The sequence below is a fragment of the Lutjanus erythropterus genome, chromosome 10 (genome assembly GCF_056507025.1).
Source record: "Lutjanus erythropterus isolate fLutEry1 chromosome 10, fLutEry1.hap2, whole genome shotgun sequence".
NCBI lineage: Eukaryota > Metazoa > Chordata > Actinopteri > Lutjaniformes > Lutjanidae > Lutjanus > Lutjanus erythropterus.
Window position 1 is genome coordinate 2,166,241 of NC_139326.1, and position 133,667 is coordinate 2,299,907.

Consider the following 133,667-nt stretch of genomic DNA (forward strand, 5'->3'; position numbering starts at 1 on the left):
GAGGTTTAGGTTGACACAAGATTTTAAAAATAAAAAAATCAAAGTTTGTCCTCTTACATTGCTGCACGGGGCGACTTTGGGTTAAGTCATTAAAGGTAAAATGCAGCAGATAAATTACATTTCCCTCATTCACTTACACAGCATTCATCAGAGAGCGGAATACATTAAAGCTAATTGAGCATTTTTGCCATTTGGGCTGTATTAATTGAAAAGCCATCACTGCCAGCCATGCACCAAATGACCACATTAACTGTCAACATTATGTTTGACATCCTCCTCGATGAAGTAGTGCTTGGGGAGCTCTCAGTGGGCTCTTAGACACCAGACGAGGGAGAGAGGAGCCGTGCTAAGCTCATGTGTAGGTGGTCAGGCCTAAAGTCAGAGAACAAATTGCCGTCTCTTTGCGTCACTGCTGCTAATCAGCGATGGATGGATTTGCCGTGTCATCCAGGATTTGTGTCTGCTGGGATGAAACAGCACAAACTTTCATGGTGTGTCGTAGGTTCAGACGGAAACAGAAAATAGAAAACGAGCCCTGCAGTCTATTTAGAGATGAGCGCTTACAAGCTGTTTCCCTCTGTTTGCACCTCATTTCTGTTCGCAGCGCATCTATCATGTCATATCTGCTGCCTGCGAGATATTTTCACCCTCGTTGCTCCTTGGGTCTCACCCTGTTTGAGTATCTGAGCTTGTGTTTCAGAGCAGGTAGCCTGGGGAATAAAATGCAGATTCCCGTCTCCTTTGGTACTCAGTACACTGCGCTCACTCATGCGCAGCCCCGTGCACTGTGCTGCTTGTAAGATGACAGCAGTACTTAATTTTAACATAAAGGTATATGCCAGATCCCTCCAGATATTCTCTGACTTGTGTGTTTGCTCAAGGATTATGTGGCATTGTAGATGGTACCGCAGGCAGAAAATAGCTGAAACATTACATTTAAAATTGCTTAGCCTTTTTGAAATGCTTAAAAACAAATCAGGATGAATAAGCTCCAAAACAAGATGTTACAGACACGGACAGACGAGCAAATAAGGCTCTCAAATGAAACTCAAATCCTTATCGAGCAGTAAGGATGTGATTATAAAATTATAAAAATGAGCCAAAATGTAGTGGTATGTTTAGGTCCACATTACCACATTTTATCAGTTATATAACTTTTATGTTGATGTCTATAAGAGTATAGAGCATCTGAAATAGTTTAAGGACCAGTGTGTAGGATTTAGTGGCATCTAGTGGTGATATTGCAAATTACAAACACCTCCACTCACCCTCCCTTTCCATGCATCTAGGAGAACCTGCGATGAACATGCAATTTGTGAAAAATTTTGAAAGGCACCCACACCGTCAAATATAAGTTTATTCAAGTGTGCTATTAGTAAATTTTTCTTAAAGTAACAATAAGAGAGTATGCAGAAAATTCTAAGTATATTCAGCTTATACTGGTACTTAATCTTTTGATCTAAGTACACTTAAGAAAAGTATAATTAAGAATTCTTGCTTTATACAGAAAGTTGGAGTATGCCTGGCTTTTTATTTATTTATTTATTTATTTATTTATTTATTTACATAGTAGCCTATTTGAATGCTGTAAAAAAAAAAAAAACATATTAGCTTCTTCCAGCATATGTTTTACATACTGTCTGATGTTTGTGAGCAGCCAGGGGCTGATTTCAGAGAGACAAAATTCTAATATCAACTTCCCCTAAAGGCTTTGTTCACATGGTTTGTTGTATTTGTTTTGGGATTTGAGTTGTCATTGTTATGTTCTTATATTGCATCTTATATGGCCTCAAGTACAAAACCTATTGATTTGAAAAAAATTGTTTTAAAAAGAAAAAGTTTGTTTACAAAATTTTGTGGTACGGTGATTGTAATAACATATACTGTGGTTCATTAACTTTTTTCAACTGCAAATTATATCCCAAAAGGAAAACATCTATTTACTCAGATAAAGTTTGTCTTTTAGTCTCACTTCAATCATTTTTATTGCAGTAAAACAGGACTGTCAGGACCAACTGCTTGACAGCCTACCAATCCTGCTGACCTGAAGAAAACTCAGCAACATCTAGTGGCTTGGAAAAGCAACAGATTTTATTATTCTAGTACCAAAAGAATTTGAATTTGCAGTGTTAATCATTTCTATAATAAAAGATTGATACTTGGCAGATATCGCAATATACTTTCTCCCCACCCCCTGTTTGGTTTCTCTGTTCTGGCTAATTTAGAAAAATGGTGGTGCAACATTGCACAATTTTTATATTCAGGTGATTACACACTAATGAAAACATACTTATGAACATTATATTAAATTTCTGCCACATCCTGCCAATAAACCCCCTAAACTGGACCTTTAAATCCTGCAGCACAGCAAATCAACAAACCAGTTAGTTGCATTATGCTTTTAACTGCAGTGTAAGCTCATGATTGAAGAGTTGTTTGAAAAGATTGTATAACTTAGAATTAATTTAAATAAATATGATCATGAAATGTTACATTAATGTTAAAATCTGATAAAAATGCATAATTACCTGATGTTGAGCTAAACATTATGACAGCAGTTTTAATTTAATTTACATTTAATGTGAGGAAAGTACAAATAAGGCACCACTTTACATTTATTTTGTAATAATATATTACATTTATTTCCATATGCAGGATGTACTATAAAATATTTTTCATTTTCTGTGTTTTCTTTCATTCATTCAAGGTTTTTTTTCACCTGATGCCTGTAACTCATGAGACTGATGGAATAAATGGAATTTTTATTTAGTTTAAAATCATCATAATAACAAGCTGAACCTGAAGAAATAAAAGGAGCAAATGGAAAGACAGATGCATCAGTCTCTTTCAGGTGTGATAGCAGCACATATTCTTAAAACGTAACTTGATGCACATGAATGAAAACATACTGATGAATATTACATTTCTGCCACATTCTGACAATAAATCCCTGTAAATCTGACGCACTGGTCCTTTAAATGCCTTTGAATATAATATGTTGAATGATAGATGAGGAGTAAAGTCTTATATTCATGTGGTTCCCTGTGTGAACGTGTCCCTGGTGTGAACAAAAAGTTTTCCTTAATCCCACCTCGAGGACATTCATGAAGCTGCCACATGTCTCCGGAGATTCCTTCATCTGGAGACATGAGCTCGTGCCTCTGATTTCTCTACGGAGCCTCATTTCCATTCTGGCTTCTCTGGTGATGGTGAACAGGGTGAACAGTGGCAGGTGGAGAGAGGGTGGTGGTGCTAATCCGGTGAGTCAGGGGTGCAGGGTGCTCAGTACACTGTGGAGGCCGGGGCGCACATGGGAAAAGGTTAGGATGAGGAGGAATTAATTTTCATAAATTATCAGTGGATAAGTGAGGAGCTGGAGAAGAAATATGTCTGAGCTTCTCATTTTAAAAGCAGCGTGTTTCTCACCATGATGCACTGACAGTAATGTGGTGGAGAGTCCAGAGGAGCGTCTCCCGAGAGGAAACCTGGGCGAAGTCATGACGTCTCTGTTTAAACTCCACGTTCAGGATTCACATGTTTTTTGAATCAGAGGTTATCAGGGCTTTTTCATGGATTTGTTCGTGCGTAGTTGGTTCTCACACTGTACTGAAAGACCATCAGAGGTGGGGCATAACTAAGTACAAATACTTAGTTACTGTACTTAAGTAATTTTTCAGGTACTTTACTTGCGTGTTTTTTTTCTGACAACTTTTCACTCTTTTAAGACAGATATCTGTTCTTTCAACTCATTACATTTTCAAAACAGGCTTGTTATTTTAGTTTTAATGCATTTAAGGAGAATTATTGATTATTTATATTTTGCATCATTCAACATAAAGACTGATTTCAACCTAAGCAGAATCAACAATAACACATAGAAAAGACAATTCTTTGGTGCATCTGTCAGTGCATATCAACAACGATAGACGTAAAAAGAAAATAACGACATAAAAAGACAAGTCAAAAAAGTCATAATAAGGAAAAACATACAAGACAAAAAAAATCATAAGACTTAACAAGATGAGAAAAGATATAACAAGACAAAAAAAAGACAAAAGACATAAGGAGATGAAAAACACTTGCAGTCCAAAAAACTGAAGACAGAGTCAACTTTGATGAGTAACTTAGATGAATGAAATCCATTGTCATGCTGCAGTTGTAAATCATGTAAGATCATGTTGCTGCACAATTACCCTGAAATATTTCTCTCCGTTTGTCCTCACTTGTTTTATTTCATGTAACCAGCTTCAACATCTGCATCTGGCTGCAGTTTATGCTGCAAAACAACAACAAGAAGCTTATTTTGTTTGGTGTCCATGTGTTTCATAGAGAGACAGAGAGATCGCTGGTGAATCAGAGATGTAAAACATTACACAAAGCAATTCAAAGTGCTTCACATACAACACAAAGGGCGTCAAGATAAAATGTAAAATTAATATAAAGCAGAAGGACATGTCAACACAATTAAAGAGTTAAATAGAAAATAAAAGCAAAGTTTGGTTGAAAGAAAAAGTTACAGTGCAGTTTAATAAATTAATCAAAAGCCTCAGATGCAATTTAATGAAAGGCAAAAAGAAAAGTCTTCAGCCTTGAATGAAAAGAACCGAAAGCTGCAGTGGACCTGCAGTTTTCTGAGAGTTTGTTTCATATATATGCCATGTAAAAACTAAATGCTTCTTCTCCATGTGTGGTTTTGACTTTGGGGACGGAAAGTAGACGTGTCCCAGACGACCCGAGAGGTCCAGACGGGTCATAACGCAGCTCGGAAAAATTGGAAATTGATATTTTGGCCCTAAGGTCTGTTATTTCTGAAGAACAGACTGTTGCTATGGATGCACTTTTGATCATAGACTGTGAAGTAACAATAAAATCTTAAAAATAAAGTAATTTCCACATTAACATTTTGTGTCAAATTAATGATAAGGTACGTAGCCATGTGATAAGCAGGACAATGTACAGTTAGCAGGTCATTATTGTAAAATAAACCCCAACAGTGAGGTGCAGGATGCCAACACAGAGTGGTTCCTTTATTTGTTTCACAGTGGTTATGTTCTAAAGCACAAATTAACACCCCCATACACCCCTGTGTTAATTGCTGCAGCACCTGATTTGGTGTGAACACAGCCTCAGTCTCACCAGCCTCATCAGTCTCATTTCCAGACACAGCAGTTGGTGAATGTAACAAAGCATTTAGCAGCTAAAAGCCTCCAACACCTGTTGAAGTTTGGCTTCTGAATTCCTCAACTTCAGATGAGCAGATAATCCCAATCTATACGCAATGATTAGTTATTTCACTGATCAACATCACCCCTGACCTGAGAGGTAATTATTACACCGATCCTAAAAGGTTAAATGACATCATTCAAAGCTTTAATGACAGATGAAGCCGTACAATGAAGACATGACGATGCCATCATGGGCTAATAGACCTGCTCAACCCTTCAGGAACACAGAGGTCCACAGACAATTTTCCAACAGGCAGATTGTAATCCTGTTATAACAGGCACTCTGCTCAGACAAATGAAATCATCTGCTGCAACTGGAGGGAGGCCAAGTTTACATAAATAAATTAAGAAACAGATTCACTTCCACCCCCTTCAGTGATTGCACCTGGATTCCCTAAACAGAAAACAGCATAATTGAACTGATAAGGGCCTCTAAATAAATTGCACTCAAATGGTATTTGATTCAGACGGGTCTTCATGTTTTGGTCCTGTATTGTATTAGTCACTGAATGTAGAATTTTTATTCCCTCAAAGTAACTAAGATGAGAAAATGCTGTCCAAACCTAGAGTGAATGTGTAAATTCAGGGCCAATCAAAGGAACAGTCAAATTTGTTAGATCTAAGAACTTTGCAGGAACATTACTTCCACATATAAACACTGACAGACTAGAACAGAACCCTTCACATTATTTAAATCAGTCATCAGGATATTTGTGCGTTAGGGACACCTCTAAAATTACATTTATCCACTTTAGTCAGCTTCAACACCTGAACATGTTGTTAAGAATGCATGTTTACCAGTTAGCAGGCAAGTCTTTTCAGTTGGTGCTCGCTATAATTAATCTATAAAAGGCTATAATATAATTATATGTATTTCGAAATTGTAAACCTGCTCATAATCCTCATTTTTTTCTAAATGTATCTGTAATCTAAATAAATCTGTTTTTGTAACTGTAATGGAATACAGCTAACTAATGTGTTATACAAATAGCCTAAAGCTGCCTTGCTTTGCCTAATGGACTGTTAAAAACCTGGACCTAATAACTCTTGGCATAAATTCCTCCCCAGCTGGTAGCAGGTATGAATGTTCACTCCTCTGAACTCTTCAACTATATGGAAAATTTATCGTAACAATATGAACTTTTCAACAGAGTTATATAACATGCAGTTTAAAACAATTGAGAGAAACAGGATGGGTGGCATCAGTGACGGGTTCCTTGAATTCTGCACGTGGTACATGAGACTAAAAAGACCCATGTCGACAGCACGGTTTTATTCGTGCACACAGTCACGCACACACAAAGTCAAGAGGGAGCACATAACAATGTCTGAAAGAGTTAATGAGCTCGAGCTTCAAGGTAGCGGCCTGTCTCAGCAGAGAGCTGCAGGAGCTCAGACTCTTAAAGTGTGGATGGATGGGGCTGTTTGATCGCTTGTTATCCAGGTGCGCGGCTCCAAGGTTGCTGTGTTATTGCCTCTTGCCCAATTATATAAAGTCAATACCAAAGTGTTTTCACATCTGAATTCATTAGGCTTGGCAAGGACCCTTCCCCGCTGCTACAGTCACTAAAGCTACACTATGAAAATCCTGAGACTTTATTACAACCACGGTCTCGGTGCAGAGGCTGAGCTTTGTTAAAAGGCGTTGTAAGGCGGTGAATGTCCCTTAATGGCAGGAGATCTGGATGGCTGTGGGAAGAAAATGAACTTTATTCTGTTCCTTTTGTTGACAGATTTTTTTTTCCCAAGGAAAAGTGTCACTCAAATTCAGACTGAAGCCACATTATTTTTATTCATCTATGGTAATGTGTGTGTGTGTGTGTGTGTGTGTGTGTGTGTGTGTGTGTGTGTGTGTGTGTGTGTGTGTGTGTGTGTGCGTCTGTGTGCACATGTCTTGGTCTAGGTGATACTCCACTCTAGAGGATAACTGGGCAGATTTTGGGTCCGATCTGCCCCTCAGGTCAATTACGGTGGTGTTTCAGATTTGAGGTTGGAAACGAGCGCTGCCATCTTCAACCTGTGACATCATTTGGAGCCAGAGTCTGTGCAGTAACAATTCAGAGCCACAGAGCTACAGATATCTAATTAAAACTAAACTGATTAGAAAAATGAACACTTGAACAAACATCAGTCTGATAAGAAAGAACTAGTAAAAATGACAGAAATCATCTTTGGAGAAAAAGGGAGGATTGAAACTCCAGAAGAACAGCAGAGAGAGAGAGAGAGAAATGAAGAGATGGGAAGCATGGGAGGCATATTTCATCATTTATCAGAATCAGAGCATTTATATTATATATAATATATTATTTACATTGTTTTTGGTAGATTATTTGTGTGTGTGTGTTTGTGTGTTGCCAGATTTTCTTGTGGAGTGCAGAAAAAGTAGAACAGACACTATCACTGCAGGTTGCAAGCCTGCAGCGGAGCTCCACACTCCATCTGTGGCCGTGGCCATGTGTCTCTGCTGTAATTATATAACTTTGTTATTTTAATACATTAATTTGGATCCGAATTAACTTTGCTTGCCACAGATTGAGGCAGCTGTAGTAGAGTCAAAGGAGTCTGAGGAGAGCGTTGACAGTTGCTTCACTTCCCAGTTGGACAGGGCTGTTTGACAGCAAAGCAGGAAAAATAGTCTAAAATATAGTGTGCACATTCACGCAAAATAACATAAAATTAAAATGACCGTCATAGCAGTCTGGAGCGATATTACGGCTTCAGTCAGCTTTCAGCTTTGACTCAAAGAGGCAGATTGAGCAGGAGTAGAGAGATTTTGTTGAACCTGTTGGGTGGGACGACAGACTAGAGTTAAGTATCGCTTGGGTTTATCTGATACTGATACTGGTGCTAAAACTATACTTTTAAAACAGCACTAGTGCCTTATTCTCACATAGCCAGATCTCTCTCCACAGCACTCAGCGCTGGAGAAAGGTCTGACTACATGCATGCACATTCTGCTATGGAGGAAAAACACCCTGCCTTGTTTGCATTTAATTAAACCAGTCACAAACATCTTGGGCGGAGCTAAGACCAGGATGCAGCAAAGGTGCTGCTGCAAAATAGTGTCGAGGGGGAACTTGTTTTGGTGGAACATTTGGGAGACTATATCACTGCAAAAGAAAAGCTAACAGCTGTTAGCTTGTTTACTTTCTTACCATTAGCGTCACAGGCGCTAGTTTGCCGTTTTCAGTGTGTTGCTTGCAACTGGGAGGTCGTTCTTGTTGCCCAGGGACTGAAAATGTAGATATCAGATGCTGTGATGCCAGTTGAAGCAAGTGACCAGTGGCAAGACTTAAACCTGCAGTGTGCATCCAGTGAGGCAGACTACTGGTGCCTAGACGGTGCATGAACGGATACTTGTTTAAAGAGAAGCACAAAATGTCGGTCGATGACATTAAATAACATTTTTTCATTGCTAAGACAAATCTAAGATTGAACAAGTTTTGTTAAGAATTTAAAGAATACTTAAATACACAAATATAAATACATAGAAAACAAATAACAAATTCACATAGTAAATAAAATAAAACTGAACTACAATAACCTACCAGTAAATAAGTAACAAGACTGATAACAGCAGAATAAATAAAAACCTGCAATTCTTTTGTTGAATTATGGTTATATGGTCAGGAAAAGCCACTATAATCAGAGATAGAGAGAGCAATAGAAATGTCAGTTCATTACCACATGTTGCATCCAGTGGTTTTATATCTCTGCTCCTCATGTCCGGGGTCAGGGACATCCACACTGACAGCTGATGTGCTCATGCTGCATTCAGAGGTCAGAATTTCACAGATTACTTTTCCAACTTCTGTCCTCAGAAGCCGTCCAGGTGCATGACACCAGAAGTAAACAAAAAACATGGATGATGGCGGCGAACTGATGAGTTTCGTAGGGAAGTGCACACTCAGCTTGACCCTCAGCAGTGCTGCTTCCTTGCATCAACAACAAAAAGGATGAAAAGCAGGCGTGTGAGGCAACAGATGCCATTCTGTAATTTATTTTATGGCATTTCATAACATTGAGGACATATTTTGACATCACTTTATATGCAGAGCAGTTTTTATTTTATGATAGCATATATTATTTTAGGTTTCAGTGAGTGCTGACATTGTTGTGTGACATCAGACAGCTGGTTCTTCGTCAGGTCGGGGTAGATGGATTTACCATCTCTGTCGGTTCACGAGCAGGAACTCCGACTTTGAGTGGGGTTCCATTGTGCTTTTTCTAGCTGGAGATGGGAAAGTTGACTGACTGCTGACGTTGTTCCAAATGCACCATTCAGTAGCAGTCTTGCACAGCCAGACCCATCTTCACAGACCTTACAAGTATATCCCATGTGTCATCAGATGTTTTTCCTGCACGTGGTTCCTTTTTAGACATTTGTTGGATGTCCCGCCCAGTGTTGGAAACCTTTCGAGCGAAATACAGCCACACTTATCTTGGCATTTTTACCGTAGCTACAAGCTAGCAGAAGGCTACAGAGGAGAAGCCTGGTGCAGCTTCTCAGGGGTAGGAGTTGGGGTTGGCGGGTGTTTGAAGAGGACATGGACTGTTTGCATAATCATGAATCCTTGAATATTAATTGAGGGCAAGGTGTAGAGTTATATGTAAGCCATTTTAACAAGGTGTTTAAAATTATTTTGCAAAGAAAAACTATCAGGCGGCACAAGTTGTTACTTCTTACAGAGCACTTGATATTGTTTTTAACTAATTTCCGAAACTTTTTGGTTGCTTACTAAACCCTAAAATAAATGCATAGTTGGAAGGTTGCTGTGGGATTGAGTTTCTAGGGGCTTTAAAAAATCATTAAAATCTGTGGTAATGTCTACTGTTTCCCACTTCAGATGTGAAAACCCTCTATTGTCCACCAGGCATGAGTAGGTGTGCAATGATATCCTTTGTTTCCTTAAATAGTCTGTTTCATTTCCCTCGATTTAACTAAGATAGATGAATGCAATTTTAATTTAAAATCCCTAAAAGAGGAGGAATATCGTGCTAAACATTTCATTATCCCGGCCCTGCTGAAATTATATGATGAATTAAAAACAGGAATTGAAATGAGGACTTCACTGACACTGTGAGAATTCCCATTAGTGGCCAAGAAAATGAAAGATCTTCCATCAAAGGCTGAGATGACAGCACTGTATCACTCACTCTGAGCAGCTGGATGTGCCTTTTATCTGCACCAAACCTCAGATTAATGCTTATCTGTAGTTCTACAATGTAATACTTGAGTTTTCTCTCCTCTATTTAATCTGATTATTTAGTGCGCCCGTGGAGAACAATTTTCAACAATGAAGAAGAAAAACACCCCTCCTGTTTCGTCTGCTACTCCTCTGAGAGGGATAGTTTCCCTGATTTGAAAAGTGGATTTCATCACGGGCGTAAACACTGCTGTAACTGAAGCACTTGTTTTCTTCCATTGTCCTGCAACTATATCAAATGTGAAGTAATGATCCCAAGTGTATTACATTTTAATGGTGTTATTACAGCACACAAGTACAATTAGTTCATCAGCCGAAAGAGGAGATAATTTCCAATGGCTCAGCTCCATTTAATGGCCGTCCCAGGGATGCTGGCACAGCAGAATGAGACCATGTAGCAGACGACTGCAACAGTGGGTGACATTTAAAACCATAAACAGCTACTTATAAGTTGTGACTATGTCGGCACTTTACCTCAAGAACCACTGTACTTAGGAAAAATGGAGTGAGAAAATGCTTTAATAAAAGATTAGCTTCTTTATTCATTGAAAATATGCTAATATGTCATGCAAAATCACAATTTAATTTACATTTAACAGCATAATTTATGATTACTGCAGACAGGCTTAATTTGGATGCTGCCGCTTTATTATATCCTGTAATGCACCATCATAAAAAAGGTAAGTTGGTGGAGATCAGATGATGTATGGCTACAGCACCACCCACTCCATGACATCAATTACTCTTTGACAGTTTCACGGTTGTCGGGCCACCCATAATGATATCCGATGGGTCAACTTGAAATTGGACAGGTGAGACGGTATGTCATCCTGACATAAGGACAATGGGAGCAGCGTGAGCACTGATGGGCAGAAAAATTGATTTAGGGGCATTTTTCCAACATTTTTAACAGGCGTGAAGATCATCCTTACATATTTCCGCTAAAGGGAAGTCTCAGAAATGATAGATTTTTTTGTAAAACAGGCTCTAAAAGATGATATTGTCTGTTTTGCAGAATGCTGTTAGAATGTTTGGATAAATATATGGAGTCATAAGTGGCATAAAAAAGGATCAATTCAGAGCTCAACAATGAGGATTGCCTGCTTGCCCGAGGCAAGTAATAATTTTTCATGCAAAAATGGCAGAAAATTATGCTTTCAGCTTCTCTAATATGGAAATTTCTCGCTTCTCTTTGTTTATTGTGTATTAAAATGTTTTAAACTGACAAAACGAGACATTTAAGGACATCACCTGCATTTTCACATTGTTCTGATGATTTATAGACATCGTAACTTTAGATTAAACAATAAACTTTAATCTTTGTTGTTATTAAAAACCACTAATAAAACTATTTGTACAGGAATAAGTAAGAATTTACTTCAGGTGAGTAGATCTTAGACATGCCCAACCAAGTAAAAAAAACAACAACTTAACACTGAACCCTAAAATATGTAAAAGAATAAGAAAATAAATGTGAAATTATAAAGAGGAATAAATAAAAGAATAAACAAGTAAATAAGAAAATGTGGATAAAAAAAAAAAAAATACTAATTAATAGTTATAAGCATTTTCATTTATTTTCATATTTTTTGGCCACTTATTTCTGTATTTATTTATTTATTATATATATATATATATTTGTTGCATATAAATTCTTATTTTTCCCTGTATATTATCCTGGTAGGATTCATGTGTTCATTCAAGCAAGAGGGGGGGAAATAAAATGGGATAAAATACATAAATAAATGATATTTTACAAAAATAAATTAATGCAAAAAATAAAATTAGAGCAGTTTATATGTAAAAAATAAATGACAAATAATCATTCTTTTCTATTGTGTTATTTCTCTTTTTTCTCAACGTTTCACAGACATGATCACATTGATGACGTATATCATTTTTGTCATTTTGTTTTATATTTAAACATGAAGGAATAACAAAACAAGATATACAGAAATGTCCTTATACTTGAACGTTTTATTCTTGTACTGATTTCTCTTTATATTTTCACATTTATATCTCTTTTTACTTTTTTTGTGTCCCTCCTACACGACTCCATACAGAGAAACCTTCATGTTTAAATATGAATCAGTATAAAAGTGAAACATGTTTTGAACGTGATGCTGTGTGTTCAGAATAAAGACTGAGCTCTAACCTCTGATGGTGAGGCGCTTGACAAAGCCTCCATCACTTTGAAAACAGTCACACACATTCCTGACAGAGATTACTGTCGATGCCTGAGTTGCCATGGCTGCATAGCGAGAATCCCTGATGTTTATTTTCCCCCACTGCTTTTAAAACCGCAAGACAGGAGATACTAATCAGACTCAAACTTCTTCTATTACCACGGAGAAGCATGTAGCCTTCGCCGCTGCTGCCTTGTTCCTGTCAGTCCTTTAAAATGATAAATGATTTTTCAATGTATTAAATAAATTACCTTGAGCATTGCAAGACAAGGAGAGTGCAGATCTGTGGGTGGGAGCTGATAAAGGTGTCCTTGAGGTATTTCATGCAAGAAAAATTCGCAGTGGATTAAAACAAACTAGACGACTGCAAATAGCTCTGTTCTGTGGAGCTGAAAGAAGCTTCCCATGATTTGCCTGCAGTATCTCTCACAGCTCAGTTCCAGCAACTTCTACAGAGACTACGCCACCTTTTACTGCAGACACTGTAGTCAGAATTAGCTCATCTAACTGTGTTATAGATAATCATTATAGTTAACTGTATTGTGCTGCAAGTAAAAGGTGGGAATTGTTTCTTTGTCCATTAATAACGTGTAAGAAACATCACTGTATCCAGTTTTCTCATGAAGATGTTTTGATGATCCAACAAACCACCTGACATCATTTCAACGTTGTCTTTTGGGCTAAAACTGGTCAGGCTTTCATTTAGCCCAAACATAGATGTTGAAATTTGGACCATGTTTAGTCTGATTTGGGGACGGCAGATCTTGTGACATGCCGACATGCCCGGTTGACTTGAAAGACGTCATTAACACCGTGTTTTTAGCCTGAATCTTCACTGTAGATCCTTAGGAGCCATGTTCACGTGCACATGCACATCGTCTGAACTGGGTGTGTGCGGTGTGACGGTGTGCACACACAAGTGAACGGCGTGTCGGGGCTTCAGGAGACTTGGATTACAGCAAATGAGCAGTATGGAGGTATTTTATGGGTTTTCACTTCCATTGTTTGGGAGATTCTGCAACCTGTTTTCCAGTGAAACTCCAGCTGTGTTTTTTCTGCTGACTAAAGATAACCCTGACTTTCACTCAGCATGAGGGTGAGGAGATAATGACTAAATTTTAATATTTGGGTGAACTGTCCATTTTTTCCCCCTTATGGACCTCTGAAAGCAGGAAATCAAACTCTGAACTTGTAAAGTTCTTCTTTTCACTTTTTGATCCCGTTTTCATGAATGAACACCTGCTGACATATTTAGCAGGAAGTGAAGCCTTATATGGTATCATGCCTCATGCACACACACTCAGATACACACAGGTGATCATTTACAGAGTTTTATGAAGTTATGAACGTTAAATCTGACGTGGCACGTTCTTATGAGATGTTTGTATGAAAAATGTAGGAGAAATATAAGATAAGTATGTGAAAATGTTCTTGCATGAGGCCCAGTGTTCAAGGTTCCCCCTGCTCTCCCCTTATTATTGACCCTCGCCACATTCGTACTAAAATACAGCAGTTCTCTTAAACTCATAGAAATCTTTGTGTGTTCTGTCTCTGATAATCGTCTCTCTCCTCTATATAATTAGGACCAAAGTTCTTTCCAGGAAACCTTCCAGGAAGCAGTTTTTACTCAGACTCCCTCTGTGGTGAGTTTTTCAGGATGAGTGCATTTTCTTTTAGGATTTTAAGACATTATGTAATACACCACACCTAATTGAGCAGGCAGCCATTTTCTCTGCGTAAACCCAAAGAACTATAATGTCTTTCGTAAGTGAACTTTTAGGAGTTGATTGTATTCAGGCTTTTTGGTTTATGTCTCTGTCACAAACAACAGCAACAGTTTCAAGATATTTTTGTGGTCCAGAAAACACACACACACACACACACACACACACACACACACACACACGCACAAACAAGCACAAATAAACAGGCTCAACAAACTAAACACGTTTCCCAGAGAAGAAAATCCACAAACACACACAGACAACTGACATGTTTCTCTCTGTGGAGATCTGAAGTGATGAAACGGGTCCAAATGCTGTGTCACAGACGTCACTCTGCTCCTCATGTCTCCACTGTACTGTTTAAAATTCTGACACCACGGACTAACAGCACTCCGGCGCCGTGGATAGAGGAAGTCAAGGAAGTGTTCAAGGTCCATTCAAAGAGACTGAGCGCCTGCAGAGAGGCTGAAATGGGCAGTTATTACATACATGGAGAGTTGGGTGTCAGTCGCGGTCCAATGAGCTGGGTGTCCTCTCGCTTAAGGTCAATATGTCTCCTCACAAATCCATTAAGTCCTCAAGATTCCCAGTGTGTTTCTTTTCCAGTCCTACCTGAACTGTAACACACTGCTGCAAATTTATGGTGAATTTTACAACAATATTTCACAATAACTGTAAAATACTGTTAAATATTCACTGTTAAATAAACAGCTGGTTAACCGTAACAGTAGATATTTTCTTACCTTGTGAGGCAGTGAGATTCACAAGATCACATGAGAATCCATCCATGTAGGCTTCAAGTTCTCGGTTTGTGTCTGCACCAAAAGTGGTGCAGCCAATCAGCTTCCTGGCAGTGACGACTGGCAGCTTCAGGCGTGGTTTTAGGTGACGACAGCGAGAAATGACTCCACTCGAACAAACAACAGCAGCTCCTGAAGAGGTTAGAGTAGAACTAGTGTTTTGGGGGGTACTTGTACTTTTAGAAGTAGAATTTCAAGTCTGTAATTTTACTCATACTTAAGTATTTATTACACCATTTAATCTACTTAGTTACTTTAGTTGAGTACAATTTGATTTAATATGCAAACATTTTATCTGCATTTTAGTGGCCAATAAGGCTGCAGCATCTGCTCACAAACAGACCAATGAGAACTGTGAGACACAAATGACAAAACAAAACAAAATGCTGCAACAGCGCAGGTTTGGAGTAAGAATATTGATTAATCATTAAGCAATAATTGTTAAATCATCAATCACAGTTAAGACATTAACCATTTAAAGAAGTATTGGATATTTAATCAGTAGTTGTTGAATAAAGAAACTTTTTAAGCTTGAGGAAAAAAGGTGACAAAAACCCCTCAGAAAATACTGAAAATTAGAAAAAATGTGTTTTGTATCTTATAAATGATTAACTATTAATCATTTGTTCAACTGACTGTATTAAAAGAAGAGCAAAGATTGAGACTGAAGACTTTTCAACATGAAAAAAGTTTGTCCTTTTGCTTGAAACTGTATTTCTGATTGGTCAGTTAGGACATTCAAGGTCTGTTATATCTGAAGAACAGATCACTTTTAAATTTGTTTGCTTTTTAAAAAATAAAAGCTATTGACAAAGTTATAATGAGGAAACAGGTTGCTTTATGTTTCCTCCTTTACTTATATCAGCCTACTTGTTTCCACCTCCTTCATCGTTTTTCTCTCTTCATTAATTTAGATTTTTTATTCTCTGTCTCACAACTTCTATATGTTGTAAAATACAGCCTCCACACTGTGTTATATTTGCACCAAATTTCATCTTCATATTTTTCCTGGGGTGCTAATAAGAAAGTCAGCGAGGCCGCCGTGCCCCCAGTCAATCTCGCTCTACCTAGGAACACGGCCTTGTTAATTAACATATTGAACTGCTCCGTTTTCAGAAAGGTCATTTTCTCTACCCTTCACCATTCAAGGATTTTACAGAACGTATTCTCACATCAAGTCCCTGATGTCCTCATGGTATTTCCTTTTGAATGGCGGGACGTACAGCAGGCGCTTTCTTCTCTTCCAGCACTCGTGTAACCTCAGTCTGAGTGGGCTTTCATGTTGTGACACCTTTTAATCCTCGTGATATCAAAACAGGATGATTGCATTTCTCTCCTGCCTCTCCGCTGCGTTTTGTCTGACTCTTTAAGCGTGTGGAATAGATTACCAGAGATAAACTTATTGTGGCTCGTGTGAGAAATGACAGACCTCTGTGTACGCTGACCCTGACTCAGCTTCCTGCTGCTTACTCAGTGTCTCTAAATGGATTAAGTTGTCAGTCGGACAGCCCATCTGAGATTTTTAATATCCAGCCCGAGGTATATCAACCAGCCGTCTGCCAAATGCTATCAGAGGGATTTACTTTGGTTTTATTGCAACTTTCTCCCTCTCCTTTTTCTCATCTCAGATATGGTCGTGCCCTCTGTGATTCCTTCAGGCTGTTTCTCTTGTACATTAATAACACATTGAAGAGAGTGAATGAAAATATATTCCATGAACTCCAGAGCCAATATTACGCCTTATAACTGCAATTTACAGCGTATGTGAGGGAGAGAAATTAGGACCACCTCCACATTTATTAACTCCTTTATTCATTCCTTTTGCAGATATCTACGTTCCAGGCTATTTTTACATCGAGGTGCACGCACAAGAAAATGGTGGTTCTTCAGCAGTTTTTTTGGGGTCGTTGAGGTGCTATATAGTTTTAGAATGGTTCTTTAGAGGTTCTTTCTCTTACAGTTGGATTAGTTACTGAAGTTATTGCACTGGGAAAGTAGAGAGGTCAAACAGAAAGCTATCGGAAAACAGGTCGAAGAGAGACAACATCAACATAATATTACCTGAAATCATCACCGCATATCAATATATGACAAAAATACCAAAGAAAAATAAGAAATTATGCATTTAAATGAATAGTTTTTCAATAGTTTATTCATAGTTTTATAGTTTATGAAGCTTTGCAATAGATTGCTTCTGACTATTTTACACACACACACACACACACACACACACACACACACACACACACACACAGACACACATAATATATGGCAACTTTAAAGATAGCGATGGTTACAAGCCAAAGAGCCACTTTAACGAATGTATTTATTTGTATTTTTGTGTATTTTCTTTATTTAGAGACGTCACTGCTGTTGTCTAGCTGTATAGTTGTGTAGTTGCCTAGAACTGCCTGACACTGTCCAGTACTGTCTGGTACTGTCTGGTACTGTCCAGTACTGTCTGGTACTGTCTGGTAATGTCCAGTACTGTCTGGTACTGTCTGGTACTGTCTGGTCAAGTTTAGTATAAACTGTAAAATTGACGTTCATTAGAGTTCTTTACAGTTGGCGTTGTAGTTTGAGTTACCAATATTACTTTACTCAGTTAGAAGCTGAAAGTTCATGGTACGTGTAGGAAAGTACAGAAAGAGGTCAAGATATTTTGGTGGTTCTTGTTAGCACTCTTAAAAGGTGGAATGGTTCTGGATAGAACCTGGTGAGGCGGTTCTGGATGGAGCCACTACACGATGGATGGATGGATGGATGGATGGATGGATAGATAGATAGATAGATAGATAGATAGATAGATAGATAGATAGATAGATAGATAGATAGATAGATAGATGCAGAACTCTTTCATCAGTCGTTGGTCACGAAACCTGGAAGCTGATGGCGTTCTTCAGACACGACGCACACATTTGTTTGAGGATGAAATCCTACAAACTGCACTGGTACAGTTGGTGCTGTTAGCTTACAGTGACTCACGTCTTGACTGAAGCATTTATAGTCAATTGATTTAAGCTTTTCAAAATGATCCACTCTGACAGGTGTCAGTGTGCACCGGCGTCTTCTGACTTCACCTCTGCCACAGACACAGAGACACAGGGACACAGAGACACAGGGAGCGGGAGGAGGTGATGGAGGGGGACACATTGTTTGTACTGTCTCTTGTCCCTCTCAGACGGTTCCTGATGAGATCAAATTTTGGAGCACACAGTTTGAGCTGCTGGTTCAACACTGCCATCTTGTGGATGAAGATGCACACTGACAGAGTGGTGAACACCCTCACAGAGGAGATCCAGCTCAGTCTGTCCACTCTGGACAACAGACACCTGGGACGACCATCCCACCTCCTGCACCATGAGTTCCATGTGAACCGTGAACTACAGTCGGCCTTTATTGGTGTACTGTTCAGTTATTCTTTAAGAATACGCAGAGGGAGCAAGGGCTGCACCTAACGATTACTTTTATAGTCAGTTATTTTCTCAAATAAGAGTTTTAAAATGTCAGAAATGGTGAATAATGCCAATCGGTGTTCAAGAGGACGTCCTCAAATGAATTTGTTTGATCCACAACCCAAAATCTTTTCAGTTTACTGTCAGAGAGGAGTAAAGAAACCAGAGAATTTTTACTTTTTTTCTTAAAAAATTACACAAACAGATTCATCAGCCCTGCGATGAACTGGCGACTTGTCCAGGGTGAACCCCGCCTCTCGCCCAATGTCAGCTGGGATAGGCTCCAGCAGCCCGCGACCCTTACGGAATAAGTGGTTACAGAAAATGAATGAATGAAAGAATATTAATATTCAACTTTTAACCATCATTCATTTTCATTCAAAAAGTGTACACTGTAATTTTTTTAGATACATTTTTTGGGGGGTTCTAAAACTCAAATTTAAGTTTCTCTGAAGAAGAAAAGTAAATTATCCTCAACAAAAGATTAGAAGTTGGTAAACTTTTTTCAGAACTCAAAAATTTATTGTGGCTCGTTGCCTTAAAGTATCAAGTTGTCTCAACTTTTTCATAGACCGACAGCAATGACAAATGAAAAGTAAAATGTAAAACGAAATGACTGTCATTATTTTTTTTCCAGACTCACAAGGAGCCACTGGAGCTGCAGGTTGCAGACCCCAGGCTGAGGCAAAAGCCCCACCCCTGCCCATATAAGGACATGAGACTGCAGGGCCGCGTGCACACACAGACGTTTAGAGAGAAGTCAGGAACTCATGAGCAAAGATCTACAGATGGTGGATCCCTGTCAGTGGTTTCATCTCCTGGAACAGGGGTCAGCAGCCTGGGGCCCCGGGCTGCAGGTGGCTCTTTTGTCCCTCATGGAAATGAATTACGGTTCCTTTTGTTTTAGCATTTTAATTTTAATTTACCTTTGATGTGGACCTAAAGTGATCCCTTCATTCTGCTATTTTTAAAATGTGCTTTTTCCAGGTAAATCTCACAAAGTTAAACTGTGTTCCGCAAACTTAATTCTTAAACTTTGAGTTTTAGAAACAAAAAAAATAATGATTAAAATGAACATGAATAATGGCTAATAATTTAAACTGGGTTCACAGCTCACTGAATAATCATTTTTTGGTTTCTAAAACTCAAAGATTCAAGTTTATCTAAAGAGAAAAAGTAAATCATCCCAACAGATTATAATATAACAGATTATAAATTGACAAATGTTGCTTTAGTTTAGAGCGTGAGTTTGACTTAAAATTCAACAAAGTAGCAAAGCCAGTTCCCTTGAAAGTATGATTTTTCTTGACGCTGTTGCTCAAGATAATCCACAGACGTTGTTGTGAGCAGTTTCATGTTTAAACCTCCAACATTTGATCGACATTTGGTTCGCTCTCGGTTGTTGCAGTGGGTGGTATCGGCCTGCTGAGATCAAAGGAGTAAAGAGCTCTCTGGAGCCTGAGCCTTTAGAAAGAAGACTGTCGATTTAAAAAGATCTCAAAACATTTACAAATCAGCCTCCATCCGGAGATTAATTGACAAGTGGAGAACATTAAAAATTGTTCAGCCTAAGAGCAAACCACCAGACACTTAAAGAAGTCTCCAACAATCCTAAAGCATTTATCCAGTTTAATGGCAGAGTACATGAATCTACCATCACAAAAAGACTGCACAAGTTTGATTTTCATGGGAAATGAGAAAACAAAGATCAGGACCTCTTGAACAATGTGCTTCGGACAGATGAGTCCAAAGCTGAATTTAAGTTTCAATCAAAAACATAATTTAAGCAGAAGAATCTCAAACTCAAACTGTGAGGTGAATCAGCGTCTTTGATCATTTTGTGTTAAATGAATTATAACACAATTAAATTTCCATTGTTTTTGGTTCAGTTACATCACCTCTATACATTATTTGAAAGACAATCAAATATTAAACAAATCCATATTTCTTAAAAAAAAAAAAAAAAAAAAAAGAATTTAACATTTGATGGGACTTTTTTCACAAAGCTGATCTGGGAGCAGCTGAGCTCTGCTCCACCAGGAGTGTGACCAGTATATTTCTGGAGGATATGAAGACAGACAGGAGGTCTCTGCAGAAGAGGCTGAGGGTTGAGAGGCTGCTGTGATGTCCTCATGCAGGACTGTCAGCTGTCTGCAGAATGAGACGTCATCAGTAAGTCTGATGTTAAACTGAGAGCAGAGCAGACAAATACAGCAGTCTGTTCCTGTACAAAACCTGGTAAAGTGTGTTCATGCATCTGTACTTTGAAAACAACAACAACACACTGCCTCCCTCAGATAAGCGAGTCAGAGTCTCTGTAGGAAAGAATTCCAGGTTTTCCAAAGTCTACAATTTTTTTCTGATTTGTAATAATAAATAAATCTTTTAAGTTTTCAAAATATTTAAAGAAATGTTATCACAAACAGCAGTTTCAGCTGCTGAGGATTTAAAAGTTGAACTACTTAGCATTTATTTCATTCATAGTTACGTCCCACTTTTGGCAGAATAGTCAAATCTTAAAATTATTACAGTATTTCATAAACTACGGTATTAAAAATGTTATTTTGAAAGTGACTACCGGAAATACCGTGTACCGTTGTGTCTTGCTTGACGACAATATTTTAGTCTTAAGTAAACACTGCCCTCCTGTGGTCATAATGTGTAACTACATCTCTGGAAGGCTGACACAATATAACCGTAAGTATAACCGTCAATAAAAAATAGATGCATAAATGCACGGTTAAACACAAAGTAAATAATAAAAGTACAAAAGTAAATGATAACATAACGTAAATAGTAAAATAAAATTAATACAAAGTGCACAGTTATAGTTACACATTGTGACCACAGGAGGGCAGTGTTCGGCAATGAGTTACGGCGCTGTGTCTCGAAGGGAACTCTTGATTCTCGAAACTCTCGCGGGATTTGTGCCTGTCGCGTGTTTATTGCGCACGTTTTACAAATTAACTATAATTTGGAATGTGTAAACGTTATTGATAACATCTGGGAGAGTTTAGCACATTTATTTATGGTAAGAGAAAGATATTTATTTGGGTTAAAATGATCACCCTCGCGAGATCATCCGCGGGTGTGGGCTTACCATCGACATACATCGAGAACAACTTCCGGTAAGGACCTTCACAATAAAGGTGTTACTGCGACAACGGGAGTGGTGTGGTAGTAAAGTTCTTTCCCAACAAACCGTATGTCACATGTCGACACCTGAAAGCAGTAAATGTCCATTTCAACGCGTTTACTATAATTAATTTGTTCTTGCTGTCTTATCTTTGCTTTAAACGGGCAAGTAAAGTTTAACCAATGGGATAAACATATGTACTGTCTCTCGATGACGTATATTTAAGGGGACTGAAGGAGGGCGGTTTGAAAGCAAAGAGGCAACTTTTGTCAACATGTTTAAAATCAACCAAATTATCTGACATGGCCGAAGTGAGCGTTAACTGTCAGTCAGGTACATTAACAGAAAGTTAGCGGAGACAGGCCGTTGATGTGTTGTTTTTAACGGAACACCGGTAACGTTAAATAAACTCGGTATGTTAGCTAGCTGTTAGCTACCGTTAGCTTCATGTTGACTGAGTGCATCGCAGAGTTTGGCTCTTTATTCACATCGATCTGTTAATACAAGCCGTTAAAATGGCGAGCGTTCATGAGAGTTTGTATTTTAACCCGATGATGACTAACGGGGTGGTTCATGCTAACGTGTTCGGGATTAAAGACTGGGTGACTCCGTATAAGATCTCTGTTCTGGCTCTGCTGTACGACATGACGGCGTCTAAAATCAGTCTGCCGGAGAGAAGAAGACTCAACAAACTGATCCTCCCGCTGCAGCAGGTCGGTTCATTACTGCACATATAAACTGCACACTGCTGTGATGAAGCAGGGCCTTCATACCTGTATCGAGTAATGGAATGTAACTAAGTACGTTTAGTTACTCGAGTACTGTATTGTAAATTCGAGGGTCTTGCACTTTACTCAATATTTACATTTTCTGCAACTTTGTTACTTTTCAGATTACACTTTTTGCAGCTGTCGTGTCCAGTGAAAACCCTGAATCTCCAGCTGTGATAAAGACTTTGATTGAGATAAACTGAGGGATGATCTCAGGCCTGTTCACTTACCTTTATAGAAGGGACAGATTTGATATAAAGTACTGAGGGGCTGCATGTTTGACCTGTAAAATTAGGAAAAGAAAGTTATGCTCCTATTTATTTTTTCGCCACTTTATTGGATTTGACAGTTGGAAAAGGGGCTGAAATCTTTTGAAAAAGTATCCAGTTGAGATTATTTTCACTGATATTGCAGTTGTGATGGGATTTGCAAGGAATGCTGTGCTGCGATCTTTGTGAGGATCTGTACTAAACAGATGTTTTCTTAAGTCTGTAAAAACACGATGTGTAGGCCGGGACATTTCTGCAGCATGATGTTTAATTTAAAATGGTAGTTTGGCACACATTTTTATATGTAGTGGAGTATTTTTAGTTTTGTATTAATAGTTTTTTTTTCCATGTGGGCTTCTCAGGGTCCAGATCTGCCTCTTGGACAGTTCCTGAAGACGGTGGAGGAGTGTTGTCCTCAGACTGCATATGCTGTCAAACTCAGGTACAGTTCTTGCCTTCACACTAGATTTAATCACTCAGTAGAATCATGAGACCTTGTGGCTATGATAGAAATCAATATCAGGGAAAGACTACTGCTGCTTTCATGGACTCCTAAGTTCTGGAAATTGTAGCACATAATTGTAAAGTAGCCTTTTGGCAATGACGGCTACTGACATAATAACTGATGTCCCAGTCGATGTGTAGACAGTACAGTATAACATTAATGTTAAAATATCTGTTTCTGAGGCTGTTGTTTTTTCCCTTCACAGGCTGCATGAGATGGTAGATGGAGAACTCAAAGACATGGAGTACTTCTTCTCCACTCTGCCCACTCCATTCACTGCCTTTGATTCTGAGGCCTATAAAACCAGTGTGGTGGGTGAGTAGTCACATGACCTGACAGTCGCCACAGTTACATGGGCAATATTTCTTCAACCCAAATGAAATCATTCTGATCAGATTCCACCTTTTGCACCTTGTTTGTGTGACAGACAAGGGACTGTAAAGAGTATCATTTATGCATTACAAATCTAAACCGTGTTACAGACGTACACTGTCCAGAAACTAAATTAACATCCCAGAATGCATCTCAGTTTTGTTATCCAGATACTGAAGGCATCCGCAGGCATCCAGAGTTGTTTTCATCAGTGGCACTCTAAGATAACATAGAACTTTATTAATCCTAAAAGACATTCTTGTGTGACGTGTGCTTAAATTGCAGTAACATAGTAACATACAGCTGACATCATTGAAAAGTTACGTGCACATTTCAGCAACAGAAGTATCGGCCTCCCTCAGTCATCCAGACGAGTTGTCAAGCTGCAAATGTTGAATCAAATGTTTGACCAGAACCGAAATCACCAAAATGTCTGGTTGTTGTGTATACAGTGCATCATAATCAATGTTCAGAATTCCAACAGGATCACGACCGGTTCAGAGCAATCGGCGGCGTCTGTGGTTGCAAGCTGTTAAATGTGTTTACTGGACTGAGGACGCTGATGAAATGTTGTGGTCCGCCATACTTATGTTGAAAAAACTGTACACATAGCTTCTTCATTTTTTACAAACTGTAAAAGAGTCTGTAGAATAACAATAAAAGCTGACAAGTACAAAAGTAGCCAAATAGAAAAAGTAGTACTGAATTACATTGAAAGTAATTTTGGCAGTTGTATTGAGAAGTAGTAAAAAAAAGTTATATTGCACCTGTAAGAGAGCACATGATTTAATTGTAATTGTACATGATAATAATAATGAAAGTTGGTGACAGTGAAAGTAATCCTGCACAGTGCATGACGTTAAACTTTCTGGAAAAAAACATTACTGCATATACAGCCCATGATATTGAATATTGCACATGGTAAAGAACATTATATAGTCCCTGATACTGAAAAGCAATATTGCGAATGATCATGAGCATCATATAGCTCCTGATAGGGCCTTAAAATCACCACTGACCCAAACCTCATCCCACATATGGAAGAAGACCTGATGCCTTCAGGAAGAAGGCGCCACCAACCAAACTGTAAGAATCAAACTATTTAACAATAAATAATGAAGACTCATCTCATCTCATCTCATATTGAAAAGTAGTATTGGACACAGTTATAAAAAATGTGTATGAAACATAACAGAAAAGTATTATTACACTAGAATGATGAAAAGTATTATTGTACATGATATAAATCATTAAATGTCCAAGTGGTTGTAGGTAATAAAGATAATAGTGTCAACCCAGCAAGGTGTTGCCATTTCATTTTAAGCAAATATATATTTTTAATTCAAAACCTTTCTTGTAAATAATAATATTTATCAGGTTCTGACTTCCTGCTAAATAAAGTGATCTGATAAGATTTATGTTTACATGCCCCAAAGCTTTTAACCAGAGCACAACTTTTCTGACACGGTGGTTCGGCCCAGTGTGAAGCGTCTAATCTGCCTGAAACACGATGGCAGTTTATTAAGCTCTAAGTTCTAAATTAGGCAAACATGTTATTGGCTAAACAAGAACTGTTATCATATATAAGCGATGAAATATCACCTTTTCTCTGCGGATGACCAGCCAGAGCAGAGAGGAACGTCTGCTGGGTTAAAATGATCGTGGCAGTGAGTACACATCCAACAGTTTGCAAAACATGACAACGTAGGATTCAGGACAAAATTCTTGTAGATTCAGCGTACAGCTTTTTATCAGAGCTGTAGTTATTTAGACAACATTTAAGCTTCTGTGTGTGTGTTACTATCTACAGCCACGTACCATCAGTCTGGTGAAAAGTGGTCGTGGTAACAACCAACCATCAGATTCAGCTTTAACGTGGTTATTGACTTTTATTGTGTTTGGGCTGTTATTCTTATCATTAGTGGAAATTATGGTCCATGTAAATGCAGCTAGTCCTTTTCTTCCTCATTAAGAAGACTGGCATTAAGCTGTCTCTTGCTTGTTTTGCAGGTCTTTTTATGAGACACATGCTTCTGGCCTACAACAAGCTGTCCTTCAGTCAGGTCTACAAACTCTACAAGTCCCTGCAGCACTACTACCACAGTCACTACGCCAAGCCTACAGACGGGCAGGTGGGTGTGCCGGCGCTGGTCGCTGACGACTCTGACATGGACCTCACCAGCACTGAGGACACTGTGGGGGACAGGATAGACAAAGAGGAGGTGGACGCCCCACTGCAGGAGTCAGAGCTTCGGTCAGTGATGCTTCTCTTTGATAAAATCAGTCGCTTGATTTGGTGCAACATGTATTTTACTTTGTCTTTCAGTTATTTTTTGATTAATGCAACTACTGCTTTCTTTGTGAACTTTGTTCACTGCTTGAACACTAAAAGCCTAAAACCAGAAGCCTCTACAGCTTGTTAATTAGACTTTTGTTTCATTTGTTACTGAGACCAAGACAATTGTTAACAGCAGGTTTTTTTTTGTCTGTTTTAGAAATGACAACATTCCCAGCCGAGGTCCTCTGTCACAAAAACAAGCAGAGTACTTTCTTGCAAGACAAGTGAGTGTTTCAATTAAGGCCACGTGAACTGAACCGTATTAGCATCATCTTGTTTAAACCAGACCTGATTTGACACAATAGGTAAAAAATTAACCCTCCATATTCTGTGTCAAACCTAGATGTGCTGTTGTGGTAGTTGGTCATTCCAGTTTTTTTTTTTAAATCGGAGGCAGTTTTTACACATTTTGGGATTTTAATGACTAATAGGTAAAAAAGGTTTTGGAATTGGTCCAGTAGATCATCTCAGCATGCAGCTCAGGTTGTTATTCTAAAAGCCGGTCTCACAATCAAGACTTAAGCCTAGTCCCAGATTTAAGTGCGTCTTTCAGCTGTCGTAACTTGAGGCGGTTTGCACAGACTGGTTTTAAAGTGGTCATAGATTTAGCCTGTTCTAGAGTAAGCTAGGTCAAATACAAGAGAGAGGAATAAGTTGAAGCTTAAATTATTCCTCCAATGAGGCAGGTTGAACTTCTGTTTGTTAGTATTCTGTGTTGGAAACTACATTAAAAGTATAGTTTTGCCAGATACCTGTGACGTCACACTGGAAGTTAAACTACAACAAAGCTGCCCAGGTAGAAATCCTGTTTAGTTAATTAAAGCTACTTGGAAAAAAGTAGTTTGTAAAATAGTGATCAAAATAGACACTGTACGCTCACAAGTCATACTACATAAGCCTTGTAGTGTTTGTGAGCAGCATGGACTATTTGAAGTATCTTGATGCAGATTAACGTGTTCTGCAGAGGCCAGACCGGTCTAGTTTTTACCTTCAATAAATGGATAGTTTGACACAATTTGATGTAGTAGCAGTAATGGTATTTTCTAGGGTTGGGTGACCTTGGTCAGCCCATCCATCAGCTATTGGCGATATCTTCGTCCCCGTTCCCACCTCCTCCCGTCTTCTCAAGTCTCAGCCGGGACAAACAACAACAGATTCACTATGTTACTTACATTCACTAAGTCCAATAAACAAAATAAACTCAAAAAGTGTCAAGAAATTAAATATTCTCACATCTGTCTATGCTCCCAGTTTGACAGAAAAACATGTAAAACTCTCCTAAACCGTCTTTGTTAGTCTGTCCTCTCTTCTAACAATCGCCAGCTCTGGTTTGGTCGAATTAAATCCTTAATTCACCACATGAAAAAAGAGCAAAGAGTCTGACTCTGCAGGTTGTTTTTCTCTCACTCCTCACACAGCTGTCACGGTCGGCTGAGTGGGTGTGGCCTGTGCCGCTGGATTTTTGTATTTAGAAATCATTTAGACCCCAGAATATGTCAACATGGGTCCCAGGTTTAAAAATAACTCTTAAAGGGCTTTTACAGTTTTGAAACCCTCTCTCTGCAGGCGTATCTTCTGAAGAACGATGAGAACAAAGCTCTGAAGCCGGCGGCGCTGCAGGAGGAGCTCAACAACATGCTGAAGTTTAATCCAGACTTTGCTGAGGCGGTGAGGTCCTTCTACTTAACTTGGAACTATATTAACAAGTCTCGCAGTGAGGGGGACTCTTCTTCATCAGCTCTGTGATTTTAACTCCTCAGCATTACCTGAACTACCTGAACAGCATGAGAGTGCAGGACATCTTCCTCTCCGCCCACAGTCTCCTACATTGCTTTGACCGACTCATCCTGTCTGGAAATGAGGGAAAGAGCAACGGTGACGAAGGTTATGGCCGGAGCCTCCGCTACGCCGCTCTCAACCTGGCGAGCCTGCACTGTCGCTTTGGCCACTAGTGAGTACGAGAACCGCTGGAGTCTGAGGAGATGGACGCGTGACGTTCCTACAGAGACATGGCTTATGTTTTGTCTTTTCTTGTCCCTCAGTCAACAGGCTGATCTGGCTCTGCAGGAGGCCATCCGCATCGCCCAGGAGTCCAACGATCATGTGTGCCTGCAGCACTGTCTGGTAAAACATTTTCCTTTCTCTTATTATTTGACTTTATCTCAGTGTTGTTTCAGGATTTATTAAATCTGAGCATCTGCACGCTGATTTGATTTCTCCCCTCGTCTTTGTGTCCCATGTCAGAGTTGGCTCTACACTCTGGAGCAGATGAGAGGATCTGACAGCACCGTGTTAACTGAGGATTCAGTGAAAATGGCTGCACATTTCTGCCTGCCAGTGAGTGAACCACAAGCTCTTAAATAGGAGTGTCTGTATTAAAGTGGTTGGTCATTATTTTTTAATTGCTTTGGCTTTTCACAACAGTTCTGGTGCAAAAAAACAAATGAAAACATCTGGAAAATCAATTGTACCATAAGTTTACCAGAGCAAAGTCATGCTGTCAGAGGGATCAGGATTACATAGAAAGCACCAGTCACCATTTTACACAACTAAAACTGCTGTTTGCATATTTTATCTTGTGTTTTCCACCAGGCCGATTAATACTCTCTCCTCTCCTCTCTGCTGTAGTACCTGGCCTCTCTGGGTATTCAGTCTCTGGTCCAGCAGGGGGCGACGCAGGGTAAGACAGCCCACAAACTGATGGACGCGCTGAAGGACACGGACATCCTGCACTGGAAGCACAGCCTGTCGGAGCTGATCGAGATCAGCCTCGCTCAGACCACGTCCATATGGAGGATGTATGGCAAGAGGTCAGAGCCTTCAGCTCGCCGCCCGACAAACAGTCAGCCATCAGCTCTGCTCTCTGACGCCAATGCTGGACAGACAGCAGGCGTCTCCTCACTCACAGTATAACAGCTCTCTGAGACACGGCTCCAGTATTTTGAAAAAAAACATCAACAATATCTTTGACTGCATTCATACAGTACTTATCCTCATCATACCTCATACCTTTTTTGAACTATTTTAATGTTTTAAGTCATTATTTTAAGACAAAATGTCCAAATTCTCTGATTTCGGCTTCTCAAATGTGAATATTTTCAATTGGTTTGACTGATTTTTTACAAAAAACAGTCAGAAAATTCTCTGATTTTATCTTCTTAAATGTGAATCTCTTCTGGTTTCTTTCCTCCTCTCCAACAGTAAACTGAATATCTTTGGATTGTGGACAAAATGAGACATTTGAGGACGTCAGCATTTTTCACCATTGTCTTCAAATAATCGTGAAAATGATCAACAGATGAATTGATAATAAAATTATTGGTTAGAGCAGCCCTGGTTTTTATGGATGGGTTTCAGACATCTTGATGTACAAGACAAAGTTGTCATGAGAATGAATCTTAAAAAAAACCCCATGTGTTTAGTTGTAGAATTGATTCAGAAGTGTGTGCGTGACCCGTGTCCTTCCTGTGGTGTCCTGTGTCTCTGCAGCACCATGGCTCTGCAGCAGGCCCAGCTGCTTCTCAACATGAGCAGTCTGGAGCCGGTCAACTTCGGGGTCCAGCAGAACAACACGGAGGCGTTCGCCGTGGCTCTGTGCCACCTGGCCGAGCTGCACGCTGAGCAGGTAACGTGTTCCGTTTGATCTCGTCTGTCTGCTTTCTGCCCCGCTGTCGCAAATCCATTAGTCAGTCAGCTCAGCGTCACAGGACGGTAATAAACATCGATCAGGACTTCTGTCCAGCTCAGACAGAGTTCAGCTCTTCACTCTCTGTCCCGTGGACGTTTGCTTCTGCTGCAGGGCCTGTACAGCGCCGTGTCAGAGATCCTCCAGCATCTGAAGGAACAGTTCCCTCCTCACTCACAGCATGCAAAGGTGAGTTCTCTCAACCACACTGTATTATTCAGAGCTGTCCTATAAAGGCAGACAGAAGTGACTGCAGAGACAGAGACAGAGAGAGAAACAAGTTTTCAGTCTAGACAGCAAACTGCATAACAGATAAACAGGTTGTAATGCTGCTATTGTAAGCTTTCTTAAGCTGATTTCTTTTTTTATAAAGGCAGGTTCATTATTTTTTTTAGCATTTTGTAGCTTCCCAGTGTTCCTTATATATTCAAATCTGAACATTCAAATTGTTCAGCAAACTGCACATAGTTTAAGCATCAAAATGTTATTTTCCCAAGCCCTTCTAAAAATGTTTCTATAGGTTTCCGCTTTATGATGCCACTCCATATAGGATGTTGGAGGATGTTCACTGAATACAGGGGAAATGCAGTGTCCACCAGAAAATGTGTTTATCCAGGCTATAAAATACAGATGTGTAAAACTACTCTGTTAAAGTTAAAATAAGAAAGGAAAAAGAGGGAGAGAATGACAGAGAAGAAGCAACAGACTGAGTGAAATCGACAACATGCTCCTTTGACAGTGATTTGTTGCAAAGTAAAGCAACAATGGCTGAATTTTATTCTTGTTTTTGTCTTTTACCATGGTATCAAATTAAAAATTGAGAATTGTGGAAACAGTGTTGGTACTGAGTACTAAATTTCTGTGTCTAATTTCTAAGTGTGACGGCACCTTCTAAATGACTGAATGAAATTTTTTTCTCATAGTTTGTATTTGTTGTGTGATAAAACAGATTGCAGTCTTAAGTCATTTTTAACCAAATAGTTATTGTTATTGCACTTTGGTTTTGTAGGAAGGGACTTTGCTGTGATGCATTTTATAAAGAAGTTAATTGATGAGAGGAAATGTGCAAAATAATGCTGTTTTTTGTTTATTAAAACATCTGATTCAGCTGTGGATGCTGTGTGATCTGAAAATCCAGTTTGAGAGACACATGAACGAAGGTAAATTCCACCTGGCAGAGCCTCTGGTCACAGCCATCTCTGCCTTAAACAAAACAGAGGGTCTCTACAGGTAACAACAAAGCTTAAATCTTCACTCCTAGTCTTAACATACAAGTGTAAGGTGCGCTGTAGCTGTAACTGTGTGTCTGCTAACAGGAAAGCTCAGGTTCTGAAGGCTTTGAACCGCAGCACTGAGGCGTACAACATCCTGCAGCGGCTGCAGGTTCACTGTGAGAAGACCAAATGCACAGAGGTGGTCATCAGGTACAAACACACTGCTCTTATTTCAGATTCTGTGTGTTAACTTTGTCAGCTGTTATGTTTTTATTTATGCTTAGTCCTGGATCAAACGTCTTTGATAGTTTTGATCATATTTATTCATCCTTATTCTGTTTAAAGTTAAGTTTTAGTTGACTAAAAGTCCGGGCATTTTAGTCTGGTCTTAGTCAAAGAAAACTGTTAACATTTTAATCCTTCGTAGTCTTCACAGGTTTCAGTGTAAATGTTTCTTATCGCTTGCCTGGTCAGACAAGAAGGTCAGGAATCTTCTTTCCCAAAGTCAATTTTTACTTGTCTGTAGAAATTTTTTGATTCATTAGTGGTTATCAAAAAACAGCAAAGAATAAAGTTAACTGTCATGTTTCAAGTCACTTAGTTTAAAATGATAATAAACAAAGAAAACCAGCAAATCTCAATATTTGAGAGGCTTAAAACAGAATATTCTGACATTTATGCTCGATAAATTACTAGAATAATAGAGGAATAACATTGAAATTAATATTGGCAATGTTATTGGGAGGTAATAAAAAAGTTATATTGCACCAGATAATGAATGTAAAGATTATGCAGCACTTGTTGGATCTGATCAGGCAGACAGGAGGAACAGGAGGTTTACTGTGGGATCAGGGTCACTTTTTAATGGACTGAATGGACAAAGTCCACACAGGAGGACACAAACAGCAGTGAACAGCCCTTGATCTGTTAGTCAGGGGGAATGTCCATGTGGTGGATTCATGTTTTCTACATGATCTATAACGTACCGGTGTGCAAAAAGTGTCAACAGTTTGATATCCAGTCCTGTTTACTTCTGTACGTCAGGCTAACTTAGCTTTCATTACACATACGAATTTGTTTGTCTCATGATTATCATTAATTTGTACAGAGTTTGTTAATGCGTCGTTCCCGCGTCGCCTCCTCATTCGAGCGCCGTGCATGCTTGGTATAAACGCACCAAAGCGGTTGCAGCTGATGAGAGGCAGCCAGAAATACATACGTGGCCCGTTGTTGAGAAAACCCTGCCACTCTGTGATTCCCTAGTCTTTGCTGCTAACATCCTGAGATCACCATGGCAACCACCAGGCTTGGGTGGTATCTATTTTTTCATACCTTCACACCTTCCTGACAGTTCACCAGGATAGACAGTATATGACTGTATTTGTGTGAAGAAATACATTATCAAAAGCTGGTGATTGCTGTCTAGATTATAATGCTTTCTGTCTAATATATGTAATTGTCCTTCTTAGACATCTCTAACTGCGTTTAAATACTGACGGTCCATAGATTAGTGAATACATGGGAAATAAGCACCTTCATTCCATAGATTCAGACTAAAGGATCCAACGATGCTTGTTGCTGCAGATACAAACACATCATTTGTTCTGAACAGAGACGATTTACAGACGTATCATGTGGCCAGTAGACTGCTTTTATAGATGGCAGAAGTCATGTCAAAATAAAGTCATATGTGGCAATATTTTCTATATCTAGTTGTATTTAATTATTAGTACGGAGACCAGGCTATAGAGCAGAAATGACAAGTCAATTATTTCTTTTCTACCTCAAAATAATTCTTCTGTTGTTTACGTTCCCTACTGTAATAAATTAATTTCATTTTATGTTTCTGTCATCCATCAGTAAAAAAAAATTAAATGTTTCAGATAACTTTATTATTATTTATGACAGTATTAACAGTTTAACGCCAGTTCAAACCATCAGACCAGTGTGATCCTGACAGGATGCAACATGAACTTCTCTGTCCATCGTCCAAACAGCTAATGAATATTCAAATCTTACCAGCCACTCAATAGATTACCATTGTGTTTTTTATCTGGTCAGTGAAATTTACCGGCTGCTTGTATGTTTTACCTGCGTCTGACTGCTGTCTGGTGGTAATTTTGGTCCCTGATGTGAGTCCTGATATGACGCATGCAGCCCAGGACACGAAACAGCTGCAGAACTGAATTGACGCACCTTTTAAAGCTACCATCAATATTTAATGTGTAATAGTCACATTATGCATCATCTCTGGAGGTACTGACTGTTGTATCATAAAATGAAAAGGGAACAAACATGCTTTTCCAAAAATATATTTCTAAACGCAGCCACATTGTTTCTTGTCTGTGTAACTGTCTGTTTGTGTCTCGTTCAGAGTGATGCTCTCCACCGCCGAGCTCCACTGGGAGTCTTCTGGCTTCTCCACTGCTCTTCCTCTCCTCCTGCAGGCCTTGGCTCTGGCCAGACAGCACCACCTCCAGTCCCTGGCCTCAGAGACCATCCTTCATCTGGCCTTCACTCAGGTCAGCCAAGCAGACTTCACTCAGACCTGTTCCAGCTCCCACACATGCAAATAACCAGAGGCTTTTTGTTGCAGTGTGGCTGGTGTGTATGCAAAATAAAAATAAAAAAGCAGCTCAGCTCACATGGTTTATTTATTATCTCAGCCAGGAGGAGCTGGAGGAGCTCATGTGATGGGTTGTGTGTGAGTGTGTGAGCTGCTTTCCATTCTGTCCACAGCTTTTCTCTCAAAATTCAGGACCCATCAGTCTCATATTTTTCATTCATATTTATGACCGTATGCTCAAGGACTTCTCATGGGTGCGATGATTCCCAATTTTTGGAAAACCCTGAATAACCTGTTTTATTGATCGCTCTGTTTTAAAGTGACCGCTGTCTCCTCTCTCCTCTTAACCAGCCAGTAGAGACTATAAGTCATCAACAACTGCTGGTGAAAAACGAGGCTTGCCTTGCCTCTCGCAGGCCACAGTTTATCTTTTGTCGTGGCTCAAAAACTGACATCCATAGAAAAGTTTGGTCTCATCTTAAAGCGGAACATCTGCAGATTGATTCCATACCTGATACATTATGATCCACTTAAGTTAGACACTGTACCAGATGAATAAAGCACAGTTTTTTTTAGCTTTGCTGGTGCTGCAATCTTACCTGTACCTCATTGGCCACTGCTGCATGTCCGCACAGGTGCCATATTGAGGAGTTCAAGGTCCACTAAGAAACAAATAAAATGTATATTGAGAGATGCAGATTTTACTATGAAAAATCTACTGTAATCTTCTTAAGCTCTTCATAAACTTTAATTTGTTATAAAGTTGAGAAATTGAACATAATAATTGTTGATATTAAATCCAGTGAAAAAGTGAAAATATTGATATAAAAACCTTTATTTTGAAATTCCCATAGCATGTTCGTATTAAAATGTCTGGAAATGTTCAGTCGTAAAATTGTTGAATCATAACTTAGCTGCTTTTTGTGAGTCGACATAAATGTGACTGAATGTGTTGAATGAACATGTGATGTCATCTGATATTGATCACAGACCCCTGAATTAAATGGAATTAAAATTGAACCATGGCAGACTTTGTGACAATATTAGTTTGGAAACAAAAACATAGCAAAACATGTAGCAACATCTTTTAATTGCACATATTATTTAGCATTACAGTTTGAATAAAATGTTGTCCATTGAACTTGTCTGGATTTGAGGTGAATTGATTTACAGTATCTAGCTGTGATATTTTGGGAATTATTTTATTACACAGTCAGAACAGTTGGATTTTAAAACATTACATCATAAACATTCAGCTGTTTGTGTTCTGAATAAAATATGGTCTGAAAAATCAACAGATTAGTTTGGAAATTTAAGCCTGGAAGAGTCTGGAATTTTGAGATTGAAAAAGTGCAGGAACCCTGTGGTCTCTAGTGTTGGTGTCTAAATTCAGACTGATCGTCGTGTTTATTGTTTCCTTATTAAGTTTATACAGTTAGATGAACCCAGGATGCTCCATTACAATACTATTACACTGTTCTATGCAAGAAAACTGAGATATACTGTACAAAAACACTTTATTCAAAATTTTATAGATCTCTGCTGTTTGCATCTGAATGTTCTGTTCTAGTTGTCTTTGTTTCTTGTTTGTTGTGCAGCTGATGTTGGGGGTTCCTGAGCAGGCTCTCAGTGTTCTGCACGAAGCCATCGAGCCTGTTCTGGCCCACGGAGCGGTCATGGACAAAGGCCGAGCTCTGCTGCTGACGGCCCGCTGTCAGATGGCGGTGGCTGGTTTCAGGCCAAACGGACAAGGGCAAGCAGGTAACAGCCTCACCCCCTCCCACCGCCTAACACTGATCTTTATCTCACAGTGTCGTGTCGCTGCACAGCCTCTGTTTACACGCCACTGTTTATTGTTTCAATGCAGATTTGCGTTTGGTGGTTTCGGCTGTCGACACGCTGAATGAGGCTGCAGCTTATTTCTCCAAACTGAACTGTAAGGAGCGTCTGCGGGACGTCCACTACCTGCAGGCTCAGCTCCACCGCTCTCTGGGACAAACCTCGCAGTGCAACAAGAGCGCCATGCTCTTCAGGCTGCTCGACCAGGAGCTGCAGTCACCAGCGCCGCCTGTCTCCATGAGGCTGTAACTGCTCCCCAACCAGCAACTGGACTCCCTGAAATCTTGGTATTTTTCACACGGGTGGTGCCTTACATCCTGCGTCACACACAGCGTTGTAGCCTGATGCACATTCTTATCAGCTCACTTTGGGTCCTCTTGTCATTTTCTGCATAAGACAGCAAAACTGTAAATTAAAAAGTTGTTTATTAACTTAATCTTTGCCCCAACCAAATGGCTGAAGTACATGCATTGTTTACTGCAGTAGAAGTACAGATACTTGACTCTGGTAAAAGCACTGATTAAATGTCTTTACTGCAGAAAAAGTGAAAAAGTACAGGCTCAGAAATGTTCTCAAAGTATAAAAGTAAAAAGTTGTCCTCTGAAGGAAGTTTCTACTGACTGTTTCTGTGCAAAGTGAAGTGAACCTCATCTTTTCTCCACAGTCGAGTCTGTTTCTTCTTGTTTCTTCTCTTTTAGATTGTGTTCATCTTGTTACATCTTACTACATCATTTTCGTCTTGCCCAAAGAATCGTCTTTTCTGTGTGTTCTTGTCCGATCCATTTAGGTTTAAATCAGTCTTGATGTTGGGGAAGTGGTGAAATAAAAATAATAACAACAAACTAACAGAGAACTCCAGTGGTTCCCACTTCCAGCCTTGACGCCAAAAATAAATCATCAGGGAATGTCACGTCTACCGGTAACTTTATAAAGACATGATTTTGTAAACTTTTTCTGTGATCATCAGTTTATGTAGATACACGTTAATCTTTATACTGCTGAAACGGCTGCAACCCGACTGGACTTCTCTGCACATTTTGACATCAAACACACGGATCTCATACTGTATTTGTATGTTATTCAGTCTAGTTTCTCCGATTTTCCAGGCTTTAGAAATAAAACTAGACAATACTTTGCCGCTCAATCCCACTTTTTTCGTGGACTCAGAACTTGAGCTGAAATGGTTATGGAGCTCATCAGAGCATGCACTGCCACATCCTGCAAAACCACACCTGTCCGGGCGAAGTACCAAGTTTTTAGGGGGCCCCGTCTCACACCTTCTGGCTACACCACCTCTTTTGACTGCTGAGAGGCGTCACTGCTGCTCACCACTAGATGGAGCTGAAGATCTGCCCTGCTCTGTGGCACTGAAGCATTTCATTTAAAAAATATTTTGAACTAAAAGCAACGTGGGAACTGTTTGCACGCAGTGAGAGGAAAATAATCAGCAATCAGTAACAATGTCAGCAGTCGGAAACGAGGCTCCAGCCGACAGAATATGTCCATTGTCTCGTGCGTCGTGGTCAGGTGCAGATTTGAATGATGGCCTGATGATAAACAGAACATGTGGTTTAACAGCCACAACAACAATCCAGCATTATCAGACAGATCCAACACGCCAGGCACTGGTGTGGTAGAAACATCCAAAGTTTATCAGGAGCTGTCACGGCCGCTCTGATTTACCCGCCGCTCTCTGATGAATGAGGGTAATATCCCAGTTAGCTCCAAGATGAATGTGTTTCAGCGGCCCGGATGATTCATATTTCGCCTGAGGAATACTGATGAAGCTGGAATCCGTAGGAGGAAACCGTGATCACATTTATAATGTAATGGAGCCACGGTGACATAACAGCAGATACTGTATCTGTATTCCACTTCCGTCTGACACCATTTGTGAGAACCATTCCAGCTGATAACATTACATTTAGGCATCTCAGCGGGCCTGTAATCCATTACTTCCTGCACTTCTTTCAAGAAAATAAACGACTGGTTTCATCTGATTCAGTTTTCTGTTAATCTGACACAAGAATGTGAAGGGAATTAAGTAAATCACAGCGAGTATCTCTGTGGTACACTTTAGTTATAGTTTCACTGGTATTTAAAGGGATGGTTCGTATTATTTGAAGTGTCGTTGCATGAGGTACTTATCCACAGTCGGTGTGTTACCTACAGTAGATGGAGGTCGACACGCCCCCGGATCGGAGAAGCAGAGAGGAGTACCAGCATGGAAGCTAAGCAATGTACTGCTGTGGACACGGTCAGCAGTAAAACATATTATAGATACCTAAAAAGATCATTATCAGTTGAAGTGTGCAATATATTTAGAATATTTTGTGGTCTAACAACCTTTTCTGATCGGAAATTTGCACCTTAAATGTAATCTTGACAGGTCACAATGGCCTTAAGGGGATAGTTCACCCAAAAATGAAAATTCAGTCATTATCTAGTCACCCTCATGCAGATTGATGGTTGATGGTTTGCTGGAGTTTCACAGGAAAACGGCGCTGCAGAGTCTCCCAAACAGTGGAAGTGAATGGTGACCAGTTTTCCAGTTTTGGTGCAGAATTTCTCATGTTCATGCTGTAACAATGGCAAAACGAAACCAACATGGAATCAATAACCACTAAAGTGCAGAGCGGTCAGAATTTATTGGATCACGCCCAGCTAACAGTGGACTTTACACACGGTAATCAAATTTAAGTCGAATAATAAAACAATAAAACTTTCATCCTGTTTTAGCCAGTATGGACATTTCATTGTGCAACCCAGTGTTGTATGAGAATAAATTAATTAATAATTAAATTGAACTTGTTGAACCCTGCAGAAGGGGTGCCGCCCCCTCCCTCAGAGTTCCTGGTGACAGAGTTAAAGTGTCGTGTTTGGCTTTGTGTCATTTACCACATAAACAGATAGATTATACTGTTGCTAATAAAAGTCATGTGATACACCTTGCTGTCTTTTCACTGTCGCTTGTGACTTTCAGGCATGTGGACAAACCTGTATCTGTATTCACGTTTGTCCTGATCGTGACTGATGTGTGTGCCAGTTGACATGGTCATGGACTACATGTATTATACTTGAGTGCAGGTCTTAAAGTCTTAAAGAGTCTTAAAGGGATAGTTCAGATTGTAAGAGTGTGTGTGTGTGTGGCTGTATGAGGCACTTATCCACAGTCAGTGTATTACCTATAATAGATGGAGGTTGAGACGCCTCCACTTTGGAGAAGCAGCAGGAGAACTGCTGTAGGAAACAAAGTGATGTACTGCTGCGGACAGGCTCAGCAGCGAAATGTATTTTAGACACCTAAAGAAACAATATGACGGGAAGCCACTGTTATACAAGCCAAATATCACGCTTTCCATACCAACCAAACTCTACAGACAAAATCAGTAATTGTACCTTGCAGAATAAACTGCAGCAATCTGTCAGTTTGTTTGTGGTATTGTGTAAATTCGGAGAATCCAAATGATCCTTTTTAAAATACAAAAAGGCACAGAATAACACAAAAAACTAACAAACTGAGGCAGCGGTAGACCAGAAACTCCGTTTTGCAAAGTAAAATTACTGCTTTTCTTTAAGGAGTTTGGTTGCTTTGACAAGAGTGATATTTGGCTTGTATAACGCCGGTTTCCCATCAGAAAAGTCTGTCTGACAGCAAAGTAAAGCAGAGTAAATATTCTAAATATACCTTACACTTAAAGAAAATCAGTATCAGTTTAAGTGGCTTAAATACCATTTGTTGCTGAGTCTGTCCACAGCAGATCGTAGCTTAGCTTCCCTGCTGGTGCTCCTCTCTGCTTTTCAAACTGTTGATAAGTACCTCATATGATCAGTAATCAAAACTATGACTTTAACGTTGCAGGTATTATTTGCTGCAGTTGGACTCAAACCTCTTAATTGTCCAGGACCTTTTACAGCAGAAATGCTCCTGTTTGAATTTGATGCTGCTGAATACAAAGTGCTTTTAATGCAGCAGAGCAGTTTACATGAGTAAAGACATTTCTAAAGGGACATTAAAGCTGTCAAGTGAAAAAAGCTGCTAAAAAGATTTTTCGAAGCTCAGAAAAGTCATGAATGACAAAAAGCTGACATTTTTCAGATTGAGGTTTTCACCTAAAGGCAGTGAAAACATTCTTATTGTTGCTGGTACTTTGGTTTTTCATTTGCTCAAAGAGCACACATGAGTGGAGATATTTACTGAATCCTGATTGAAACTCACTGGACAGTGAAAGTAAAGCGTGCTCCGTCTCTTCAGGGGTCCTGAGTCCTGCACAGGGTTTTGTTTACCTCCTTTCACCGTGATTGAATTTTAGTCCTAAAAAAACTTTGTTCACTGTGTTGTTTTAGTACTGAAACAATGTTTTTCTGTTTTAGCCACACTGCCAGCATAGCTATAGGCTCCAAACTGAAATATCTCAACAGACCTTATTGAGCATTTATGATGTTAAAAACAGACATCGCTTCTTCTGCAAGAACTTGACTTAGGGACTAGGGATCTTTGGAGAAACTCTTTGCATTTCCACTGCAGGAACCAGGATCTAAATTCAGTTCTAGAAAATATTATTTTACCTTCCAGAAAGTCCCTTCTCAGGGGTTAGTCAAGTACTTTCCAAAAGCACAGGACCTTTGGGTTTGGGGATTGCTGCAGTGAACATTTCTGATTGGTCAAGTGCTCACAGGATTTATTTCAGAGAGCGTTTATAAAATCTGCAGCCACAAATGTTTGTTTTTCGTTCGTTGTGCTTCAGCACATCAACATGGAGTCACAGAAGAAGTCGTACGACAGATGGACGGACAAAGAAGTCTGGGACTTTATGCTTGTTGTTTCTGCTGAGGACAAAATCCAGCAACATAAAATAATGTTCACTGTAGGTGGCGTCATTGTTTTATGGGTGCACGCAAAAATTACAATTAAAAACAGCTTTTTCATACATCAGAGGACCACTTCACCTAAACTTCACTGGTCTTTAAACCACAGTGGAATCAACGGGCTGAAGAAACCTTTTAGTTCCCTCAAAACTAGTTCATGGGGCTAAAAGTTTGGGTGGAAATAAAATCTGAACTCATTATCTTGGACTTGGAAATTTTGATTGTTTTGGAGGAGAGTTTTCTAGACTAAACAAATTAATTGATAATAAAACCTATAGGTCGTTCTAACTCTGTCGTCTTTACCAAAATACATGAGGTTCATTTTTAACACTGAAGAACAAACTCTGACTGGTCACAGACTAACAGAGAAGATAGGCTATGGTGATTTTGTGCCTTAATATTCCCGTACAGAAACAGCACAGAAATACCCAGAGGGTCCGTATGGTAAAATATAAAATCTTTGTTCAAAATGTTTAATAACAAGCATGGCAACAAACATGGCATAAGAACAATGCATGTTTAGAAAAATATATCTGCAAATGTATTTTTCAGAATACACTATACATTCACTTAACCTCTACTCGATATTAAACATTTACAATTCAGAAGTAATCGTTTCAATAAAGAGTCACGGTAGAAAACAACACAGTCAGTTTCTGCTAAATAATGTTCGTTTCAGGATCGACTTACATCAGGAGAAAGATGTAGGAGGACATTTAGGTAAAACAGGCAAACAACCTGAGGTGTCCTTATTTTTAATTGATGTACCTGCTTACATGTCTGGTTTTTAATTGTTGGTTTCACATTAAAACAAACCTCCCCGCTTTTCAGACAAAGTGTCCAATTATTCACAATAGTTTTTTTTCCCTTAGACAATAAAAGAAATGAAAACACTACATGGACAACCCACAACCACTCGGATTCTTACCTAAAACAGGGTGATGAACCCTAAGAACATTTCCTGTTATGACATTATCGTTTGCCTAATTATTATTGAACTTACTTGGTTGTTTTTGATACAAACCCCAATTCAAAAAAAGCTCAGATGCTGTGTAAAAAGTAAATAAAATCACTGCAATGATTTGCAAATTCATTTCACACTATTCAGTTGAATACAGTACAAAGACGAGATATTTTAATGCCAAAGTGACAGACTGTTTTTTTTGTAAATGTACACTTATTCTGAATTTGATGCTTGCAACTTGTTCCAAAACCAGTTGTGACAGGAGCCTGTTTACCGCTGTGATACATCAGCTTTTCATTTAACAACACTCAGTCAGTGTTTGTTGAAGTTCTGAAAGTGAAACTCTTCCTCATTCTTGCTTGATATACGACTTCAGCTGCTCAACAGTCCTCTGTTGTCGTATTTTGTGCTTCATAATGCACCACACATTTTCAATGGGAGACAGGTCTGGACTGCAGGCAGCTCAGTCTAGAACCTGAACTCTTTTACTACAAAGACACGCTGGAACACGTCCACAATGTGTCTTGGCATCATCTCGCTGAAATAAGCAGAGACGTCTCTGAAAAAGACATCATCTGGATACCATCATGCTGGTAACAATCTGGATGGTCCTTTTCCTCTTTAGCCCGGAGGACACAATGTCCATGATTTGTAAAAACAATCTGAAATGTGGACTCGTCAGACCACAGCAGACTTTTCCACTTTGCGTCAGTCCATCTCAGATGAGCTCGGGTCCAGAGAAGTCTGCAGTGTTTCTGGATGTTGTTGATATATGTCTTTGTCTTTGCATGAAAGAGTCTTAACGTACATTTGTAGATGCAGAGACAAACTGTGTTCACTGACAACAGTTTTCCAAAGTGTTCCTGAGCCCATGTAGCATCCTTTATACAATGATGTGGGTTTTTAATGCAGTGCTGCCTGAGGGGTCAAAGGTCACAGAAATTCAGTGTTGGTTTTCAGTCTTGCCCCTTACGTGCAGAGATTTCTCTGAATCTTTTAATGATATTATGGATTGTAGATGGTGAAATGGTTAAATGTTCTTAAACTGTTGGAGTGTTTGCAGTTTTTCACAAAGTGGTGAACCTCACCCCATCCATACTTGTGAACGGCTGAGCCTTTCCTGGTCGCCCCTTTAATTCCCAAACATGATACTGTTTTCTGTTACCAACTCACCTGTTTACCTGTGGAATGTTCCAAACAGGTATTTTTTGATTGTTGGACAACTTTCGCGGCTCCTGTCTCAACATGTTGCAGATATCAAATTCAGAATGAGTGAATATTTACAAAACACAATTTTAGTTTATCAGTTTGAACGTTGAATATCTTGTCTTTGTACTGTATTGTCAGTTGAATACAAGTCAAATGTATTTGCAAATCATTGCATTCTGTTTTTATTTACATTTTTCACAGCGTCCCAACCTGTTTGGAATCGGCATTTGTGCATAAAATAGGTTTATCATGTAAAGCAGATGTGTCACCATCCTGATCAGTATCCAATAGTGATGATACAGGAGTCAAACTAGGTGCAACCTCTTATTTTACTTCAAAACTCAAAAGTAATTCCAAAACAATAAGTAATGCTGAAGAGTTGAGTTTGAGTAAAAGAGGTTTTGTACTGGAGTCATTTTCCATGTTTGAGTAAAAGGAATTCGTCTCAGAGAAGGAGTGGTGGCTGTGTCTCCTTAGCTTAAACACTGCTGGAGTCTTCAGTGCTTCATATCGTGGCTCTGTCCGCGTGTCTTTGAGGAGACTGTCCAGACTGAGAGCAGCAGCAGAGACGGACCTGAGGTCGCTGTCAGTATCCTGCTGGATAGCCTCCTTTCCTGGGGTCGGACTCTGCACAGAGACGCTCTCCCTGCCGCACCACCGCCTGCACCACGGAGTCCGGAGTCCGCAGCAGCTGTGTCACGTGGTTCTTCTGGACCAGACCCTCCAGGACACTCTGCCATGGTACCATCATTACACACACAAACACACACAAACAAAAATACAGAGGCTTGTGCAGGAGGTGAAAGTATGGAGTGCCATTTCCACTGATGTGATATTAGAAAAAGATCCAAGGCACTATAATGAGAAACTTTTTTAATATGGATTCTTACTATTTTGAAGTATTGAGACATTATTTTGTGAAAGTTTCTCATTCTAATGATTTACAGGATCTTTTTTCCCATCACACTGGTGGAAATGAAGGTGTCACAGGTCTTTAATAGGCACCAGTAAAGGTTTGATAGACTATAGGAACATATTTCTGGTTTTGCATACATTAGGCTGTTAATGATACATCATGTAACATTAATATTTCTGATTGCTGTTAGTCTGTGGAATTATTTCCTGCCTTTCTGGCAACCAGAATGCTAAAAAAATCAACTTGCATGGACAAATTGGCTGCTGTTATCCACTTAAGACGGTATTTTGCTATGCTAGCAACTGAGCTATTTGTTCCAGTTAGCAAGCAAGCTAGGATTAGGTAATGTTAGCCAGCTAAAGCTCCAATATATTTCACATCCTTTGCAGTAATGTTAGCTTTGACTGTGGACTTTGTGTTGTGGTGGTTACATTTCTAAGCTAACTTTCGCTGTGTTGCACACTGTCGGTGCTGTAGGGGTCAAGTCATGTCTTTGCTCTCCTGTGACAAAAAAATAAATAAATAAATTGCGTAAGGGAACTGAAGAGAGGCAAGGTGCTCGGGAGCACATATAAACTTCACACTGTTTAGATTTTCTCAGAAAACCTGTCCCAAAGCATTTACACAGAAATCAGTCCACAGGCCACTGACAAATTCTGGGAGGGTCTCATTTTTTAAAGTTATGTTAGGGTCAGTTTACACATTTACAGTGTAAAGTAATTAATATGTGTAAATTGATTCAGATTTTTACATATTGCACTTTTAATGCAATATCAAAGCCTAAAGGCAATTGAATGTCTAATGACTGAATTGATTACTGTCCTAAGCTTCAGGTTTTGCAAGTTGATTTTCATGCTGCAATGAATTGAAATGAATTAAACACATGGTATGCTTTGTAAAATACTTTGTTTATAGTCGGATGAATATATAATGAGCAGTGCCTATTTTATCAGCAACGTCAGAAGCTGTTTGGTGATAAAATTTATTCCGGATGTTGTTTTTGTGTCATACGTCTCCATGTGTGACCCACCTTTTCAAAGCCCTGCTCCACTACTGTCATATTTGGGTTGAGCTGATTGTGAACTCGCGGCTCTGTCACAGCTTTCTTTAGGTCATAGTTGAAGAACAATGAATTCAGGATGACCTGTTTCAGACAGAGAAGAGGTACAGACTTTAAGTTAATGAAGTGACACTGTGTGTGTGTGTGTGTGTGTAGGATGTGACTTGTGACTGAGTCAGACTTACTAAGGCGGTGGCTGTGGTGATTTTTGTGCCTCCGGATGCTCCTACAACCATTTTCACTCTGTTTTCTTTGTCAAAGATGATAGTGGGACACATGGAAGACAGCGGCCTCTTGCCTGCAGATAACAGATAAACAGAATGTGGCTACGGCTGCCTAATGGATAAATGTTTACTTTGTGGTTTTATGGTCCCCATGCAGCTAAAAACAGCCACATTAATTTGACACATATTTAAAATGACTGTAAACAAATCAGAGAGCAGCAGCGAGCTACACTGAGAGTTTGGAAACTGGTTGATTTCTTTAAACCAGAGGACAGTGATGCTGTCAGAGTTAAAGCTGTCAGAGTTCCTGACAGTGACAAATGCAGGAACAAGTGAAAGGTTGCAGAAAATATCACCTCTGCATCGTTCTTACTAGAGGAAGGGTCAAGTAACGCCTTCTGCAAACAACTGGCTAACGCTGTTACCCATCAACTCTGAAAGTCATAACCTGAACTCGGGGTTGAAGTAATAAAAGGTCTGATAATTCAGTCCAGACACACCTGGCTGGATGAAGTTGTTCGGCGAAGGAGGGATTCCAAACCCGTTGGTCATGTATGGAGAGCTGAAGTCGTCCATTTCATCGTTGAAAATGATCCCAGTCGATCGAGACATGACTTTGGAACCAAAACTAGGGAAATAAAACAGCTTTTTAATGAGTGATTAATACTTAATTCTGATTGGCTGCAGGGTTTCCATTCATTTCCGATAATGGACACCTACTAAGTAGTTCCAGTGAAACGTGCATTCGCCATTTCAAATTAATGTCCTTGGCTACATACCATCAGCCCAAATCTCAAATTCAGAGGTAGAAACACAGATACTTGTTTAAAAAAAGACTCTGGTAAAAGTAGTAATACTGATTCAACTTATTTACTCAAGTAAAAGAGACAAAGTACAGGCTCTGAAATGTATTGAAAGTCAGTAGATGGAGGTCGACACGCCTCCAGTTTACTGGTGTAGGAAGCAGATCAACTAAACTTTACTACACAGGAGTTGCTGGTTTACTGCCACCTTAATCAGTTAGTTTGTTAATGTTAATGTGTGACTGTGGTGTTTTAAAAGGATAGTTCAGATTCACTTAAGTCACTCAGTAACACAAACTAGCTAACCCATTGAAGCAACAGTCAACCAGCCGCTCCGGTGTTCTGCGAGTTTGGTGGCTTTGGAGAGAGTGATACAATTTAAGTTTCCTGTTAGAAAACTCTGTCTGACAGCAACATAAAGTGATGAAAATGTTCTAAATACAGTGTACACTTAAACTGACTGTCCACATCAGTACATTGATTATTTCAATGTACTCCTGCTGCTTCTCTAAACTGGGGGCGTGTCGACCTCCATCTATCCAACTATCCCTTTGAGGCTTGACTTCTTACTATAGATTAATGGTGCTGGTTGCTGCCACGGCGCTTCCATCTTCAGCGATGACCGACAGGTGAGCCGTCCCGTGGTTGTCTGGGACAAAATAGTCCGGCTCGTAGTAGCTGTCTGGATGGGTGGTGTCATCTGTAATTTTACTCCTGATGCCGTCAGCGAAGTAGTCTGAGGTCATGTTGTGGATGAGCTGAGGGGAAGAAAAACAAGTCAGTCACACAGCAGAAGATCCTGACGGTCCGTCACAAAACTCAGACGTGGTAAACAACCACAGCAGAGCACCTGCTGGCCTTTGGAACAATACAGAAAACAATATCTGAATTTCTTTTTACAACAGGGCTGAATAAATACACAGACTGCCGCCCTTTCACACTCAAACTCAAACTGCTCCTATAGAAATTTCCAGGCAACTTATTTTAATAGATTTTTGAGTTCTGAACCCAACTCAATCTCCTAAGATTTGAAATAAACTTTTAAAAGTTATTTACTTCTTCTTTTCTTCTTCTAAAATTGGTAACAGAAAGCTCTGACCCTCATTATTTGGGCACCTGAAAAGCAAACAGTTTTAATAAAAAAATAATAAACATATATTAAACATTATTTACTTAACGTCAATGAATTTAATCACAAATTTTTGAAATATTTTCATAATTTGTGGGGGTTTCTAAAGTTTGAGATTCAAGTTTATCTAAAAAGAAAAGTAAATTATCAAATTTGTAGTTGGTAAAAGTTTTTCAAAACTTGTTTTTACAGGGCTAGTTCAGTTAAGCTAGGAACATGCATTTGATTTTAGTCATTTCAAGGTCTGATAATTATGGAAAAATCTTTGCCTGCCTCTCTTTTCTAAAATATAAAATTCATAATTTTTAAAAAAAGATAAGTAAGTAATTTTACAAATTTGTAATTTTACAGTTTCAAATGCTGTAATGTTTGTTTTGCCATTAGCCAATTATGCAAACCAATGTCAAATACCCAAATCATATTTTAATGATTCTTAATTACAAAATTTCTGATCTATTAGGAGTAGTCTTAGTTTTAAATATTAATAGCTATTTACAGACTGTATGGGCTTAAACACACAAAAAGCCTGATTCTCCTTGGAGCCGTGGCATTAAAATTAATATGGTTTTAGACTTTCAGACAGCCACAATGAGTAAATGCAAGTTTTTCGAGGCCTGAGTGGTTGTCTGAAGATACCAAATGGGAGCAGAAAGCTAGATGTCATGATGATTGAAAAAATGTTCAGAGCCCCTGTAAAACCCTCCAAAATAAAAGTCTAAATAATAAAATGAAGACTTACATCGGTAATATTGAGATAGCGAGGGTCTCCCAGTCGGCTCCTCTTGGCGTAAGCGAACCGGAAAGCCTCCACGATGCGATGGTACGTCAGAGTCTTCTTCTCTGCTGTGGAGACGCTCGTGTCGGTGAAGTTGTACCCTGCAAAACGTCCACAGGAGAAACATGTCTGGAGTGAATGAAGAATCACATTTTCTTCTCCATCATCGTGCTAAAAGCCCCTTACAGCCGGTGTCAGCTCATTAAACTCTCAGTTCAAATAACAACATGAAGCCTTCCAGCATTATGAATATGTTCCTCCAGATTCATATGTGAACACATTAAATCTTTTCCTTCATTTGAAACTAATGGTGCCACTTTTTATTTAAAGCATGACTAAACATTCTGTGCCTGAACAGATGGAGCGTTGATGCTGAATTAAATTTGGCGAGCAGGCCTGATCACAGCTCTGTTTTCTGCGTCCAAATCAGGCGGAGGAACATTCCAGGGGACGACCTGGGGAAACCTGACATCCTCTCTTCTGCACGGCTGCACAAGCGCTTGGCTCGGCCCGCTCACCATCCACTATGTTGAGTATGAGTGCCAGCACGGGGCCACTGGAGGGGGCGTCTGGGACGTGCATGGTGTATTCTCCGACGTTCAGCCTCAGAGGGTTCTCGTTCAGCACCGGCTGGTACTCCAGCAAATCATCCAGGGTGATGATGCCACCTGGACCCAGCACAGACATGTCAGGGTGGATTTAAAATGAAGAGAGATGCTCAAATTAATGGTTTACATAAAGTCTTAGTTTGAGTTCTGTAATGTGCAGTTTGGTTTCTGAGTGTCTTCATTATTTACTCATTCTAATATCTGCAGAGAAAGAAGAAAATGAGAGCAGACCTGCCGCCTGGATGTCCTCGACGATGCTCTGTGCCATTGACCCGTTATAAAACACATCCGGACCCTCCTCTGCTATTCTTTGGTACGTATCGGCCAGCTTTGGAAATCTAACAATATCATTTTCCTTCAGGATGTTTCTTTGAGAATCACAAAACACCTCACTGGAAAAGAAAAAAAGAAGAAAAACGGTTTAATTGTAGAAGTCTGAAGAAAATAAAAGCCACTAATTCCACACAAAGTGGCCTGAAAATAAAACTTTTGCAGACCTGTCATCATTAGTCGAAACAATTTACTTTTCTTCTTTAGAGAAACTTGAATCTTTGAGTTTTAGAAACTCAATGTCAAAATATCAGATAATTTTCACAGTGAACCTGATTTGTCTTTTTGTTAGTGCCTGGACACCTGTTAGATTCAAACTCCAAACAAACAGGGGGAAACATATCACCAGAGTAACTGCTATCTGTAGCTGCTGTTAGCTAGTTACCTCAGTTAGCCATGTAGCTAGCGGTCCTATTATTTGACTCTGCCTGGGCTGGGAGCTCGGAGCACTGAGGGAGTGTTAGTGTTTACACCTCTGAGACTGGAACAGAACGTGGCCTCAGAGACCGACAGAGATCAGTTTGATGACAGCACTGAGGTGATTTCTAGCAGCTTCACCCAGAACTATGACTCCAGGATGAAACGAGACACGGCGCGTTCAGAACAAGTGTGAAGTATGAGAGGAGCGAGGGGGAAGTTCGAGGGAAGTTTGGCTCCCGTTTCCCAAAAACACTCCTCGTAGACCATCAAGGATTTATATGCAGGAAGTGAAACAGATTTGCATGCAGTGGGTCACACAACGCAGAAGCAAACCAGGAAGCAAGACATTTTGGCACGTGTGTAAAGCCAAAATTATACTCAGTACACAAGGGTCTGCAAGGGTCCATGTGATGTAAATTTCATCATCAGACAGTGTGTGTCTCAGCTCTGTGTGAACATCCCCAGTTTGTTGTGACCGTGCTACAACAAGCTACAGAAAACCCGTGCCTGTGTAGAATCATTCATTCTCCAGCCGACTCCAGAAAGTGGTGTAAACAAAACTACTTTGTGTCCGTTTGGGAGTATATTCAGGACTTAAAAAAAAAGCACCTGCCTGTCAAGAAATTTAATCTCAACAGGGGAATTAACACTTAATTAACCTGAAATGTGTTGTTATTGCACAGATAGAAGGAAAATAGAAGACAGAGGAAGGAATCTGACCAATCAGCTGCCTCTGGGGACAGATAATGCAACAGTAATGATCAGGTGGATTTTTTTTAACCTTTGATCTGAGCCAGGCTAGCTTTTTCTCCCTGTTTCTAGTATGTATGCTAAGGTAAGCCAACCATCTTCCTGCTGTTTCTTCAACAGTGGTGTCAATCTTCTCATCTAATTCTTGGCAAGACAGACAGAAAGCATGCATCCCAGTCATAACAGTAGAAAAAGCAGAAGTTACTGTGGCCGCTGTTGCTGCCATTCAGTTTACCTGTATTTTCTTATTTTCTTCATCCTTACCACATGTTGGCGTCTCTTTGAATGGAGTCTCTGCTCTTGCGGATGGCGTGAGCCAAAGCTTTTCCTATTGGAAATCCATCGCGAGCCAAGGCGATGCTGGGCTCAAACAGGTCCTTCCACGGCAGCCTGCCGTGCCTCTTGTGTGCCATCTCGTAACCGCGGATCTCCCCAGGAATGGCAATGGACAATCCGCCTGTCATGTAGAAACAGCAGTACTGCTATTTTAAATTTCAAATTTTGTATTTAACAAACTGTGTAATGTTTTGTTAACTTCTTAACTTGGTAACAATTTGATGTTTTAACTTTTTAGCTAGTTAACAAACAATATAATGTTTCATTAAGGAATTCAGAGCAGCTGAAATTTAACCATTTCCCCGCCTCTTAAACATTTACTAGGTTTTTTTACAGGGTCTCTCTTTCTAACTGCAGGATGAGCTTACTAAAAAAACACCAGAATACTCTGAGATGGCAAAAAACAGAGTGTACTGCACATACAGATTTAGTCCTTTATTTTTATGTAAATAGCAGCAGAGGCAAGGGGAGATATAGAAAGGTTGTTTAGGATGATGGAACATCCGAGAGGAGCTGGATGGACAGATTTGAGACTATTTATCCTCTCTAAATCCTTCCAGCTCTGATACAACATTACAGAGTCATGTTACAGTAGCTGCAATAGCTTTCCAGAACACAATGAAGTCAGATCTACACACGAGTGAATCTCCTCTGTGTCTGGGAAATACTCCAACTGCTCACCTGTGCGAGAAAGCTTGGTGTTGTTGCCAAACATGTCTTCTGTGGCGTTCATGGGCGCCGTCTCCCTGGCATCGATGGTTTCCACCCTCCCTGTTGAGCAGAGAATGAGGCCAGATTGATGATTGTATTTTTGTTCGGTTAACTCAGTTGAGAAGTTGTATTTTCTGATGACCACTCACCCGTGGTAGCGTTATAGATGACAAAGAAGAGTCCTCCCCCGATGCCCATGCTGTGAGCGTTCAAAAGGCCGACACATAGCAAGGCAGCGATAGAGGCGTCCACGGCTGAACCGTTTTTCTTCAGAATGTCCCTTAAAACACAAGAATACACTGAGGCTGGGTTGCACAAACAAGGATTATTTTTCAAACCAGGTTAAATAATACCTTTAGATTGTGTTGCCCCAAGCTTTTAAACTAGTTTAAAATCAAGAAAGATCACATTTAAGCATCTCTTTAAACTTAAATTTAATTTTTAATATAACCTAGGTTAAATATAATTCTGTTGCACCAAAACTTACATTTAAAATGTGATACAGTATTAACCTTTTAATTTGCTGACCTTTTGAGATGCAAAAAATTAAGCAGGTTCCCCGAAGAAAAGGACTGAAACCATCTGATTTTTCTGATGCGTCTCTTCTCTCTTTCACTCCAGTTGATCCATTTGTCTCTATTGTGTTGTTGTGTGTATTTTAATGTATTTTTTGGTCATATTGCTCCAGTAATTCAGTCAAAGTTTTTCTCAAAAGTGGAAATTTGAGCTTCTCTGTTGAGTCATCATGAGTAGGCTAACTATGCTAACTAACTTTTAGCAAACTTTTTTTGTTAACTTTTTAGCTAGTTAGCAAAGACTAACATTTTGTTCAGGAATACAGAGTTTCTGAAAGTTAACAGTTTTCCTGCTTCTCTTATTCTTGCTAAGTCCTGACAGCAGCTGCATGTTATTTTTTTCATTTGGGTAAGAAAGCATCTCCATATTAAGTAAACTCTAATTATTTTCAGATTATATCACCAAACTTGGATTTACTAAACTGGGATTTGTTTTTAATTGTGCAACAGAGCTCTGCTTGATTTTGAATCTGGATTTACTCAACCTAAACCTTAGTTTAAACCTAGTTTAAACTCTGAGTAGAACTAATGTTAGATTGAATTAATCTATGTTGGTGGAATCCAGTGGAACATACACACGCTGTATGCACATGCACAAAGAGAACATGTAACACCACTGCACATCACATTTGAAAAACCAACGTCTTCTTACCTCCCCACTTCTGAACACTTTCCAGCGTCAGCAGCCACAGCAGCCTTTGAGTAGAAGTGGTCCGAGGGGGGAGGCGTGTTTTTCTTCCCCAGGCCCATGAACACTCCCAGGAACAGGCTCACTGCAGCCACCAGAAGGACCACCAGACCAGCAATCAGGGACTTCCCAACCATTTTCCTGGGAAACATTAACACATCTCACAGTCAGACAAGATCCGTCAGCTCGGAAAGTTTCTTCTCCACCAAACATCACATATAACTTTAAAACCTTACGTGAATCTTCTTCTGCTTCTGCTGCCCCAACATTGGGGGTCACCACAATGAAACGCCATTGGCTTTTTATGCCAAACCCCTGCATTTAGGTGGGGTTGGGACCAACAATTAAGAATGCACAAGCTTATGCTTCCCTAACGTGGATTCACTGTCTTGCCACTTGAACATGTGGACATAAGGAGGTGGAGATCAAATCAGAAACTCTGTGATCAGTAGACGACTCGCTGTACCTCTGAGCCACAGCGTGAATAACGAGCTGAAAACTAGAAGGACACTCGATCTTGCAGTGTTAAAGAAAAAGAAAAATAATTTGTGTATCCAAAAAATTGAATGGGTTCGTCCTTGGCCCGTTCTTCACCCTTCCAGTGAATTCTATGAAAATCAGGCCAGTAGTTTTTGTGTAATCCTGCTGACAAACATACAGCACATCAGATTTTTTCTTTCAAGAAGGCAGAGCAGAAATTTCACTCACCTTTTGTGTTTTTGCACAGATAGATGAAAACACTGGACAAACAGAAGACAGGAGAAGGAAGTTGTTGGACATTCAGCTGACTGTCAGTGTGTGTTTATGACCAGTTACTGGTGAGGGAACAGTGTGTCACCTTTGGTTTTCAGGTGTAACTTAGCTCCGGTGCATCACTGTGGTTTCAGGATAATAAGCATGTCATGTCTCATTTGTGCATGTTTTTGAAATATACAGGCACAAAAACAGTCATGGAGAGATGGATCCATACAGGAGGTTCCTTCTGTAACTGCTGCATGTTTGTGCTCTTAGGAACATTAACAATGAAGTGGTAAGGTTTGTAGTTCTAACCAAAAACTGCACGTTCAATTATTCAGAGAAATCAGAATTTGTCATAGCCTGGCATCGCCAGATGAGTTCACAAATGCAAATTAGTCTGATGTCTCTGAGTTCATTTTTAACTTCCAGGGGGCGTTATCAAAGAGTGCAGACCAAAATGCCTCAGGACGCAACTGGACGGACCAACAACCAATCAGAGGAATGAAACTTGTGATGTAGCATTCAGAGACACATGCAGGTTGGGGAGGTGCTTTATTTGGTCCAGTTTCAAGAAGAAAAAAAATGTCAGCTTTTTCTCAAAATACAGCTGAACTGAAGACTAAAATGTGTTTCTGAAACTGTTTGAGTATAAATACAAAAACATAATCCAAAGTAAATTTAACCAGCAGCCAGAACAAGTACACACAAGCAGAAGATGTGACACTGAAACAAACCACAGAGGAAGAAACATGGAAGAAAGGAGATAACCAAACATTTACAGGAGTCGACTTTCAACAAAGCAGCTACTGTTAATATATAAAGCAGAGTTTTGTTAATGTTTGTCTAGTTAGATATAAATTTGCTGGTGCTAACGTCAAAACTACGTCTCTAACTAGTTTTCCCTGTTTGGTTTCTCCTCTTCCTTTTCAATCACCATAGATTCAGCCATTGCCCGATGTTCCACAATTTTTGTCACTCTCAAGGGACTGTTATGAGAATTTTCTGAGGAAAATGGGCTACACAGACCTTCTAGCAATGCATCAGTGAGTGCTTAAGTAGGGCAAAACCTTGGTGATGGAAGGGTTTTCTCTTACAATATCTTCAGGAAATCCTTCTGGTGATCCAACCCACTTTTTCTTAAAGCAACCTTGGGTAAAATTTAAGGGCGATCTTAGTGATTTTGTGCAAGCAGACACAGGACTGGTGGAAATCTGAGAGTGGAGGGGGACCAGAGCAAATGAAACATGAGCTTGTAGATTCATCTAGTTCCCAGGCTAGATTTGTTTTGGTTCAATCAATCATTTTTTAAAACTAGACGTCACTCTCTCCAGTGATGGATGCCTCCCTTTCTTCGCTCTGGAGTGAAACTCTTGAGTTTGCCTCTTTACTCCTCTGTAACCTTGCATTCCACTCTGATATCAATCTGGCAGGCTTGCCAAAGTGAAGGTGAGAGTGATCTGTTTACAGATGCAGGCAGAACTCAGCCCTGACTCGGGGGCCGCGTGTGATTGGCTCAGCCGGCAGCGTCGCCATGCTCGGTAACCGTGTCACAGTCTATTTGGCTTATTCCGCAGGCATCCGCGGGCCCGATTGAGATGCCTGAGCCTTCACCCAGCAGCGCAGGTCCAAGCTGGCAGCGTCGGTGACAGGAGCTTCTCAACAACAAATACCCTTCTGTGGTACCTCAGCTAATCCAGCGTGCACTGCTGTTACTGGGCCACACTGATAAAGCTCCGTCAAAGGAGCCTGTGGGCTGCTGCTGCTGCGATTGTGTCTAAATCTAATCACTACTATCCTGTTCTAGATCTCGCAGGTTCTGAGCCGCCCCAAGGAGGGAGTTTATTTAATGGACAGGGCTGATTTATAGCGGCAGAGGACAATTACATACCTGTTTGTCAGAGGTGGTTACTGTACTTATATAGTATTTTCAAGTATTTTACTTGACTATTTTATTGACTTTATTGACTACTACATTTTAGCACAATAATCTGTACTTTCTCCTCCTTACATTTTCAGAACAGGCTTTAGTTTTAATGTATTTGAGGTGAATTATTTATTTTTATTTAGCATGATTGCACACTGCCTTCCCTACATCAGCAAGAAGAGAAAGATGTAACAAGACAGAAATGAAAGACAAAACAAAAACGACATGAAAGACATAAAGATGAAAATGAATCAAGACTGATTTCAACTCAAATGTATGGAACAATAACAGAGAAAAGATGATTCATGGGTGTGTCCTTCAGTGCTTATCACACACAAGCATGACATATGTAAATGATGTGAAAGACACAAAACGAAAATACCAAAAATATGTATCAATATGAAACCAACGTAAAAGATGTAACAATGCAAAAAAGATGTAACAAGACAAAATTCTGTAACAAAATGAAAACAGCATAAAAGATATAACAAGATGAAAAGGCAGTAGAAGACAAAAGCAATATAACGAGACAAAAGCAAGCGTAACAAAACAAAAACAACAAAGATGCAGCAAGATGAATACGATGTAAAAGATTTAACAATGTAAAGAGAAAACTATCATTAAAGAAGTAACGATGGGGAAATACGGTGTTAACAAGATGAAACAAGAAGAAAATAACATAAAAGATGTAAGAAGTCAGGGGGAAAAAATCATGACACAAAACAACAAAACAAGACATAAGATAAAAAAGATGCAAAAGATGTAGCAAGACGAAAATGACAAATTATGTAAAAAGATGAAAAGAACATTTCTGTCTGTACTTTTCATTTTTATTTGAGTAAACAAGTTGAATCAGTATTTCTACTTTTACCAGAATCTTTCTTTTTACACAAATATCTGTACTTCTGCTTGAGTAAAGACTGTATGTACTTTTGCCACCTCTGCTGTTAGATGCAGATCACAAAAGCCCTCCTTCAGCCTTTGTGCTCGTGTCACTGTCACTGGATTGGGGCTGTTGTATGAAATATCAGCCGGAGCTTGTTCATATTTTTATCCCTCAGCTGGAGGCGTATAGGTTTCATTTTGACTTTGCTGGGAGGGATACACTGCTCCCCACCACGTTTCCCTCCGATTGTTTTCACACAATAAATGGGGGAGGCTGCTCTGTGCCTGTACGCTCAGCAGCAAATCAAATCACAGTGTTGTTCCTCAGCGACAGGTGAAACGCAGCCTGCAGACACACTCAGAGCGGAGAGAGGGACGGCCACAATGGAGGAGGAGGTGATGTCATGTGTTTTTATGGTGGCTGCAGTCCTTTAATTACAGGGCGTCCACAGACACACTCTGATGCTTGTGCTGCTGTTGTAAGTTACATATTCAGCTTCTTTCTTAGTGGTGACGGATGTGTTTTCAGATGTTTGGTGTGGGTGATGGGATGGTGGCAGAAAAAAAAACAGATGAATGAAGGTGGACATGCACAGATTTAGAAGTTATAACCTCATCATAATTTATTGCAGTAATCTTTATTATTTTAACCTTTATAAACATAAGCACCTTCTGTCTCTTTTCTCTTTCCTGAGACCCTTGCTGCATTGTATTTTGTCACCTGAATTCTGTGTTGTCCTTTACATAAATGTACCTTCCCACTATAAATTGATGCAGAGAAGTTACACATAATTTGTGACAAATTGGTGCAAATACCAAAATGCAGGTGAAAAAAAAAGTGTTTGATTCTCAAAATTTCCTAAGGGAGAACTTCACCCCCCGGTGTTGAAATGAAACCTACACCTGCACCCGGTCGAGAAGTGACAGGACATGGGGGCAAGACATGTTAATGATCAGAATCTTAAAAAGTTAATTCTGGTATTTTTAAGCTCCGGCCCTTTTTTTGAATATTTTGGGGTCTGAATAGTGAAGAGATACAAGACGTTTTAGAATTGGTTCAGTAGATCGCTTCAGCTAGCAGCTGCAAATGGAGTTGATCACACAAATAAACTCTCCAATCAAGGCAGCGAGACCAGCAACTGTAAAATTACTGTTTTTGTCAACAGTGTCTGGGGCTTATGGCTTGTTTCCACTCAGTCTGGCTCACCGGATGCACACAGCTGGTATAAGTCACGCTATTGGCTGCAATATCATGGCGACCACTATCTACATTTTCAAAGTCCCTGGGAAACACGAACAACCTCTGAGCTGCAACTTAAACGATGAAAATGACATATTAGCGCCTGAGACCACCACCCAAGACGTTGGTGATTGGATTAAAGAAGTGCAAAGAAGGCAGAGCGTCTTTCCCCCATAGCAGAATGTGTACGTGTGGTGCCTGGCCTTTCTCCAGCACTGAACACTGTGGACAGACATCTGGCTGTGTGAGACTAGATTCCACCAGGCTGTGGAGCTGTTTTTGTTCAGCGCTCTTGTAATGTATTTATTAATCAACGAGTTTGTGAGACAAATAATGTTTTTGTGATCTACTTGAATCAGAAACACACAACTGAGACGTTAAAAGAGCGTTGGATATCTGAAGTTGTTATGACTCCAGACTTGCAGTTGGTTTGCAGCATCTTTGGTCAGACAGACACTGTATGTGCTTGTCTCTGCAATATTAGTCCTTTCATTAACAACACAGCCATACTGGCACTTTTCTTGAAATGCTAGGAGGTCAGTAACACACTACTTTGTAATATATTACTGTAATATCATTACTTTTCCCGGTAATGAGTTAACCTGAAACACCAGATGGTTACACAGAATCATCTGGGAAGTCGTCCTTAGAAACTGTATGAAAAAGGGCAAGCACTTTCAAAAAATTCAATTCAATGTCGTTCTTTGCTCTTCTTTCAGTGAATAATTTCTCTCCAGTTCTGATACAACTAATGTTATTGCAGTATCTACGTGACTCTCTGCAGGAGCCGCAGTTGTTTGTCAGCTTCCATGGACGTTTCTCACTGTTGTCACTATGCCCCTGGCTACCAGCTGATGATTGGCTGCACCACTTTTGGTGCCGACACAAGCAGATAACTTGAAGCCTGGCAAGATGGATTCTCGCATGATCTTGTGGGTCCAGCTCCCTCACAAGATAAGTAATGAGTAGTGTATGGAATTATGTTAGTAATTATATTAAAGTTAATACTTTTTGATCAATGTAGGCCTGTATAATGATGATGTGTGTGTGCAGCACGTCACGTCAGCTGCTGGCCAAAAAGGGATGGAGGATAAGGGAGAGCAGGTGGAAGTATTGTCATTAATTTGAGTTTGTTTGGCTCTTGACTGAGAATATGTGATAATGAAAACTAATTTAAAGGCTACACTTTGTTTACATCACAGCCAATATCTGGACAGCTCACACGAAAAGCTTTCTGGGTGTCAGCAGTTCACTGGATCAGCAGGTCACCTTTGGAGCGCAACAAGGTCGCCAGCAAGGTAAGTAAGTAAAGTAATGTTATTACTTTTTTTAAGGATTAATGAGTAAAAAGCAACTTATTGAACTTCCTGAGTGCAAAATATTTAATTGCAAGTATTTTGCCTGATCTTGCAATTGTAATATGATTTGCAATATCAGAGGTAGGGACCATTTTTACATCATTATTCTTATTTCAATTGGAAAAACATGTTAAAATGACCAGGGATTCAGGATTCTGTACCAAATTTTTTTTTTTTTAAGTCTGTAGAATCTGATGTGTAGAAGAGGATGTCTCTGCCTCACCACATTCAATCATTTAAAGGTTTTTTGACATCTTGTGATTTGAAAATTGCAGAAAGCCATGTTCCAATTCAGATAAAATTTTGATTAATTGTGCAACCCTAGTACAGATTTCCCTAAATATCAACCCCTGCTCCTATTCACACAACTGCACGCAGCAAATGTTCCTTAACATTTAAGGGAGAGACTGTATGTGCGAAAGGGGCTAAAGTCTCGCTGCTTCCTGCCAATCCACATGATTTGTGCTCTCTAGAAAATGTTGATTTTGTTTCCATTGTTGTCATTTCAGTATCTGACTGCTCTGTGTTGGTACTTCATTGTTTTTAGGACATCTTGCCAAAGGCTGCAGTTGACAGTCAGCCAGCTGGCACATTCACAGATGATGTGCTGTCCTTATAAATCAAGGAAATTAGAAAATCAACCAAAGACAGTTTATTTATTTATTTTAATAATGTTCAAAAGCACAAAAACTGTATAATTGTTCAGTAATTTCAACAAAAAAAGTTTAGAAAAGTACTTTTCTTGACAGCAAGGGCTGCAAGCTAATGTCAGCTTTCGACTTTGTCAGATTCACCTGCTTATTCTTCGGCAGCTGATCCCTCCCCTGGCCTTTGTCAGAACCTCTCTGTCTCCTAAATGCCTGTGTCTCTCAGACACCACTCCTCCAGATTGTAACGCAGGATTTTTTTGAAAAAGTTTGATTCTCAAACCCAAGCCAAAATAGGTTCTGGATAGGTTCTTTTTTTGTTTCTTCTGTTTTCAAACTGTAAAAGTGGACTCTCTTACCAAAGCTGCTGGTTAAACATTTGATTCTCACAGCACTTTAATGGCATTGATTGGTAGCATAAGATGTGTTATTATATAATATATAATATAATCATCTTTTTTTATTATTATTTTCTTTATAATTTGTGTCCCAATTTTCTGTCAACTCTGTTGATTTTTCAAAAACATGATTTAATCAGGCATAAAAAGGGGTAGCTATACCCAGAGGACCCCTGTCTCGCTTCCTGGTTTAAAAAGGTGAGAATACTGCTCAAACACAGGTAAAATTTCTATTTTTAGACAAATTAATTAGATTAATATTGCTATCAGATGTGTGTCAACACTGTAGCCCTTGTAAATCAAAGATAAATAAGAAGTATGGTTTTAAAACATGTATTTTTGATTAGCATTAAAGGGACAGTTCATTATCTACTCAACCTCATGCTGACTGAAGGTCAGGTTTAGTTTTGCAGTGCAGAATCTCCCAAACAGTGATGAAGAGAAAAACACAACAGAGTAAATACATAAAATGTTAACTGTGTTTATATGTTAAAGTTGACTTGAAAATTGTTATTTCCACCATGTTTTTATCCTGAATCTTCACTGTAGATCTTTAGCTTGGAGCCACGTTCACATGCACACTGTCTGAACTGTGTGTGTGTGTGTGTGCGTGCGTGCGTGCGTGCGTGCGTGCGTGCGTGCGTGCGTGCGTGCTTGTGTGTGTTGTCATTGTGCAAACGGCATGCTGAGACTTTAGGAGACTTGGATTACACCAGACAAGCGGTATGGAGGCATTTCATGTTCTTTACATTTGAAAACTGGTCACCATTCACTTCCATTGTTTGGGAGATTCTGCAACACTGTTTTCCTGTGAAAAGTTTTGTGGGCAAAAACAAAATTGAACCCCAGGGTGACAAGGTAAAGTAACAAGTGAAACCTCCACAAAATGTGCTTTAGTCCCAGTTGAATGTAATAATATTGGATGATTTTTTTTTTTTTTTGAGCACCAATATTTAAAAATCTAACTACAACAGCACAGGAGCAGCAAAGTCATGAGTTATGTTCAGCACATATTATAAAAGTGAGTCCTTCCATCAGCATCATTGTGAGAGTCAAATCTCTGACAGAACAAATCAGCAGTGAGGGGATGATGCATTAAATTAAGGGCATCAGACGATCATAATTACAACCTCTAGGAAAATATTCAGCAGCAGGCAGAGTCCAGGGAGGAAAGAGTGCAGCCAGAGGAAATGTTTATTAGAGAGCATCAGCCATCGTGATCCACTGAACAGCAGAGAGCCTGAATCACAGCAGAGAATAAGGTCAGATCAGGATCAAAGCCTTTAAAGCCACAATGATGAGATCTATAAATAGAAACATCACAAACCTGCTTCATACCATTCACTCCAATACAATCTGAGAAAAGCTATGTTTGTGCTCACAATAATATTCAATATCCTAAAGTTCAGGTGTGGAGGATGCTGTGAGAGCCATCTGTTAAGTAGCTGGACGCACCCCGGGGTCTCGCATCAATGACCCTTCAAGGCTGAACTGTCCAGCTTCAGTAAGAACTGGACCAAACAAGAAAATCACAGAAAACTTTGTCAATTAATGGCTATAAATATTTTACACTCTTACAAAGAACGGTTCTGGAGGGGTTCTTCCTCAAGGGCTGAGGGTCTCCTCCTCAGAGACATGTTGTTGGTGGTGGTCTGTGCAGCCATTAAACACATCACAACATGTGGATGGAGATTTCTTTTCACGGACTAATTGACAACGAACATCATTTCTGATATTTAAAGATTTTTAAAACTTCTGCTTCATGTCCTGTGGTTGTGTCTCACTACACTGTTACTCTTCTCCCCATGACTCCCACGACTACTGCTGTGATTCTATCTGCATCCCTGAACTTTCAGAAGCAAATGCACAAATATTCACAAAATGAATGCAGAGTATGGACAGAAAACTCTGTCCATATCCATATGTGTATCTAACGTTAAGCATTAATGTGTCTTGAGGGTTGTGCCTAGATGGTAACCCTGTATTTGCAAAAATCTTGAAAGATTTTATTAATTTGATAATGTAATGACATTGTGGTTAAGATCTGCTGTGGTCCCTTGGGTTTAGGATATGCACATTGGGTATTTATCATATTACACTCATGCCATCCTCTTGTGGGCCGTGGAAAAACAATCAGCAGGCCTGTCACTGACCCACAGGCCGCTGGTTAAATAGACGTGCTTCAGGGTCCCTGGACCAAGATTGATGTGACAGAACGACACACTGGGACACGGATGTTCTTCAAAGAACGACAGTGATTCACTGGAGTTGTGATGTATCCAAACAGGATATGACAGATCCTGCTGACGACATGCTGACTGACAACAAGGTGACCAAAAGATGAATTCATATTTGTAGAGCGCCAACGACAACAGGCAAAAGAAACCTCCTAACCTGCGACTGGCAAAGATTTCTGCCAGGAAGAGCTTTCTGCCAGAGACCACTGAAGGCTAACTTCTCCCACACACTTAGAAATAAGGATTCTTCCTGAAGGGCTGAGGTTTTACCCAGAGCCATTTGCTTCCAAAGAACACTTTTTTGACGAAAGGGTTTGTCACAGATAATTTTAATATTAGGGGCAAGAACCCAAAGAATCTTTTTTGAAACAGAGAGTTTTTCTAGAATTGTTTAAATCCTTAAGGAACTCTTTTGTCAAGAGATTTTTATAACACAATATAAAAGGGTTCAAAGCAGAACCCCCTGGGTGGGTTCTAGATAAGACTCTGGGAATATAAAAAGGTTCTCTAGTATATTCTAGACAAAACCCTTTAAATATAAAAAGGTTCTTGGTAGAAGCTCTTGAGTGGGTTCTTGTTAGCACCTTTGAAAGGTGGAAAGGTTCTGGATAGAACCCCCAGAGATGGTTTTGGGTGAAACCATTACACAATAGAAGGTAGAACCTCTTATAGGGGGTTCTGAGTGAAACATATAACCCCTTTATGCTGGGTTTTGGAGTGGAACATTTCTAAAAGATTTTAACAAGAACCGAAAAGGGGTTCCCCTATGGCGCACCATTTCTCGTTCTACCTAGCACCTTTATTTCTAAGAGTGCATGTGCCAACATGTATTTGTTTATGGTGAAACAAAAATTTGTGCACCTTTCAGTTCTTTCTCTCTCAGTTCTCAGACCTTAAGACTCAAAACAAACTGAAACTTGATAGTTTTAAATATTTCTTTCTGAGTTCTGCATCATTTCTCAGATTTTGCATTGGTTTCCTGTTCGCATCAGATATTGAAAACAACCCTGACATCCTTTATTCTGTTATTCTCCCCTCCTCGCAGCTGCTCAGAGGGGAGTTTGAAGCCTGGGAGGGGAGACGCATCAGGCACCAGATGCTCGGATTGGTCGGACGGACGCTCCACGTTGCACAAACCTAAACAGCAGCAGCGTAAAGGAGGACGGACGGCCGGAGGATGAAGCAGCCGGAGGAGCATCCTCATCATCCGAGACAGAGACAGAACCAGAGCCAGGCGCACGTATCCCGCGGTGGAGGAGGAAAAACATCCAAATATGAGCGTGTGCATGAGAGGATGGTGACAAATTAGACTGTCGAGGGAGATTCTGTGTGTTTCTGCAGCGGATCATCAGTCTGCAGCGCCAGACAACACGGCGCTGTTTTCTACCAGGAAACCGGAGCTGATCATGGGTTTGTCCTCTTGGTAATATTGTCTGAGCTGCAACACACCCGTCTGTAGAACACTGTAATAACACCACCATGGGCTCCAGATTGAGTCGGCAGAGCAGCCTGGACAATGAGAATTTCTCCAAAAAGCGACGCAAGCTGCTGGACGGCAGCGGGGACACCGACAGGGGCAGCAGTCGGGGCGGAGGAGACTTTCTGTTTGCACTGATGCTCAAATCAGACAAACTGCCGGGGATGCTGCGCAGGACCAACCACAGCCCGTACATGAGGCGGGTGGCGTGGATCAAAGAGATCCAGAAGCTGCTCCGTGACCGCAGGATCGAGCAGGCGACCGACGTGCTCAAATTACTGAGGAAGGTAAGCAGAGAGCTCGGCCTGAGAGGAGCTGGAGTGTGTTTGATGCTCCTGCGCGCACAGAAACATCACAGAGCAACAGATGGAGGAGAAGCAGGGGCTGGCGGTGTGTGTGTGTGTGTGTGTGTGGATGCAGTTTGATGTGTTTGCAGGGACAAAATTTTGCACAGCCACAGGTGTTTTAACCTCCTGCACCCCTCTGAGCTCTGACACCTGCCCTCCTCGCCCAGCTTTTCTCCCCTGGAGGTGAGTCTGCAGCCAGGGTCTGGAGGTTTACTTTGAAGGATGCACAACAAGGATTTCTTTTAATCTACTGATAAGTATCTGCTTCTTATGGCCTATACTGATAAAATAACTGATAATTTCACATTATTGTACTTTAAAAAGAAGAAAGAAGTTCACCTGTAGTATCACAATATTAAAGTAATGTAACTTGATTACTTTATGCTGTTTTTGGATGACCTTAGTACCAAATATGGTGAAATTGTTTAGCCTAATGTACTGTTTTATGTTCAATATAGTTTTATGATAGCTTCCTTTGTTGTGCACAGATGCACGTTTAGATTAACAGCTGAAAACCCAGTTTCATCCAGAAACTGTTAAAGGGAAAATTCACCACTTTTCATGTCGATGTCCAGTCAGTGTTGATGGTAAATGCGATCAATTCTTCATTGCTGCTATGTTGAACAAGAAAACTGAGTCTTCCTGCTCACAGAGCTGTGCAGCAGTGCCTACATGTACCAGGATGCATTGCAGGTGTTGCACCTCCATGTTTCTACAATAGCCCATAACAGACAACCCAACAACAACACTGACTCTGGATACTTAAGATCTTGTGCATGTTGCACAAGTTTTGCAGCTGCTGTAGATTCTCCCACACACTTGGAAGGGGAGGGTGACACCGCTTCCTAATGTACAGCGAGTGAGTGAGTGAACTCACCTGTGTTTAGGGTTAGGTGGAAGTTATTTATTCATAACTAACAGCCTTTTGTGTTCCTTGTGAGTTAGATGCCAGTAAATGGTCCACACTGGTCCTTTAAGTCAAAGTGTAAACATGTAAATGTAGGCACTGCTGCACGGCTCCGTGAGCAGGAGAGCTTTCTTTTCTTGGTCACTATAGCTGCACTGAGGAATTCATTGCCTCAACTGATTATATTTACCATCAACACTGACTGGATGAACACATGAATAATGTTGAATTTTTCTTTTAACCCATTCATCCACCACAGCCTGCTCCTGACATGAACCTTGTCACTCTTCATTTGATGTCATATGACTCCCTAAAGTCCCTCTGGCACAAAAATTTTAAATTTTAAGTTGACTGAATTTAAAGACAAGTTGAAGTGATCGTTTAATGATGCAAAACAAATTAACTTTTCTAGTCAAGCTTGATATTAATTCAATTTTACTTGAAAAAACTTGTTCATTGAGTTTAAGATATTAAGTTGAACAGACAGCTCTTCCCTCACACTAACAAACATTACAAACAAATTTGATTTCCTGTCACATTTTCTCAGTTTGAAGAGTGAGTTTAGGTTTTGCTTAAAGTGTAGCCACACTGCAAGTTTCCATCATGTTCTCTCCAAACTATAGAAATTGAGGTCTCGTGAGGGTTTTGAGTCTAAAACAATGCATGCTGGGAAGTCTGCTTAAAAACTTATTGAAAGAGTTGATTGAACATTCATTCATTTAAAAGAAGTTAGAAAAACAAAACTACTGAAGTGATCTGAAAATAAATACTAGCACTTCTAAGTTTAATTAACTTGAAGAAATAAAACTTAAAAAACTATATTCGTGTGAAGTTAATTAGAAAATATTAGTTGATTCCACTAAATGCTTGTGTGATTATTTTTTACAGTGTATAAAGGGTTGATAGTATACAGCTATTCAAGAATAGTAATAATAATAATCAATATTTCAAACACACTGGCATTGGATTAGTGCTCTCTTTAAAATTAAGGTGCTAACCAGAACCATATAGGGTTCTTTGGCTTGTCCCCATAGCAGAACATTTCTGGTTACTGGTAGAACCGATTATAAAGGTTTGACCTGGAATCTCTTCAGAGGGTTCTACCTAGAACCATCTGTGAAAAGTTCCACCAGAACCCATATTGCTCTTATCCATCAAATAAGCTCCGTCTCTTGAACCGTTTCTGTTGAAGATCTTTGGAACCTTGGAGCTATCGAGTGAACCTGCCCGTATTTCTGCCATTTTTGAGTGGAACCATTGTAATCAAGGATGTCATCCACAGTGGGAACACACCCAGGGTTCTACTAAGAACCCTTTTACATCCCAGTGGTCTCATCTGAAACCCACCCAGGGGGATTCTAGAGAGAACCACATTACAATCCAATGTTTTCATGTAGAAGCCACTTAGGGGGGTTCTACCGAGAACCTTTTTATATCCCTGCAGTTTTTGAATATTTAACATCCGTGCTTTCAGCAATCTTCAAAAACCTCTTTTTTCAAAAAAGGGTTCTTTGCATGAAAAAGGCTTTGAATGGAACCATCAGTCTTAGAAAAAAACCTTGAAGAACCCTTTTGAAATCCTTATTTCTAAGACTGTACAACCGATAAACAAAGTTCAGGTATCTGAATTGGTAGTGGGACCATCTTTGCTGGCAGAAGGTCCTTTCTGACAGACAGCTTTCTGGGAGAAAGAACTTATTCCGAGTGCGGCTGAATGCACGGCCTCACTGCCTCCTTTGGCCACTTCCTCCAGAAGCGTTTGTTTTTATAGAAAGTAGGCCACTGGCAGAGCATCGTACCTGTGACACATTGTTTCAGCGGCAGCCTCAGCGTGTGACTCACCACAGCGTTCACTCTCGCTGTGCAGGAGAACGTGCTCCATGTTGACGTCTGATGTGGAAGGATAACCTGCTCTAAATCTAAATGAGGAAACGGCCACACTGCATGCTGGGTATCATTGCATTATCCCAGATTTTATTAGTCTGTGGGTGTGATCAGATCACCCTCTCTACATCTGCCCTTGTTTCGTCCACTGTGGACAGAGTCTCACCTCTCCTGAGGCTGTTCTGACGCTCCCATTAGAGCGACCTGCCCCCTCCATCCCTCTGCACTCCTAATGTCTCCCTGCTCTCTCTCTCTGTAATGGTCTGTGTGCTCCAGCAGCAGCAGCAATGTGAGCCCTGGAGTCCTGTGTTCCACAATACAAAATATTATTCTTCTCCAAAATGTTTTATTAACTCACCTCAAGAAGGAAGGTCACAGAATTGAAAATCTAGACCGCTGTTGTTGCTGTCATGTGAAGGATTATTAATTTTTCAATGATGTTTTTTTTTTTTTTTTTTCCTTTTTGGCTGATGAAAATCTCTTAAACCGACTGGATCATATATTAAACCTGTACTGTCATCAAGCCAGAATACAATTTCTCTTGTTTTAAAGAGCTTTTGTTGCAGCCTATTTGATGCAGTCCTCATTTGAGCACGACAATAGCGACAAGTAGGTATTGTAGTCGTGACCTAGAATACATTACAGCTCCACTGTACTGAGTAAATGATGTTGGATCTTAAAGGGGCAGTTCAGGGTTTTTGAAGTGTCGCTGAATGAGGTTTTTATCCATAGTCAGTGTATTACCTACAGAAGATGGTGGTCGACATGCTCCCAGTTTGGAGAAGCAGCAGGAGTACTGATGTGGGACAGGATCACACTGCTCCTTTTAGTGCATCTTATACTACAAATAATTTCACCACTTTACCCTGCTGTCAGACAGACTTATCTGATGGGAGACTGCTGTTATATCAGCCAAATATCACTCCTTCCAAACCAACCAAACTCCAAAGATGAAATCAGTGATGAAAACAGGAGTTGCTGATCTACCGCTGAATCCAAACTAGCTCTTTATAACACCAAAGTCACAGAATAACACCAACAAACTAGCCAATCAAGGCAGCAGTAGACCAGCAACTCCTGTGTTCTGTGAGGTAAAATTACTGATTTCATCAGTGGAGTTTGGCTGGTTTGCAGTGAGCGACATTTGGTTGATATAAGGGCGGTTTAAAGAAGGCCTTTTGGCAGCAAGGTAAACAAATGAAAATATTTGAAATATAGCATACACTAAAAGGACCAGTGTGTAGGATCTAGTGGTATGTAGCAGTGAGCTTGCAGATTACATTAACACCTCAGCTCACCCTCCCCTTCCAAGCATGTAGGAGAACTCATGGTAGCTGCCAAACTTGCACAGAACATGAATGTCCACATCTAGAGTGTTTGGTTTGTCATTTCTACAGTAGTACAGTAGGTTCCACAGTCTTTGTAGATACTAACTGCTCTTTTTAATGGCTTAAATCTGCTGGCACAGCTGTAATGGCTGCAGGTACCGGTGCCGCTAGAGGCTATTGTAGACAATTCTCAGGGCATCCCGGCAGCAGCTCTGCGCTCTGCTCCACTTCAGATATGTGGGCAAGTCTGTTCTTGACAGATGAGGCATCAAACTGCATCGACAGGAGGTCAGACACAGGAATGGCACAGAGAATCCAGTCAGTTTTCAAAATAAAAGACCATGTGCCACACTTATAAAAATGGATAAAAAAGAAGTATTTAACTCCACAGCCTACTTCTCAATGTTAGAAACAAAAAATAAAGGAACAATTGAACAAAGTCTGATGAAACCAACATAATCAAGCGGGCAAAAGACTCCATGTCTGAAACTCTGATGGTGGAGCATGAAGTTGTGTGAAGAAAAGATCAAAACCGTGTTGCCGACACGATGTGCCCAGTGGAATCAAGGCATAACTGATCGGTGCAGCATGTTCTGCAAGGTAAAATTACTGTTTTTGCCAGTGGCTTTTGAGAGTGATATTTGGTTTCTATAATGGAGGTTTCCTAGTGGGAAAGGCTGTCTGACGACAAGGTAAAGCGGAGAAAATATTCTAAATATAGCGTACACTTAAAGGTAGAATAAGCAGGATTTGTCAGTTGCTGTTTTTTAACACACCACAAAGATACTTGATTGTTAAGTTTCATTTCCAAGATGTCAGATGCTGACGTTTTGGCTTGTTAAAGTGTCCCATGCAGCAAAATAATGAGAAAATAAGAAGGTGCAGGTGTGGAGCAGGGCTGCAGGTGACACCACACACTTCTGGTGGGTCTTGGGTGCTGATTAAGAGGGATACTCCTGCTGCTTCTCTGGAGGCAGGCCGACTGCCATCTACTGTGGGTCAGGGGTGCAAGAAAATGTTTGTATTGTGATATCGTGATATGTGTAAAGATTCATGGCAGTGATTCATTTTCTGTTGTGTTTAAACTCCTATCTGTTACATGGCAGTGTTGTTGTCTATCTTCACTGTGCTGATTGCATAGAAAAAAACTTTTTTTAATTTATGCATAAATTACGGGTGTGGTCTTTATACTGTGTATCATGATTCATATTGTGTTGCCAGATTCTTGCCAACACCCAGTCCTGTAATACACTGACTGTGGATAAATACCTCATACAACCAGACTTCAGAGCATCCAAACTATTCCTTTACTCCGAGGTTTGTTTGTTCGAGGCCTTTTCCCACCTGTGGGGGGATATATAGCATTAAAAGTCATGTAAAAGAATAAAGGTGCGTGGAAGATGTGACAGCAGCCTTGGTGATCTCATTTGTTTGCTCACCCTCGGGCCCTCCTCTGTCTTTTAGCTGTCGGCCAATCCGGCGTTAATTACTCTGAAGCCTTGACACAGGAGAGAGTGGAACCTCCTTAATCAAGCCAAGGAGATAAACTGGCCGGCGCCGGCTCCATGACAGCCTCATCACAGGGGACATGGGCTCGCTTCCTCTAAATGAGCTCCACTTTTATTAAATAAGCTTTACTTTATCTTCAGCGCGAGCAGGCAGATGTCTGAGAGATGCTGTTCTCTGAATTTAAAAGGAGTTCGTGGCAGAGTTAATTGGTGTGTAACAGTGAGCTCTGCTCCAGATATGAGGCAGATCTGAGCTCTGCTGCAGATATGTGAAGGATTCGTGTCTTCGTGCTCGCACGTGACGATTGATCGTGTCTAAACTCAGAAGGGAGATATTTTTATACCTTGTTTCTCAGAAGGGCAGAAGCAGCTTGGGTTCAGTCTGTGTTTACTGTTGCCCTCGTTAAAAGGGGAGCCAGTAGCTGCCAGCCTCCCACTCAAACTGTCTATTACAATCAATGCCGATTGTGGCGGAGAGAAAAAAAAGATGTGCGCGTTTGTGCGTGTGCACACTGTATGTACGTGTCTCAAAGGTTTGCTTCTCTCATTAAACTTTCATGGGCTTGTCATCGTAGTTTGCCTCATTAGAAGCTGGAGGATGAGGATGGACGTGTTGATGAAGGCAGATTGTACAGTTCAGTTCACACAGCTGCACTGCCGACTGCTGTTTCTCTCATCACACTCAAAAGGTCATCTGAACCCTCCTGTTTTTACTCGCTTTGATTTGTTTTCACTGCACATCCCTTCAGATTTGTCATATTTATGAGTAAGCTGCCACGACAGCTGTCAGTTCTGACCTCTCTGCAGATGTAGGCATGTGCTGCTGCTGTGCAAACTTTTCAATCACATTTACGCAAAATCTCACATTTAAAGGTGCCACTGCCCTATTTTTATCAGGTGAGAGGAAAGAGAGATAAATATGTGTTGAGCATGTGCCACAGATATATGTAGGGATTAAATGCATGTTTGTTTCCAGGAGAAAAAATAGGATATTTCAATGTTCTCATCTCGTAGGGGAGCATGTATAGTACTAAAGCTGCATTGATTAATTTATTATTAATCAATTATTGAATTAATCTGTAACTATTTTGATAATCGATTAATCTGTTTGAGTCATTTTTTAAGAAATAAAAGTCAAAATTCTCTGATTTTAGCTTCTTAAATGTAAATATTTTCTGGTTTCTTTACTCCTCTCTGACAGTAAACTGAATATCTTTGGGTTCTGGGTGAAACAAGACATTTGAGGACGCCATCTTGGATAAATACTGATCAAATTTTTCAGAATTTTATGGATCAAACAACTGATCAGTTGATGGAGAAAATAATCAACAGATCAACAGAAACAACTTGGGTCAAACAGGTCTGGGAACAAATAGGTCGTATATCTGTGCTCCACATGTTTGACTTATTTTTCAACTGACAAGATTGTGACAGGATTAATTCATCAATTGTTCAAGAAATAATTGATTTTAAGTGATAAACTGGCAATGAAGCTAACTGTTAGTTGCAGCCCTATAGTCCAGTGGAAACTTACATGAATCAAAAACCTGGGACAGAATCCTTCCAGTACAAATGCTTTTTATATAAATTGCTCATAGTAATCAAGTAGCCCATTTTGTGTTTTTACAGACATAATTTAAAACTACGTTTGTTCTGTTTTGTAAATTTTATTCCCACACCTCACAGTAACCTTCTGCTGCTGCCTGCGTTTGCTGCATGCAGTGAAATCATGACGGGAATAAGAAAGTAATTTCTTCTCAAAGTCAAACACATTCTCCTCGAAGCCTTGACAAACTGCCAAAAACAAGTCAGTAAACTACATCTTCTATACAGTACCTTTCTACATTATAGTGTATTTGAACTACACGCACTACAGTAATTTAATTTGTACAGTAACAGCTGTACGTTTATCTTCCTACTGTTGCAGCAATCGCCAGCTCTGGTTTGGTTGAAATAAACTTAACTCAAAGTTATGAAAAGGGATGAAAAGGGATGATTTATGTGAACCAGCATGTTCAGATTTGTGCATCTGCCAGAATCGGTTTTGGTGATTTTAATTTTGTTTCTGTCGCATTTGAATTCAGTGTGATTTACGATGATAAAATTACTGTTTCTGTAAACGGAGTCAGGTGGCTTTGAACAGAGCAATAAATTTTCTGTTTCTGCTTAAACAAAAAAGGATCTGAGCCTGTCAGTGGCAAAAACGAGCACTTTTAGTGGCTGCACTAAAGATGACTTTGCCACCTGTTCAGCGGCTGCAGGGTTGCCAGATCTGTTTTCCTCATGGAAATTAGCAACTTTTGAAGTGTTTCTGTGAAACAAACTTTTTGTCCATTTGTTGGTTGGAACTATTTTGCATTGCAAATGACATTAATGATATCTATTAATACATCCATATTTGAAATTAAATAATTTATTTGAATCTAAAACCTACCAAACTGACTCCAGAGCAGCACTGAACACACACAGACCTGGCACACGTCACACAGATACCAACATAAACACACACAAATGTGACATGCCTATGCTCTCCAGCTGCCGGCACAAAAACATGGGAAAAAAGGTTAAGAATAGGAAAATAGGTTGAAAAATACCGAAGTTACCTACCTAACAATTAACCAAATATGCATCTACGAGATTTTCACATCACATCAGGTCAGATTTCAGTCTTTTCTGTGCCATGTGTCTGTGGCATGTTGGGATATGTGCTGTGGCTCGGTGCCATGGAGGTGTGATTATATATGCCAAAACACAGTGTTCCCTGTGACTCTCTCCAGACTTCACTCTCCCCCCCGTAGATGAAAAAGCTCCTGTCTCCTTTAATGAATATTTAAAACAAAACACTTCTTTTATCTTTCCGTCTCCAGTCACATTGCCCTTGACACGGCAGCGCCCCGTTTCCATCACTAATGCATTTTTTTTCTTCTCAGGTCCAGAGTCACACTGTGAGATGCTTAATTCTGATTATGGCAGGATGTTTTTATTTTTTATTTTGCTCTAATTATGATGCCTCTTCTCTTGTCTTTCTCTCCCTAGGATCTCGGTTTGGAAGGAACCTCGCTCAACGACATCTTGTACAAAAACGCCGCCTTCCTCAACCTGGTGGACCCGATCTCACACGAGCTGCTGCTCAGTCTGGCTCGAGAGATGCAGTGTCCCAAGAAGGTCAGCTCACTTTGTTGTCCTGTCAGTCTGTAACAACTCAGAGTCTCCACAAAGATCAAGCCTGATACTGGTTCTCTGCAAAACAAAGCATTCTTCTAAAAATACTTTTCCCTCATGGTTTCCTTTTGTTAAGTAATGACTTCTCAAGATCAATGAAAATCCAATCGACTTACATTTCTACAGACGGGCGGTTGAAAGAAATTCTGCAGACACGTGTTACTTATGAGTAGCTGGAAATAGAAAAAGGTGTTCAGTTTGAATCCTGGTTATTTGTGGTTCTTTGAAGGGAACCTGTTATCCTCATTTTCAGTGCTTTATTTTTATTCTGGGACTCCATTTGAGTTGGTTTGCATGATTCAAAGCTTTAAAAAATCTTTTTTTTTTATCCTATACTGGCCTTCTCTGCAGCCTCTCAGTTCATCCTCTGTCTAAAATAAGCCATTGTAGCTCCTGTCTCTTTAAGGGGCCTTAAAGAGTCAGGAGCTACAATAGCTCTCTAAAAGCCACTTTCTTCTAAATTAGCAACTTTAAGAAGCCAACTGAGGGGCAGCATCGAGTGCTTGTGAACAGAGGTGGTTCAGAAAGGAGATGGGGCATCATTTCCACTGCCCCACCCCTTTAGGAGTCAATTTAAACCAATGGGAGAAGTGAACGTGGGCGCAGATTGTGACCAATTCCACTGCTTCTATATACTATTAGTGCAACTTGTAATTCTCTATTTTGTTGTGTAGAGCATCTTTGTTGTAAGCTCTGCCTCGTCTTCTTGCCGGTGTGTTAAATAGCATGTGACAGCTAAGCAACAGTGACTTGTGCACAGCTAACTGTGCTAACTAGCTAAGAGCAGCTAAGATAGAGTTAGGAGTATTTAGTGGTGACTTTTGCAACAAATAGTTATCTGTCCATCAAGAAACTCCATAAATTGTTGAGAGCTGGAGGCAGAGTAACCAGAGGATGTCAAAGGGAAAACCAGAAAATATTTTCTCCATAAAATCTTATCCAGATCAGAGTCCTGGTCAGAGCCACTGTTATCCATCTCATTACAACAGAATGACAGTACTGCGACAGTAGAAAAATAAGTGGATGGAGCCTGTTTGCAAGTGATTGTAGGAGCTTCCTGATGGACAGATAGCTTTAACTGTTGTTGCCAAATGTAGCTGCTGTTAGCTAGTTAGCTCAGTTCGCCATGCAACTAGTGGCCCAATCAGCTAACTCTGCTCGGAGAACTGGGGAATACTGGTGTTTACCCCTCTAGCAGAGGAGCTTTGAACTGCCAGGAGTTGGAGGTTTCTGGACCTGAGACAGGTGGAACTCAGCAGCAGCGAGTCAGCTGATTGAGCCACTAGCTGCATGGCCAACTGAACAAACGGCAGCAAAGTTACAGCAGCAGTTAGCGGTTACTTTTGCAACAAGTACAGCTATCTATCCATCAAGAAAGCTAACAGCAGCTACGATAGAATTAGAAGTATTAAGTGGTTATTTTTTCAACAAATAAAGCTATCTGTCCATCATGAAACATTGGAGGCAGAGTAACTCAAATATTTTCTCCATAAAATATGATCCAGATGAGAGTCCTGGCCAGAGTCGCTGTAAATGACCTCGGTAGATTGTCACAAAAATAGGAAACTATTAAAACTATTGGAAATGTTGCCTTCAGAGTGTGAAACCTGAGCTTTTGGTTCCCAGGGATGACTTACATACGTTTACCTGATTATTAGAAACTTTTCCCACATTTAACATGAACATCCAATATTGTAACATTATACATACGACAGAAAATAAGGGAAACTATAATAATTCCCCTTTAATTTTCTTTCCACCAATTTCTTATGTGCTGTTTGTTGAATTTATAGAACTATGTTTTTATAAACCTTGAAATCATATCAGATTAAAAAACAGTCTGTGTTTTGCACACAGAAGGAAACCAGTATATCTGAACCTCCAGTGGTGAATATTGAATTATAGTGATGTAGGTATAATGACAACCAACAGCCACAACCTGGTTAATGAACTGACATTAGCTGTGTTTACCAGAGTCTCACCTCTCCTGTGTACTTCCTGTGTTCTCCCCTCCGATGCACACTGCATGTGATTAGATTTTCTTGCTCCAGTAAGGCAGCTAAATTGTGTTTTGTTCAGGAGTAGCTCAGGGCGTCGCAAATAATAACAAAGCATTTTTATTCTGTTCCTGTGAAAAAGATCTTACAGGTTGAGAAGTTTTAGAAAATGGAGGAAAGCGTGCGGGATTTAAAGCCCAGATGGTGTGAAATAAAGATGTTTTCTCATACTGAAAGCTGCTTCTGCTTCACTGCACTCTTAGAAACAAGGGTTCCAAAAGGGTTCTCCCTGAAGGGCTGAGGTTCCACCCAGAAATTAAATTAAAGGGTTCTTGACAGAGTCCCCCCTGGGTGGGATCAAACAACCCAATTTGGTTCTAGATAAAACACTTGGAAAATAAAAAGGTTCTCAGTAGAACCCCATATGGTTTGTAGGTAAAACCCTTGGGATATACAAGGGTTCTTTATATAACCTCCTTTTATGAGGTCTGGATAAAACCTTTGGGATCTTGTCATCACCCTTAGTGGGTGTAAAGGTTCTTGATAGAACCCACATGGAGGGTTCTAGGTGGAACCATTAACCCTTTAAAGGGTTCTCTGTAGAACATGGGGGGATTCTGAATGGAACCTTTCAAAAATAGTTCTAGGTATAACTCTAAATGTTGGGTTTGAGGTAGAACCCCCTGAGTCTGTTCTCTCTGTTCTGAGTGCCATTATGAACGTTCTCTCTGTTCTGTTTCATTGTAAATGTTCTTTCTGTTCTATGTCATTACTCTCTGTTCTGTATCATCATGAACATTCTCTCTGTTCTGATATAATGAACAATTTCTCTGTCTTGTCTTTAAGAACATTCTCTCAGTGCCATTCTGAACGTTCTCTCAGTTCTGTCTCATTCTGACCGTCCTCTCTGTTCTGAGTGCCATTCTGAATCTCCTCTCTGTTCTGTTCTGCCCTGTTCTGCTGCGTTCTGCAGGACGCAGACACCATCAAGTCGTCTGATAAGATCTGCAGACAGCTGATCTACCACCTGACCCCGCACTCTAAGTGGCTGAGGCAGAGCATGTCCAGACGGAAATCCCAGGCCTGGTGAGTCCTCCTGTCTGTCCACACATCCAGTAATAAATCAGCAGAGAGCAGCGTGCAGATTTCCATCTTTGTAGCTGACATTGAAGTAGGACAGAGCTGGCCACGGGCTGACCTGATGGGGAAGCCATGGTTACCACAGCTGTCAATCATCATTCTTTTTAAGTGCTCGCGTCCGTGCGGCGGATGCTCGGCGCCACCGGCCTCTCTCTCTTCAAAAGTGCAACAGCAACAGATTCGTCCATCTGTTTGCTGAAGAGTTCAAATGTAATTACACTTGTCTGGATGAAAGAGTGAATTGATTTTGATGTGCTGATGATGAATAGAGAATTAGCTTGTGTACAACTTGTTTTCTTTGTGCGCCTGCATGTAGGTGTTGCTCGGTAATCCTATTCACGAGCAGAAAGAGGCGATCACGATTCTTTCTCCTGTAATTGCTTCTTCTGCAGCCGGCTGCAAATAATGCATTCATTTTGAGAGGATGAAAATAATCTGAGGATGGAGCGGGAGACAATGCGAGCACAGTGAGATGAGACGGGTTCATTATGAGTCAGTCGGAGGTATCAACACGCAGAATCAGAGGGAACGGAGACGTATTCACGGGGATCAGACACCTCGCTGTCGAGCTTTGTTGTGCTCGTGGACGTTTAATTTGGCCCAGAAGAGGAGAGACGCAGGGTTTAACCGACACTGACAGCAGCTCTGCAAATGTGCACATACACGCTGAGAAATAAGGGTTCTAAAAGGGTTCTCCCTGAAGGGCTGAGGTTCTATCCAGAACCATTTGTTGGGGATGCAGCAACCTCCCAAATCTTGATGCAAAGCAGGAGAAGTTGTAAAATAGTCATAGACTAATACATTTAACATTTAACATTTGGTATTTGATATTTGACAATATTATTCTTAAGATTTAATTTTCATGCAGGCTGCTGTGTGTTGTGTTGCTCTTATGTGTTACTGGCCGAGCACACCGAGCGCTTTAATTAATTAGTTAACCAGCACAAAGTGTTGTGAATTCAATCATCTCCGATTATTAAAGCACTTAATACAGGAACTTTTTGCTCTACCATCTGAATGAGACACACAACACGATGTCTGACACCTGCTTTGTGTGGAAATACTTCAAATTATTAAACAATGGAGATCCTACTTGTGTGCAGCACTGGAGACATAAAATCCACTGAGGTTTGCCGCGACTGTGATTTGAAATATCAGACAAAATTCCAGATGAAAGCCTAAAATTTCAAGAACACTGGATTCATTGTTTATCCAAAACACATCTGGACAAAATGCTGCAGCATCTGATGGATTTACTGTCAGCAGCTGGCTGTGACAAAAAGCTCCATTCATTGAAGAAAGATGCCAAAATCTCCCAAAGAATCCATCCAAAGCCTCACACCAAGTGACTGGGAGCTTTATAGAGTTTTAATTTTTAACTTTCAGTGATCATTAACTTTATTAAGCCTACTTTGTTGAACATTGACGGGTGCACGGTGGGAGCCGTCTGCTGCACTCAGCAGCAGCCTCTGAACATGAACGGGCTGTGGAATCTGTGTCTGCTCAATATCACGACTTTAAAAACACCAAATGACTTGACTTTATGAAATTCAGTAGTTTAAAATATGAAGAATTGTAAAATATCACTTCCATGAGGCTGTTCAGTCAGACAGCGACAGATCACAGACTGAACTTGGTATTTCATCCTCACATGCAGCCGTAGCAAAGGTCAAGCTGCATGCAGCCTGCAGAATATTCTGTTCATTATAATGTTGATTAATGCTGAAATGACATTCTTCTGCCTTGGTGATAATTATCAATACCACCAGATAACAGACTAAAGTGGTCATGTGATCAAAATGTGTGATTTTCAGGAAAATATTAATCACTAACCATCACTTCATCACAACTTAACATTATATAGACCAATATTTTTTGCTCCCTCCATTGTTCAACTCAAGTGGCGTCTATGTTTCTACATAAAAACCCTTGAAATATGATAAGGTTCTTAGTAGAACCCCTGGAGTGTGTTAGCAACCTTAGAAGACAGAAAGATTCTGGATATAACCTCCAAAGAGGGTTCTGGGAGGAATTACCACTAGAAGGGTTTGTTTTGTAGAGTCTCTCATAAAGGGTTCTGGGTTAAACCTTTCACAGAAAGGGGTTCTCCCATAGGGACAAGCTGAAGAACTGTTGGTTCTAGTTGTGGTCTTTACTTGTCAGTTTGCAGCTGAAGGGTTTTATTTTTCAATTCCGTCATGTTGGTGGCTTCAGAAAGCAGCTGACAGACAGACGGACAGACAGACGGACAGACGGACGGACAGACAGACAGACAGACACTGGCTGAGGCAGCAGGAGCAACATGAATCATTAAAACAGAATTCCATCCTAAAACAGAATATTAATACAGGAGATGCTGAGAGCTCTGACAGCTTCACCTGCCGTCGTGTTCATGAACAAATACCTGTCAGAGCAGAGAGAGACGAGACAGGGCCAGTCTGACGCTCGCTGTGAATACTGAACTCACCACACAAACTCTCAGGCTGTCTGCAAACACTACAAATATACTGCTTCATCACGTTTATTAAAAGAAGCAGCTGTGTAGTAATCAGGAGCAGATCTACAGAAATATGCAAGAGGGTGGCATGGAGATTTTAAGGGGTGACAAAAAATATAAGCAGGTTTATTTGCAATCACAAATATCAATATTTGCTTGGAAAATTAAGATATTTTAACTCAAAAACATGACATCATTGTGGCAAGTGAGTAAGGCATTAAATAGAAATATCTAAAGGTGGCAATAAAAGGCAATAAATTGTTTTATTTTCAAATTTTCATTGAACATAAACAAGTCACTTCACCTTAAATGTGGCCAGGACAGATCATTAAACTATATGTATTAGAGTGTCGTTTCTTGCTGCATTCACTTGCATTTGGATTTCAGAGTTTCAGCCTTGTAAATTTACGTCCAGCCAAAACAACTGTCCAAAACTGGGATGGCGTCTTTTAGGGCCAACCCCTGGTAGCAGTTTTCAATTTCAATTTTGACACAAATAATCCCTGAAAGTACAGCTAGTTTTCTTTTTACTGTGGTTGTTAGAGAGCTCAGGTCGTTGTGTGTTAGCATGTAGTGTGTTTCAGGAGGCTCAGAGGTTATTTGTGTTAAATAAACAGTTACAGATCAGTGAATTTCTCTTCTTCTGTTGTCATTTGTGGTTCATAATTAAACATGGTGGTCTGACCTTTGTGATGTTTATGCTGTGTTTGTCTTTGTTAAACCAGATCTACCAAACAGCAGCATCTCTCCACCAGTCGAACTAACTGGTAGTTTTAAAATCAAGTCATTTTCTTTTGAGAACGTGCTAAGAATGGATGTTTGAACTTGTTCAAAGCTGTTTCTGGACCACATTGTGAAACAGGCCCCTCTTTGCAATATGATTTTTTATGTTTAAAAGAAAGTTTGGTTAGGCTTAGGGAAAGGTTGCTTTTTAGGTTAAAATAACTATGTTACAATAGTTAAGTAACAGTAAGCAACTAAAGGATAAACGTTACACAGGAGTCAGGGTTTGGTTCCTGTTAGAAACCACGTTATTTTAACCCAATCCATGATTTCTTTCCCTTTTCCTCCATTGCTAAACATTCATGATTGTGACAGGAAACAGTAGTTTGAATCTACTGTATGTACAACCAATCACATGGCGATCATTTACATATTAATTAGGTGAAGTTAACATGTTCTCGCCCTAGAACAGGGAGGAACCAACCAGTCTGGCTGTAGTTTTACAATAAAAGACAATCTGAGATCTCACCGCCTACAGATCATCTGGGGATTTCAAATGCAGGATGCTTGAACGGCAGCAAGAACAGCCGCTAACAAACATATGCCCCTTACATTTTTTTTTTTCACATGCCTCGCTGAAAAGGATGGTCAGTTCATCTCAGCAGGAAGAGCACAACTTCTGCAGGTCACCACTCCAAGTTAGTTACTCACACTGCGTTTATGCAGTTTATGGTGATTACAGCGGCAGATTTAACATCAAAATTGGGAGTAAATGTTGAAACTTGCTTCTCATTTCTCGCTCATGATTGTGGATTTTGTCGGCTGAATCAGCTGAGAAGTCTCCAGCTGACGTGTTAATGTTTCCGTCTGACATATTATAAAACAAGAACCCTGTGAAAATGTTTACGTAAAGTTCCTCACAGCTGCGCACGTGATATAACATTAATGCTATAAAAGACCGTCTCCTGGCTGTAGTTTCATACTTAGTGCTGTGGACGTCCTCATACCAACACCAGTTTTGTAAATTCCTCAAACACACAACAATCATGTCACATCTGTACAGGGCCAGTAGGATACAACTGTAAATATTAATATATATTTGTTGTTTTAACTGTTGTCCTGTTGGGAGTTCAGGTATCAGAATCGCTATCAGGGAGAAAAAAAATGGTATGGGAACATCTCTACTTAATGCACAGACATGAGAGTGGTGTCAGTCTTATAACTCTGCAAAAAATGATTACTACCCAAAAGGCTGAACTATTCTCTGGTCAAATAAGAGTTTCTCCATCCACACAAACAAGAACAGCATGTTCTAAATGTAATTTTAGGGTGGATTTTACTTCCCTCCAGCTTCCATCTTTGTTCGACTGCAGCCAAACTGCCCTCATCTGTGCAAAAATGCAACAATCTCACTTGTGTGAGGTCTCTGTGTCCTCAGAGGAAACAGAATCAGCTCAGTCCGTTTTAATGCCCCAGGATTGTTCATCCCTTCATTATCCAGTATTAGCTCTGCACACCGGCTGCTCTAAATACTGTACACGCGTTTGTGACTGAAATGCCACACTGAATTACTGTCTGAACTCGCTAATCCCGTTAATCTGTCTAACTAGTTTATTTGGGTTTTGTTAGAAACTTTTCTTTTTTTTCACACTTAATGAAAGAGCTTGACGATAAAGCAGTGACCCAGAAATGCTGACGAGGCGCTCCCACCTTAAGGGTAATTTCATGTGAGCGTAAAAATTGCCACTTTTGTGACCTTTATTCTCTTCCATTTTTCACACCACTATCTTCCTGCTGCACCAGATTTATCTGACCTCAGAATTACAGCTGAACACTCACAAACAAAATAAGCAAATCTGTGTAGTGGTAAAATATATGCTGAACTATATTCTATTCCTTAAAGTCAGTTCTCGGTTCTCATGATTTGTTAGATACTAATTGGTTACTTGTTCTTGAACACGCAGCTGCTTTTTCAGAAGAACAACACCTGAAATCATGAGCACATCCTGACCCTTTTGATAAGCACTTCATAATCATCCTCTCTCAACCCTTCTTTGTTTTCCTTATTCCATAAGACAGAGGTACACTTGTGATTCTTTGTCAGTTCCTTTTACACTCTGTGTGACTGTGTACTGATCCTCTGCAAAGCTTTATTAAAACACCACAAAGACAGTCTTGGTCTTCGTGCCTGTTTTCATTTTCAGATTTTCCACCACAGCTGCCATTTAGAGCCACTTTTAGTCTCTACATCAAAAAATTTTAGGGTTTGTTTTTTTCATCTGTTCTCAGATTCACCACTACACATTATATTGTGCACTGTAGCATACAGAGCACATTAAAGCTTCCTCAGAGGCCCGTCAGTCATATACGCTTCAGCTTCAGTCGTACACCAGCAAAATGCAAAATATGAGTCCATACTCACAGACAGACTCACAGAGCGGTCCAGTTAGCTCCTGAGGCTGCACCAGACAAAAAGATGAGAAGGTATCAGCCAGAAGAATATTAGGGACAGGCATGAGGGGAAAAATAGGACAGGTTTTTTTTGTTTTGGCATTTTGAGAAGTTGAACTTTTAGTTTTAGTACCAGGCATAACAAAACCAATTGCATCAGTCACCCCAGACAAAATACATGAATTGTCTCCCTTTTCACTGAGTAGATATTGACCACCAAACTGGAAATGTTTCCCAGTTTTCGTTTTAGAAATCTGGCCACTGTATCGTTAGTGTAGTTAGCACACAGTACAATCCCCAAATCCTTAATTTCAACATGAGTTCAGCCAGCAATGTATCTTGATCTTTTATGTATTTTCTTTTCTTGTGTGCAAGGAAATAACAGTAACAAGAATAATAATAATAATGATGATGATGATGATAATAGCATTAGCTGGGGGGCGTCATTTGGGCGTATCATCCAGGCTTTAACTTGGCTTTTTTACTATATTACTTAAATGTCTCTGTGACCCTGAATGTCCCATCAAACCCTGTTCAAAAATATAACAATTTAATAAAGCGTTGCTTGATATTCTATATATTAACAGCTAGATCTGATTTGAATATTGTGAGTCGCCTTCAGCCCTCGTATTTCAACTATATTATTCACATTTTCACCTTTATTCTCAAATGAAAATAAAAAAAAAACTCTCTTCTCTCTTCTCTTCTGATTAAATTTTTCTTATGCTTGCGATTAATATAGAAAGTTTGACTTAACTTTTGACATTTTGACTTTTTTCTTGAAATGCAAAATAAAAAAAAAAATCCTCCTCCTTTTTTCCCGTATGCGTGGTCCTAATACTCATACCTAATACTGAGGAGGTGATATTTGTGTGCAGGATCTGTCTTCATTGATTTGGACCGTGAGGCAGGATTCCTGCACCATGAAGGACAATGCAGTGGTGTGAGTGTGTGTGATTCCTGCCCACGTGTTATAATACAACAGAAGATGATTGAAAGTGTAAGTGAAATGTCAGGCAGCAGATGTGATCAGACTGCTCATCTCTGGCCTCTCTTGTGCAGTTTGGCTTCAGCCATCAGAGAGCCGAGACGAATAACAGAGCGAAGCGTCACCTTAAATGACTCTGCAGAAAACGAAACGGTGTGAGTGCTGCAATAAAAGCCCAGAGAGAGAAGGAGCAGACCAACTCCTAGAAAAAAAAATCTGATTCATATCTGAAATGAAATGAGAATTTTATGACAGTTTTCATCCAGCCATTTGTTAACACATGCATCAAAAATATTCTTTTTGTTAAATAGCATTTCCCTTCTTCTCAATTAGCATGAGCTAACCCTCAAAACCTGAATAATTATGTTTAAAAATTATAAGAGTGATTTGATTTGATTTACGCTGACTGAATTCAAATGCTGTCTCATTACATTAAATCAGTGGCTGCAGGAGACTGATGAGACACACATGGAGACGATGTTTAAGTGGGAATACTTAACAGTCAGCTTCATTATAAAATGTAAATTTAATTGATTACTTAATTGTGTGGCAAATATTTATTAGATTACATGATTGTGCATGAGGATTAGTGAGCATCAAAAATGTCGATGCCATTTGTGTTTTTGATGGCTTCAGTTCAGTTTGTGTTTGTGTGCTGCACAGAGGGATTATTTTATCTCTGTCCATCATCGAGATTTCTTTGGTGTGAGTTGTAGAGTTTTGGAGATATCACCCATAGAGATGTCTGCCTTCCTTCCAATATAATGAAACTAAATTGCATTAGTCCTGTGGCGCTCTAAGCACCAAAAAATACATTTGAAAAACTGCAGTGTCTCCGGAAATCATGACTTGGCTACTCAAGATAATCCACAGACTTTGTTGTGAGCAGTTTCATGTAAGAACTACTTTTTTTCTACCAAAGTACATCTGCTGACCGTATCACTGTGCAGGAGTGATACGGTCACCATCTACTCATGGAAGAGAGGCTCGCACGAGGTCCTTGGCTGAGCTGCAGTGTCAACACCACTGAGCTAGCTAGTAAGGCTGCTCGATTACTGGAAGAAATCACAGTCACTATTGTTTTGATTGATATAATAATAATAAATAAATAAATAAATAAATAAATAATAATCACGATTATTAAACAGGATTATTCACTGATTTGAGAACACCATATGTGTTTTCAAAATAAAACAAACAAGAAATAATGAAAATAAATAAAATGATTAGTGCATGCAGCCCTGTGTCAGCGCTGTAAAAAGTGTCTGCTGGTCTCCTCCCTCTCTGCTTAAAACAGCTGACAAATATGTGGAAACTCAACAGCGTCCTGTCCCACCGTGCTGGCTTAGTTTTACATTTATTATCAACCAAAGGCTGCCTTTCTGTCGTCTTCTACAAGTTGTTTCAAATTAAATCAACACAAGCTGATAGGAAGGGTACACAACACACAAGACAAAATGCAACATGCCACCACGGCATGTGGGACAATAATTGTTTTATTTTGATTATCTTTTTTTAATCGTTGGAAGCTAAAATTTAGTTTAAATTCGATTAATCACCTAGCTAGTACAGTGATATGGTTGAAGTACTTTTACTCAAATTGGAATACTGTTAGAGTACGTAAGTAAAAGTAGCAAATATTTTTCTCTAAAATTACTCAGGGTATTAGTTACTTTTAACCACTGGTGTTTAATGCATTGTCAGTAAATGTGCACAATGAATATCAGGGTGGATAAATTATCAGCATGTTGGTCTATATTATTTTCAGAGTATCACACAGAGTTTCACAGGAAAACAGAACTGCAGAATCTCTCAAATAATGGAAGTGAATAGTGATGGAAAAAAACCAACAGAATAAAAACATAAAATGCCTCCATACTGTTCGTCTGGTATTTGGTTTAATATGCCCATAATTGGAAAAATCTTCATATATGAGTGACTAAAAACAGGATTTTCAGACATTTTTGCACAAAAATTACTTAAATGGTCAATCGATTATCAGAATAGTTTAATAGATTAATTTCTTTTTTACCACTTGCCCAGTCAGGCAAGTGAGTCACCAGGTTTACTTGCCCAACGTGACATTTTACTTGTCCTGAGCCAGCAGGTAATCCTTGTGGTTGAGCCCTGAACTGTAATCCATATTTAAGTATGAGAGAAATTACAGACTTGGAAAATACTTAGAACAGTACAAGTACCCCCAAAATACTTAATTACTTACTAATACACCCCTGCAGTCGGTGCATGTAGTAAAATAGTTCTCACAGCAAACTGCTCACAACAAAGTCTGAATAATCTTGAGTAACCGGGTCGTGATTTCTAGAAAGAGACATTGCCATTGAATTTTTCCGATGTATTTTTTGGGCACTTTGAACTCAGTGTCACCTTGTTCTATTATATTGGAGAGAAGGCAGACATCTCTAAAGCCAGGAAACTCACACCAGAACTATCTAGATGGATAAAAAGTACTACAAGTAAGAGGACAAATGTGTATTTTTTTTTGTTTTGGGGTGAACTGTCCCTTTAAAACATCTACTTAGCAGTATAGATTGTGATTTGAATTATTTCCCTTTACCTATACGCTAGTTTTGTCATTTAAGCTGCACCCTGTTGTGAGCGTCGTGGATGTAAAGGTGACAGAAATCCATCTGCTGAAGTTATCAGCGACACGCTTGTTTTCTGGTATCATGTTAATGTGGAGGATGAAAGAGGCTTCCAGAGAGGACGCCGCAGACAGACATTTTTTTCGTGCCTCCTGAGCTTAAAAGGATGAGTGTGTCTGAAAAAAGACAGACAAAGGAGGAGTTGTGTGATCAAAACCTATTCACACCTGCAGGGGAGCCTCTGCCAGGCCGCGGCCATTAGGACTTCTGTGCCTCTGCAGAGGATGAGGCTTCTGTCATATAAAAAGCTGCAAGGGCCAGACAATAGAGAGGTGGGGGGAGGCCTGCGGCTCACAAGACTCTGATAAAGATACAGCTTCCTTGACAAACATCTTTATATCATTGATTTTATGCTCAACAACTGATTAAATCCCCTTTTTAGCCTGGCTTCATGGGTGAGTTTTATGCTCCTTTTTTTGCAATTAATACAGATGCTCTAATTCGTGACGTTTGTGCTCATCAAGCCGTCACCTGCTGCTAAAATGAGGCAGTAAGTGCTGCTCAGGGGCACATCCATTTTCAACGTGACCAAAAAACACTTTAAAGCATCAGGAGTGACAGGTACTGCAGTGGATGTCACAGTAAGTCAGTGGGCGCCGGAGGATGCTATAATTCACTCTGACACCGAATCAGCGTTACAGGCCACTTCGGTAACAGCTCGAGTTAAACACACCGCGTCCTCAGGGGGAAAATGGGCGCCGGTAAACGGGACTGACTGGAAACAAAAGGCCACAGGAGGGTGTAAATAATGCACAAATATTCTCAGCCACGGTGTAAAGCAATACAGAAATATCAGTATCACTGAGGTTCAGATTCAGCCTCGAATCCTGTTTGTTTTACACAATATCCTGAAGGGTTTTCAAAGGCTCCAAGCGCCCTCACAGACAGATCAATACTACTCATACAAAGTCTTGATTTCAGTTTCCATCATATGTTAGAAAATATCCTGGATATTCCTCCTTGTGAAGCAATATTTGCATCTGTGCTGCTGTTATGTGCATGCATGCGTCATTCAAAATAAAGAACATTTGTTTATTTACATTTAAAACTTGTTGTGTAAACTTGTATTGATGTAATTTAACAGAAAATGCTAGAAAGAAATGTGTGTACACAAAGATGGCGCCCTTTCAGTCCAGTGACATTTGCTTGCCAAGTGAATAAGCCAAAAAAGTTTCTATTTTCTGGGTTTACTTCCTGGTTATATGGCCCTTTTCCCCCGCCCACAAGTTCCTGCTCAGGTTTTTAAAGTGCTTTTTTCACCTCCAGAAAAGTTTTACAAATATAAAACCTACATGGATCAAAAAATCATCATAGAAAGAGTCATAACTGAGCCTGTTTGCAGCTCAAGGTGTCCTGTCAACAGTTTTACAGATGTCTCTTTTATAGGGTCACAAAGATCACAAAAATAAAATTGCCAAAAAATAAAACCAGAATTGCAGTAAAGAGAAACAAGCAGTAAAACAACAGCGAACAGACCTTAAAAACACACAAAAATCCAAACACCAGGCAGCACAAAGTGAGACATTTTGAATAAATGCTGCGTTTTTAAAGGCATCAACAGAGACCTCAGCATGTATATCAGGTAATGTTATTATAATCCTGGAAAATGTTCAACCTACATTATATATAAATAACGTTTCATGAAGATTCATGAACAGTAAGTTAAGGCATAAATGTGTAGATTTGTTTGCTGCAGTTACCTCATTAGAACAGACAACCTGGTTACACTGTCTGGCCAAAAAACAAAAGTCCCCACCTGGATTTAACTAATCAAACAGGTCAGATCCTTCCATTGGATAATTACTGCAGTGATCAATATGTTTCAGCTGGTAACAAGTTATTGAACTCTAACTGATGCAGTGAGGTGGAGGCATCAGGATAAGAAGAGAGGCAGATGAAGTGATGCTCCCATCATGCCTAGTGTCTACAGTACAAGCCTGTGGGGGCGGAGTTATGATCTGGGGTTGCTTCAGTCACTCAGGTCGAGGTTCAGCAACATTATGTGTCCAAAAAATGAGGTCAGCTCACTACCTGAATATATTGAATGAACAGGTTTTTACAGCAATGGATCTTTTTCTTCCCTGATGACACAGACATATTCCAAGATGACAATGTCAGGATTCATGGGGCTCAAATAGTGAAAGAGAGGTTCAGGGAGCATGAGACGTCATTTTCACAAAAAAATAATCTAACTCTGGACAGAAATAAATGTTGTGACATTGCATGAGCCTCTCGGAACGATGCCATGGTGTATACATGCTGTAATCAAAGCTAAAGGCAGTCCAATGAAATATAGAGTAAAAAATAGAGTATGTGACTTTTTTTTTTTTGGCCAGGCTGTGTATATTAGCAAAGCCAACTGCCATCTCGCTCTCATTCAGTCAGCAGATGCTCAGACACCTGTTGATTGTGACCCCAGACTTTTACTGAGACATCGATTAAAGTGCAGTCTAACACACTGATCAATACTCCTTGATCGGATATTTTCAGCTGAAATCAGCTGATACAGTTGTCAACACGCCATCATGCATACTGACACGCCTAATCTCTGGTAAACATTAATACACAAAAACAACAATGAGAGGAAAGGCCTTTTTGTTATCTTGAGATAATGAAATAATTAACTTTTAATAGTATTAAAAAAATTATTGCCAGCACGGCCGTTCTCAGCTCTGTACAGAACTTTTTTTTTTAGAAACATGAGGATGTTTTGGTAGACAGATGCAAACATGTTGCTGTATGAGCCACTGATAAACAGAAACAGTTTTTAATAATAATCACAAATCAGAATCTGATTCCTGATACAACTCTAATACGTAAATAAAATAAATAATGTTTATTTCTCACTTCATTAAAGGGATATCAGCTATAGAGACGTCAGCCTTCTCTCCAGTGTTATGGAAGTAGGTGACACTTTTGGATGAACTGTCCCTTTAAACATTTGATTTAAACATGTCTTTCAGGGCTCCTCTGGTTTGTTGAATTGGTTTTGGTGTACTATTGTCTTCTTAACACTTCCTTTAAAACAACATATGTTTGATAATTAAATTAATTAATTACATCCCCTCTGGTTTCAGAGAGGCTGATCAGAAATTCGGGTCTGAATTGTATTTTTCTGTCTAACTGGATTGTAGCTTATTTGGTGGCTATAAAATAAATGCATGATGTGTGAACAGAGGCTTTATGATCCTTAACTGATGAAAGTGTAAACTATCACATGAAGTCAGAGTGAATTGATCAGTGGTGAGCAACAGGAATTCACTGTACATCATCACACTAATTCATCATCATGTAACACGTCATCAATATGTTTTGTTCCCTCATTATAAAGTCTTACAAATAGTCATACATGTGAGTGAGAAGGCAGTATTTTGAGAGAAAAATAATGAAAATGTTCAAAATCCCTATTTGGCAACATTTAAAAAAAAATCACACATTTTAAAGCATCGACTCTGTATAATATTTCTGCACCAACCACAAATCATCCAACACCCCGAAACATCATCACTCCACATCTGTCACATTTTACTGCAGCATTTTGCAGCTGAATACTTTCACACCCACATCACTTGTATTTTTGCTGTATTTTATGCTTTATGCTTCTTATTTTTTGCTCTTTTCTGTACTTTTATTGCTGATATCTCATTCCTGTCTTATTTACTCTTTGCAAGTGAGTATTAAATATAAATACTCCATTTGAGGACGATGTAATTGCAGTTTTGTTGTGCCTGCACAATGACAACACGGCTCTTCAGTCGATTTGCCTGGATCAGATCCACACAAAAACTAATTGTTCCTTTGCTGATGTTTTTAACAATTTTCACAAGAATCTGTCATCAGGTTTTGGAAACATTTTTTTTCATTTCATTTTTTCTTCTTAAAAAGCAACACTGCAGAAAACAAACTCGATGATAACCTCACTTTCTAAAAGACAAATCTCTTTCCTTTTGTCTCTTATAAGTATAGTGGCCAAGTATCTTTTATTCAAGTTTTATCTTTTTCCAAAAAGCATCATAGTTTATCTTTTAAGTAGTAAACTGCCATGGCTGTGTGCTGTAAGGAGCTCTGTGCTCCTGGCTGTCAGAGCTTTAAGCTCAAGCTGCTGGCTCACTCGGATGTTTTGGCTCTTCTGTTTACACTAGTAAATCCCCATGCTGGAGTCTCTGTGTCAGCCTTCCGCCCCACACCGGCCTGGCCGCCCCCTCCTTTATACAGCACAGGAAACACAACAGAAAACCAGGGCCTTGTCCCCGAGTCACAGATCCTCTCAGCCTCCAGCTAAAACCTGCTCTACTTCATCTGAATAATCTCTCTCTCTCTGTCTCTTCCCCAACAGTCTGAAGACGACCCTACAGAAGAAGCTGTCCAGTGACTCGGTCGACCTGTCTGGCATCCCCTTGTCCACCCGTGATGTCCGCCAAGTCGCCTTCTACCTCCAGAACAACAGAGACAGCGTGGTGGCTGTGGACATCAGCTTCACCGAGCTGCAGGACGACAACCTGAGGATCCTCCTGCCTCTCCTCGCTTCGCTGCCCAAGCTCAGCACCCTGGCTCTCAACGGCAACCGCCTCACACTGGCTATCCTCAAAGACCTCACCGAGATGCTCAAAGACCCCAAGATGTTCTCAAACCTGGCCTGGATCGACCTGGGCAACAACGTGGACATTTTCACCATGCCTCAGCCACTGCTGGTCGCCCTGCGCCGGCGCTGCAGCCTGAAGAGCAGCCTACCGACCATCTACGAGTACACGGAGGGCCAGCCCTACTGCTACCACCTGGAGACGTCCATCGAGGAGCCCAGCCACTACGAGGAGGAAGAAGAAGAGGAGGAGGACGACGACGATGTGGATGACATGGGAAGCAAGCTCGAGCTAGAGCCGTGGGCATCGGGGGAGAAGCAGCTCTCCAAAGACTTCACCCTCCATTACTGCGAGAGGTGATGGGGCATTTTCTCCACGAGGCTGGTTGAAAAGTCGTCCCACAGCACTCTGTTACCTCCTTTGCCCTTTCGCCCTCACACCACGAGCCCAGTCACCCTTTGAGGCACGAGGGAGACCACATTGTGACCTTCTCGTCCCGACACGGCTACCAAGCTATTCCTAACCATCTCTGAGTTAACCCACACAAGATGACAGTGAAGTGACACAACGGACGGACGGACGGTGGACTTACTGTGTTGGTGGATGGTGCTCTTGGGAACAAGGTGCGGTTTCATTGGAGGGGGGCTGGAAGAGTTAATGAACCGGTGCTCTCTCTTTCTTTCTCTCTGTCTGTCCCCGTCTATCTCTCTATCTCTCTCTCTGACAGTGGCAGCTGAAGAGCCAATCCCAAGGAGCTTCAGATCAGTTGGTCGGATGGAGGAGCAGCATCCCGGCGGGTAGCTGAAGTGGAACTCGAGTTAGTTTGGAAAACAGAGGGTCCCTCTGGGTTCTCTACCAGGACGGGGGACTATCTCTGGCAGGCAGGGCCTAGCTCCACATTGTGTGTTCTCTGTTAATCTCTCAACAAAAGCTATGACACAAGTTCAACAGACTATACAGCCGACGACCCGTCACGTGACGCCGGCAAAACTGCTAGGTCAAGACTTTTTGCGTTTTCCCCCCCTTTCCAAATGTCCACTTGTGAATGCCCACGCAGCCCTTGTGTAGATGTAAATGAGGACACAAAACATGGCTCTGTTGTCCTATTTTTGTGCACTTTTGGTGAACAAAGCAATCTTAGAAGAAGACAACAGGTAGGACTCAACAATGGGTAGCTGTCACTGATTGTTTTTTGTACTTTGCCTAAATGCTGGTATTCACCTCTTTGTAATTATGGAGCTGTTGTAGTCCTCACCACAGTGTTTCAGTGTATTTATGACACAACTGAGTCTGAGCAGTGCCCAAACTGCCTGTCCTCTACTGCCGTTTGTCTCGACAAATATGTTGTCTTCTTTTCCATGTGTTGATGTCCTTCAGTGGCCCTGTGTTTGTTATGAGACACAGCCGTCCATGACTGTTATCTCTTGGTTGTTATAGCCTGTCTACTGTAGCACACAACGATGAAGTTAGACTGACCGAAACACTGCAGTGCACTTTAAGGGGACTATTTTTTTATGTTTAAGTTTCTCCATAGCATTATGCTCTGTGTACATTGTTTATAACTAGAGACATTAAGAAACTTAGGCTGAACACATACCTCTTTAAAGGAATAGTTTGGATTATTTGAAGTGGGGTTGTGTGAGGTACTTATCGATAGTCGGTGTATTACCCACAGTAGATGGCGGTCGGTACACAGCAAGGAAGATAAGCAACAACCTGCTGCAGACAGGGTCAGCAACAGAAGGGACTTAAAAAAAAAGATTCATATCAAGTTTAGGGCCCAACCAATATTAAATAAATAATATATAATAAATTCCAATATTGATATGTAACAGCAAATATTCTTTATACAGAATATATAAATCTTTGGCCCTTGATACTCACACAGTACATTTGCAATTATGGTGCAGCACTTAAAAAAAAAGAGGCAGGACCCTCCATAAACTAATCACAGTGTTTTAATCTGTCACATGACTCTCTGGAGGTCATGTGACAGTCTTTTTCTGTCATTTTACAATCTGGATAAAAATTCATTCACATGAATAGATGAGTAAAGTTTACTTTTCAATAGTTTAATGTACTTTATTTGATAATTAAGCGATGGAAAACTGTTAAAAATGTAAATGCTGTCATACCATTATGGCGCCCCAACTTGACATTTGTGGTATTATATATTTTATTTAATTTTAATTCATAAACAGTGAGATAAAGATGCAACACAACAAATGGTTGCAACATACTGAATGTCAGGAAAGACACAAACTGAAAAGAAGAACTTAAATGTAAAACAGATAATTAAACTCTGAAATGTGACTCAGTGTCTTGTTTTTAGGAGGATTATGATCGTTTGTTTACACTCTTTAACACATTTATTCCTATAGGCTGTTACAATGTAGTCTGCAGGTAATGTCCAGACAAACAAACTTATATTTAAAAAAGTTCATCTTCAATGTTTTTCAATTTTAAATGGCATAAATTTAAATGTAATGAATGTTATCCAAACAATCTTTTTTTCATTCCCTAACATTTATGCACAGAGTTGCTTTAAGGCACTGCACCATAAACTGTACCCTAAAATAATACTGTTACTTGGTCTATTTTATAACAAATAAAAAAAACATTACAAAACACTTTTTACACACTGGCATCATAATGCATACCGTAGAGGGATAAACATAAACACCCATTTTTTGCGATGATCCCTCAAAAGTGATAAACCCTTGTGTCAAAGATATGTGATGGAGGCAGGATGTTTTACAGTGTAATAATAATAATAATAATAATAATAATAATAATAATAATAACAATAAAAATAATAATAATAATAACTTTATTTATATTGCACCTTTAAATACACAGTTAACAAAGTGCTTTGACAGAAGAAGAAAAAGAGCAGAAAGCAAGACACCAAAACATAGAAAAAAATAAAACAAATGTTAAAGAGGTAAGAACAGAATAAACAAGAAAACACGTCAGTAAGAATAAATAGAAATAAAAGGAAAACAACAGTCAATCATCACTTAATGTCGGTATAAATAAAAGGAATAAAAAGATTAAAAGATATTAAAAATCAACATCATGTGAGAGCAAATCTGTAAAAAACGTGTTTTAAGAAGTGATTTAAAAGATGTTACTGATTCTGCAAAAGAACAGTGACCTTTAGATTTAAGCCTTTAATATTCATAAATAACTATTTTAAAAAAACACAAATAAAGTAAATATTGAATATTTAAAAACATATAAAATGCTGCCTTTAAAGCTAACAAATAAATACAATCTGCATTATGTTTCTATTAAAAAAAGTTTTCGTATCAGCACATATCTGGCCTCTAATCAGAGTAAATGTACGTGATATTTAGAATATTTTCACTGCTTTACTTTGCCATCACACAGCCATTATTTAAGCCAAATATCACTCTCTCCAAACCAACCAAGCTCCACAGGCGGAAACAATAATTTTTCCAGAGTACACAGGAGTTGCAGGTCTACCGCTGCCTCGATCTGTTAGTTTGTCTGTGTTCTTTTGTGACTTTGGTGAATCTAAACTAAACCCTTTAAAACTCTAAAGTCACCTAATAACACAAACTAAGTAGGAGATCGAAGCAGCGGCAGACCAGCAACTCCTGTGTTCTGCTGAGGTAAAATGACTGATTTCACCTTTGGAGTTTGGTGACTTTGGAAAGAGCGATATAATGACTTATATAACAGCGGTTTCACTCTGTTTTTTAAATATTCTGTTTTCTGTAACAGTTCAGTTAGGTTTAGGCAACAGAAGTTCTCAGTAAGGTTTAGAATAAAATGATGGTTTGGGCTGAAATAGACATGTAGGACCTTAAACTGTGTGTGCGTTGTGACAGTGTGCACACGCAAGTGAACGACATGTTGGGGCTTTAGGAGACCTGAATTACACCGGACAAGCAGTATAGAGACATTTTCTGTCTTTTTGTTTTGTTATGTTTGGTTTGGTTTTTACCTTTGACGCTGTTTTCCTGTGAAACTCCAGCAGTGTTTTGTGGACTATAAAACTAAACCTGACCTTCAATCAGCATGAGGGTGAGTAGATAATCACTGAATTTTCATTTTTGGGTGAACTATGCCTTAGAGTATGTATTACTCTATGTAATCTGCTTAGATAATTAGGAACTGATTGGTCTGACACTTTGAATTAATATCCAAACCTTTCATGCATTTGTGTGGCCAACAGGGCTATCTGGTTGGCTCATATAACCATGGTTTCCTGTCAGCAAAGGCTGTCTGACAGTAAGGTAAAGTGGTGAAAATATTCTGAATATAGCATGCACTTAAACTGACATTGATACTTTAAGGTGGACTTTCTTAAACTGGCTAAAATGTCTCATGTTGCTGACCCTGTCCACAGCAGTTTATTGCTTAGCTTCCACGCTGGTTCCCCGCTCTGCTTCTCCAAATTGGGGGCGTGTCGACCGCCATCTACTGAAGGTAACACACTGACTGTGGATAAACACCTCAGACAGCAACACATCAAGTAATCTGAACTATTCCTTTAAGGTGAAATGATGACCAAATGGCTCACGATTGTTAGAAGGATCAGTGAAAACCACATGTACCTGCATCACCTGATATCTAATAAATGTTTAAGTGTTTGTTGAATGTGTTTGTAACAGTAAAATGTCTGATTACTGCTGTGATTATTTGTGTTACTGTTTTGGTGTTTTGTCTTTTGTCCAACAGTAATTATATTAATGACTCTGATGACTATGAATCTAAGCGCAGTGACCTCCTGAACAGTAAACAAAAAGGGATGTGGCCAATGGGATGACACAATAAAACAGAAAATAGTCAAGTAAATGTAGATTAATACTGTAAGGGGACACATTTTAAAATGAAATGTTTAATCTGAGTGATGGAGAGCACTGTCCGTTTGGTTCGTAGTGTACGTTTCCTGTGTCAACGTCAAACTCTTCCGTGTAGCCTGTGTGTTCTTGTCTCATGCCAAACACTGACTGCCAATAAAAAGAACCAAACCAAACCCAAAAAGTGGTGTCTGGGTTTGTTTTATTTTGAAGGTCTCCAGAGTGAAAAAAAAAAAAGAATGCATTGAATGTTTGCAACATCTGGTTCATAAGCACAACCTGCAGCTGCTCACAAAAAACAGATTTATTTATGCAGATTAGGCTGCAAAATGGGGCAATAAAAGCAATCAGCTCGGACCGACCGGGCAGTTTGGGATTGGTTTTGGTTGGAGTGCTGCACTTGTTTCTGAGCCAGCAGATCATCTGCGCCGCTGTGTACTATCAGGGAAACGCCTGAGCTGCTGCCGATAATCAGAAAGGCAGGGTGGTCATCGCATGAGGCCCTACCCATAATCCTCTCCTGGCACTGGTGGATCCAAGGCCCTTATTGTCAATAAACGCTGCAAAAGTGCCCTCTTGGATGCCACTATGATAGATAAAATCTAAAGTGCCCCCAGAGTGCCGTTCAAGTGGACAAAATGTGATAAAGCGCCCTCCAGACTGCCCTTCAAGTGGACAAAACATGATAAAGTGCCCTTCAAGTGGACAATCATGATCAAGTGCCCTTCAAGTGGACAAAACATCATAAAGAACCCTCCAGAGTGCCCTTCAAGTGGACAATCATGATCAAGCGCCCTCTAGAGTGCCCTTCCGGTGGACAAAACATGATAAAGTGCCCTCCAGACTGCCCTTACAGTGGACAAAACATGATAAAGTGCCCTCCAAAGTGCCCTTACAGTGGACAAAACATGATAAAGTGCCCTCCAAAGTGCCCTTACAGTGGACAAAACATGATAAAGTGCCCTTCCAGGGCCAAATGTGATAAAGTGCATCATGACTTTCAGCAATGCTGGTGCCCCACTGCATACAGCTGGTGCCCTTTTTATTTTTTCTGCCCCTGCCCCTCAGACAATCTAAACCCACCACTGTCTCCTGGCAAATTTCTGTTCCTGCTGCCAGACATGGTAATGTGGCATTTGCAACAGGTGGCTTGTATAAGGTCAGGGCACAGTGTGACTGTCACACCCCCCGAGGTCCAAATACCATGTGACAGGGCAACAGAACCCACCTCAGAAATCACCAGGATCTGATTATCTGACCTTTTCCTTTCAGGATTGATTTATTTCCCTGGATTCTGAGTCAAACAACAAAAAGAAATCAATTTTTCTTTTGCTTTTATCGTGTGAATTGAAAACATTTCCCATGTAGCCCTTTGAGCAGAGACATCATATTTCTTCACAAACTTTTTCTACGGAAACAGCTCTCCTGTTTTTATGAGTCACTATTTGATCTGATTATCTTGCTCCAGCTGCTGCATGCTCCAGCACAGAAATGGAAAATAATTTATGAAAAACAGCACAGAGAAGTCAGACTGTTCAGAATACATTACAGCACAGAGGAACAGATTTACTGAGCAGAATTCAATAGCAGCGACCTCAGATTAAAGGGACTGACCGACCAGCTGAGGGTCACTTCAGTGCATCCAACAGTTATTGATTGATTGTCACAGATTGCAGCAAAGATTTATTTATTTTGTCCTTTTAATTATTTATGTTTAACTCTTCATCCACCAATTGTTTTTTGAAATATATTTTTTCTGAAAATTCCACATACTACCTTTAGCAGAGTATTCATAAAAGTATAAAAGAAGTTTAAAAAACAATTCAGCATATTTTCTTTAAATATTACAAATAATATCTATATTTCATCCACTGTAAATTCAATTAACAGCTCATATAGTGATGGTGAGTGTTGGAATACCAGAAAATATCTGCTATGAATGTAATCTAATGAGACAAAATATCCTGATTTGTTTTGTGTCTCTCAGATATTAACATGAATGTGCTGTCAACGCACCTGATGTGAAAAATGGAATGATTTGACAGTTTTAGAATAGAAAGAACTTGCTAAAAATATGTACAAACAAGCTGAAGAGACGAGTCACAGGAGGTCAGGTACAGTCGCAGCTGTTTGTTCTTGCACAGTAAAATCCATCTCATCACTGGTACAGTTAGTTCTGTTCAGAGGCCACGTGTTTAACTGCTACAGCACATGTTCCTGTGAGTGTCCAGACCTGTTATTCTGTGCCTTGTTCAATGATTTTCCAGCAGAACAAACACCATCTGTTGCAGCTTTTGAGGGTCTGTTGCTGCAGGAAGGTCTCTGTAACCTCTGGGCCCTCCAGACTCATGGTCTCAGTAATCTGTAGGCAAGGGACAAGACTTTGGTATCCTTGCTTTCTGTTCTAATCACGTTCCAGTGGGCTTTGGTTGCATGTAGGTGAACAGTCCATGCGGAGAGCAAAAGAGGCACTGGCCAAAACGCAGTCTGGGTCCGTCCTCGGGATGTCTGCTGCCACTGGTTCCAAGATTATGGTCTCAGTAACCGGCTGCTTCGCCCAGCTTCCTGGCATCAGACACAGCACTGATACATCCGTCCTCCTTCTCCACAGCATTGACCACATTATAGAATTTTTTTGCAGGTTCTTCTTGGTGTCCGCGAGCCTTCAGAGCATCGATCACGTCCTGAAGGGCAAAGAGCAGAGAAGAGTCAAGTAGGGTTGGGTATTGTTTGGATTTAAATGACTCTGAACGTTAGCTTGATAAATTAAATAATGGTGGTTTCTCTTCTGTTTTCTTGAATATTTCAGGGTTTTCTGAGGCTACTTTACTGTGACAATAATATAGATAGAAGTCTAGTAGTAGTAGTAGTTATTATGGATAGATAGTAGAGTATCCCGTCCTGGTAAACTCTAACACAGTGGTTTCTTTTACGTTTTCATGAATGTAAAGTGTTGCTTTAGTACAAATAAATGTATTTAGTGTGTTACCTTATCAAATTTGGGTTCAAACTTGACTGCATTTTGAGAGTCGACAAAAACAATGGGAACAGCGATGGCGTCCTTAAGGCTCTTTCCAAACCAAAGGTGGTTCATGAGTGCCTGGAAGAGAAACAGAACAATACATTGCAATCTGCCTGATGGGAAAATGATGAATACTGAATGGATTATGGACACGTTGAAGACACTCGTGAAGACGGCACTTGCTATGACAACAGTGAGGGGCATTAGTCTGCGGCAATTTATCCTAATGGCACTTAGTGTGATTGCCCTGGATACATACTGAGGCCATCGCAGTCGTGATCATACTCCCACCAGTCCCTCCAATCACCAGCGTCTTTGACTGAGACTTCAGCACAGCGGGAGCCATGGAGGAGGGAGGCTGATCTCCTGCAAACACAACAAAGGCCTTGACTGACAGGACAGACGGCTGCAATTCAGACACATCGATGTGAAAAGAATGAGAAGAAAGCAATTAGAAATGCAAGCCTTTGAAAGATGTGAATCACAGGCGTGCATCAGGATGGCATTTATTCTGACATGCGACTTTACCTTTGTCTGATATCAGACAGCAGTGAACAGTCCCACCCCCCCCCCCCCCCCCCCCCAAAAAAAAAATACGCTTTTCCTATTAGCTGTCATGCTGATCGACTTTTCCAGGGTTTTTATTACGAGACTAAGAATCTACGATTCTTAGACTCGTAGACTCTTAGACTAAGAGAAAAAATATATATATAAGCTAACATTATCTTAGTCTATTATTAGTCTATAAGTGAAGTATACCACAGTCACATGACTTCCTGTTTGCTGTGATGACCTTTAACATCTGCGATAACCACCCTGTATTCTATTTAGCTACTTGTTAGCAACCGCCTCTCTTAAGACACGTAAAAGCTTCAATCTTCACAAGTCTAATATTTACTGATGTATTTTCTGTCGTAGAACAAAACATGAACAGTTTGTGTTAATCACTGACCGTATTTCAGGCAAAAAAGAGGGATGAGGGAACTGAAGATGCTAATATTCCTGCAGCACTCTATAGAGATTAGCTATTTCCAAAACTTTCAGATTTTTACAACTTCATCTTTGAACTCTTTGCTACGCCGCTAAACTGCTGAGTACAGACAGAAGGCTCTATGTGAATGTTTAGCATAAATGAGCCTTTAGTTTGTTCTGGGCTACTGTAGAATCATGGCAGTTCAACATGGCGGCCTCAGTGGCCCTCTGTAGATTCTAAGGTAAAAGACAGACATCTATTCTTATTTTCAGGTGATTTTGCACTAATACTATATTCCATTTCTGCCAATAAATCCCTGCATATCTGACACACTGGACCTTTAACTGTAAGTGTAAAATATATCATGCTGATCTGATTACCGGGAGCGATGTTATCGACTCTCCCACAGAAGTCGGACAGTTCGTTGTTGAGGATGACTCCGGTGCTCGAGGAGAAGATCTTCGAGCCAAATCTGTGAGAAAAATATATGTCTAAATATTATATATCACCCAGTCTTTAGAATTGGGACAAATCATATCCTAAAAAATAAAAAAAATGTTAATACCAACGCTCCAGTTAAATTTTTTGGGGGGTGAAAATTTATTCTTTAAGGATTTTTATACATTAAATATATGTTCTTTATGAAAAGTTTTAGTTTGCTTTAATTTCTAAACTTGCTCTCTGTTGTCCCAGACAAGAATTCACAACTTCAAACAATTTAAAAAGTGACCTTTGAAAATCTGCTGATAACATAGGTGAAATGTGCTATTCTAAATCATCTTTGTTTTGAAATATATATTTTTTATGAAAATGCTGGCCCTTTAAAGTTGTGTCTCTGATTTCCCTCAAATTTAATCAGGCATAGAAAGGGTTAGCTATACTCTAAGGACCCCTGTCTCACTTCCTGGTTTAAAAAAGGTAAACTCTCTATTTTTATACAAATTTATTAAATAGCATTTCAATCAGATGTGTCTCAACATAACATGTCAACTCTGTAGTCCTTCTAAATTAAAGCTAAATAAGAATTATGATTAAAAAATGTGTAGAACTCTGAGACACTTTAAAAATAAAATGGCCGCTCACTACGACTCTGCTGTGAAATTAAAAAACTGAACATTATGTCGACTCTGTAAGATGTCAGCTCTGTCAGATTTTCCATCTGACGGAGCTGATGTCTACACTGATCTTTTAAAAACAGTTTCCAGCATAACAGAAGAGTAAAAAATCTGACCCCCGTCGAAATATAGTTTTGTCCCCATTCTCAAGAATGAGTGATAAACTTTAGTATAAATTAACCGTGTTGTTATAAACAGCTTTTGGACTGTGAATACTGCCATATTTTCAATTCCTTGTTCCATAATCTCCTAAAACTTCTTAATCCTTGATTTTTCACTGTGAAGCTTCAAATACTGACATGTGGTTGATGGTGCTGGTGACAGACACAGCCGATCCGTCCTCAGCCAGCACAGACACGTGTGTGGTGCCCACGCTGTCCAGAGATGACGTGATGTTGTAATACTGGGGATCATGAGTCTTGTCGTCTGTGATCAAGCTCCGGATGCGGTTGGCGAAGCCGTCCTCTGTGAATTTCTTGGCCATCTGTGAGAGAAAGAGAAAGAGAAGAGAAAACTGAAATCAGAACTGAATCTGACTGAATAGTTCCATTGGTGGAAAGTAACTCAGTAGGCCAACAGTACTGTACTGTACTCAACAGGGTTGCCAATTGTTTCTTTAATTGATCATTGATAAAATCAGTGATCAATTAATTAATTAATCATTCTGAAAAAAAAATCTTTAAAATGTTACATATACCAAACAAACGTATTTGTTCCCCCTCAGTCAAAGTTTTATTTCCACAGCAACATGTTCCACGTTCCCTGACAGCGTTACATACACCTGTAGGAATAAAGCTGCTAACTAGAACCATATAGGGTCCTTCTGTTTGTCCCAATAGGAGAACCATTTTTGGTTCCTGTTGGAACTTTTTTAAATCAAAGTTCAACTGGAATCCTTTCAAAGAGTTCTACTAAGAACCCAGCATAAAGGGTTGTACCTAGAACCATCTGTGAAAGGTTTCACCTAAAACCCCCTGTGGGAGGTTCTACAGAGAACCCTTTTATGGTGCAATGGTTCCACTTAGAACCAGCTCTGAAGATTCTATCCAGAACCTTTCTACTTTTCTAAGGATACTAACAAGAATGCAACCAGAGAGTTGTACAAGAACATTTCTTTTATTCCAAGGGTTTTATCTAGAGCACACTCAGTAGGTTCTACCAAAAACCTTTTCATATGGATTCTGTGTTGGGTTGGTGCAGACTGTGTTTCCAAGCTAACGTTAGCTAGCGTTGCACACTGTTGGTGCTGTATGGAGGGTAGAAGAGAAGCACTCAGGACGTATGAACGTCACATCATTTGGATTTTCCAAGAAAAAAAATTCCAGGTTCTATAGAAATCAATTCTCAGAGAAAATCAGGGAACTTCTCATTACAGTTCAAACATTGTACATTGTTGTACATGTTGTATGTTTCATATTCTTACATTCTGCACCTTTAAGTTATTTAAAAATAATGCTGATATATACAGCAACATTGTGTGAAACCCTCAGCTGAGACTTACTTCTTCTGAGCGGATGTGTTTCTTTAATCCATTGGCGAACTTTAAAGCTTCAACAAAGCGATGATATGTCAGAGTCTTCTGTTCACCTGTCAGAGCATCTGAATTCAAGTGATATCCTGTAAATAAAACAATTATTCAGATTTTACATTTCAATTCCAAAGATGTATCATATCTACACCATCATTCAGCCTCTTTGTTAAGATAAAAAAAACTCACATGTAACGACTAATTTAAGTATTAATTTGACATGGCTCTGTTCATCTCATGACGATAACAAGTTTCATTATATATTCTGCAGTCTGTGTAAAGCAGGAACCTTTCATGATGTTCAGGATGAGGCTGAGGACGATGCCTCCTGCAGGGGGTGGGGGTATGTACATCTGGTACTCTCCCAAAGGAACAGCCCACGCATCAGTCACAGTAACGTTATACTCTGCCAAGTCCTGCATCGTCAGTGTTCCTCCTGAGCAAAAACATCGAAATAAATGGTTCTGCTGAACAAAGCTGAATAAAACGCATCTCGGCTTCACATGATCAGGACTTTTAATGGATCCAGGCAGCTCAAACTGGAGTCTGTGAGTGATCACTGCAGAGCTTTACACACCCAATTGATTTGTTCATTTGTAATTAGATCATTGTTCCAGGCAGAGATAGAAAACGGTGGGAAGAGAAGAGAGAGCATGATGAAGCCCGTCTGACACTACCTGCCTCCTGTATGTCACGGATTAAATCCTCTGCTATTCTTCCAGAGTAAAAAGCTTCGGCCCCGTGATTTGCAATCGCCTCCAAAGTGTCGGCCAGTTTCTCAAACTTAATGATATCACCAGTCTTCAGCAGGTTCCCGTCCTTGTCTGAATACAACTTTCTAAAGGACGCATACAAAGAAAGAAAATATTACTTAAATGCAGAAAGGAGAAGTGTTGCTTATCATATTTTTGAGTGATACTGTGGGTGTCTTCGGTACCGTAGTGCCTGGGTCTTATTCGTATCGATGTACGGGATGTATCGCCCTTGGATTTGTGGGATAGGAAATCCATATCTGGTCAGTTTGATGGTGGGTTTGAAGAGTTCTGGCCAGGGCAATTTCCCATAAAGCCTGTGTGCCTCCGCATAACCTCGAATTTCACCTGGGACCCCGATCCAGTGACTACCTGAAGGGATGAAAAATGACTGGGCAATGGGAAACTGTGGTATCACCAATTTTAGTATTTTTCATCATCTCTTAAACTCTCCTGTCTTCTAAAACAGATTTACAACATGTTGCACCAAGATTAATGGCTAGTTTAGGACCTCTGGTCCACTGTGTGTGGTCCTGGCTGAGAGCTCAGCTGGTGGTCAGTTCTTACGTCAGGACTCCTGGACCCGCAGTGTGTATACAATCAGACTTTCCTGCATAGGAAACCAGCATGACAAAGACTAAAGACTTCCATGTCCAAGAAAGGACTGATGGTATCTTCAGCCCCAGACTTGTCATAAATGTTTTAACTTTAAATACTTAAAACTTTGTAAATGAAGTTCCCCAGATGTGAATCATCCTGAATAATTTAAGAGAAATTAGTCTGATAGAAAGATCATAATATTTACTTTATCCCAGACTCTCTGTGGTACTTTGTGTCTTTTTGTGGTACATTTTTATCTTTGTGGTACTTGAGTGTCTTTGTGGCACTTTTGTGTCTCCTCACAGTTGTTTTGTGTCTCTTAATTTTACTTTTTATCTCTTTGTGATACTTTTTTTCTCTTTGTGGTGCTTTTTGTCTTTGTGTGGTACTTTTGTATCTCTCTGGTACATTTGTACAACCTTGAACCTGACCTTTTTATAGAAATGTCATAGAGCTAACCTAAATATTTTAACTTTGTGCTCTTGTGTGGTAAAAGAAGTTCTCCAGATGCACTGAAATCTTCAAAAGAACTGAGTCTGATCGAGGAAACAAAATATTTAGGTTTCTCCCTGCCTCCCACCCCAGTAGCCTAGTAACCTAATACCCAACAGACCAGGAAAACAAGAACGGCTCAGCTCTGAAGAATGAGGAAAAAACCTGAGCTAAACCTGGCAGCAGCTGGAAGGTCTTGGGGCATGACTTCAGCAGGTCAGGTTTTAAGTTCCTGGGTACAGTCTCTCTGGAGTTGATGATTTTCACTTTACCTTTGAAAAATAAGCAGATATAATCACTTGACTTTGTCTCCACAGCAGCAGGACACTGGTTAGTTCTGCTGAATGAATGTGGCTGTTACCAGAGCTGTCCATCACTGTGAATATGGACCCCCCTCCGATGCCTGCACTCTGTGGGTTCATGACAGAGGTGCACAGCAGCGCAGCGATGGCTCCATCTACTGCTGAGCCTCCTCTCTGGAGGATGTCCCTGAAAGATGTCAGACTCATCACAGACCGTGTCGGCTGCAGGTCAGTACAGAAGTGGCTTGTTTATGTTTTGCATATAGTACTGTTATGTAAAACACCTTCAGCTCCCTTGTTTATGAAATCTTCCACTGACTTGAATTTGGTTCAGAGAAACATTTGTTACAGAATAGTGAAAACTAAATACACTGTAAATTCTAACAAGTTAAGTTTTTTCTTAATGATTAGTTAACTTGAAAATTGCTCTGTCGAAACAAGGAATTAAAATGTAGGAAAAAAAATATTTAATGTACTAAAATGGACCAACTTCAAGTATACTTAAAAGTATATACTTGTGTATGCACTATTACACATGCTTTGTGCTGCTTTTTCAAACTACACTAAAGTAAACTTTTAAATAAACTTATATTGAAGTGCACGTTTTCTGAGCATACTTAAATACATTTCTAATTAAGTGAAATAAAAGTACACTTCAATAAAGCACACTAATACTGTAATATGAAGGACATGAAAATAATTATACATTTCAAAAGTAAATTAATTATAAGTATTTGCACTTTAGTAAACCTAACTAGTGCTCAATTTACAACACACTCACAAGGAAGTAAACACTTTATTTTACAGCATACTGATAAGACGAAGCAAGCTGTATGTTGAACTAGAACCAGAAATAACATTAACTCTTTATTAGACAGTATTAGACCTTTTATTGGTTCTTCCTTTAAAGCTCATTTGAGACACATTACAACCGAACACGACTGTAAACTAAAGAGTATTTTCCCTTTTAATTTTGTACGGTACATTTTTGTTAAAATTTGTCTCATATTACCCTGTTAGAAAGTATATGAAGCGTCTAATACCGTCTAATAAAGAACAAATTCATTCTATTTTTTTCTAATTTAATACAAAGTACAGCTTGTTAAGTCTTACTAGTGTACTGTCAAATAAAGTGCGACCAAGTACACTTCTTTTAAGTAAACTGAAATATGTATTGGAGAATTATAACTTACAGTCTATTTTGATGTGTACTTGAAATAACTTTTGTATTCTTAAATTATATATATAATACACTTAAGTTTTCATTATGCACTAAGTCAGTTTGTTGTTGTTTATTGTGCGTAAAAACCTTCTGCTCTTCAGAAGCGCCTCACTGACCACAAAGTGACAAACAGACATTTTTTTCTTAACTGAAAAGTGAACTGTCACTCACCGTCCAACCTCTGAACATTTCAACGAGTCTGCAGCCACCGCAGCTCTGGAGAAGGTGCCATCCGGACACTTGCGCCTCACAAACACAGCAATACACACAATTATAACAACGAGGCAGAGCAGCATCAGTGCGCAACACCCGAACACCTTCGCCTTTGACCTCGCCATGGCTGATATTATCCAACACCTCCGCGGGGATCATTAAAGTTTCATCTCTGACTTTTACAGGTAATCTCTTCTGAAACAGTCCAACTTCTCTGACTGACTGACAGGAGCGAACAGCCGATCTGGAGTCAGGTGGCGCCACACACCCTATCAGAAGGGGCGTGCACCGCACAGCCTGGCTCCACCCCCGTCTGGAGCGCAAAAGGGTGGAAGGGAACAGTTGGGGCCCAGATGTTGAGTCAGGCCTGGAGGGGTTTGACCTCAGATCTCTGGCATTGAACCCAACCACGTCCTCTCTATAGGACCACATCCCAACTGATGAGACACAGTGTCTCGCTGTGTTTCCTTTGTGTCTCTCCGTGATACTTTTGTGACTCTTTATGGTACTTTTGTGTGTCCTCACAGTCAGTTTGTGTGTCTTTCTGATACTTAAAATATATACACTTTTTAAAATGCTGCCTGTTATTTATACGGCCGACAAAACTCAAATGGTCTTTAAAGATTTACTCAGTTCAGTTCAACAGGTTGAATGTCTCAAGGATAACACTTAATAATAGCATGACAGAAATGTGGTTAATTGATAAAATAATACATTGTGAGGAGAAGTGATAGCATTTATCATGTGTTGTTGTTTGTCCCTCATGCTGTGACATACATTAAAAACAGGTTTTATTAGTGTCATGACCTTTTTAATGTTGGAGTGGAAAACGTTGTCAAACAACAACAAATACCAAACACACACACCGACTGGTCCAGACCTGTCAGACTGACAGAGAGTTTGATGATCATTTTGTGTTGCTGTACGTGTTCTGTAAATATTCAGACTTCAGGTAAAACCACAATTTAAAACCAAATGCACAAATTAATTCAGTGTAGTAAGTAGCCAAAAAGAAAAACTAAGAATTTTCAGTTACTGGGAACTTTACTGAACATGAGATAATGTTTTTATACTTAAAATTAATCACTTGTGTACTGTTAAAAAGTTGAGAAAACTCATAGTTTCAAGGCAACTGCATCCAGTAGATTTTACAGTTTTGATTCAATCTCAGACTCTCAAAACTCAAAATTTGAAATAAACTAAAAATAAAAAATAAACTTTGCAGACCTTTAATCTTTTTTTGAGGAAAGTGACTTTTCCTCTTTAGATAAAATTGAATCTTTGTATTTAAAAAATGTTCACAGTGAATTATGAACCTGATTTGTCATCATTTGTGTGCTTGAAAATCAGTTGCAAGTGAAAATATTAAATTATTCACCATCATTCACTTTCACTTCAAAGAGTTTACTCAACAATTTTTGAAATGCACATTTTTGGGGTTTTCTAAAACTCAAAGATTCAAGTTTGTCTGAAGAAGAAAAGTGAATGATGCCAACAAAACATTACTAAAAATTTTCAAAACAAAAGTCTGGGTTTTGCTCAAAAATCTAAATCTGTTGAAGTAAACTGCCTTGAAATTTTGAGTTCTCTCAACTTTTTTATTCTGACAGTGTGTTAACTTGTTTTAATGAGAGGTGTGCATGAAAAGTTTCATTTATTGAAAATATTTGAGTTCTTTTACTCAATCATTTGTAATTAACTGTAATTATTTAACACTAACTATATTTAAGCCTCCAACTTTTAAGTTTATCAAGCCCAAAAAAGTGACAACTTATTGGCTCAATTTTTTGGAGGTTACAGTGCAGAGTCGAGTCAGCCAGAGATTATCAGGGCAATGCAAAAGAAGTGACCAAAGAGCCACAACTAATCACTCTGCTGCTTACTTTATCAATTAATCAAGTCTTTATTTTATCTGTAAGTGGTCAAAAAACTTTGAAAAATGTCCAGTACAAACCAAATACCAAAGAAAAAGAGTTTATTTAACATTTCCATTTTGGCAGCACTGGATTTTTGGCATTTTGTTTGAAAACTTGTCTTGTTGTAACTGCTTAGTGAGCTGCTCCACCCTGTGGTTAAACTTTGTATGACAATTAACCAGACAGCTGTGCGCATCTGTCTGGGTTTTGCGTGGCAACAGTGGATACAGGAATCATGACACACATCCGGCTAGAGTTTTTATTCATCCAGTGTGCAACAGCAATACACAGCTGTACTGCATCTGACATTTTCAGCTTAATCTTTACTGCATTTCTTTGATCTGGCTGCCACAAACAGCTGGATCCAGTGCAGTCATCTGAAAAGACATTTGACAGAACAAGAACTGCTTCCTATTGTGCAAACCCTGGTTCCAAAAACAGTTGGGACAGAATGCAGTGATTTGCAAAAGCTTTTCGATCAACATTCAGTTGGAAATAGCACAAAGACAGGACATTAAATGTTCAAACCAAATAAACTTCATTGTTTTTTTGTAAATATACACTCATTCTGAATTTGAATTCTGCAACACATTTCAAAAAAGTTAGAATAGGAGCAACAAAACACTGTGAAAGTTGTGGAATGCTCAAAAACACCTGTTTGGAACATTCCACAGGTGAACACTTTCCAAAACAGTTGTGACAGCAGCATGTTTGTCTCTGTGATAGAACTTTTGAAAGTGAAATTCTTTCTCATTCTTGCTTGATATACGAGTTCAGGTGTTCAACAGTCCGGGGTCTCTGTTGTCATATTTTGTGCTTCTTAATGCACCACACATTTTCAATGGGAGACAGGTCTGGACTGCAGGCAGGTCAGTCTAGTACCTGAACTCTTTTACTATGAAGACACACTGTTGGAACACGTCTACAATGTGTCTTCACATTGTCTTGCTGAAATACGCAGGGACGTCTCTGACAAAGACGTCATCTGGATGGAGCATTTGTCTCTCCAAAACCTGTATGAACCTCTCAGCATTAACGGTGGCCTCAGGAGCTCACTGAGCCAGCAGCATCTATGTGCATGTTGTTGATTTACACACCACCCACCACTGGGTGGCAGTAAAGAGCGACTGTCTCGTGGCATTAAATGCCCAAGAATGAGAAGTAGAACTGTAGTGGAGCGGAAATTCAAAGCAGCTAGAGGGAGCGTGAAATTTAGCTGCTGGAATGGAGACAGAAAACTCAGAGAATTACCACAGTTAATATGTTTTGTAAGAGGAGAACATTTCAAGAAAAGCTCAGAGTCAAAGAGTTCAGACCTGATAGTCAGTCTGTCAACAGTCAGAGGAAGATAATGAACCCTCTGTGGAGAAAAGAGCAGCAACACTGGGCCCAGGTGAACTCCAGAAGGTAAGTACAGAGGTGAGCAGTGCCGCATGAAGTATTCAGATCAGAAATGTACCAAGAACACACTGAGAAAATACTCCACTACAAGTTAAAGTCCTGCATTCTAAACCTTAGTGAGGAAATCAAGGGAGGGTCTCCATCTGGGGAGGGGGTCCCACGTGCCTGGTTCACCTGTGTTCACCTGTGTTCGGGGTGTTGAGGAGAACTTCGGATTAAATGTGTGCTGTAAAAGGCTGGACGGCGCGTGAGAGAGACCGAATTGCTTTGTCCGTGGCTGTGGCACCGTTTTCTTGAAATGTTTTTTTTTATCATTATTATTCTCTGATTCACCACCCACTTAAAATTCTCGGTTAATTGCAAGTCTGTGATGCTCAGATGTCAGTTAATCTGCTGATCTGGCGACCGGTTCATAAAAAAAAGTCTATGATAAATAGAAGATGGATCGCGGATGGACGCGTCTCTTCCCCCAGGAAGAGAAGCCGTGCGCAATTGCGCTCTTGGCACAGGCGCTGCGCGCGGGAAACCATCTGTGGCAGCTTCTCTAATCATTAAAGTAAATCATGAAAGAAAACTCTCAGACTTAAACAACACACAGTGGGGAAGTCACCTGAAGGCTCTGCTCTGAAATCTGAGAAAATAAATGGTTCAGGTGGAGAATTTATGCTCATCAATCTCTTCAAACATTCTTCTTCATTTGTTAAAAAAAGTCTTTTCGTGATTTCCCCGTTATTTTTAAAAATTAAGATTATAATTAAAGTCAGAGAGAAGAGACTGTCTGTCTCATCATTTATCATTTCATTCAGTTGAGTTGCATCATTTTAATTTTCCCTTAAACATTTAACTTAATTCATTTCTAATGCTCAAAACACAATCATGATCACATTCTGAGTTATTCAATAATAATTAATGATCAATAAAGAGGTGCAAATGTAAAAGCATTCTTCCAGTACACAGTACAAACACAGACTGCAGGTTGGTTTTTATGTGCAGGTGTTTGTTAAACAGGCTGCTGCTGATGAGTGATGCTCATCACATGTGTGCAGACACAAACTCCATCAGAAGTCTGTACAGCTGTTCAAGCCGACTGACAGCTGATCCAGCTGTGATCAGCTGTCACCATCATCACAAATGGACCCGCTTCACATGACATTTCACAGGACTGGACAGCTCATGTTTTTTACAACACATTTCCTCGTGTCCTTTCTCCTGGATTTGTTTCCTTGCGTCTCTCCATGAATCTGCAGTGGGAGGGACTAAGACACAAGGAAAGGACATGAGTGGGGACACATGGATGCAATTTAAGAGACTTAGGATATACCCACAGACTTGGGACAGGCTAGCAAGATGGTGGACCAGAAGAACTTCCGGTCCAAGCGAGGATCAAGGAGTAAGGAAATGACAAGGAAGAGACCTGGGATGTACCTGCGGTGTGAGACTAGACAAATCCAGCAAAGTGAAGGAAGTTAACAAGCCGTCTCCCTACAGTGTGAGCATGAGTGAACGCGAACCATCATAAGTTTTCATTTGTCTACTTTTATACTTACTCTTTTTGTAACGTTACTTTCAACAGCAATTATCAGGAAGTCCGGAAGAACCTGTGCAGTTCAGCTGCTTCAACAGTTGTGTCAAATGCAGAATACACAAACCTTTATTCTGTTTCTGAAAGTCTTGAATACCTGATAAATCTGTACTCAACTAATACAATGGAAACAGAATTAAAACAATGTTCCACTAATTAAAGGCAACATTGTTTTGCTATCATTAAGAAATGAGTTCATAATACCCTTTCAGAATACTGAAAATGAAGTGGTCTGAGAGAGAACTAGACTTCTTCTTCTCCCCTTGGCTGTTTTCAGATTTTAGGAAATCTGGCCCGTGACAGCAGAATTAAACCAATCACAGATGAGGAGGTTCGGTGATAGACTGGAGCTTCTGGAGGAAGAAACACACCAGAATCACTCTGATGTTGACTTTTTTTATTGGCAGGAGAGGAGCTCAGAGCGTATGTTTCAAACTTTTGGGATTAAAAAGCCAATTTATTTTCACTTCTGCTTCTCAACCAGCAGCGGCAGCAATCCACGGAAAAAATCATAGACTCGTAGACGGGCCAGATGAGAGGTCAGCGTATGTTTTTTAAACTTTTGGGATTAAAAAGTGAATTTATCTTAACGTTTACTTGTAAACCTGTGTGGAGGTGACTGTGCTGTTTACAGTCAGATAATTAGTCTCTACGTCCACGTTGACTGGTGACCAAAGGAGAAATGTATTTGAAAGTCACGTCCTGAGAGTAGAGAGGAGAGATGTAAAGGAAATAATCAGAATTGAGTGCTGTCAGTACTTACATACAGTGTTGGCTGTGCAAAGTCAAACAATGTGGATTTGATTTGCATTTTACGGCTATTATCACACTTCGCCAAAGATAGGGAACCAAAGCAACTCTGCAGTTTCCAAATCACAGGAGGTGCAAAACATGTGCCAGAATAACATGTTAAATTAAATCTTGTGCTGTAAAGATGTTCTGGCCTACGAATCATATTCTGCAGAGAAAATATATTTGTTTGATGCAAATTAAGGCTGCACAGTGTCGTGAACATAAGTCATACTGTTATTATTTTGACTGAAATTGCAATTAAAATATGTGATACTCTTGGAGGGAATGATCATTTATGCATTATGATTTCATGTTTTCAGAACAAGACTGACATCTGTGTTTCTTTAAAAATTATTGTAACATTTTAAAGTCCAAAATGTTTTCAGCCATTTTCTGAGTTGACACGTCTTGCATTTTTAGGATGTTTTTGAATTCATTACAGTATATGAAACAAAACCCAAAGATGGTACATTATTTATATATAATGGAACATATTTATTTGAATATTATGAACAATATATTTCAATATATTTTATATATTTCACTGTATATCCAATAAAAAGTGCTGAAACATCTCATAAAGTGATGGTGAGAAGAGCTAAAAATGAAACAAGCTGAACAGAAAAATCCATCATGAGACCACATGTTTAAAATCACTGTCTCATGGTCTCAGTAACCAGCCGCTTTGCCTTTTTTCCTTTTGTCAGACACAGCACAGATACATCCATCCACCTTCTCCACAGCATTGACCACGTTATAGAATTTCTTTGCATTTTCTTGTTTATGTCCCCGAGCCTTCAGAGCCTCGATCACATCCTGAAGAGCAAAGAGGAGAGGAGCCTCAGATGGAGCAAATATAATGCGTTGTTTTAGCAAATAAGCAAATATTTAGTGTTGTACCTTATCAAAGTCGGGTTCAAACTTCAATGCATTTTTATTGTCAATATAAACAACTGAAGCATTGATCGCCTCCTTAAGACTCTTTCCAAACCAAAGGTGGTTCATGAGCGCCTGGAAGGGAAACAGAATAAGATACTGCAATCTGACTGACAGTAAAGTGATGAATACTGAATGGAATATGGACACTCATAAAGATGCCACTGGCTTTGACAACTCAGTATGATACGTACCGAGGCAATCCCAGTCACGATCATATCCCCACCAGACGCTCCAATCACCAGCGTCTTCGACTGAGACTTCAGCACAACAGGGGCCGTGGAGGAGGGAGGCTGCTCTCCTGCAAAGGCCTTTACTGACAGAACCGACAGCTACAATTCAGACACATCAGTGTGAAAAGAACAAGATAAATATTCTAGTCCACAAGAAAAGGTCTTGCAGCAGGTCAGAAGCCACTGATGCAAGATGCAATCATCAGCATAGAAATTGTACAGGACTGTGTCAGTGACTTTGGGGCTGAACTGCTCCTGCTTATCTTCTGCACTTTTTCAAAGTGTAAAACCTTCAAAACTTAGTTAGGATATAGCTGCAAACAGATGTGCAACTGTTCTGTGCTGCACCAGGTTTTGGTCTCTATTTGGCCACCAGGGAAACCTCTGCTCAGCGTGCTGCTAAGACACAGTCACTGTTGTTATTTGAATGTTCTGGTTAAAAAATTTCATTCATAAAAACACTTGTTCCATAATCTCTTAAAACTTCTTAATCCTGTTTGATGGCTGATTTCTCACTGTGAAGCTTCAAATACTGACATGTGGTTGATGGTGCTGGTGACAGACACAGCAGATCCGTCCTCAGCCAGCACAGACACGTGCGTGGTGCCCATCCTGTCCAGATATGACGTGATGTTGTAATACTGGGGATCATGAGTCTTGTTGTCTGTGATCAAGCTCCGGATGTGGTTGGCGAAGCCGTCCTCTGTGAATCTCTTGGCCCACTGTGAGAGAAAGAGAAAGAGAAGAGAAAACTGAAATCAGAACTAAATCTGACTGAATAGTTCCATTGGTGGAAAAAAAAAATACTCAAGTAAAAATACAGGCACTCGAAGTATAGTACTCAAGTAAATGTACTTTGTTACTGTCCATCACTGGTTAAATCTGAAAGTGGTTGGAAGGCCTGGTTTTTTTTTTTTTTTTGGTCAAAAGTTAAGTGCAGCCTCATTCCCAGAGATATTGCACCTATAGTTGATGAGTCAGCACCTCACAAGTCTTGGCTTACAGGAATGACTGGGCAAACTATCCCAGCCAGAAGAGGACTTGTTCATCAGGTGCAAATCAAGACCATGACCAGTTCTCTGGACAGGCCTGTCACCAAGGAGTGTCTTCTACAGGACGCAGAGACGCCTTGAGAACATGCAGCTGACCTTTGAACTTCAGAGACTTTAACGCTGACACTGGAACATGGACCTGGACTACATTTTTTCCTGACTTGACTGACTGACGGTAAAGATCATACTATAATAGACTAACCTGGGATTTCCACCAGATGTGTCCTTGTGACATTGCATGTGCGCTGTGGTTTTCTGTCCGTCATTCAAGCGACTGCAATTTCCACCAGCAGTGTTTCAGAAGCGTTTCAGCAGCAGAGCGTTATGCCCGTCTGATTCTGTTTACTTGCTCTGATTTTGTTCATTAAGCCCTTTTTCCTTGCTCTTTGTGCTTCTCTCATGGAATAAGTAGGCTACGTAGTTAAATATTTTATTTTCTGTCTGTCTTTATGATTGTGAGTTTGCACAGAGTTTTTTTTACTTTGAAAATTAACTGGATTCTCCCTGCCTTTTCCGTGCCTGACTTCCTACCCGTTCGACCTGCTCAGTGCTAACTGATGCGGCATCCATCAAAAATAGACTCGGTGTATATTCTCCGCAGAGCGAAATGCTGAGACACTTCTGGGAAGCATCTGAAACGCGCCGCGGCGCTTCTGGTGGAAACACAAGCATTGACTAGAATGGCTGTGAATTGAGCTGAGTGCCGCAGTGCAGCCATGACGCGGCTGCACCGCGCCTGGTGGAAATTAGGGGTAAAAAACTTGCCTTCTGGCCTAAAGACGAATAGGACGCTTTCAGAGAGGACTCTTTGTGTCTGTAAGTAATTTTCTGTTTTATAGTCTTGCTTTACTCACTGCACAGTCATTCTAGGTGGTGGACATGTTCACTGTAGCCGGGCAGTAATGATTCTATTCTATCTGACTGCATTGACCTATTCACTGTTTTTGGCTTTGATAGCTAAGGGGTGAATCTGGGAGTGAACATTTTCTGTTGACCGCACTCAGACACGCCAATTTATGATTCGGTAACTGATACCACTTTTATTTTTAAGTGTTTTTAAATGATCAGATGCATCTTTGAAGTGAAACTGCATTCCCACAGCCATGCACATCTGTGTTTTCTCCCATGTTTAGTTGCTCTTTTTTTTTTTTGACTGTTTACATAGGCCTATAGTTAATACTATACAGTTGGTAATTAGATTGCCGTTTTCTTCACAACATACGATCAACAAATACAACATCATGCAGTTTTTATAGATTAAACCTTCTAATATGTAATGTATAAAATCAGTCACAGCTACTCTGCAAGCAAGTGCATTTTCTTTTAACATGTTAAATACATTTAGCTGATGATACTTATGTACTTTTACTGAAGTAAATTCAGAATAAAGAATTACAATAATTCTGACATGCAGCATTAATAAGGGAAAACATGCACACATTTTCACTGGATCAACTGGAACTTACAGCTTCAGTTTCTGGGCTGAACTTTGGATCACAGATGTGTTTCTTGACACTGTTGGTGAATTTTAAAGCTTCAACATAGCGATGATAGGTCAGAGTCTTTTGTTCACCTTTCAGATCTTCTGAATTCAAGTGATATCCTGTAAATAAAAACAATTAATTACATTTTCCATTTCCCCAATCTACTTCCAAATCAGTATCCAGATTCTTCCCTGCACATCATCACACCATCATTTAGTCAACTCACATGCAACAACTAATTCAAGTATGAATTTGGCATGGCTCTGTTCAACTCATGATGATAACAAGTTTCATTATATATTCTGCAGTCTGTGTAAAGCAGGAACCTTTCATGATGTTCAGGATGAGGCTGAGGATGATGCCTCCTGCAGGGGGTGGGGGTATGTACATCTGGTACTCTCCCAAAGGAACAGCCCACGCATCAGTCACAGTAACGTTATACTCTGCCAAGTCCTGCATCGTCAGTGTTCCTCCTGAGCAAAAACATTGAAATAAATGGTTCTGCTGAACAAAGCTGAATAAAACGCATCTCGGCTTCACATGATCAGGACTTTTAATGGATCCAGGCAGCTCAAACTGGAGTCTGTGAGTGATCACTGCAGAGCTTTACACACCCAATTGATTTGTTCATTTGTAATTAGATCATTGTTCCAGGCAGAGATAGAAAACGGTGGGAAGAGAAGAGAGAGCATGATGAAGCCCGTCTGACACTACCTGCCTCCTGTATGTCACGGATTAAATCCTCTGCTATTCTTCCAGAGTAAAAAGCTTCGGCCCCGTGATTTGCAATCGCCTCCAAAGTGTCGGCCAGTTTCTCAAACTTAATGATATCACCAGTCTTCAGCAGGTTCCCATCCTTGTCTGAATACAACTTTCTAAAGGACGCATACAAAGACAGAAAATATCACTTAAATGCAGAAAGGAGAAGTGTTGCTTATCATATTTTTGAGTGATACTGTGGGTGTCTTCGGTACCGTAGTGTATCGATGTCTGATGTATTGATGTATGTTTGGATGTAATCACCCTGAACTTCAGGGATGGCAAATCCATGTCTGGCCAGTTTGATGGTGGGTTTGAAGAGTTCTGGCCACGGCAACTTCCCATAAAGCCTGTGTGCCTCTTCATAACCCTGAATTTCACCTGGGACCCCGATCCACTGACTACCTGGATGGATGGATGAATTGGTTAGGAAGGTAAGTAAGTCAGAGTAACTGCATATACTCAAATTGAGTGTAATTATGAGGAACTAGTACTTTACAGGACTTTTCCCATTTTATGCCCCTTTATACTTCAGCTGGAAATATTCTTTTTACTCCACTACTTATTTGACAGCTGAAGTAACTTGATACTTTACAGCTTAAGGCTGATAGGCAACATTTATTTGGCATCAATGAGCAATAATTGCAATACAATAATAACCTTTCAGTTTTCAGGCTTTATAAAATCTGGCCCGTGACAGCAGACTTAAGCCAATCACAGGTCATCGCAGAGACTGGGCGTTGCTATTGGTTGTTCTACTAGTACAGCTGCATGTACACGTGCCTTTGGTGAGACCCCGAATCAAACAAGGAAACTCAGCAGAAAAAGTGACTATAAAATGGATTTTTCAGAAAGACAATCTTGGGCATCCTGATTGATCAACTAACCTTCAACGTCCATGCTTGATTGTTCGGTTGTGCTATTTTTCCCCGTACAACATCAGGAAGATCAGAAGCTACCTATCTGAGCATGCAGCACAACTCCTGGTTCAGACTCTTCCGGTCTGTGGAGCCGATGGTGGAACAAGCTACCAAGCCATGTTCAATCAGCAGAGTCCTTCTAAATCTTTAACAGAAAACTGAAGACCCAGCTCTTTCATGAACACATTTACACTTGATTGACAGCACAAATTATATAAATCCAATGCATCTTATGCACACTGCCACTGGCACAGCCTATAGGCACCTGCATCCTATCAGTGCTTCATGGCACTTGCTCATGTTGCTCTCTCCTGACTAGATCCTTGCTTGTGTTGTATCAGCTCTCAGATATACGTTGCTTTGGATAAAAGTGTCTGACAAATGAGATTGTAAGATTGTAAAAAGAGTCCAGCTAATGATCAACATGCTCAGCCCAGGAGACTGTCGGCTCACCCAGTTACTTTTGACTCCACCTTCAGTTATGTTCATTCATGTTTATCACGAGGCTTTACCTGAGGGCTGACGGACGGCTGCTCAGAGTCAGGGGGAGCTCTGCAGGAGAGGGTCCTGGCAGAGTGGAGCTTCTGGAGGAAAAGACCACCAGAGACACTCTGATGCCAACTCCTTTATTGGCAGGAGGGGAGCTCAGAGTGTATGTGTCAAACTTTTGGAGCTGAAATTAGGATTTCTTTTCATTCCTGCGTTTCAACCCTCCACAGCAGCAATCAAAGAAAAAATCACAAACCCGCGGACCTGTGCTGGTTTACGACTGCCTTCATAAGCATGTGTGCACTGTGCATGGTAGAATATTTTCTTTATTTTAAAATTGTAATCCTACCAATAATCTCCGTGTTTACTAAATGCATCTGTAATCTGATTGTTTTTTTTATCTGTAATCTGTAATGGAATACAGTTAACTTTTTCCAGATTACGTAATCCTGTTACATGTAATCCGTTGCTCCCCCAGCCTGCTTATCTCTTCAGTAAACAAAGTCTTCCATATGTGAACAGTTCTTTGAAAGGAATGAGTCTGATTGAAAGACCAAAATATTTAGGAGCCAAGTAACCTGACACCTAAACCAGGGCTCAGCAACCTATGGCTCCTGAGCCTCATGTGGCTCTTTTGCCCCTTTATAGTGGCTCCCTGTGGCTTTGACAAAAAAGTATATGGAAATGAATTCATTATTTTTTAATCTTTATCCATAGTTCGAATTACAGTGTTACAGATTGTTGTTTCTTTTCTTATGTTTTCTTTTTTATTGTCCTTAAACAGCACAAGAGGAGTCACACGTTCAGATTTATTGTTTTACTCCGTGATGTGTGATTCTTGAAGAGATGTGAATGACAGGCAGAAAAGCATTGTCTGTGACCCCCAGCTGATTTTGTGATTTTTATTTTTGCTCTGATTATCTTTGATTTTGAACAGCAGCCTTACGCTGTTGTTATGTAGCATCTATTAAATGTTATTAACTGTCTGCAGTAGTAACACTAGAATGTTTCTTGCAGTAACCCTGTGACGGACCACGCGGCCGCACACTTCAATGTATGCTTACGCATGTGACATGTTTTAGTAGCAGTGTGCATCAGAAAATTGGGCTCCCCCACAACCTGCTGTGTAATTTGAACCTAAATTTTCAGGCCTAAAGTGATTTTCACATTCTCCTACTATAGAACTGTGCATCATATATGCAAAATAATAATGTTTTAATATTTTGTCAGCTTATAAGTGTGTCATAGCTTGCATCTATGGTTTGGCACCTTTTCCTCTAAATTTCGCCACAGGCTAGTCTTGAGTCCCCCTTTATTAGCTATGGATGCCAAATCTGAAAAAAGAAAATTCTCACAGAAAAATAGAGAATTAAATAGTTGCAGCTCCAGACAGATTTTAGAGTGTAAAGGTTGCAGACCCCTGACCTAAACTAACTGGTGCAGAACTGATGATCAGAGCTGTAGCCTACCTGGTGTCATCCGGAAGGTCTTGGGACATGACGTCAGCAAGTCAGGTTTTAAATTCCTGGGTACAGTCTCTCTGGAGTTGATGATTTTCACTTTACCTTTGAAAAGAGAAGATATAATTACTCGACTTTGTCTCCACAGCAGCAGGACACTGGTTAGTTCTGCTGAATGAATGTGGCTGTTACCAGAGCTGTCCACCACTGTGAATATGGACCCCCCTCCGATGCCTGCACTCTGTGCGTTAATGACGGAGGTGCACAGCAGCGCAGCGATGGCGCCATCTACTGCTGAGCCTCCTCTCTGGAGGATGTCCCTGAAAGATGTCAAACACATCTCTGTCAATGCCACCACACTTGTCGTGCTTCAGGCCCCAGCGAAATGCGGAAACGTTTAATTATGTGCAAAGCGCCCTCAGTTTCCTGTATTATGAAATGTTCTATAGAGTTGAATTTAGTTCAAATATATTTAGTTGTAAAAAGTCATCACATTTTCATCATGCACCAAGTCCTAAAGTTTGCACATAAGAGGCTGTGTATTAATATGAAACGTGCTGCTCTTCATGACCATAAAGTGACTGTTTTGCTCTCAACAAAAGTAAAAGTAAAGTGTCACCCACCGTCCAACCTGTGAACATTTCTCTGAGTCTGCGGCCACCGCAGCTGTGGAGAAAGAGCCTTCTGGACACTTGTTCCTCACAAATACATGAATACACACAATTATGACAACGATGAACGTCAGGAACAAGAACGCGCAGCAATATTTACGCATCTCCATGACTGATATCCTCCAACACCTCCTAAAGTTTCCTCTGAACTCTGCAGCTTATCTTCTGAGATATTACAACTGACTGGCGTGGCCTGACTTCACCCACTGGAGGAGCTGAGGAAAGTTGAAGCACAACACCAATGAAAACAAACAGGAAGTCCCTATCAAATAAGAATAGCAAAACTAAAAACAATAACACAAATAAAAAACGAAACAATAGAAGCAATAAAATGACATAATAAAAGCAAAAACTAAAAACAGTGATGCAGAAAATAAAAATGAAAATAAAAACAATGGTAAAAAAAGCAAAAAGTAAAATAATAAAGTAATAAAAACAAAAACAACAAATCAGAGCAATAAAGTAAAATTAATAAAAGCAAAAAGTAAAATAAAGCAAAAAAAAAAAAAAAATACAAAATAGAAACAATGAAAATAAAAGCAAAAACTAAAGACAATAAAACATTTTTTAAAATGAAACAATAGAGGCAATAAGATAAATAAAAATAACAGCAACAAATAAAAACAATAAAGCAATAAAAATAAACAAAAACAGTAAAACTCGAGGCAATAACATAAAAGCAATAAATAAATCAGTACGTGTGTAAAAACGTGCAAAACGTCAGAGATGCTGGACGAACAGGAAACAAACAGCAGTCAGTTTGTCCACATGAAAACACAAACTCTCATCATGACGTGGGTTAACCTGCAGACTTTAATCTCGGGGCCACAGGTCTGAGGGCCAGCTGGGGCCCCTGGTCTGAGCTCTGCAGTTAAACTGTTGGCGCAACACTTGTTTTGTTTTTGTTTTTTTTTGTCACAGAGTGTCTCCGTCAAACTGCTGCTCTGTGGCTGCTGTGAGCGCAATACAGACACGCCGCAAGGCATCTTGGGAAATGCTGTCTGCAGTCATATCAAACAGTAGTCGATGGGCGAGCCGTGAGACATACGGAAGAGGGAGACCGTGAGCTGAGTGAAGTCAGCCAGAGATCACCAGAGTGAGACCGGATATCAGGAAAGGCTGCCTTCAAAGTAAAAGACTTGAACGTATTTCCAAATTTCATGCAATCAGTCCAAATCAGATCCAAACAAATTCAGTTTAATATCTTAAATTACAAACACAAGCATAAAATATTTATATTTAACACTATAAATGCCAGAACTCCATAACTACTACACCAGAATATACATTTTGTAAAACTTACTAATATATTTATCAATATGCAGTCATCATGTGTTGTAAACAGCAGTCTTTTTCTGTAGGATAATAACCATCAGTGATTCAAATATTAGATTAATCTAGAATTACTCAGAGAAACAGTTAAGTGTATTTTATATCTTTTTTTTTTTTAGATTTTTACACCTAGAACCATCACAAACAATTATTATCGCCTGTTTCAACATTTAAGAGCTTTAACACAAAAATTCAGTGAGTTACAGATACTGAGAGTGTTCCAACCATCCCTGGTCTCCCCTTCTTTATTTTTTAAATGAGTCTAATTAATCGATTATTTGTATTTTAATGTCAGGAAATTAGAAATCCAGACCACTTGTGTAGTTTTATAGGCCTACTGTCAAAATATGATCTCAAATAGGCTGAAAAACACTTTTGTCCAGATGTCACCATTTTCTGGGGACAGTCCACATTTTTGGTGGCCTGTTCCCGGGTGGAGCTGTTCCCAGAAATGTCTCCATTTTTTTAATTGCACCTTAAGAGAAACTCCAGTAAAGAAGAGTGGAGGAGATGGAGGAGGAAAGGTACAGATATGCTCACAGAGCCTGGAAATGTATTATTGAGATAAAATACAAAAATGAGGCAAGATATGGCCAAGTAAGCCAAGTATTTTATCTAATAGTGCACTATTTTTATTAAAGATTGGACAGAAAGGAGAAGACTATGTATTGTATGTAATTTTCAATTAAATGTGTCAAGATAATACCAGGTGATGCAGAAATAGCAGTAAAAATGGTCAGGAATGTTTATTTATGCACAAATTAACTCGGGTCCTAAATTGGGTTGTGATGGTTTGTTATTTTTAAAAAGTTCATCCCAGATAAAAGAAAAGTTTGGGAAACGCTCTTTTAGATCATCCTGTGTGAATCTGAAAGTGACATTCTGACATGCTGGATGACAGTTTTAAAAGTAAGTGTCTGTTGAGATAGATGAAAATGATTTGACTGTAAACTTGGTGCACTGATGCTTTGCATGGAGGTGGGAGGAGTTTGGAGTCCCTTGAGTTTAATACTTTTATTTTGAAAGGTCCAAGCGGAAGGATTGAGTATTCCCGTGTTAGCTTGACTCTGGGTGTCTTCCCTCCCTGGTGGAGCTTCAGTATTTACAACAATATTCTCAGAAGAGAAGAGGAGCGTTTCTGACGCTGCTGTCTGTTTCGGACAGACAGACCGTCGGTGGATCTTCTCTCCGGCTCTCTGCTGGGTCCTCTTTCGTGTCTGGTGGTGTCTGTCGCTTCCTGCCAGGACTTCTTTTGAGCCGTTTGGAGACATTTCTGCCTATAATGTTGGCGACTGATGTCCGTCTGCCGTGTGCACTGCAGTGGCGCTCCTGCAGCTTCGCCTGGAGAAACACCTGTGCGCCTCTCCGCCTCTCCACCGGACACAGCCGGGAATGTTGAGCAGGTACGGACGCACCAACGCACCAAACATCCACCCACATTCTCACAGAGAAACATGACCAGTCTGCGTGTTTATTGATCGGTACAGCTCATCAGTGTGTTGGCCATCAGCTTGGCTCTGGTGGTGGAGACGAAACATGGAACCAGTTGGAGGAATGAGGATGCGGGGTGTGTTTTTTTTGGTTTCATGGTCGGTTTGGTGGTCCGTGCGTCCTGGAAGCAGCGGGGGAGTGTGTGTGTGTGTGTGTGTGTGTGTGTGTGTGTGTGTGTGTGTGTGTGTGTGTGTGTATGTGAGGAGGGGGGGTTTGTGGGGGCGTCTTGATGGTGTCAGACAGGATGTAGGGGAGGAGGGGAGGAGGGGATCTATTGGAGCAGGATTACCCGACCATTTTTGGTGAGGGCGCGCGGTGGACTTCTGATCACAGTTGACGCATTGCACTGCTCTCCTCGCGCTCTGGCTGCTGGTCCATTATCATTATATAATCACACTCATGTCGTCCAGCCTCGCTCTTTATTTCACTTTAAGCAGCGACCATCACACACACACACACACACACACACACACACACACACACGCCCTCCCTCCCTGCCTCCCCCCTCCTCCCCCTGAGGAGCCATTTATGCAGCTCCTGCTGAGCAAATCTATGAATGCCAATTATAAATGTGGGTGGGAACCAACCAACACTGTTTAAGTTTACATAATTCACTGTTTGGTGTGCACAGTGTGTGTGTGTGTGTGTGTGTGTGTGTGTGTGTGTGTGTGTGTGTGTGTGCAGAAATATAAAAGGAGAGATCTGCGTTTAAATGCAGCAAATGTGCCCATGACTCATGATTTTATACAGTGCAGTACAGGGGTGTGTGTGTGTGTGTGTGTGTGTGTGTGTGTGTGTGTGTGTGTGTGTGTGTGTGGAGAGCTGAATCCCAAATAGTGTTCAAAGCGTGTGTGTGTGTGTGTGTGTGTGTGTGTGTGGAAGGGGTGCAGTCATTTTGAAGTCCACAGTGTGTGGGTGAGTTTCAGCAGGTGTGTTCTTCATGCAGGAGGGGAATCTGGTGTCAAACTCTCATGTTTCACAGCAGAGCTGCAACAAACAATCGATTAAACGGTTAATCGACAAGTCGATCGGAAGATTAGCTGGTTGCAGCTTCTTAAATGTGAGGATTTGCTGCTTTTCTTTGTCATATATGAAACAAATGAAGAGTAAAGCTGCAACAATTAATCGATTAATCAACTGTTGAATTAATCACCAATTATTTTGATGATCAATTAATCATTCCAAGTCTTTTTTTTAAAGTCAAAATTCTCTGATTTCAGCTTTCCAGCTTCTGAAATGTGAATATTTTTACTTCTCCGTGACAATAAACTGAATATATTTGGGTTGTAGAAAAAGAAGACGTCGCCTTCACTGATTGACATTTTTCACCATTTTCTGATATTTTATGGACCAAACAACTTATTGATCAATCGAGAAAATGATCAACAGATTAATCAACAATGAAATAATCATTAGTTGCAGCGCTGATCATTTTGAAGTCCACAGTGTGGGGGTGAGTTTCAGCAGATATGTTCTCAATGCAGGAAGGAACCTGCGGTTTAAATCTGATGTTTCACAGCAGAGCTGCAACAAATAATCAATTAATCAATAAAGTCAATAGGAAGAAGATAGGTTACCATCTATTATAATTATTCTACTATAATCAAACATTGTCTGGTTGCAGCTTCTTAAATGTGAGGATTTACAGCTTTTCTTTGTCGTTCATGAAACAAATGAAGAGTAAAGTTTCAACAATTGATTAATCACTTTGAGTCTTTTTAAAAAGAAAAAAAACTCAGAATTCTCTCAATTTAGCTTCTTAAATGTGAATATTTTGTGGTTTCTTTACTCCTCTTTGGCAGTAAACTGAATATCTTTGGGTTGTGGACAAAATAAGACATTTGAGGACGTCATCATGGTCTGACATTTTTTAGGCCAAACAACTAATCAATACAGTTGAGAAAATAATCAGCAGATTAATTGACAATTTAAAATAATCATTACTCTGATCTTTCATCGTAGAGCTACAATGATTAGTCAATTAATCCATTAGTTGTTCTAAAGAAAATTAAATGGCATCAATTATATGATAATTTATTGTTTCAGTCATTTTTTTCAAGCAAAAATGTCAAACATTGTTACATTTGTTGCTTTTCTGTGTCATTTATGACAGTAGACGAAGAGTCTGGTTTTTTGGTCTCTTGGTTGGACAAAGGAATCCATTTTAAAGACATCACTCTGGGGTCTGGGAGATTGTGATGAGCATTTTCCACAATTTTTTTGACACATTATAGACAATATAAATAATTAATCCACATTAACCTTGTCCTGAGGCAAGGCCAGTCTACCTGGGGTCCACATTTAAAAATTAGAATCATCACAGATAGCAAACATGTATTAAAAACTAAAATTAATATTTCTGATTTATGATGATTACATCACTCAATAATGAAAATACTTGTTCATCTCAGCATTATTTCACAGACACAAAGTGTAATGATGATCCCTGCATCAACTCATTCTGCATGCAGACGCATTAACAGCCAACACAGTTTGGAGTGTTAATATCCCCCTGATGTCAGTTACAGTATCCTCCTGTCTTCTCCTCATGCCTCCTTCTCTCCTTCTGTCTTTGTTTTTCAGAGAACAGACCACCTTAAGGCGCGGTGTCTGTCTGCATTTGTCTGAGAGAACGAGCGAGGGAGCAGCACAAATACCGCACAGCCAGACATCATGCACGGAGAAACCTCCCCTCGCTGCAGAGAGCTGAAATGTTAGGAGTGAAGAGCCGGTGTGTCAGATCGAATCAGTGGACTGTTTACATTAGGGGCGGCGATAAGAGCTGCTTGACACTCGACTCTCTAACGGCCTGCGTGTGGTTTACGGCCCCGTTCAATCACGATCAAGAAAAGACGTGTTAACTCCTCTTTCATCAGCACTTCTCCTGTTTTCCGTCAGATTCAGCAGTCCGGCAGCGAGCGGGGATGGAGTGGTCACTGGAGAATGTGAGGGAGATGGTGGCTGGAGGGATGCAGTCAATCAGGGAGTGTGAGATCTGCGCGTTCGCCATCGCCATGTGTGTGCTGCTGCTCTTCATGTGGTATTGTTACAGGGTGGGCCGGGAGCACGGCTCCAGCCCTCTGCGGGGGAGGTATCTGGCGGGGCCTGGCCGGATCGGAGGGGTGGTGGGGGGCTTCATGAGTTCAGACTGCCGCGGCCGGGGGAAAGGGAAGCACGGCTCGATGCTGGAGGAACAGAATGGCTTCGCTTTCTGCCAGTCGTCAGAGTGCTTCAGATGCACCAGCGCCGGAGAGAGTCTGAACCAGAGGCTCTACCACAGCCTGCAGGATTACGCCAAGCGCTACACCTGGTCAGGTATGGGCAGGGTGCACAAAGGAGTCCGGGATCAAGGCCGATACCTGAACAGCCGACCCACCATCCAGCGGCCAGAGGTCTTCTTCCTCCCTGATCTCCCGTCAGCCCCGTTCTTCTCCAGAGAGGTCCAGAGACACGACGTAGAGCTCCTGGAGCAGAGCTTCCCCGCCCTCCTCGCTGAGTTTGAGAGCATCTACCACCAGCCCCCAGCCCGCGGCGGCTCCTCCCTCCCGCCAGGCTGGAAGGCCAACAGCACCCCTCGCGGGCAGTGGTGGACCTACTACCTGGTCAACCAAGGCACCCCGCTGGTCCTGAATGTCCGGAGGTGTCCGCGGGCCTGGAGGGTGCTGGGCCAGCTGCGCACATTCATCGCCAACAACGTGTTCGGAAACGCCTGTTTCTCCGTGCTGACGCCTGGAGCTCTGATCACTGAGCATTACGGTCCAACGAACGTCAGGCTGCGCTGCCACCTGGGTAAGAGATGAAGTGTTCAGTGAGCTGAGACTGAAGTGTGTGACGTCTGAGGCTCAGTGTGTGTTCAACACATAATCAGCATGTTTAACCAGAGGAGGAGCAGCCTGTGAATCAGCTGTGGCACATGGCACTTCACACTTCACCCCAAAATCAAAACTACATATTTTTCCTCTTAGCTGTAGTGCTGCTTATCCTTCAAAGTAGTTTTGGTGTGAGTTGCAGAGTTTTGGAGACATTGGCTTCTCTGCAGTATAATGGAGCTAGATGACAATCAGCTTGTCATGCTCAAAGCGCCAAAAAATACATTTGAAAAACTCATGACTTGCTTGCTTGGTCACTGGATAATCCATGGGCCCTGGTGTGAGCAGTTTGATGTAGGAACTATTTTCTTTCTGCTGAACTAAACTTGCCATCAGCATCAACATTAGGGCTGTGTATTGGCGCGATTCTGGTGATATGATTTGTATCATGATACAGAGGTTATGATTAAGTATATTGCAATATCTATCTATATATATATACATATATATATATATATATTTAAATATCTCGTATATATGATGCAACATGATACGATACAAGATACTTACACTACTTACAGTTTCCTTTCTGGTGGGGTTAATAAAGTATCTTGTATCGTATCGTATCATTTATATTAGGGGTTTGACGGTTCACTCATGAATCCGATGCATCGGGCTTTAATGTGTAATATACGAATGCATCGGCTCAGGCAGCCTGTATCGGTAAAAAACTAAATGCGAATCAGCAAAAAAATCGATGCAGCACTAGCATATCGATACATCTCATTAGGAGGAGCATATGTTTCATTTTTGGCATCGAGGAACAGCTGCTTTCCTCCGTTTTCTCTCTCCCCCTGCTTCTGTCTGCACCACTGTCGCTGGACGCCTGCTGCCTCACTCACACAAAACAAGCACTCCCCCCTCCCTCTCCTGTCTCTCCTCTTCATTTCCTCTAAACTGACAGTGAAAGAACTGACGTCGCACTGTGGCGCACTACCAAACTTTCATAACATGCAAGTGTAGAATAAGCTTGTGCTTTATAAAAAAGATGAGAAAAAATGTGTCAAACAGCAGCGTACAGAGTCACAAGTCTGCTGACCTTCAGAGACGTCATGTCACTGAGAGAGCAGGTAACACGTAGCATCAGTGTTCCTCCACACCCCACTTCATCTGCACGGTCAAATTCAATCAAAACCACAGCATGCTTCATATGAAACAGAGCAATAGATCATCTTACTGCAAAAATGCATTTTAAACTGTGTGTTGACAAGTTTAGGCTAAAAAAAAATAACCTCCTGCCATGAATCTTTGTATGAGAATCAATATTGTGTCACAAAACATAAAATCATGATACTCAATATTTTCAATATTTTCCTACAAACCTCATCTCCATGTCAGCTAGCTCAGTAGCGCTGATTAAGGATGATAATTTTTCACAAAAATGACACACTTTCTCTCCTGGGGAAAGAAGCGCACTGCTCTGGGAATCTGTGAAACGCACTCGTCTCTAAGGTTTAACTTCAGCTACAGACAAAACACATTGGTCATATTTCAGGCAACACTAAATGCAACAAGGAGAAATGTGTGCTCCAAACTAAAGTGGATTATCTGGTGGTATTAATAATTGTTTAGACAAAAGAACACCATTTACTGTAATGAACATTAGAATTAACATAATGTAAACTGCAAATGCAGCCTGAACGTCATGCTGCGAGGATGAAATACCAAGTTCATCAATGCAACCAGGAGGAATGTGAGTTCCAAACCTGACTGCTTCAGTGTGTTGTTTGGTGGTATTAATAATTTGAAAGGTAAAAAAACACCATTTATATTAATCCACCTTATAATGAACATAATATAAACTGTGCAGAAGCTTGAATGTTGCTACAGCTGCAAGGAAATGCCAAGTTCACTGGCTATGATCCGTGTAAACAAACAAACTTTGTTAAAGCAACACGACTCAAAGTCATTGTATAGTTCACCCAAAAATGAATATTTAGTGATTATCTACTCACCCTCATGCTGATTGAAGGTCTGGTTTAGTTTTTCAGTCCACAAAACACTGCTGGAGTTTCACAGGAAAACAGTGTTATAGAATCTCCCAAACAATGGAAGTGAATGGTGACCAGTTTTCACCCTGATAAAATTTCCCCATACTTCTTGTCTGGTGTGATCTCCTAAAGCCTCAACATGCTGTTCACTAGTGTTTGCATACCATCACACCACACACACCTAGTTCAGACAGTGTGCATGTGAATGTGGCTTCAAATTAAGGAACTACAGTGAAGATTCAGGCTAAAAACATGGTTGAAATGACGTCTTTCAAGTCAACTTGGCATGTTGGGGCTTTAGGAGACTTTGATTACATGAGAAGAGCAGTATGGAGGGTTTTTTTGTTTTTTTGTTTGAAAACTGGTTATCATTCAATTAAATTGGAAGGTTTTGCAACACTGTTTTCCTGTGAAACTTCAGTTGTGTTTTGTGGACTAAAAAAAACTAAACCCAACCTTCAGTCGGCACAAGACTGAGAGAAGATAATAACTGAATTTTCATTTTTAGGTGAACTGTATCTTTTAATAGAATGCAAAGCTCCCAAAAAGCTCTCACTCACTCTCACTGCGAGATTTCGGATTAGACAGATCCCTGGTCTTTAGGCCTCAATCAGACAGAGTGTTCTGAGCTGACAAAACTTCACCTCGGAGCAGAAAAGTGCCCAACGTAATTTGTGTTTGTTTTTTCTATTGTTTGATCAGATTATTATAATTGAGAGACAAGCCTTCTGTGGTGATGACGACCAGGTTTAAGGGGGAAATTAGTGATGTCTGTTGCTGGATACCTCCATCATAGTTATGTGATTTTACTAACCATAGTTACCAGGATTTGATCAGAAAACAGCAGCCTGGAGGCCGGTACTTGAGATTTCCGGTAAGCTGTTCATTCATCTCACTAAGGACAGCTGATTTGGTGGTTGCCTAGCAACCAGCTGCTTTTTTTTTTTTAACAGCAATAGCTTCAACCTGCAAAACAAGCTCTGTCTGATCAGCCTCTCAGTGTTATTGGGTAAAGATTTCTGCCTTCTCTCTCTGAGCTGTAAGGTTAGTACGAGGATTTCTTATCCAAACCATTTCCTGTTTCATGGGAAATATAATTACCAGAAACAGAGGAAAAAACATTCTTAGAACATTCAGAACATGTGTGTTTCTGTGTTTGTTGGTGGAACACATTGAACATTTTAATTAATCGATCAACAAGGACACAGCACCATGATTTCAAACACCTCTGACTGCTGGCAGAGTTGGTCCGGTAACTTGCGGCTCTACCATCTAAATTAGACTAACACAACATGATTTCACCACCAACTGAGAATGGAAATATTTCAAAAGTCTGAACAATGAGGATGCAAGATGTAAATGAATGAAACTTAAATGTAAAATGAGGAGAAAAAAATAACCAAAAATGTGTTTTGTATCTTAAAAATTATTGGTGATTAATTGATTGTTTTCAAGCATTTTCAACTATTAGTTAAGGAAAATCTACATAGTTTTCTTTCTGGTTTGGAGAGGTGACTGAGCACCAGATCTGGAGAAATCGAAACACTTCATGATTGACTTTACTACTGACTTCTGTAAAAATGACAGATCACAGGCAGTGAACCTGGCATTTTATCCTTGCAGCAGCATGTGCAGTAAATACTATATTAATTCTAATGTTGCAAACATTAGTATATTTGTTTTTCTTTTGCCTTATTAATTATTAGGATTGAACTCTGATTCAGAGCTTCAAAGCTTCATTGGTTGTCATGGCATTAGACAGCAAAAATAGAGGGGGAGCACAATTAATCGCAAACGCAATAACATCACAGTATAAGTACAATTTCCAAATTTCAGAACCCAAACTGAGTCACAATTTTTTTTTTTTTTAAAAAAAGAAAAATGTGTGAGGAAACAGCATTATAATGAGGAACTGTAGAGCTGCAGAGATGACCTGGACTAAACATCTTGTTCTCCAGATGAAAGAAAACATGTTTGTTTTGGTTCACTAATTGTATTAATTGTTGCAGTCACAATTTCAGTCAAAATATTTGGATCATGACTATCCCCCACTGGACGCTGCAGTGTTGCTTGTGTGGCTGGTGTTTTGTTGGTCTGTGTCAAGCTTGCGCTGAATGTGCTGCTTCAGGTGGGTCTCAGGGCTGTGCAGACGCCTGCTTCTCCCTCTCTGCTGACAGATAAAGACACGGCAGGTTCTGCGTCCTCAGACTAATTTCTCCCCCACTGCCTCCATCTTCACTCGGACCACCGCCTCTCTGAGACAGCAGCTTCAGCGCGAGCTGGAAGCAGACCAACAAAGCAAAAGCAGCACGACCGTCAGTGATGCTGGGATCACAGCTCTGCTGTAGCCAGCAGTGTGTGTGCAAGAGAGAGACAGAGAGGGTGAAGGTGAACTATTGCACACAGTGTCTCTGCATCTGAACGCTGCTTTATCACTTGACCCGCCCAGCTTAACCCATAATATTTTCCTGTGATAAAGGCAAATACTTTTTAATCGCACTGTAAAAATGTGGAACAATATTTGACACCTGACACCTGACATCACTCACTGCAGTTAAGTGAATGCCACGCTTCCTTTCAGACTGAAATGTGTGGCTGAGTCCGAAGCGAGCCCAGCTCCACACCTTCCTGTGACCAAAGCTTTGAATATTTCTTGATTGCTATTGAAGCTTTGAAGCTCAAAATATATGACATTTGGGACAGTTGTTAAAACTGTAAATACCACCAAATAATACACAAAACCAGACAGGTTGCATGCATTTTTGTTACACTTAGTGTTTCCTGAAATATGGCCAATGCAATGAGCTAGCTATCATGGTGATGTGGTTGATGAGTGTAGTTTGCGAGAAAGAAAGTAGATCCTACATGAAACTGCTCACAACAAGGTCTGTGGATTATCTTGAGTAACCTGGTCGTGATTTCTGGAAAGAGATGCTGCTGTTGGGTTTTTTGTTTTTGTTTTTGTTTTCGTTTTGTAATGTATTTTTTGGCCCTTTGAGCATCTCAAGACAAGTGCCATCTCATTCCATTATAAGATAAGATATTCCTTTATTAGCCCTTGGGGAATTTTTTGGTGTGACAGCAGCAAAGTGGATAGCAAAAATATAAAGAAACATCAGTAAAAATATAATCACAAAATATAAATTTATAAGCAAGAGGAAATATAGAAAATATGAGCAGTTTAAACAGAGGAAATCTAAAAATAGGAACTGTATACACAATATATGCAGACTCAGCAGTTGAACTTAGACCATAGAGCGTTTTAGAGTTTGTAAGCAGCAAGATGCGTGTGCAGTTTGGCAACAGAAGTATGGCCGACCACAACAGCTTGTTAGTGGCCGCTGCAAACACGAGCAGTTTTGACTGCGTCCTCAGTCCAGCAAAAACGTTTTGCAGTTTGCAGGCATAGATGCAGAGAATTCTGAACAACTTAAGTTGACCAGAGAAATATCGATTCTGGCGTATCATATATGCAACAACCAGACATTTCAGTGATTCTGGTGCTGGTAAAACATTTAACTCAACATTTGCAGCTTGATAACTCGTCTGAACGACTGAGGGAGACTGATACTTATATTGCCAAAATGCGGGCGCAGCTTTTTGATGATGCTGGTTGTCAAAGAGTCTATTGCACTGAGGGAACATTCATATTGCACATAGAGTGATGATAATACACCTGATTATTGCACATTGAAATTAAAATTCACCTGAGTGAAATACTGGTATTGCACACTGAATGGTGAAAAGAACTCACACTGAAACTATCTAGATGCATAAAAAGCACTACAAGTAAGAGGGAAAATATGTATTTTTGATTTTAGGGTGATCTGATCGCTGATTCTATTTCCAACTGAGTCCTGTGAGAGGCTATAAATAGTGTGATGTTTATTGTTGTGTTGGCAGGATGCTTTAAAATACCAGACTGTAATAATGAGACTCTCTAAGAACAGGGCACTGAGTCTGGGACATGTCACCTGGGAATTTGCTTAGCACCACAAAATGCTTTATTTTGTAAGTCCCATAATGACACATGGATGAACGTGTTATTTTTTTGTCTGGCAGGTCTCAGAGTGCCCCCCTCCTGTGAGCTGGTAGTTGGTGGAGAGCCACAGTGCTGGTCTGAGGGCAGCTGTCTGCTTTTTGATGACTCCTTCCTCCACAGGGCCTTCCACGAGGGTAAGGGGATTAAATTTTAATCTTCGATTGCTCTCTGTGCCTTTTATTTTTTCCTTAAAGGAGGATTGACCTCAAAATAGTTTAATCCAATCCTGCTGAAGAAAGTCGAGAGTCTGATCGGGCTTTCAGGTCGAGATTTTTGTCTTTTCTGTGTTTGTGTGCAGGCGGGGCAGAGGACGGCCCCAGGGTGGTCTTCATGGTGGACCTCTGGCACCCCAACGTGGCCGCTGCGGAGCGACAAGCCTTGGACTACATTTTTACTCCCGGCCGCTTAGAGGACAAGGAAGGGAAATAGGTGTGAGTGAGAAACCATGTCCGACCGAGAGACAGATGGCGTTTAGGGAAGTGTCTGTAGGATTGGGGAGCAACTCTTTTTCTGCCTCCAGACCAGCTCTCACACTCACTGTGTACATATTCTCCGTCTCATACAGTATCGCTCATTACTCCTCTTAGCAGATGACCAAACATTGGGCCTCTTTTATCAAACATGTCGTGTTTTTTGTCTGTAGAGTCCTGCACAGTTACACCTGAGAGGACTCACTCAGTGGGTGCACGATTGTTCCTGCAGTCATTTCATCACCGCGGCAGGGTTTGTCCTGGTTATTTTATTTTGAATGTTCATCAGATTTGCATATAGATGAATGATTGACTGAACAGTGAACAGCGAATATATTTGCTCACATTTCTGTTTCTCTTCTTGCTTCTTTTCTGGAGCAAAATCATTTCTCACATTCTCTGTACAACTCACATCAGTTTCATTCTGGTTGTTGGTTGAAACAGTTCAGCAGTGTGCTGATAGAGTTCATTTCAGTTAAGATAAATGACTCTGAGCAAGACAAACAATAATGTGTCGCTCTCTTGCTTCACAGACTATGTGGGTCCAACAGATTCTATTAGCTGAAGTCATTGCGTTAAACATTTATGGGCCCCAACTTCTTCCAGGCATGAGGAGAAACACAACATTATGGAAGCTCAATTCTGACAATGTGATGAGAAAAAGGATCCTGCAGGTCATTATAATGAAAACCTTGAAATAATGACTTATGATACAAAGGATCCTAGAGTCATGCACCGGGTTGGGTACCTGTGGGCGATCTGCAAAAACATTAAACATAAATAAATGAACTAATTGCAGGTGGGCAGCAGGTCAGAACAATAATGTAACATATACAATACAATAATATGTTTTTTCCCCTGGATAAATTAGCCATGAAAATGATTGTGCAGCATTTTTAAGATTTACATCCACTAATACTGTAATATCAAGCCCAGTCAGCCAGCATGATTTTATTGTGAAAGCCTACAACCCCACATCCTGTTTAAGCAATGGGATGTCACTGTTTGATCTGACAGCGATGAAGGTTAGCTGTTTGCTAAAACTGATGACATAAAGACAAAAACAGCCAGTGGAGTGGACGTTGTCAGTGGCTTTATTGCTCGTAAAAAGTTCCAAAAAGTATTTTGCTTTTGATAGCTGCAAGTGAGGCTGGTCATCACCATGGAAACACACCATAGCTACAGTGACAGCAGCACAAGTGAGTGACTGTATGTTTCATCTGGGTGCAGGTTGGGTTGCGGGACTTTGTTCGACAGTTCTGGATGGGTGCCGATTGCCCGACTTGTGGGTAAGGGGTCGGTTCTGTATCACAGCTGTGCAGGTGCAGGGTTTGCAAAACTGGACCTGTGCAGGGCTCTGAAGGACCCTACCCTCAATCTACACAATGGTCATTGCTGTTTTCTGACCAACATGTGCCCGCCTGTGCGCACATGGGTGTGATGGTCTTAAAATGAGGTGTGGTCAGGCGCACTGTTGGCACACTGTCAATGCTGCAGTATTTTCCTGTTATTCAAAGATACATTATTTAGATAGTGAGATGTGCCTACATGGGCAGGTTCTCAACACGTTTATAGTCTGTTTGTTACACACACAGGGACGAGCACATCGCTGCATTTGTTCATGGATGAAAGCTTTTACAGTTTGTAAACAATGAGAAAGATGCGTGTGCATTTTGGCAACGGAACTACGGCGAACCACAACAGCTTGTCATTGGGCGCTGCAAACATGAGCAGTTTTTTTTTAATTTTTTTAAGGTTATTTTTTGGGCATTTTTGCCTTTATTGACAGTGACAGCTGAAGGTATGACGGGAAAGGGGGGTGAAGAGACAGGGGATGACACGCAGCAAATGAGCCGCAGGCGGGATTCGAACTGGCGGCCGCTGCGGAGGACTAACAGCCTCAATACATGGTGCGCATGCCCTACTGACTGAGCTATAGGGGCGCTGAAACATGAGTGGTTTTGATCACATCCTCAGTCCAGTCAACACGTTCAACAGCTGGCAGCCATAGACGCCATTGATTGCTCTGAAACGGTCATGACATTGTCAGAATCCCGTACAACCTGAGTTGACCAGTGGAATATTGATTCTAACGACTGGACATGCAACAACCACATTTTGGTTCTTGTAAACCGTCTAATTCAGTGTTTGTAGCTTGATAACTCATCTTGATGACGGGAGGAGTCTGAAATGCATGCGCAGCTTTTTGATGATGTCGGCTATAAAAGGGTCTATATGTCACATCGCCATCTTGAGAATGACCACGCCCCCTTTTGGATGAAAAGAAGCAGCCAGTCAGTATGTGGGTCTGTGTAAACACACAGTAAACACTGAAGTCTTTGGCAAGAGGATTTAGGATCATAATAGCTAAAAAGCAATACAGTTTTCTTTTTTTATGCATTTAAATCTCAAGGTTAAGACCTCAGAATTTGTATTTACTGCCTCCGTACCGCCGACTGCTCTCACAGAGGCTGGGGAGACTGTGGAGGCAGAGGGTTCACACACCTGTCCCTCAGTGGAGACGAGTGCCGCTGTAAACTTAATCCTGCCCGCCTGTAACAGACCTCTGTGATCTCCTGTCAGATGATTTGGAGACTGATGCCAGCTGTCCATATGAACTCCCTGCTGCTGTCAAAGTCACCACAACGCTGCGTTTCTTTGAGTCGCTCATTCCAGCATCTCTCGGGTTCACACCAAGGTTATTAAAGTGAACTGAAAGTAAACTAAAAACTAAAACTCAGTGTGAAAAAAACATTTCACTTCACCCCCCAAAAAACTAACTGAATAAAAAAAAATATCTTTTGTTTTAACTACTGACACTTTTGGTCAATTTTGTCAACACAACAAGCATCAGTGTGAGCCTTCACAAAGTGTTCTGTTTGTGTCGTAAAACCTCTTCTGGACTTTTCGATCTTAACCGTGACAAATA

General features: G+C 40.1%; 5 protein-coding genes and 1 pseudogene across 7 annotated transcripts; 3 read left to right on the forward strand and 3 right to left on the reverse strand.

Moving 5' to 3' along the window:
- Positions 1-21,815: 21,815 nt before the first annotated feature.
- On the forward strand, positions 21,816-35,936 carry anapc5 (anaphase promoting complex subunit 5). The gene is made up of 17 exons (XM_084727838.1): positions 21,816-22,446; positions 23,135-23,214; positions 23,483-23,592; positions 25,660-25,903; positions 26,145-26,211; positions 27,554-27,655; positions 27,748-27,938; positions 28,030-28,111; positions 28,232-28,324; positions 28,616-28,797; positions 29,477-29,612; positions 29,787-29,861; positions 30,781-30,902; positions 30,989-31,096; positions 33,261-33,408; positions 35,051-35,213; positions 35,320-35,936. The coding sequence occupies exons 1-17, from the start codon at positions 22,249-22,251 to the stop codon at positions 35,538-35,540; spliced, it is 2,322 nt and encodes a 773-aa protein (XP_084583964.1). The 5' UTR covers positions 21,816-22,248; the 3' UTR covers positions 35,541-35,936.
- A 6,224-nt stretch (positions 35,937-42,160) lies between these two features.
- Positions 42,161-91,229, reverse strand: ggt1a (gamma-glutamyltransferase 1a). Its single transcript, XM_084727839.1, has 13 exons — positions 89,390-91,229; positions 51,623-51,799; positions 50,545-50,675; positions 50,366-50,455; positions 49,613-49,805; positions 48,080-48,240; positions 47,759-47,908; positions 47,205-47,341; positions 45,907-46,094; positions 45,034-45,161; positions 44,495-44,607; positions 44,280-44,393; positions 42,161-43,066 (listed from the first exon to the last, which is right to left on the reverse strand). The coding sequence occupies exons 2-13, from the start codon at positions 51,793-51,795 to the stop codon at positions 42,920-42,922; spliced, it is 1,725 nt and encodes a 574-aa protein (XP_084583965.1). The 5' UTR covers positions 51,796-51,799; positions 89,390-91,229; the 3' UTR covers positions 42,161-42,919.
- lrrc75ba (leucine rich repeat containing 75Ba) lies at positions 57,537-89,396 on the forward strand. The gene is made up of 5 exons (XM_084727840.1): positions 57,537-57,743; positions 62,131-62,849; positions 71,573-71,701; positions 74,729-74,841; positions 88,554-89,396. Exons 2-5 carry the CDS (start codon positions 62,565-62,567, stop codon positions 89,155-89,157), a joined length of 1,131 nt encoding a protein of 376 aa, XP_084583966.1. The 5' UTR covers positions 57,537-57,743; positions 62,131-62,564; the 3' UTR covers positions 89,158-89,396.
- Positions 91,230-95,821: 4,592 nt separating the features above from the next.
- On the reverse strand, positions 95,822-104,353 carry LOC146319793 (glutathione hydrolase 5 proenzyme-like). Its single transcript, XM_084727841.1, has 12 exons — positions 103,807-104,353; positions 102,473-102,600; positions 102,288-102,383; positions 101,205-101,391; positions 100,945-101,105; positions 100,557-100,703; positions 100,241-100,356; positions 99,039-99,223; positions 98,005-98,096; positions 96,911-97,017; positions 96,619-96,729; positions 95,822-96,313 (listed from the first exon to the last, which is right to left on the reverse strand). Exons 1-12 carry the CDS (start codon positions 103,971-103,973, stop codon positions 96,167-96,169), a joined length of 1,644 nt encoding a protein of 547 aa, XP_084583967.1. The 5' UTR covers positions 103,974-104,353; the 3' UTR covers positions 95,822-96,166.
- Positions 104,354-110,133: 5,780 nt separating this feature from the next.
- LOC146319794 (glutathione hydrolase 5 proenzyme-like) lies at positions 110,134-117,701 on the reverse strand (annotated as a pseudogene). Its single transcript, XR_014771452.1, has 11 exons — positions 117,496-117,701; positions 117,065-117,192; positions 116,882-116,977; positions 114,219-114,408; positions 113,959-114,119; positions 113,571-113,717; positions 113,227-113,363; positions 111,193-111,430; positions 110,670-110,791; positions 110,440-110,550; positions 110,134-110,355 (listed from the first exon to the last, which is right to left on the reverse strand). The product of XR_014771452.1 is annotated as a glutathione hydrolase 5 proenzyme-like (transcript).
- Positions 117,702-119,934: 2,233 nt separating this feature from the next.
- On the forward strand, positions 119,935-131,892 carry asphd2 (aspartate beta-hydroxylase domain containing 2). Of its 2 annotated transcripts, XM_084727842.1 has the most exons (5): positions 119,935-120,278; positions 122,950-123,097; positions 123,265-124,155; positions 130,289-130,402; positions 130,567-131,892. In XM_084727842.1, the coding sequence occupies exons 3-5, from the start codon at positions 123,291-123,293 to the stop codon at positions 130,695-130,697; spliced, it is 1,110 nt and encodes a 369-aa protein (XP_084583968.1). In that variant the 5' UTR covers positions 119,935-120,278; positions 122,950-123,097; positions 123,265-123,290; the 3' UTR covers positions 130,698-131,892. The 2 variants fall into 2 exon arrangements, with proteins under 2 accessions (XP_084583968.1, XP_084583969.1); XM_084727843.1 differs by lacking the exon at positions 122,950-123,097.
- The last annotated feature ends 1,775 nt before the right edge of the window (positions 131,893-133,667 follow it).

What these genes read in the sequence shown, in the direction of transcription:
- asphd2 (XM_084727842.1), top strand. Translation starts at nt 123,291, where the DNA reads ATGGAGTGGTCACTGGAGAATGTGAGGGAGATGGTGGCTGGAGGGATG. An exon ending in CAGGCTGCGCTGCCACCTGG is followed by an intron (nt 124,156 to 130,288) that starts GTAAGAGATGAA and finishes TTTGTCTGGCAG; the next exon opens with GTCTCAGAGTGCCCCCCTCC. An exon ending in CCACAGGGCCTTCCACGAGG is followed by an intron (nt 130,403 to 130,566) that starts GTAAGGGGATTA and finishes GTTTGTGTGCAG; the next exon opens with GCGGGGCAGAGGACGGCCCC.
- LOC146319793 (XM_084727841.1), bottom strand. Translation starts at nt 103,973, where the DNA reads ATGGCGAGGTCAAAGGCGAAGGTGTTCGGGTGTTGCGCACTGATGCTG. An exon ending in CACAGTGATGGACAGCTCTG is followed by an intron (nt 102,384 to 102,472) that starts GTAACAGCCACA and finishes TATTTTTCAAAG; the next exon opens with GTAAAGTGAAAATCATCAAC. An exon ending in AACACATCCGCTCAGAAGAA is followed by an intron (nt 99,224 to 100,240) that starts GTAAGTCTCAGC and finishes TTTCTCTCACAG; the next exon opens with ATGGCCAAGAAATTCACAGA.
- ggt1a (XM_084727839.1), bottom strand. Translation starts at nt 51,795, where the DNA reads ATGGTTGGGAAGTCCCTGATTGCTGGTCTGGTGGTCCTTCTGGTGGCT. An exon ending in GAACAACTTCATCCAGCCAG is followed by an intron (nt 44,608 to 45,033) that starts GTGTGTCTGGAC and finishes TGTTATCTGCAG; the next exon opens with GCAAGAGGCCGCTGTCTTCC. An exon ending in TCACCACAGCCACCGCCTTA is followed by an intron (nt 44,394 to 44,494) that starts GTAAGTCTGACT and finishes TGTCTGAAACAG; the next exon opens with GTCATCCTGAATTCATTGTT.
- anapc5 (XM_084727838.1), top strand. Translation starts at nt 22,249, where the DNA reads ATGGCGAGCGTTCATGAGAGTTTGTATTTTAACCCGATGATGACTAAC. An exon ending in CTGCACATTTCTGCCTGCCA is followed by an intron (nt 28,325 to 28,615) that starts GTGAGTGAACCA and finishes TCTCTGCTGTAG; the next exon opens with TACCTGGCCTCTCTGGGTAT. An exon ending in TGCACAGAGGTGGTCATCAG is followed by an intron (nt 31,097 to 33,260) that starts GTACAAACACAC and finishes TGTCTCGTTCAG; the next exon opens with AGTGATGCTCTCCACCGCCG.
- lrrc75ba (XM_084727840.1), top strand. Translation starts at nt 62,565, where the DNA reads ATGGGCTCCAGATTGAGTCGGCAGAGCAGCCTGGACAATGAGAATTTC. An exon ending in TGCTCAAATTACTGAGGAAG is followed by an intron (nt 62,850 to 71,572) that starts GTAAGCAGAGAG and finishes TTCTCTCCCTAG; the next exon opens with GATCTCGGTTTGGAAGGAAC. An exon ending in AGATGCAGTGTCCCAAGAAG is followed by an intron (nt 71,702 to 74,728) that starts GTCAGCTCACTT and finishes TGCGTTCTGCAG; the next exon opens with GACGCAGACACCATCAAGTC.